Source organism: Cucumis sativus, chromosome 3 (genome assembly GCF_000004075.3).
Source record: "Cucumis sativus cultivar 9930 chromosome 3, Cucumber_9930_V3, whole genome shotgun sequence".
In the NCBI taxonomy this organism is placed as follows: domain Eukaryota; kingdom Viridiplantae; phylum Streptophyta; class Magnoliopsida; order Cucurbitales; family Cucurbitaceae; genus Cucumis; species Cucumis sativus.
This window is the reverse complement of record NC_026657.2, coordinates 25,588,589-25,732,767: the sequence shown is the minus strand read 5'-3', so window position 1 is coordinate 25,732,767 and position 144,179 is coordinate 25,588,589. Positions and strand designations below refer to the sequence as shown.

Sequence of the window (144,179 nt, the reverse complement as noted above, 5' to 3'; positions counted from 1 at the left end):
ATCACATTCGACAAAAAATTTCCCTTTTGCAATTCTTAGACAATTCTAGCACATTTCTACACCAAACCCATGAATGTAACACATCAAAATGAAACAAATCTTCTTAGAACCTACAAATCCTATGTAATGGGTACCCAGGCCATAAAACAATGCAAATACAACAAATACAAAAGCTATCTGTCTTAAGGGCAAGATTCCAAAAGACAAGAAATCCCAACAAAGAAATGATGGAGAGGAATAAAATCCATACCAGCACAGGATTTAATGGTGTGAATCTTGAGGAGCAAGACGAGAACGCTTGCAAGATGGGTCATATCACCTGCTAATCTAAAGATATTCATCTTAATAGATTAGATCTGTTCCCGTAGAATACAAATTGGGGGCCGATCTCTAAAGCTGAGCTCTAATGGAATCCTTCTTGGCTGAGATTGATGAAACTTCAACCTCAGAAATCGGAAAAAATGGTGCAGAGAAGCTTCCCGATTGCCGTTTTCGGTTGTTCCCCCTTTGCCCACGACGCATCAAAATTATTCTTACGGATCTTTTACCGCAAAATTAACATTTCCATTTTGCCGTATGCGGTGGATTCGAAAAATGGCGTTCATATGTTTGTTTTTTGAAAAATAGCACCCTCTAGGTAAAAAATAGTTTTCAAAATTTGTGTTTTATTATAATTGGAAAATTGTCTGAAATAACCGTGCCAAGTTTACAACACCCTAAACTAGCTCACTTTTCTACAAGTTGTTCTACTAGATTATCTTCGACAATCCGGTTCGAGCTTGTGACCAAGATTAAGCTACAACATAGAATAGCATGTATTTGCTCACGTGTGTGAATTTTTTTAAAACGTTGAATTTATCGATATGCACTTTTACATTTCATTATCTTATTATTATTATATTCATTATTTTAGGGATTTAACACCACATAGTTCTCTTCATCGTCTATAAATCCTTTGTAGAAGAGATTAACTATGTCCATCTTTATGTTAGTCACCTCTTCAAAGAATTTTTGTCACTTGAACGCACAGATGGGTGAACTAAAAAAGGATGGCAGAATGCCTCTAAAAGGGTAGAGCCTCTTCTCTATCTTGAAATATTTGTTAAGTGTCTTAGCGGAAAGAGGCTCATTGTCATCGCCTTCTCGGTCCTCTACTTCTTTTAAGGTTAATTGCTCTAATGACCTTTCTTCTTCCCTAAAAACACTATTTTTCACCGTCACCTTCTTCTTCTTTGATGGTTTCACCACTTCGTCCTTCAAAAGGTTTAGATCTTCCAAAATCCCTCTCAAACTCCTCAAATATCTCCTCACTAGGTGTCTTTCTCACCTTTTCCTTCTCCACAAAGAGGGGTACTTGATCAATTTGGTTGAGGAGCTCTTCTCGCTCCCTCAATTTTAACCTCTTTCTTTTCTTGTGTGAGGTCCTTGATGCCTTGCATCGTGACTTTAATTTTGAGAAGGCCAAGTTCTACTTTCTCCTTTTTCTCTTGGACCTTCCTTGCGACCCTCTCGAATTTAGTTGGGATAATAGGAGAGGAGGTTTGTTCCTTTTCTTTCTCACCATGTTTCTTCAACTCCTCCTTCCTTCATCTTTCCTCATCGTCATGTTTCTTGTGACGCTCCTCTTCTTATTTTGCTTTCCTTTCTTTTCCCATTATTTCCTTCTTTTCTTTTTCAACTCTCGCTTTCTTCCTTTCTTTAACCATTTCCAACACTTCATCCATGTCTTCATCATCAACATCCAAATATATTCTTTTGATCCAAAGTGGCCTCTTCAATTCGCTATCCTTCCCTTCACTTCCTACTCCTCACGTCGAAACGCGGTTCAAGTCAATCGAATCCTCAAAATTACCTCCAGATCCTTCAGGTAAGGGATTGTGACTAGATAGAGCATGTTCTAATACAAAACCATTAGAACGTATTTTCTTTGATTGTTCTTGTGATTAGATGGGTTTTGAGGTCAAAACCTCTCAATGGTATTGGTTTGCTTGTCATCCATTTTTAATGGGAAGAAATGAGAAATGTACGAAGAAAAATGTAAGAAAGTTACTTAAAACTCGTCGAAAAGCTCTTCGGAGAAAATGAGAACTTAGAGATCATAAGGTAGGCAAGTTTCAGTGAAAAAAATGAGGATATTTAGGTGTTTATATAGGACTTACCTGAGGTTAAAATGATGGTTACCTCACTTGGTTAGGTCACAATGAGTGCATTTTAAACAAGATGGGACGTTTAACATCGTCGTTTACGCTTTCGAGGTGGCTCATCATTTTTCCTTTTTAAAATTTGAATTTAAACGTTCTGAATTCCTGTGAAACCTAAAAAGCCTATGGACTTTTCTACTTGACAAACCTCACAAGATGACTATTGACATGTTACATGTTTTGTCACTAATTCCTATCTCGCACAGTAGTTTAATCACGTAAACCCTATTTTCTCCTGACCTAATTTGCGCTTAGTGAAGCACAACACCTATTCCTAAACTTGTCAAAAAATAACTAAACTAAAAGGCAGTAAAAGAGAAAAATTAAAAGAAAGTAGTAAATTAAAAAATGATGCAATTTGTAAATTGATTAAAGGACGTGATATGTTACAAATGCATTCATACATTCAAATTTTCGAAAATGGATGTTTGAGGCCTTGTTGAAACCAAGGCTTCGCGCAGCCACTCTAGAAGTGTTATTTCTTGTGATTACTTGAAGTCTATAACCTCATATGATTTGACTTTTTGCCCACACGTCCTTTCTTTGCACAGCTCTATAGAGAGACTTGACATGTTACTCTCGTGCTGTAGAAGATCTCATGGTCCATTCCTCACTTAGCTATTTCTAGTGGTGCAGTTGCAAATTCAAGAGAACCTAGAAGCCATAAAAGGGAAAAGCTTATTGAGCAGAAGTACCATCTTATCAGGAAAATTGTACATCGTGGTGACGTTGTAATAACCCAGATTTCTTCTGAGCAAAACATTATTGATCCTTTTACAAAAGCCCTCACGGCTAAAGTGTTTGAGAGTCACTTACACAGTTTAGGTCTACAATGCTTGTAAACTAGGACAAGTGGGAGAATTATTGGGCATGTGCCCTAGTTTTATATGTGTTTATTGTACTCATATATATATATATTATTCTCTCATGGTTAAATTCAACATTGTTTTATCCCACTAGGAATTTTAGTCCAAGTGGGAGTTTGTTGAATTTTTTTGTCCTAAAACTAATAGTTTGTAATCATATTCTATTCAATAAAGTTGTTATTGAGAAATTGAATATTATAATCTTAAATCCAATAAACTAAGTCACGAGGCTATTTTTAAGTAAACTTGAACTTTATGTGGAGACATAAACGTGAATCAAGTTCGAGTATATAGCTTAAATAGTCTATAGTATATGAATAATGGTTGGACGCCTTGTTTAGAGAAACTATGGATGTGGCCCGCTTTGTAGTAAGTACAAATGAGGTGATCCTGAATCGTTCATGTAGAGACATGAAAGTGGGGGCATCCTATGTAAAGTGTTTACATATATAAGACTGAACCATGAAATAATCACTTTTACGTTATAACACCGTTTACTATTTAAAATTGACTATCTCGATTGTTGATGACCTAGGTAACTTAATCTTAATCCTAAGCTAACTATGAACTTCTGTTCATACGAGATTATCTTTAGATCTGCATAGGTGAAGGCAGTTCATCAACGTTGGCCCAATAAGCCTTCTTTTCCAAGGGTAAGATCGGATGAATAGCTGGGGACGTAGTATGCAAAACAACATTCACTTCTACTCATTTTAGGGTTAGTAGATAAGTCGTTCTCTTAAGCACTAAATCCAAGTCTTGAACAAGGGGCCTCACCCTCTCATTGGCCTAAGAGGGATTAAGTTTATAGGTTGGACCTTAAACTAATTGTTCAATAGTGGATTAGTGGAACTTAAGTAGCAAGATGTAGTCTTGGTGGTAAAACAGTATTTTGACCTAGCCAAGGTTACGAACAACCTGTGAAGGATTAACTTACTGATTATGGTTTTATCAAATGGGCACAAATATATCTATAGTGAGGGGAGTGTAACTACAAGACTTTAGTAGAATGACTCGTTAGTTAACAAATGTTGATTGACTCGATCTAAAAGAGTTTAGCTAGTTAATCTTGAATCATTGGAGCCCATGATCTATAGGTCCATTAGGTTTCCTTGCTAGCTCATATGGAATAAACTTAGAACAGTGTGATGGAATAAGTCAAATTCTTCGAATCTGGAGAAGATAGAGAAACTGACAAGTATATGTGATATAGTCATCGTTTTTCATATTAGAAATAGAGATTTATGTTTAAATGGGATTTAAATACTATAAATATGAATATGAATTCATACTAGGAAGCTCAGAATTGATGGAAATGGTCAAAGTTGTAAAAAGTCAAAATGTTGGTTTTTTAACTTTAAAAAGTCAAACTTTGACCAGCATTATATTCAAATGTGATTTGAATTTTGAAAAAATAAAGGTGAATTCATGCTCGAGAGGTTGTAATTAGTCAAGACGGATAAAATGATAAAAAGTCAAAATATTGACTTTTTACTTTTGACTTGAAAGATCAAATGACCATTTTACCCTTGAACTAAGTTAGTGGAAAAATTTAACATTTTGTTAGATAATCCCACTAACACTTAGTGGGATATGTGGCTACATGAGATGTAGACACCTAGCCTACTAAGTTCCACTAATTGTTAGTGGATTATTAGGTGTTGAGGTTTTGCCAAAATTACTTGCAATTTTGCTTGTAATTAGGTTATAAGTAGGGTTGTTTTCATTTTGAATAAAAACTTTTTCCCTTTTCAAGTAATTTTAGAAATTACAAATTTTATTACTCTCTAAAATCTCAACCAAACTTCTTCCTTCCAATTTCCAAATATCTCCCTTAGTTTCTTCACCAAATTGGGTCCCACAACCCGGTTCTAAGTCTATAGATTAGCTGGTCAATTCCAGTGGTTGTTCCGATTTGAGTACGTGAGGAGAAATTGAGAATTTTGAAAAGCATAAAAGGTATATTTTTCCTTTAACCCTAATTTGTTTTAATTAGAACTTTTCAAGCATGTTTATCACTAAATAGTTTAGTTGCATATAGAGTAAAATTGATCCATTTTTTCCGCTGCGTTTGTATGCTTTCTATCAAATAAGTAGTTGTAGTCAGTGTTCATTCTTTCAATTTAATTACTATAAAGCTGAAACAATAAATGGAATCTAGAACTAACATCTAAAACAATTCCTATGTTCGACCCTATATCACCCAAGTAAACCTATTATTCACTTGCATTTGGACGAGCCGTAGGAAAACTTGTACTGAACAAGGACTTAGAAACTTTGCAATGAAGAAGTACATGGGAGCATTTCAAATGCTATGATCATGACTCATCGCCTAGAATCAAAGCATGCTTTATAGAGAGTTACGGTGAGCGCATTACGCGTGATGACCTGACTCTGTGATGTATTCCACTTGCATTACACACACGAAAGTAGTAAATCCAAGCTAACAACCACCCATCCTAATTGCAGTGGTGACATTTACCTTTCTCTACAACCTTCTTTTTTCCTTTCTCTGCCGTGGTTTTTGTCTTTCCTTTTCCTTTCTTATCTACTAAGATACTATTTTCCTTAGATGAAGGACCAGATTTATTCTTTGAAGTCAATCCTTTCAGAAATTTTCTGGAATTAGTAACATTTACTTCTCCCCCATTTCTTTTTTACTTCAACAAAGATTGATAAACTTGAAGCTCATTCAAGAAAGAAGTTAAGTTATTTTCTATTTTATGGAGTTATATACATACTTGGCTCCTCTTATTGATTACAGAGTCATTCAATTCAGTTGTATTAAAGTGAACCATCATCTCTAGAACATGTTCTCTATCATAGGTCATTTCCTTCATTACGGAGTTATATACATACTTAATAACCTAATGCATCAATGTGAAAGATGGTTGGCCAAACATAGTTTGCAACAATTCCTTAATTGTCCTTGTTATTGCAATTGATTCATGTTTCATGGCTAGCACATCAGATACGCTTGCCAGAGTGTGGGCTCTAGCCTTCTCATTTGCTCGAACCATCTTTCATAAGATTTTTGAAACACTTTAGTTATTTGTTGATCCAAGGTTTGGAGGACACTCCTATATTAAGAAAAATCGTAGATCATCGAGTACTAGAGGTATGCTACAAACCCTTAAAAGAAACTCAATCATGCTTTAGCAAAAGTAATAATGTATCCAACATTATATTCTCCAATGATATTTCAGTGGTTTAAAATAATCTCCACCGAAGGAAGTTAATTATCCCTCCATTGAACCAAGATCATCTTGACTAAACACTATCTCAATAATTCTTACTTTTGGTCAAGAATATACTAACACTTTAGATATTTTTGTGTATGACCTTCCACTTTTGAAATTTTAAGATTAGTGGCAATATGCTCTCAAAGTCGAAAATATATGATTGCAAGCATTTATCCATTTTTAGAGTTTACGGTGTTTCGAATCTTATAATACAACCCATCAATTAGTAAGATCGCTCTAGGGCACATGCAAGCACATTATAGGTATCGGTGTAATCTAATGAAAAAGACCTTAGGACATGTTAACGTATATATCCTTCACCACTTACTATAAACAACTTCATCTATTCATCTTGGTATCGACTCATGCAAACACCCTCGAATAGAGTCCACTCCCAAGGTGCCCAAAGTCAAGCATGAATCTCACAGTGTGAACTTTTAGAGACGCTAAAGTTAAAAGTACATTACTTCTCTTTAGTTGAAGTGTTTTACACGGTTTTGGGTAATCTTTTACCTTGGCATATATCCTGGCTAATTAAACATACGATAAGTCTAGGTGTTGAATCCAAGTGTAACTTTTATACTAAATTTTAACCTACGATGTTTAGGTGATAAACCATTTTTATAACCTCACATCTTTCTCACATGTTCATAAAACTAAGTTAACTAGACTCAAAAATTGATTTTGATCTCCAAGTAAGTAGCAAGTGTTTTGTAAATTGTCAACTTAAGATCCCCAACCTTAGTCAACTTATTTGACTTTCCATCAATGTCTAATTAGGTGAGTCTCTTGCAGCTAGTTGTACAAGATATTGACCTATTTCCACGAAAAGTTGGTGCAATTTGTTAACCTAGGTGAACTATTTTTGTTATAGATTTAGATATCTAATTAATTTTACAACTCTTATAACTTACACAACTAATCGTATAAAAGACATCTATCATGCTTTATATAACAATCATATAACATATAAATTATATAGATTGTTAATTTTATTTTTTTAATTAATTTGATCAAATAAAACAATGTTAATGTATAATATGAAAATATGTTCGCTTTAGATCACACTATTATTCAAGATATGCTAACATTCAATAATAAACAATACGACTTTCCAATATTCACGACGTTGTATATGAGATGCAGTCTTCTAAATCTAAGAATTTAAGAACTAAAAGATTGAAGAAAAAAAATTAAAAAAAGAAAACAAATTTGTTGTTGAGAAAAAAAAAAAAGAAGTAGAAGATGAGCCTTTAGGCAGCTACAACCCAACCCAACATTCTTGCCAAGGCACATAAGAGAGTTTATTCCTAAGACATCACTTACGCTGGACCTTTGGCTCCCAAATTTTCATCATGGACTCAGGTGTGTGGCTGTGGCCAACCAAGCCCACATGCTTTTCCTTGGTCCATTCTTCTATTTTTCTCTTCTTGTTGTTTTACTACTATTCCCTTGATTCCATAATTCACTCACAATAATTATATTTAAAAGAATCACTAATACAATAATTCATCTTTTCAATTTCTTTTTTCTCTCGATGCTGAACTTGAACATAACTAACCCCTCTAACACACAAGATTAAATTTTGTCCATACTAGATGAACTAAAAAAATAATATTCCTTTTATCAAACACACAAATCAGTCTATTATTAAACGAAAAAGATTAGAAAAATCGAATTTGAAATCATTATAAAAAACACCCATAAGGGAAAAGAAATCCAATCTAAAAAAAAAAGAGAGAGTTGAAGATTTCGAGGGAATAGTCAGTTAGATGCAACCTTACATTAAGTAGAATGGAATTTGAAGCATTAATAAATTATATTTGGCAATAAAATAATGTGTAATTGTTCCCTTATTCTCCGGATGCCAATTGGCTCAAAGAATTTAATGCCCCAACGGCACAATTCAATGCGCGCGTGACACTTAGTTAGTATAAATCATATTCATCCTGCCGTACACGTGTGCAGTGCAGTGGCTATTTAATACATTTGAATTCTTACTTTTTATTTTTATTATTATTATTATTGTTATTATTACTATTTTTATTTTTTATTTCTTAGGGTGAAAAGTAAATTGTTCGACCTAGTAACTCGGGTTAAAAAGTTAATTAAATCAAATCAAATCATAAAATTCTTGTATTGTAGTTTTGGACCTTTTGTTCTCAAGTACATATAGGTACTAGTTGAGAGTTGGAGTTCATGTTGACTGGTTTAATTATTTTTATATGTGGAATTAAGAATTTTTTTAGAATGTGTTGTAATACAACTTGGAGATGCGGATTTGAACCAGGGACCTTATGTTTTCGGGTACATAGTATCAATTAAGTCGAGCTCATGTTGATTATATGGAATTAAGATTAACAACTCAATTTCAACCTATGTAATGGATATTTTCTTTCAAAAAGTGCTAAAAAGCTTTTTTTTTAGGAGTTGATAGAGAATTTTATAAAAGCCATTAATATTGACCAAATATATTTTTTAAGTTAATTATAAGTTTGAGTTGGATCGTGTTATTTTAGTAAACTAATGAACCAACTCAACTCATGAGATTTTCGTTTATTTAAATCCAATTCAATTCAAATTTAAGTTGGGTTGATTGATTTTTCGAGGTCAATTTTTTTTAACACCTTTTAACTCTTGCTATGCTAATTGATCGCAAATTCAAACCTATAGAATGAAGAAAATATCAATGAGTAGTTTTAGGGTTGATTATTCAATTCTTCACACTTTTGTAATTTTTGAATTGAAAAAACAATAATAATAAGAAGAAAGAGTAAAAGTGGTGTTTTTTATATATGTTTTAAATATAATTGGTTTTCCCTATAAATATGATTCATTTAAAAATATATAATTTGTTTCGTGGTAAATTTTTATTAGTAAAGTCTGCATTTTCATTTTTTATATATTCAAGTGACCATTTTAATTGTTATAAAGTTGATAGTTAAAAATATACATATCAAAATGAACAATTGGAAAGTATATTGAATAAAAATAATCAGAATTGAAAGTAAAAGAATAAAAATAAACATTTTACAAGTATAAAAACAAAAAATGAAATAATGTCATAAATAGTATTTTAAATTTTTATCTACTTGAATACAAAAAAAAAAAAAAAAACATTTTCTTTATGCACTCCAATATCTAATATATATAAAAATCTTAAAAGTTAATATTAACCTTTATTTATCTATCTATTTATTGGGGAGAGGAGGAAGGTGAAATTCTAAAGAAAAACCAAATTATTGTAAATTATGGAATAAATTTAATTCACTTTTCCTTCACTTAATTTAAAGAATTTATGTAAGATGAGAATTTTCTCCAAATCTTTTTTTAATTGATTCATAGGTAATTTTTTTTAGGAAAAAAATTAAAAATAACACACTATTTAAACTCCATAAAAGAATATATATTTTTGTCGATTTTATTATTTTTTTGAATAATTATTTTAAAAAGTATAATATTTCTATTTTTGTGAAAAATTGCAATCACACACTTTACAACTTATTATATTTTCTTCTTCAGTCTTTCTCTAGACTATATATTTGTTATAAAGAAAAAGACAATATTATGTATAAATACAAGAGAAAAAGAAAAGAAAAAGTTTACATATGAGTGTGGGAAACATCTATTGACATTCATCCTCTAAATATTCAAAGTACCATGCATTTTTCTTCTTTCCTTTTTATCCAATTTGAGTTTCTAATTTGAGTTGGATCAATTCTTATTGAGGACTTTTATCATTCCTACCATCGGTCCTAATTATTATTATACACTTACTTTGGTTGATTTTTATTAAAAAAATTATCATACCTCTTGAATCGAATAATTATTTTTTTACGTTGTATTTTTTAATTACGTTAATATTCATATTTATTTTAATTAGACATTTTATTTGGTATGTGACTTTTTATTTCCAATCATCCTTGTTGTGTACGTCTAAATCAAGAAGTATAATACGTCTGTTATATCTATTTATGTAGGATAATACGTGTTTTACAGATATTGTGTATTTGAATGATACAAGTAATGAGACCAAGTAACATACCATCATAGATACAATGTATTTACAAACTACAATCAGTTTTGGAAAATATTAACGAATTTATGATATTTTCGAGACTAACAAGATTTTTCCAATATCTCCTAAATATATGCCTATAATTCATACCAAATTTTTGAATTTTTAGTATTTAAATTAAATTAATTAACATTTATTTATTTAATTCATTAAACTTATGTTTAATAAATATTTCTCCTAAAGAATAGCTAAAAGATTTTGAATTGTTCTTTTAGATTTCATAGTATTTTGGATTCAAATATTATGAAATCTAATCCCTAAAATAATGACAATCACTAATTTAAGAAAACTTATTAGATAATACACCGTTATTTTAATTTATATTTCAAATTGTGCACTTATTTTGATCGATTTTTATTTTAAAAAATTAATTTATTGTGTCTTTTTTATTAAAACAATATATTTTGCAAACAACATTCAAATTTGGTAAATTTTAACTAAATTTACTATTTGTTGCTAGACAAGATTGCAACAGCCTACCTTATAATAATGACAAATATATATACAAGATTTTCAAATTTGTTATATTTTAAATAATTTATTAAATAAGGATTTGAATTTGAATTTTAATATATATTTTTAATAACAATTTGAATTTAAATGTTAGGATTTAATTATGTCTCAATGACATTTTTGCAATTATTTGAATTTTCTTTTTTTAGGTTTTATTAGAGTAAAGAAAAGAAGGTTGAGAGAGGGGCAGCCAACAAGAGATAAACACAGTGTGAAAGATAAATTTTTTCTTGCAAACAAGAGAGAATAACTTAAATGAATCTCGAATGTATAAAAACTCATCAATTTGAGTGGACGAACTCACCGATGCATATCTTGCTAAGATGTATATATAAGTTTTGAATTCTATGGTATAATTTCATGATTTCATCTTTATTATAATATCAACAATGCTCCCCTTTTCAACTTGAAGCTTTCGGTTATGGTTGTTCCACAGGTGTAGAGCCAAACTCTTGGATTGAAAGTCTCTCAATTTTGCAATTACCCATTTCATATGAACGACATCTTTTGGACCTTGAAATAGATTTAAAATTTTTCAGGCATAAAGTGGAGCTTTCCATTAATGACAACTTTTCTAATCTTTATGTTTTTGGGGGAAATTTTTATGTAACATATATTATTTCAATTACTGTGTATTTAGGGTAAAGACATTTGAGGGATTGTTTCAGTTATTTATTTTTCTAATTTTTATGATTTGCTATTCTAATAATTTCAAATTATTTTTGCTATTTTTTCAAAGTAAAACTCATAATTTGTTATTCTTCTTGACGACCCTTAAATTAAAAAGATGAGTTATTTTGAAAAAAGATAACGTGTTTAGCACCCATTTAAAATGGATTTTGAAAAAAGGAATTTATAAAATAATGTGGTTTAAGATAAACACTTCAAACCAACTTTTAGAAAAATGAACTTTGAGTATTTAAAAGTTAATCTCCCTAATTTGTATGAAGCACTTTGGTTGGCCACCACCTTTACTATCCTCACCAACCAACCTTTGATAACTATCTCCATCAACTATGGTTTGACCAATATCCGACCGTCGTTTCCATTGACCATCAACAATGCACCTTCGACCATTATTTTTCACGAAATCATCGACAACTAATTTTCGTTTACGATTTTTTCCCACGACTGCTTCAAACCATCTCTAATGATTGTTTTTTTATAATCGTCGTTGGCCGAACTTCAGATGATCATTTTCCAAGTGATTATCATAGGACAACTACTGAAAACCATTGACTTGCACTATCGAACCTCCACTCATCGTTTTCTGGCTATTATTTTCATTAAACACTAGGAGTCAACTTTCGCAAATTGTTTTTTTGATAATCACTATCAACCAACCTCCAACAATTTCTTTCTAACAACCATTGTTGACCAACTTCTAAAGAACATTTTTCGATGTTCACCATATGCTAACTTTAATTTATCGTCGTTCACATTCTTTTGTCATTATTTTTCAACGACCACTTTCTGACAATTGTTGCCAACAAACTATCAACAACATTTTTTATGATCCTTATTTGGTGATTGTGAGTGACACACAATTAACCATTATTGACTTGAAGGGATGATAATCCTTATGTAGTATAATAAATTTTAAAGAACCAAAACTCGATTTTAATTGAGATTTGAAATATTCATACATTGGCAAAATATATAATTTAATTTAAAATTCTAGGTTAACCATGGGTTTAGAAATTAAAATTTTAAAATACAGTGATTACAAAACTTACTCTTGTTGACAACTCTAAAACTATCAATCGACTTATTAGGAGTCATGGATACCACCACTTGGTTACCTCTCTATTTTCTTAGCAATTGAGATTGAGGTTGGTGGAAAACGATTAATTAATTAATTATTAAATTAAATATCTTGTATTTAAATTAATTTATACTTAAATCATATTCTAAATTAATCTATATTTAAATCATATTCAAATAAATATTTATCTCATAACCTAATTTTAACGTGGGTCATATACACATTAATTTTAACTTGTAGTTTTAATATGAATCTAATTTACATTAAATGAATATTTCACCTCATCCAAACATTTGTATTCTTTCGTTAATCAAATTTTGAATCAAATTCGAAATTAAATTTATATTATAAAATTTAATTGAAATATAAACTTTATATTATAATATATTATCAGACATTAAATTATTTTCCTATGTGAATTTGAACCATCCAAAATATAATAACTTCATTACTTTTTACGAGCTAGAAAGTGGATCTAATGGGCCTACAGATCTAAAGCTACAACAAAATGAGATTAATTGGCTAAACTCATTAACCACATTAATCATATTTGTTAATTGTGTGTACAGTTCATTAAAGACTCACAACTGAGCTCTTCTCACGAAGGTATTAATAACAAGTTAAAATAACAGTAACAGTAATTTAAGTGTCAACGGGTATAATAACAAAAGGTTAGTCCTTCACGAAGGTCTATAACACCAAGTTGGTTAAATTACTGTTTTACCCCTATGTTACTTCTTAGTTCTTAAATACGTGTGCTTCTCAACTTGTTTATGATCCAACCAATTAACAAAAACATCTCTCATGGCATAGAGAGAATAAAACTATTTGTTCAAGTACTGACGACACCATTTGAATTAAATTGAACCGAACCGTTCATTTGTGTCAAATCGAATGGAAACCGAACCACTTATGCATAAAAAAAATCGAATAAAAACCAAACTGCTTATGCATAAAAAAAAAATCGAATAAAAACCAAACTGCTTATGCATATAAATATTATAATTGAAATCCTTTATGAACATTGGACATAAATAATTCTACAAAATTTCAAACATATATTAAATTAATTCCTATAAAGTTACAAACATTGAAGTTTTAAAAATGGAGACATGGAAGTTTCAAATAACATTGAAGTTTTAAAGTCAATCAAAATAATTCCTACAACATAGAAGTTTCAAAGTCCACCAAACATAAATAAAAGTCCTACAGTCATACGAACTTCTTCAAGACAGCTTCTCTTTTACGTTCTTCTCCTTCTCGTTCCTCTCCTTGGTTTTTGCCTTTATACCTGCTTTGAAGTTTTAAAAAAAATCTTATTACTAACATAGTAACGACATAATCAATATATTTGAATTTTGAAGTATGCAAATTAATTAGAAATAATGCTCTACAGATACAAACCTTCTTCAATCGTTGCAATGTCTTCCAATTATTTTTTAACATCAACAGATTCAATATTAACTGCTTTTGAACGTAGCCAATTTTGTACACATACGAGTGCCTCAACTGTGGTTGGAACTAAAGTGGAACCAAACGGATCAATCACTCTACCACTAGTACTGAATGCAGACTTAGAATCAACTATAGATACCAAAATTGCTAAAATATCTCTTGTCATTTGACTAAGAACCTTATATCTTGAAGAATTTCCTTTCTGCCACTCTAAGATATCAAAGTTCTCCTCACGTGCAATATGATGCTCCAATAAGTAAATATCAACTTCTATATCCACATTTAGGACATCCTCTTCATTTATATCTTCAAAATGTATCGCAAAACGTCTGAAGCAGAAGAAGAAGTTCTAGATGTAGTGGAAGAAGTAGCTCTACTACTACTACAAACTAAAGGTTGACTCATACATGTACAATCCTTAAATACTTGAAGTTGAGATGACGCAATCGAGCTTGAAGATGATTCATGACTATGATACTTTAAAGAATATTCACTAAATAATCTTCTCAAAACAGACTCCACCTTGTTCCCCACTTCTTTTCCAGTATCCATGTCAAATAATTGAGTCAAAGAATACATGAGAGATTTCATCTTGTAACGTGGATCCAAAATAAAAGCAACATACAAAAAGAATTTTGTTTTCACGGTCTTTCCCCAGTACTTATCGTACTTTTCTTGCATTTTCAAAGTCATGTAATGCAATAACTTATTATCAGGACCACCTACACTTGCATATATTTTTTTATGCAATTCTGAACAATATCAATCTCATGGAAGATAGTGTTGGAAGTAGCATAAAAAGACCCTGAAAGCCTAATAGTTACTTCATAGAAAACAAACAAAAACTTGGTAAATATTCTTGCAATTTTCTAATCTCCAGAAGTTGGTTTACACTCGTCATTCATGTAGATCGTATCATAGTCTTCTAACCTTTCAAATGCCTTTTCAAACTTTTCAACTGCATCAAGCATCAAGTATGTGGAATTCCATCTAGTTTGAACATCAAGGCACAACATACTCTTGCAAGATATGTTCTTCTCCTTAATGCACTTTTTAAATTTAGCAGGTCTAGCAGGAGAAGATCTAACAAACCTAATAGCATTTCGAATTCGAATCAATGTATCATTCACATCTTTTAAACCATCACACACAATTAAATTCAATATATGTGCACAACACCTAATGTGCACAAAATCCTCATCCAACACAAATGTATGTTTGAAACGTTTCTTTAGATACGTAATAGTTATATCATTTGATGAAGCATTATCAACGGTTAAGGTCAAACCCATATCAATGCCCCAATATTTCAAACATTTTTCCACCTCTTTTCCTATTGTTTCCCTTTTATGATTTTCAATTTGAGAGGAATTAATTATTCTCTTATGAAGCTTCCAATTTCTATTGACAAAGTGTGCAGTCAAAACCATATAATTAACATTTTGAATCGATGTCCAAGTATCAGTCGTAAGTGAGACTCTATATCATTCATTCACAAAAATATCTCTAAACTATTCTCCCAAGTTAGTATATATTCCTAAAATATCTCTAGCAATTGTAGTTCGAGAAGGAATAACAAATCTTGGTTCTACTAACATCAAAGTCCCTTCCACAAACCTCCTAAATCCTTCATTCTCCACAAATCTAAAAGACAACTCGTCAATTATGATCATCTCAGCAATTAGTGTTTGAGCACTCTCAATGGTAAATATCTTATAATTAACTTTTTTACCATCCTCATCATTGTCTTTATTCTGAAATACTAACTTTGTTTAAGTCATATCTACTTTATTGTCTTTAAATTGATAAAGATTTTGTTACATTAATGTTCAAGATGCGTTCTCATAGTTGAATTTCCGTTCATTCTTGGATGACATGCATACACCACACCACAACAATTGCATTTAGCATGTGGATCATTTTCACTATATTCAGAGCATTTAGTAAAATGGTCCCATACCATAGACGTATTTTTTCTCTTCTTTCGAGATGGTTGGAGTTCTACTGGTGGCATGATAACCTCAACAACATCATTTTCGTTCACACTAGGACAGTTGTTGATCTTGCTACTTGTGTCTTATTTAGTGTTACCATTGTTATTGGTCAAACTGGTCGACATTTTGCGTAGTGCCTACCATAAGGATAAAAAATGTCTTTAATTAGCATGAAAATGATAATGAACAATACAAGAGTTGTGTTTTCTTTCGTTTGGCGTTTGCGTTTGTGCCAATATATCAAGTTACTTCCAACAACAACCAACGCGTCAACTAGAGTTTGCATCGACTACCTAGCGTTTATCAACCGTCTGCGACTTTGCTAATCGTCAACTTCAGCTTCAACTTGCGTTTCAAGCCAGAGGAGTGTCTACGTCTGTGTTCAACTAATGTTTGCGGCTGAAGGAGCATCTGCGTCTACGTTCAAGTCTGCGTCTGCATTTCAAGGCACTAGGCTTTTGTCGTCGGAGGAAACATTTATATTTAAACAACGTTCAAATCGTCGATGGAGTCAATCGTGACTAGCGTATGCATCTGCTTTCAAATCATCAGAGGAGTCAAGCGTGATAGCGTCTACGTCTACGTTCAAGTCGTCGGAGCCTCAGAGGGATTGCCTCAACCAGCGTCATCGGAGGAAGCGGCCGAAGGAGCTTCTGCTTTTCGTTCTGCAGTCAAATACTGTTTGTGTCTGCTTTTTGTTCTACCGTGATTTTTCGTTCTAACTTCCAAAGACCAAACTTGCGTAAACCCTAAGTTAACTTATACATTTAATTATTTATAATATATATATAATTTTTTTAACTAAAGCGGTTCGATTCGGTTTTAACATCTTAAATCAAATCGAACCGCATAAAAATAATTTTTTAAAAATTATAATCGAGTCGAACCACATGCATTCGGTTTTGGTTTTGGTTCGATTTTCAACTTTATTTTGAACACCCCTAACACTCAGGACTAAGACTAAGTTGCCTAAGACATCCTATTGAAATAGAAACCTACCCAGTCAATTGAGTTACATTTAGTTGTTACTATTTCCTAGTCTAGTTTTATGCAATTTAATTGCATAGAATACTCTTGTTCGCATGTCACCTACACAAATACATTACATCATTGTCAAAATTTGTTTGAACAAGTTTTAATTTGCTAAATTTAATCAATATTAATTTTTGTAAATAAAATATTGGGATCATAAAACATATACAACTAAAATTAACTTACTATTATGAAATAATAATAAATAAAGGAAACACAATAATGAAGCAAAACAAAATAGAAGTAGAAAAGAGAGAAAATATAGAAAATATAGAAAACAATTGAAATGAATTGTAGCGTGTTTAACAAATACACCACACACCCCTATTTATAGGACATGTCATTGGAATATATTATAATATGAAACTCAATAGGATGAATGTTATAATATAAAATTGTATAGAGTTTTATGACAATTGATAACCTGTTATGAATATCTACACATTTATAATACTTGCACATTATTTTTAATAATTTTTTTTTAGTTTTATTTGAGAAGTTTGTAATTCTATTTTAAGTACTTATAGTTTAATATAAAAGTTAAAATAAAATTTACTATAAAACTAGTTAAAATTTATTATTGATCTATTCATAACAAATTTTCATTATTTGGAGTGGTTTTTGAATATTTTTTTTTTAAAAAAAACTATTCACATCCTATACGAAAATAGTTGATTTTCATAAATATAACAAATCGACAAAATATTTATGACCCGTATAACAAAATAAAAAAGAGAATTTCTTTTTAAAATATTTCAGGTTTGTCACTTCCTGTAGATGTTCTTCTCTTCCTCTTCTCCGATTTTTTTCTTCTTCTACAATTTTTTTTAAATATTTCATTTTTTTTCTTCTTTTACAATTTTTTTAAATATTTCGTTTGCCCTTCATTTACATTTTTTTTCTTGTGCAATTTTTCTTTTTCTTTTTCCCCTTCATTTTCATCTTTTTTCTTATGCAATTTTTTCCTTTCCATCGTCATTTCCTTTCTTATGCAATTTTTCTTTTATTTTTCCAAAAACTGCTATTTGGTTGTACTAAAAATAAAATATCTATTTTTTTCAAATTTTTATTTGGTTATTTAAGATCGTGTGTCAAATATAAAAAAAAACATTGATTTTTTTTTTTTGAAAAAATCATTTAGATTTGGCTACTCAAATTTAAATGATCGTGTACCAAATCCAAATAATCGTATACCAAAGAATCTTGAAAAAAGTCATTTAGACTTGGTTACCCAAATTTAAACGATTGTGTACTAACGAATCTTGAAAAAAATTCGTTTAGATTTTGGTACATTTTTTTTTCATTGTGAGCCTGTGGAATTTTTTCGTTTTATATTGTTATATACCGTGTAAATATATTATCGTTTTGTTATATTTTTTATAAGACCCCTAGAAAGAAGATTTTTTAAAAAAAAAATTGAACAAAACGAGAAAATATTAACACCGTATAGAACAATCTTAAAAAAGGAAAAAACTCACAAGCCCACAACGTGGAATAAAAAAATGTACTCAGTTTAAACATGTGAAAAATGATCTTGTACCAAGTTTAAACGATTTCGTAGCAAGTTTAAACGATCTTGTACCGTTCTACCTAATCTAAACGATCTCATAGTAAATCTAAACGATCTCATACCAAGTCTAAACCATCTTGTATTCTTAGTACTATACAATGAAGAAGAAATTAATAATAGAAAAAGGAGATGAATAATTCGAAAAAAGAGGTGAAAAATCATTATAAATTTTATGGACTTTTTGATTTGGTTACGTGAGCCGTAAATATTTAAATGTTTTGTTATATTTATTAAAATTAACCTAGAAAAAACTATTAAAAGACAAAATTCATTATAATTGATTTATAATTAAATATAATTTTTTCAAAATTTCTATTTTTGACCATTTTTCTTACTTTCAACTAAAACTTTAATGTATATATATATATATATCATTTAACCATTTAATTTAAAATATAAAATGGTATCTGAATAATCATGACCAAGGATGAAAATATTGGTCAATACAAATACATCCGTCAAATCAAACAATTTGATATCAGTATTAAATAAAGGCATTTTAGAAAATAGTAAAATGTTAAAACTATTTATAAAATAAAGAAAAACACTTCATTCTATGTCTAGGTTATTTAAATATTTTCCTATATTTACTGAATGGTTTGGTTTTATAGTTCACAATCTTACAATTTCAGTGTTAAATATGAAGGGATATCTTTGATAATCTTTTTCCTTTAATACTAATAAAATATATAAAAATATCACCAATTTAATGCAATGAGAATAGATATATTATTAACAATAACTATAATTTTCTATTTTATGGTAGGAAAAAAAAAAATAGAGTGTTTAAAGAAAAGTGGAAGCCTTAAGAGTAAAAGCGTGCTGTCACTGTCACGTGGCTATGTGTTTTTCTCTTTGATATCTCTTTGTGTCCCTTTGGGAACAGTAAAATTGAAAATTAAAATCGATAAATATATATATAAAAATAAAAAAGAAAAGAAAGAAGAAGAAGAAAAAGAAAAAGAGGAGTAGTAAGGCGCTGGTTTGCGAGTTACTCGGCTAGTGGGCACTTTTTCTCCTTCTTCTCCGCCCATAATCCCCCATTATCTACCAAAACACCAACACAAACATCCACCACCAGCCTCCCAACCTCTTTCTCTCTTCTTCAAACCCCTCTTTTTCGATCGCACCCAACACCAATTCGTCAACCTCTCTTTTCTTTCACTTTTTCAATCATGGATGATGCCGCCAAAAACAAGTAAAATCAATCATCTCCCTCTTCTTCTATCTCCCTCTTTCTTTGATTCCTCTGGTTTCTGGATGCTTGTTCTACGATTTCTTGTAATGGGTCTTTCCTCGAAGATCTATTTCTCCTTGTTCATTTCTTGTTTTGTGGGCAGTTTCTTTGAGGGTTTGTTTTTAGATGGCTGTGGTGTTAGAGGGGAGAGTTTCGGGAGCTTTGTGCTGGGATTGAGTTGTTTTTTTCATCGACACTGATTTTCGTCCTCTTTGACTTGTTATTTGAGGTTGTTATGGGGACCAGGATGAGGCTTATGGATCTAATTGAAGCAATGGGTCATTGCATTACTGTTTTCTTTTGGGCTTTTTTCGTTTCTGTTTGACTACTTCAGGTGTCACCAATGTACTATATCATTGAGAGCTAATTACTTGCTATATTGTTTGTACTGTTCTTACAGTCCTGTCCTCTTTCGGATCCCAATTGTTTAATCGGTTCTTTTTGAGATAAATGGTTGTCATTTTGCTGAGAAAATCCTCACCCTTGGTTTAATTTTATCCTTCTCGATGTTAGACTTCTTTTAGTTTGATTTGCTTAGCTAAGATTGCACTGATTATTTTCCATTTCTATTATGTTATTAAGTGCTGCATTTGAATAGTTGTGCATTTTCTTAATTGCTTTTATATGCAATTTTATTAGTGATACTTGGAATTGGGAAGGTGATGGGTATACTATTCAGAAGGATACTGATATAGGTGAGTGTTACCTGGTTTAATTTGTTTGTTATGTTATGCGTTATCTAATTATGTAGTATTAAACTTGCTCATTATGGAGACATCGTTTCGTTTTCATTCTCATGAGCAGAAATATCAGAATGCCTGTGGGACGGGGTCTCGGAAAATGGTGACCTTTCGTATGTGTTTGATGAAACAACTCCTGTTAAAGCTTGTGGGGACTTGGCATATCATGTTACGTGTAGTGGTAAGAACTTTACACCTTCCTCTAACCCTTCAATTCCTTCCAAGTAAACCGTTTTTTTGTGTGATGTATATCACTTGTATTTAGTGTAAAGAGTGCTTGGTTCTTTGTCACTTTTAATGTGGAGAAGTGGGATTCAGATGATAGGAACAAGAAATCAGAAGAATCGAGGGAAACTCATTCACAAGCAAAGAGACGGCGGATGTTGCAGTTTACTGCTCAAGATTTGGAAACATCCATCTGCCGTGAAGATTTGTCTTCTAGATTTCTAAAATCACATGTAAGTGATATACAAATCCTGTTTTGTTTTGTTTTATATTCGAACTAAGCAAGCATGCTGTATGACCATGCTTTCTAAGATCACATGCAAGTGATATACACATCCTGTTTGTTTGTTTCTGTTTTTGTTAGTCAAGTTAAGCAATCATGTTGTGTGACCGAAGAATTCGGATGGACTTGAGTCAAACTTGTCAATCATATTATTTGTTGTACTTTATTGCTTATCACGATTGATGATGTGTTTTCTTTTCTTCTTCTTCTTCTTCTTCTTTTCTCGTTAATATTGTCAGTAAAATGAACTTCATGTTGTTCGCAAGGAGCGTACTGGCAATCTTTAATGTTTACGTGATATGCTTTATCGAGCAGCTTCATTGATACATTTTCTTTTTTAAATCTCGTAACGAATATAAAATTTCTATAGGCCAAAAGCAGGCTTCTCATTTGTATTTTCTTTAAAGCTATGTTATTTACTATCTCATCGTTCACCTGTAACTTCAGTACTTTTCAATGCTTGTTTGTGCTAGATCCTCCTAGATATGAAAATTTAAGTTATCGAATATGATGTTAGACTTGTCAATAGGAACAAGTTTACTACTATTATAGAATTTGGGTGAATTTGAAGTGTCCTTTTGTTATATTTCTATATCCAGAATAAGGTTGTTTCCAGTCCAGCAGCTCTTGCTGAAGTTTCATATGGGATTCCTGAGTGTTCTGGACTTGCAGGTTTGTCTCAAACTAGACACTACTTTAGTGTAAAAAATATGTATTGATGTCCTAGTTTTCTTCTTGGATTTGTCTAATCGTTATGTATTTGTCTTAGATAATGTGCTCATTTCTTGTCACGAGAATTTGGATCACTCACCTGAAGGTTGGATTGCTGAATGCCTTAATGATGCCGATATGCATTGTAGTCCTGAGGATTTGTATGTTTTTTTTTTGCGTGCATCCAAATTGTTTTGTTTGAAATTATTAATTTAAATTATATAAATACCTTACAATGTGGAACTCAGGAGCTTTGCTGGGACTTCGGACATTCAAATTGATGTATCAGGTGACATTTGGTTATGCTTTTTCCTCGTAGTAAATTTTCTTTTGAAGTGTCACATGACATTAGTTTATTTGAACTTATAGAGTTTTGTGATGGTGCACCTGAGTTCAAATCTAATGTGGTTCAACATCATCCTACTCGAGCTCCTCCAAACATAATTTTTAAAGGTTTAATTCTGCTCAACTTTGTAGTGTTTCATTTTTGCCGAAGAATATGAGACCGCTGTATGTTTTATATCAATGTCAATTGATGACATATTTTGAAGTTTTCTTTACAGTGTTGACGCACTGTGCTTGATTTCCTCGTGTCACTGATAATTCTTTCACCTTTATCCATCCAAATTAATTTCCTGCAAACCATTTGTCTATACGTGCAGGTCGGAAGTCATATATTAGAACTCCCACTAAATTGGCTTCTTCAGTTGCCTATCCATTTGCCTTTATCAAGCCCTGTGGATTCCATGGAGATGTGACATTGAAGGACATAAACCAGCGCATCCGTACACCTCCACCATCAAAATTGAAGCATCAACCCGAAGATCCATCTGAATCTTACCCAACTTCAGCTTTCTCTGGAAAGCCTGTAGTAGGTAAAACCAAGATTCACACTGAAGGCGGAAAGGGAAGCATCACAATCATGAGGACCAGAGGTTAAACGAACGATGGATAATGGTTCCCGCTATCCAGACTTTCCTTTTTGTGGCCCGTTGGTCCTTCCATCCTTGAGGGATTGTAAAATGTCAGGGGCCATCTTAAGTAAGTAGAGTACAGAAGGTGATTAATTTCCATTTTTGGTGGGGATAGATAGAGAGAAAGAGAGTTGTGCAGAAGTATTAGAGTTGCTCTTGGAAACCCTAATCATATATAACTTCATTAATATGTTTATGCTTCCAAGTGAACTCTTGTAGGTTGTTGGAGTTCGAGTTCGACACCGATAACATTTATATGGTCATTTTTAGACTTGAAAACACTTATCATTATGTTTATTATCAAATCATTCCATTGCTTATACCTTATGAAACTTGCTGGAAAGCTTAAAAAATTGCAGTCTCTCTCTCTTTGCTTTTGTTTGGTTGACCATGGAAATATGGGAATCAAGTAGGATCTTGTTTTCACAGGCTTTGGTTAAAGAGAATAGAGGAGGTGAAAAGATGTGCTTGAGAAGCCTTGTGCAATGGACTCTTCTTTTTATGCTTCATAATAAAGAAGTTTGGATAATGTTTTCTTTCCACTGTGAAACTTTCATCTCAGGATCTGCCCTATGTCTCTGAAGGAGATTCTTTATTTCTTTTCTACTGTCACTTTGTTTTGTTTGAAAATTTTAGTATGGAATAATAAACAACTTTTTACCGTTGGTACCAGGTAGACTTGTTTTGTCAGGTGGGCTAATTGGGCCTGCATTTCTTGTAGAGACTGCGGTAAGTGGCTAGCCAGCCTGGGGTGAAGAGAAGAATTAGTGGAATGGTAGGAAATGCCATATTTGTGGAACTTCTTGATTTCAAAAACAAAAAACATGGATATTAAGTTTTAGAAAGATTTAGGTTTAAATTATTTCCTTTTTCACCTAATATGCCATTTCTTGATAACTTTCTTCTTTATGCATTTAATTAATGTCTAACTTTATCAAAATAAATTAGAAATAGTTTTTTTTAATCAAGTATAAAACAAAATCTTTTCTACTGTGAACTAATTCACTAACGTATATCATATTATCCATACTACGTTAATAATCTCAGTGCTTCTATTGGTCGCTTCTATCTGTCGTCGATAATGTTTTCATTCTTCAATTTTTCTCTCTTTTCTTTTGACCGTCATGACTTCATATTATCCATACCACGTCAATAATGTGAGTGCTTCGATCAGTCACCGACAACGATCGCATATATTTCGGTCGATGTGTTCCTCCTATTTTGTTTAATTTTATATTTTTCAATTCATCCTCCTATCATATTCAATATACCACTCCATACATGAACTATAAATTCGTTCTGTATTTTTTTTTTTTTTTTTACACATATGCTACTGACTAATACATTTATGTTTTGTGTTCTATTTTATATATTCAATAATACATTCACAACTTTTTTTAGTTATGTAATTTTTTCTTACAAATTATATACCACTCCATACACACTATGTAACATATCAATTTTTTTTTTTAATTATTACATATATACTAGTGCATAATACATATATTCTATATATTTTTAATAATCTAGTTTAACAAACTGATAGCATAATATTTTATTCATAAAGTATACAATGTATTAATAATACTATTCATAAACCAATTTTTTTCATACAATTTCCTGGATCTTCAATTCTTTCATCAAAGTTCCTACATTGCAAACATATTCAGTTTTTCTCAACATTACATATATCATAGAACAACTAAAATATACACCATATTATTCAATATATACTACAATTACGTGAAATATATGAAAAACAATGCAAAACGATAGAAAGAATGGACGGGGACAAAAATTGGAAAGTGAGAGAGAGATTGGGAGGGAAGAATTTTTTAACAAAATCACCAAAAGAAAAATAATTAAGGGACAATTTTTAGTATAATATTACCATAATATAATTAATCACCATATTTACATAGGATATCTAATAAATGCAAATCTTAATTATGGTTCAATTTCCTTTCTCCTTTTTCTATTTTTTTAATATATTATTAATAATAAAGATGAGTAAATTGGTCATTTGGATCTATATTCGTGTATAATATTAGTCAATTTAGGACATTTCTAAAAATTTTGGGAAAAATCATAATATTATATTTAGTTTAATTTATCTACAATATCGAAAAGATATTTTTCATAAATCTAAAATTTTTTATTTTTATGAAAAACAACTTTCTTAACTAAATTTCAAACTAATCAAAATTAATGCTTCTTCCCCAAATACAATTTCCTAAAGAGTCTCATTTAACCTTAAATAATGTTATTTTCCTAACCAAAAACTTTATAATAGCCAAAAGAAATAAGAGTCTCAAACACAATATATTATGTATACGAACCATGTTATGAACGATAAACCTGATGCACACACAAAAAGTGGTATAATCCACAATTTTATGAAATCAATATGTCTATTAAGGTAACTTATTCAAACATTTGAGTGTCTCAAAGTTAAACATAATAACATAAGATGAAATCGTTCCAAATCTAAGATGCAAAAGTTTCAAAATAGCTAAAACTTCTAAATCAGCAGTTATCTAAACAATTCAATTTAACATTGGACAAGTTTATTTATGCAAAGAACTACTTCACAAAATGTTGGAATAGATGGTTAGTTATTTGTTTTTCTTCATGAGTGAATGCATCACTTCATGAAAATACTAATAACTAAATTATAGAAAAATACATGAGTTTTTGAATGACCACGAATAAGTTTATAAATAAGGTCCTTTTTTATTCAATTTCATACATGTGCCAGTTGAGCTAGACTCATATTGACTACTATATTTTTTTTCATATACCTACATTATATACTATATATTTTTTCATATACCCTAATTCATTGATCAAAAACTACATAATATACTATATATTTTTCATATACTCTAACAAATTTTATATATAACCATAAAGCCTTGCTCATTGAAGAAAGAGATCAGACGAAGGGGATTTTTTTTAATAAAATCACCAAAAAAAATTATGGAGTTATTTTGATTATAATATTATCATAATAAAATTAATCACATATCATATGTACATAATCATGGTTCACTTTTTTTTTACCTTTTGATATATTATTAATAATAAAGATAAATAATTTGGTCTTTTGTACTCTACATTTGTGTAAATTTGAAGCTCATTGAGAAATTTATGAAAAATTTGGCAACATTAGGTCAGACTTGTAATAAGACAGTGTATTTAAGCTATTGTAGTTAAAACTAAACTCAAACTTAGTAGTGGGCCTTGGAAACATTTGGTTTGTCATATTTCATTACTCTCATGAAATGGTAATATGTCAAAACTTTTTTAACTGTTTCGATTCCGTCATTTATTCATACATATACTTGTTTGGTCAAATAAAAGTGGTCCATCTTAATTAGATTAAAAACTTGTGTCAAATCTTAATTAGATTTGTAAGAAATAAGAAAGTTGAGAGAGAGATTGTTTAATAATTTAGCATTAATTTAAATTAAATAATTGATATACAATTAATAAGAATACAAAGAATCAAAACTGTTTTTAGGGATATTTTACATAATCGATTTTGTGAGGAGGGGGGAAAGTAAACCTACTCAAACCTTAGCAAATTTAAATCCTCAAATGATGAAACAAAATAAATGAATAAAAAGAAGAAAAAAGAAATCAAAAGGCATCAAGGATTTCCAAGATGAAATTACTGCAAGTAGGACAGTTCCCGCGGCTTACCATCAACTCCTTCGAACACAGCCGGCAAAAAGTATGCCCACAAGACGCCAACGGCCCGTTCTTATGTTTCACCATACAAACGCAACAGCTGAATTCTTCACCATTACCATCATCTTCATCTTCTTCGTATTCATCATCTTCATCTTCCTCTAAGAAATTTCCTTCAAATCCCATTCCGTAACTCGATCTTTCAAAACCCATTTCCCTGTCCGTCTCATGCAATAGATCCATCAACGACATCCTCACCGGTTCCGACGCTGGCGAAGACTCCTCCTCCTCCTCCTCTGATTCCGTTGTTGATTCTTCCTCTTCGTTTTCATTTCCGCTCTCGTTGTTGTTTTCGTTTTGTTTTTTTTCTTCTTCTGCGGCTTCCGCTGCTGCTGCTGCTGCGGCAGCGGCCGAAGCTGCATCTGCTGCTTCTTGTGCTGCGACGGCTTCTCTTGCGGACATCATTCTGTGTTCTGATAAATTCAAGTGTCGGATTCGGTTATCGCGATCTGGTTCTGTTGGATCCGTGTAATTCTCCATTGGATTTGAGACACGGACTGAGTTATGGCGTGACATTTGCGGTCTCATGATTCGAACTGGCGCTGCATCTGGAGACGATGAGTACTCGGAGGATTCATCATAATGAAACGCAGAGGAATCGCTTGAGCTGTTCATTGTGGAAGTTTGTCGACACATTTGACGGCGAGTGGATTTGGAAGTTTCTTCGGACGGATGACGAGATTGATTATCGGGGGAGTTTTTGGACGAACCGGTGTTAAAACGGACTTGATTTCGTCTTCCCATTAGAGAGCGCTTGTTGTGAACAGGAATATCAGAGGTCGGAATTGGAACCGTTGAGACCCATGCAGAGCCGGCGCGCTTCAGCCGGAGCTTATCCCTAAAAGACTTCCAAGTCCTTTTATCCTTTCCGAAAAGCCCCTTGCCGGTGCTCGGCTCCTCGTCACGGATTATGTCAAGTAGGGTTCGGCCGCGGATTTCGGTGGCCCTTGCAGTGGCCGGTGGCCCTAATCTATTGTTAGCCAAAACATCATCCAGTGTATAGCCTGCCAGGCTACGGCCATCCTCAACCATCGACATTTGATCGGAAATTTGAGGATCGAAACAACCTTCCGTGTTCACGAATCGTGCAGATCACATAAAGAAGAAGAAATGTCAAAAGGTGATCGAATTTGAATGCAGGTTAGTAGAAATCAATAGATCATTGCTTTTCCAGTAAAAACCTAATTATTGATGTAAATTGATGGTCATAAAAAACACAATCAAATTAAGCTTCACGAATTCATGCATTATTTTCTGACATTAATTCATTTTGGGATATTGTTAACTGAGAGATCCAATTGACAGTGTAACAGGAATGGTTTCTGTAAGAAGTTTGATCTTAGCAGGAAGAAGAAGAAAAAGAAGAAGAAATTTAAGTGTTTCAGATGAATCCCCATGGTTTTTCGATCAATTACTGATACAAATAGATGATCGTCTTAATAAAAAAAAAAAACAAAAAAAATAAATTTAAGGTTCAGGAGGTTCGTGCATTAATCATCTATTTTCTCTTTATCTTGTGGAATCAAACAATTTGGAAATTGCAAAAAATAAAACAAACCCACCTTGGGATAGTAGGCGAACAATGGATCCAATATAATGTAAATTTGGCAGGAAATGGGCTCTTCAAGAACTTTGGAGGTCGGCAAGAAGAAGAAGATATTCAGGTATTTCAGATGAATTCCCCTGTTTTATTGGATCAATTACTGATACAAATAGATGATGAACATAATCAGAAATCAAGGAATTAATGCATTTATCATCTTAGTAATGAAATCATTTTGGAAATTGAAAAAGAAAAAGGAAACCCCACCTTAAGCTATCAAGGGAGATCCAAATTAAATTTGACAGGAATTGCTTCTGCAAGAACTTTGGAGCTTGGAAGGAAGAAGAAGAAAAAAAGAAGATATTCAGTTATTTTCGATTTCTTGAAGATTTTTTTTTTAAAAATAGAGTTAAATTAGAAAGGTAATGAAGAATGTGGAAGAGAAGCAATTTGTTAGGTGGGGTTGTCCCAATTTTTTCGTTTAAGTTGTGAGGTTTAGAAAATTGTTTAAACAAACAAAATAGAGAAATAGTGGAAAATTGAAAAAGAAGATTAACAAATATCAAAAGTGTTGTAACATTTTTCTAATACTTTGTTGGGAAAGAACTAAAAAGCAATTTATTAGTTTTTTCTTTTCTTTTCTTTTCTTTTTTAAGACGTAGATACCAAAATTCCAAATCTATATCCCTATTAGTGTCGTAGATATAGTTTTTTCTATGAACATTACACATTTTACTCATCCTCAATTTCAAATCCATCCTTTGACATCTTATAGATTCTTCTTACTCTCAATTTGAATCTATCATTGTAGATCTTTTGGTTTAATCTACATACATTGTATTGAGAAAAAATCTACATACATTGTATTTAACTGTATTTTCTCTCTTCTTTTTTTTTTTTTTTGTTGAATTTTTAGAATTAGTAAGTTCAGATTTTCAAATTTTATTTGAATGGTCTTTTAAATTTGGTGTTTGATAAACTCAATGTTTAGTTATATTGGTCACTGTTAGTCATATACTAAAAAAGATTAAGTCAAATCAATCATGTATCAATAAACTCATAAAGTAACAACAAGAGTTACGATTAGTACTAAGAAATTTGAGAGATTTCAGCGGTGAGAAAAAGACTTTCGACGGTCGGCAAATACATAACTTTTTCGACAGAACCTGGGTCTAAATTTCGAGGTTAGTACTTTATATATTCATAACATATGAAATACTAGGTATATTTTAGATATTAGATTAAATAGGCAAACAAACAAAAATATAGTTTTGAATGTGATACCTTCTAGGGTTTATTGAGTTTCAAAGTAACCAAAATTCTTGAATTGTGATATATTTTAGGACGTAACTAAAACATATTATGTGTTTATTTAACTTACATTGTGATTTACATATGTAACAAAAACTTACTATGTTAAATGGCAGTTAATTTTGTAAAATTTTATTTAAATGCAGTACTGAAAATGGTTAGAAGAAGTGAAAGATGTTTTAGGTCGAGGAGTAGGAAGATTAGATCAAACGAACATGATCAAATCATTATTGATGATCAGGAAGTATATTTAGTATTAATTGTTGTAAGAGTTACTATATTGATGTTTCATATGTATATTACTTGTTTCATAGATATATATACATAAACATAATCAGCAAAGAGGAGGTGGAAAAAACAATACAATTAATGTATGTATAACATAAATGTTTTAAATATATAACATAATATATTTTATATACCATTATAAGATTGACATGAATAAACAGGCAAGAGAAAGAGAAATTTTTACTCACAAGCAAGCTGTGAGGAGGAGCCTGGGGAGAGAAAATCAACCATCAAAGATAATGAAGTCACCCTTCACAACAAAATTTAGATCTGCACAACCAAAGAAGAAAAAATTAGAGTTCAATAGTCAACCATTCGTGCGACCAAGTTTCAAATTGTTATCACAAACACTTTAAGAATGCAAATTGTTATCACAAACACTTTAAGAATTCAAATTGTTATCATGAACACTTTAAAAATTTGAAGTTGAATAGAATAAATTTAAGAATTTGAAGTTGAATAGAATAGATTTAATATTGAAGGTTATGCGCTGAAGTGAAAATTAGGTTTTATGATAACTTTATGTGTAATTTATGGTATGATGAATTGTTCTATTGCTAGTATTATGGAAACACTGAAACGTTATATGCATTAATATGATACAATATATTATACTATCGTGTTCATTATTCTAGAAATTTCTATGAAATATTGGTTTACTGGATACAAAATATGGCCAAGAAATTTTCTTTTTACCAATTAATTTAATGGAATAACTAACACTTAAAAAATAATAGAATTGGAATATTGCCAATTTATCCAATTGTGAATTTATGTCAAAGTTTTGATCTCTTAATTGTCTCAAACTTAAAATTAAAAAAGTTTGCTATTTAATTTTTTTTAATAAAATTTGAAATGGTGTTATGATTTGAGATAAAAACTTATGGAGAAGCCTTAAAAGCGTGAGTTGAAGATAAATCTACCATAAATTTGTTTATTATTATTTGAAAATAATAAAAGGCAAAATCTTAACCGACTCTCAACGAAAATGGGGTAAAATGTGGTGTTTTATAGAGGGAGTTTGAGATTTAATTTCGATACAAATGGTATATAAGTAACATATTCTCATCTTCTAAATAAAAGTTTTGTATGCTTTCTTTTTACCTGATTGTGAAATTAATGGAAAAGGAGTCTAACCAAGGAAGTTTTTTTTATTTTTCTTTTAGGTGATTGTGGATAAAAAATGGTCGGAGTTGTCACTGAACTTTATTTCTACTGACGTCGGACGTCGGTCTTCATAAATTCGACCAATAACAACCTGAGCCTTGATTCGAAATCTGAAAAATAAAATTTCAATCTAAAAACAGATGTAGGGGAAGAGTGACTCCACCTACACATTTTATTAAGTTCTTTTTCATTTTTGTTTCTTCAATTTCTTTACTTTCTCTTTTTTTTTTTTCTTATCAGTTTACTCTTTTTTGTTTTCTATTTTTGTTCTATTTTTTCTCTTTTTCATTTGCTTTTCTTTTTTTCTTTCGGTTTTTCTTTTCTATTATTTATTAATAACTTTTTTTAGCTATTTCGTGAACCACTACTTCGTCGGCTTCTTGAATTTGTACATGATCAACTCTATCATGTTGCCCACTGTTTTGTCTTGCTTCTTTGGCTTCAGTTTCTTGAGTTTGTACATGATACAAATCTATCCTGACACCCACACCCACTATTTCGACTGTAACACATTGAGGGGGACACATTGAGGGGGAATATGCTGATGATGATCCTCTCGACTGTGACACATCAAAGATGAAGATAGAGATCCTATAGACTATGGCACGTCAAAGATGCAAATGATAACGACTGGTACACGTCGAAGATGCAAATGATGAACGTACGTCCGAGATTTAAATGATGATGGTTGTGACACGTTGGAGATGCATATGATGATCGCACGTTGGAGATGCATATGATGATAGGCTGCAGTACGTCGAAGATGCAAATGATGATAGCTACAACACGCTGAAAAAGCAGATGAAGATGCAAATGATGATAGCTACAACACGCTGAAAAAGCAGATGAAGATCGCACGTCGGAGATGCAAATGATGACGATTGCAACACGTTGAAGATGCAGATGATGGTGACTGCAATACATCAAAGATGCAGATGATGACAGTTGATGAATCTTTGTTGAACGTCAAAGATGCAAATGAAGATGGATCCTCTCTGCTGCAACACATAGGAGAAGCTAAAGAAGAAGATGATCCTCTAGACTGCAACATAGAGAAGATGAAGATGGAAATCCTATTGGCTGCAACACATTGAAGATATATATGATGGCAACTGCAACATGTTGAAAAAACAGATAAAGATCGCATTTCAGAGAAGCAGATGGTGATCGCACATTGAGGATGCAGACGATGACGGCTGCGACACGTCGAAGATGCAGACGATGACGGCTGCGACACGTCGAAGATGCAGACGATGACGGCTGCGACACGTCGAAGATGCAGACGATGACGGCTGCGACACGTCGAAGATGCAGACGATGACGGCTGCGACACGTCGAAGACGTAGACCCTCTCGACTGCAACACATAGGATAAGATGAAGATGATGATCCTCTCGATGAAGATGAACCCTCTCGGCTATGACACATGGAAGAAGATGAGGATGAATCCTCTCGGCTATAACACGTGGGAGAAGATGAAAATGAATCCTCTCAGCTGCAATATGTGGGAGAAGATGAAGATGAATCCTTTTGGTTGTGGCACGTGAGAGAAGATGAAGATGAATCCTTTTGGTTGTGGCACGCGAGAGAAGATGAAGATGAATCCTCTTGACTATAACACGCGGAAGAAGATGAAGATGAATCCTCTCAAATGTAACACGTGGGAGAAGATGAAGATGAATCCTCTTGGTGTAACATGCATGTAGAAGAAGATGAAGATTAATTTTCTCAGCTGCAACACATGATAGAAGAAGATCCTCTCAGCCACAACAATTGGGAGAAAAGGTAGAGCTCGCTACTTTGACTTTTTCCTCCTTTGTCCCCCTTTTTTTTTTCTTTCAATCATGTTTTTGTTGCAATTCTTGTAAATGTCATAATTTTGTTGCATAGTAATGAATTTTTGTTATTATGGTGTAATTGCTTATGAATTTCATTTTCTGCTAAGATTACATCAACACAATGAAGCATAATACCTTTTTTTTGTGTACGACTAAATTGAAAGTAAACTTTGAGCTGCCTATGTACACTTTTTATAACATAGAGATAAAGTCATAACATAGTTCAACTGAGTCTGTTATTTTGCCATTCACCTTTTAAGCTCTTGTGGACTAGGAACATCATGCGGTTTAGGCTCTTGCGTTAAGGAGCTTTACACATTTAACAAATATTTTCATAAAAAATTTGTTCACCTTCTTCATTTGTAGAATTGATAAATATTATAAGTCTTGGCTTCACGATCAAGGGACCTTCTATGTTAATGTCAATAGACAACTTTCTCTTCATGCGTGATGGGACACATTGTGAATCTTCTCGTCATTATTTTCTTCATGAAGTGATTTTACCTTCACAGTTTTTATATCTTTTTCATGTTGATCACTTGTCATCTTTAGTCGATCAAAAACAGATGTTGAAGGTTGATCTTTCTTCGATCTGGAGATATTTAGCCTTTTGAAAGATGAAGTTCGAGTAGAAGTAGACGTTGGACATTGGTATTCTTCTTCTTTCGTGGTCAAACTCAATCTTCGAAAGACTGAAGATAGAGTAGTTGAAGACTTGATACAATCAAAGACAAAAGTCTTTTGCTTAATTTCATTTGAATTGTCTATTTCTTCAGAAGATGCATAATTGTTGTTAACTTCTGTTATATTGACAACATGACATGCAGTGACTTCTAATATTTCCTTGGGATGATCATCAAAGAAGCTTTTTGGAAGGAATTCTGTTAAAGTTATCAACCATCGAGGTCGAAAAAAGTTTTCGTCTTTTCCTTTGATAGACTTAAGCTTGCACATCTTCTTGTTTATTTTTCCCTTCTTTTTATGGGAGATGCTTCCTTTTGCATGCTTTTGACAGAATGACGACTTATTTTGAATGGAATTTGGTTGTCTTCCTTTTTGACGAGTTACAACTATCCATCGTTCGTCACCATCTTCAGTAGGCTCTTCTTTGTTTTGGGAGTCAGTCGTCACGATCATTTGTTGGAATTGGACAACTATAAATTCAAAAGTCCCAAACTGAATTAAGTTTTTCCTTTGATCATAAAGTTGTGTTGATGGTGGAACACTTAAAGTCATCTCGACCTCAACATGATTCGTCTAAGCTAATTCATCAATATCCAACTCGATCTTCTTTTCACGAGCTAACTTTAGAACCAACTCCTTCAACACGGAACACTTTCCAACAAGGTGACTAATGACCCAATGGTACTTACAGTATTTAGGATCACCTATTTTTCCTGCTTGTTCTCATTGTTTGCATTCTGACAATTGAATAAGTTGCTTCTCTAGCAGCTGCTCTAACATGTCTGCAACATCAGAGTCAGAAAATGGATAAACTTTTTCCTGTCTTTCTTTAAGAGTTGGGTGTCGCTTTTCGTCACCATCATGTTTTCTTTCAATTTTTGTTTCTTTTCTTTTAGAGAAAGATTTCAAAGGAGTTACTTGAACAACCATAGACTCATTTATGACACTATTTGCAATCTTTTTAGTGTCATCAATTTCATTCTTGTCGCTCCTCATTTTTGGAGTCAAGAAATCTTTTGCTCCTCTACGTTCGATACTTAGTTCCATATCATGGGCACAAGTCGCCAACTCTTCAAACATGCGTGGTTTTATCCCTTGTAAAATAGAGAAGTTCTCAATATATGTCTTGGGTGCACATCTCAACTGCAAAGATTATGTGAGCTTGTCTTTGTAATCCAAGCTTAGAACTCTCCATCGGTTTATGTAGTCAATGACTGGCTCCCCCTTCCATTGTTTGGTGTTTGTCAACTCCATCATGCTGACGATACGTCGGGTGCTGTAGAAGCGATTCAAAAAATCATCCTCAAGCTGCTCCCCAACTATCAATGGATTCATGTTCCAGGTCGATGTACTCGTCGAAGGTGTTTCCTTTCAGAGTTCGAACGAATTATTTTACCAACAAATCTTCTCTAGTACCAGCAGTTTCACATGTTTTGATGAAATGAGCAACATGTTGTTTTGGGTTTCTCTTTCCATCAAACTGTTGAAACTTGGGTGGTTGGTATCCATTCGGCATTATGAGATTGTCAATCCTCTTTGTATACGTCATGGAATACAAAGAGAAAGTTTGAGCAGATCTACCATATTGAGTTTTAATGGATTTTGCAATCATCTCATGCAACTACTGAACAAACAGCGATGCAATTGAGGCCGAATTTTGTTGTTGACTTTCTTGCATAACTACCTTCCATTTGTCAGTATTGTTGATAGTATGTGTATGGCTTGATTCAGCAGCATCACAACGCTCGATGTGATTCTTGAGAGATTCAATCCCATTATCCCTTTCTTCAACGGCCTTCATGAGCAGGTTGATCTTCTTTTCAAGCTCAGTCATTCTGTCTTCACTTGTATCCACGTCAGTCACCATAACTGGTATTATATTTGGATGAGGCACTCCTCATTTGAGTGTTCAGAGGACGAAATTTGTTCATCAATCACAATATTTTCTTTTATTATAACTCCAACTTTTGATGGTTTGGGCAACTGTTCCCAAATGTTTTTTGTGATCTCAAAGGATGACATTTTCTTAGATGATTAAGTCTCTCTTGAGTGACTACGAGTATTTGGTTGCTTGTCGATGTCGCTTGGAGCTTTGGAAGTGTTTCCTTGGGATGTCATGATTTCTTTAGATGTTCTTCAAAAGAGAGAGATGAAAGGTAGAGATTGTCCCACTGGGCATGCCAAACTGTTCACACGAGATTTCGAAGAAATGGAATTTGTGGAATTGAACTTTGTATATTAGTGAATATAGCGGATACAATCTCTAGTATTTACTCATTTGATGTTTTCTCTCGAATACAAGTTAAAACTTAGAACTTCTTGATCTTCGGTCTTCAGAATGTTGTAGTTGTAAGTCGATTTGAACTTCGATCTTCCGGAATTCAAGAAAAGTTCAATCTTCCTAGTCTTCAATCTTTCAGAAGTTGTTGATCTCGAGGTTGATACGAACTTACACGTCTTGAGAGCTTTAATGTTCAATTTTTTACCCATAAATTTAATAGGAGAATTGAGACTTAAAATTGATAAAATTGGAATATTGCCAACACATGAATTTAAGTCAAAACTTTATTTTTGTTTTTTTGTTTTTTTTTTTACATAATCACCTAATTTGAATTTTTAGCCAAACTTGTGCTACTCAAGGATGAATTGTCCCCAACTTAAAATTTGAAATTTTGGTTTTTTTACCTAATTTAAATATGAAATGAATTTAGGCGTTCAGATCAAGTTTATTTATTTTTATTTTTTTGCGATAGAAGAAAAACAAAAGTGATTTGGGGAATTTTTTTCTTTTTTATTCTAAAAAAAATTCAATCCTAAATTTGATTAGGAGAATTTTTAAAAAAATTAATTTATTTGTTATTTTTTTCTAAAAAAGATAAAGATTAGGAACTTATTTCAACCCTCAATTTCAACTCCTAACTCAATCTCAAGAGGTTTGTTGAGAAGTTGGAGATTTGATACCTGCTTTGAGAAGAAAGTTGAGAATAAAAATCACATTAGAGTTCATCGGTTCTATACTCATTGCTTATGTACTTAGGTCCTCTAACTTTTTTTTTTATTTCATTCTTTTTTTAACCATTTTGCATTACCTTTACTTTCAACCTAATTTTTTTTCAATCTTTCTTTTTGCAATTCTTTTATCCCATTTTTTTCATAGGTGTTAAAGGTAACGTGAGCTTGGAGATGAACAAACTGAAGTGCACTTCTTTATCATTATTTTGATTTGACCTCGATGATGGAGTACACCATTGAAGATAGAGAAAGAACAAACAAAACTTTGAAGAGATGAACCATAGAATCTTCAAACTTCTCAAAGTAAACAATGACAGACTTGAAGTAAAGGAGGTGTTGAGGCTTCAACATCGTGTAGCAAATGGTTTAAGGAAAACAAATTTATTTTTTTAAATCTATAATATACCAAACCTACCATCTAAAAACTAATATGCACACAAAACATGAGAGAGTAAATTATTCCAAGAATAATGTAAATTAAACATGGAAGGAAAAAAAAAGATGAAAATTGTGTTATGTAAGCCATATTAGTCACACATGATCAATCAATGGATGGAAGAGATATGGAAGTCCTATCCATGAGATTTGAAAAGTCTATCATATTGTAAAATACCTTAAATATATTTTAAATGTCAACAACTTTAATATAATGAAAAAAAGTATATATTATTGAAATGGCAGCAAACCACACCTCTTTGTATTTTGAATTACACGGTAATTAATACATAGTAAATAAATAACTCTGTACCCAGAACTTTATACCTTGATATATTAAGTAAATCAAACAACTCAAATCTTTATTTATGATCTCGAACAAAATATAATCGAGATCATATAAGGTCAAATTAGACATATTGAAAAAATATGTTATGCACAAGTTGCATCAATTGCTATAAAACTTAATACATTCAGTTTTTGCCCAAAATGAAGAAAAATAGAAAAGAAATAAAGAAAAGAAAAAAACTGGAGAGTCGAATTGAATTGAAAGCAAAATAGAAAGAAAGAAAAGGAAGAATGGTTGGTATGAGAATGGCATTGCATCAGCCTTACCCCTTACCTTACCTACCGAACGCTCAATAGGAAAGAAATAAAATGATATTACCATATTAATTTCAATGTCTCACCAATCCCATTTAACACCACTAACCTTCAAAAACTCTCTCTCTCTCTCCCCCATTTTTTCCTTCAAAACAACAAAGATTTGCCTTTCATATTACACTAAACTTTCAAGTTCCGACAATGGGCGGCCACTCGGTGTTCACCTTGGCTGAGGTTGCTTCCCATGACAATCGCAACGATTGCTGGTTGATCATTGAAGACAAGGTGTTTGATCATTTGTCTCTATCTCACCCAATTCTCTTCGATGGATTTCTGTATTTTTATTTTATTTTATTTTTTGCTCTTCTTTGGATTATCCTTTTCTTGTTTTCAATTTATAATGTTAAACATTCCAATGGGTCTATTTGATTTTGACTGATTGAGTTTCATTCATGGGATTACTGTTCTGTGTTCTGTTTGAGCCTGAATTGGGATTCTGAATCCTACTTTGGTGTATTTAGACTATGTTCCTGAATTTTGGTCGGTTGTTAGATTCTCTGTTTGTTTTTTAGCCTTGGTTTCCAGCTTCTTTTTGTCTTGTAATTATTGGTTAGGTCTCATTTTACTTGATTGGATTGGAGTGCCTCTTCTTTTCTCTTTGATGGGTGGTTTTTGCTTTTCCTTGGATCATCCTTTTCTTGTTTTTAGCATGTATGGTTAAACGTTACGATGGGTCTATTTGATTTCGATTGATTGGGTTTCGTCAATGGGATTTGTGTGAGCCTGAATTGGGCTTCTGATTCTTACATTGGTGTATTTGGACTAGTCTCACTGAATTTTTTGGCTACATGCTGGGAGAGAAGTAATAGAATATATAGGAGAAAGATTAAATTCTTCTAGCAATGTAATGTCTGTTGTTAGATTCTCCTCGATTTCTAGGCTTTTTCTTGTGTAATCAATGCCTAGGTCTCGTTTTGCATGACTGGAGTCCCTCCGGCTTTCTTTGAGGATTTTAGTTTTCTCAATGCCTCAATGAAAGTCACTTTTTTCATTAAATAAATAATCTACCTGTCCAAGCTCTCTGTTTTAAGAGTTTTTGACTTCCCAAACATATATATGCTGTTTTTTTTCATTTTTAATCTAGGTATAATTCCGTGGGAGACTGGTAGATAAACAAAAATACTAATGTTTTCTTAAGCCTTCAGACTTCGTTCTTCTCTTTCCCATATCAGATATGTATCCATGCTTCTTAGCTGCATGTTGTTTGTGGTGAGATAACTATGGAGCAGTATAAATTGTATTTAGTTCCACAAAAATATCTTTTAGGCCTTCAATCGGTAACCATTTGGCTTTTGATTTTTTTAGCTCCGAAAAATGAAGTGTATTTCTCCCAATTTGTTACGACACTTGACATGTTTCTTTCTGTAGAAGAGTGGAATTCTTATCAAATTCTAAAAACAAAAACAAAACTCTATAAACTACTTTTATTAGTTTTTTTAAATTTGGCTTAGGTTTTTTAGAAACAATGGTAAAAGTTAGATAACAAAGCAAGAAACTTAGTGGTAGATGAAGTGTCTATAGGCTTAATTTTGAAACTACCCAAACCAAATGATCATAAATCAGGGTCGTATACTACTGATTAAGTGTTTGCTTCTGTTCATTTCCCTAATCCAACAGGTGTATGATGTAACAAAATTCCTTGAAGACCATCCTGGTGGTGATGAAGTTTTGTTGTCAGGCGTTGGTATGGAAACAAACAACCATAACTTTTCATTGAAATATGCTCCTGATAACATTTGTTTGAAATACCAATGGTGGTTCTTGACGTTTTGAAATCTTGTTGTCTACAGGTAAGGATGCAACCAATGATTTTTTCGATGTTGGGCACAGTAGCACTGCCAGAGCAATGATGGAAGAATTTTATGTAGGCGATATCGATAGCTCAACTATTCCTGCAAAAAGAGATTATACTCCTCCAAAGCAACCCCTATACAACCAAGACAAGACACCAGAATTCATTATCAAGGTCCTCCAGTTTCTTGCTCCCTTGGTAATTTTGGGCTTGGCTTTTGGCATCCACCTCTATATCAAAACAACTTAAATATTGACACTATATCACTTCTATTTTCCTTTTTTTGTTCGAAAAATTGGTTCAATATGTCCCAACGAGTGTACTTTGTTGAAACTTGTATGATTATCTTGAAAAATTGTTGGGAGTGTGACCCTTTCTTCTATGGTTTTTTTCTCCTTGTACTTCGTTAGTGTGTACCTCGCTTGCACGCTTGCAACTGTTATTTGACTTCCTCCTCTTGATCTTGAAAAATAGGCGTGCAATTTGCAAACATACTTTCCTCGAATACAACAATTGCAGGCATGATAGATTCAATATTCGATTTTAAGGAAGGGCATATATGTCAAATACTACGAATTGAAGAACATTTTAAACATAAAAATTTTAAGCAATGACCAGTATTTGAAGAAATGCTTAGGAAAATTGGAAAAAAAATATATCAATGAAATATTTTGTAGGTTTCGTATCTATGAGGCAAATGATCTAATATTTTCAGACGTGTTAGATATCCTGACACACGAGAATGATAAGCAACTCATGTAATATTTTTCAACTCAAAAGTAAACAATCTATTTAAAATGCTTATTCACTCATCTAAAACTAAGAGACAAATAAATAAAAGATCAAATTCTAGGATCATCTTTATATCATCATCATATTGAGTCTCCACAAAGCCTTGTAAAATATAACTCTCTTGAATCTTCAACAATGTAACAAATAAGTTTTTTCGTTTATTTTCTATTTCGGATTGTTGTCATTAGTTTTTGGCATTTTATGATTTTTCGTAGATTTTGTGAATTACATTTATGTAACGACTCAACTTTTTCATATTAAGCGGAGGTCTTTACTCAAATAAAATTAATATTTTAAAACCCAAAGCAATGCAAAGTTGAGATCATCTTATTAAAGAAATAAAAATGAAGTCAACCTTCCATGAAAATCAAAGTGTTAAAATAAATAAATAATTAATTAAAAAAACTTAAGTCGGAGTCTCCTAATAAAATCATTAAAGAAAGCAAATGTTTAAATGAACCTAGGTTTATAACATTAAGAAATCGTGGACATAAAAATAAATTAGCGGAAGCATCAATCATAGTCTCATCCTAATGGCACGATCATGAGTCCTTTTTATCACTTGTCAGCTTGTCTTTACCCTTGCCTGAAAGAATAAAACATGGAAAGAGTATACAAAATACCGTGTAAGGACCCATTTGTGGGCATACTAGGTGGTAGCATTAACTTCCTAATAAATAAGCACCTTGTATCATAACATTAACTTCCTATTAAGGAAGATCCTGTGTTATGTCATACCCAGTCTAGTGATTCCGTAGAGCATACATCAATCTGTGAGGCCCAGATTCGAAATAATAGAGTCCTGTTGAAGAGGAGTGCACCTTGTTGAAAAGAGTTATTTTGGCTAAGTGTAAATACGAGGCGTTTCATGAAGTAAGTTACATTTTGAGAAAAAAAAGCAATGCAAGGAGAAAGCTTGCATCTAAGTGTCGTTGGGGTGAAGTAGGCGTTTTGTTGCAAGAAGAGTTAAGTGTTCTGCTGTGGTAATGCGAAGTGAAGTCAAGTAAAAGAAGTTGGCATTTGTCACTTGTCACGAGAAGAAGGTAAGGAAGAGTACATGTGTAAAGTTGTAAGGTTAGCATTTCAAGGAAATGTCTAATCTTCAGTTGACAACTGGCTACATGTTGAGCTTAAGTTGGTTGCATGGTCTGATAAGCTATGAGTCAACATGTGTAAAGTTGTAAGTAGGTGCTGGCAGGTAAAGGGAGGTTCGATGATGACTAATTGGGTTAAAGGATTAGTATAAATAAGATCGAAGGGACCAAAGAAGGTGTTGTTATTCTATTAAGTTGTCGAGGTTAAGTTGCTTGCTAAGGAAGTGCTAGGCGAGAAGAGAAAGTGAACTAAGCATTTTGAGAAGGAGGGAATCAAGTATTTTTGTGAGTGATCTTATAATAAAAAAAAGAAGTGTTCTGTGAGTAACTTTCATAAAGAAAAGATGTGTTTTGAAAGTATTCTTTCTGAGTTTGTAGTTATGCATAACACATTTTGTATATCTATATAGTGTTGATATTGATGTTGTTATCTGAAAAGAGAAAACTATTGATTTCTATGTGATGATTGTGATACTTGTATACGAGTAAACCATTAGTCTTTTATTCCTATCAAGTGAGCTGATATTATGTTGTGTGCACATAATGTATAAAGGTGTCATGTGGATGGTCTGTGAACCAAGGAAATTCCTGGATGTTTTTTATGGAGTGAACATCACAGTAGTCTAAATGCAAGATGCCAGTGAGAGTGAATCTCAGTAGTCTTGGCATAGGGAATAACTCATGTTCTTGGTGGAAAGGAATAAGTTAAAGCTAATATGTGATTTATCAAATGAGACGTTGAAAGCATGTGTTTATGAAATGCAAATAATTGGTTTTGATCTCTCGTATGACTTATAATTCTAATATGAATCAAATCCATATTAATTTAAACATATAGTTTATTATGAATATTATTAATATTATTTGAATCATATTCAAATATTAATTTCTTTCGTAAAAGCTTTATATTACAATGTATAAAATACATTATACAAATTGTATCATATACAATTTATTCTCTTCAATCAATTTGAACAATTCAAATTAAACCATAATAAATTTGATTTTCATTTATGCTTATTCAGCTAACAAGCAGAACTTATGGATCTACATATTGAAGCTTCAATTATATGAGATTAATTAATTAAACTAATCTCTATTCATTTACTATCAGTCATTTCACTAAAGACTAACAGTTGCACTCTTCTTACTGTAGATATATTTTTGTATCATTTAGATACAACCAATCAACAGTTTAATGACCCTTCACCAATTGCTCGTAAGTACATATAGGCCAAAAATTACTATTTTGCCTCTGTAGTTACATTTAACTCCTTGAGGACCATTGGTTCCTCTAATGAATAATAAGTTATAATTTCACTACAACTAAACTCCTCTTAAGCCAAAAGAGGATGTGGCGCCACATTGTTCAAGCTCTAGAATCAGCTCTTAAGAGAGCAATTTCTTTACTTACTTTATCTATAGAGAATGAGTGAATTTCTTCTCGTGTAGCTGTGTTCTCCGCTTCCCAATTAGGATGAATCTCCAAAATGGTAGGCATATGGAGTCAGAGACATAGGTCACTCTCACCCATGTAGATCAAATGACAGCTTTCATAGACAAGAGTTCACAACTCACTTAAGATTTAGGTCAAGTCACCTATGGTCATTCTAGTTAAATGTGGTCCCAGCTAGTAACAGTGTTAATAAGAGAGACTATTCATTTTATGGTTCGGACTTAGACAAACTCTTTGTATAGAATACCCTCACTCTAATGTCTCGACATGAATGATTATGATCAAATCATTTATAGCACTTTAGAACAATTGTAACAACTACAAAGCAAGTTGTATTCATAGTGTCACAAGGATAAGGTATTCAATCTTATACATCTACTATAGACCATTTAGGCTATCACTCAAACATGATCCACTGCATGTCTCCACATACATGTTTAGGTTATAGAAAATAACTTTGGATGTTTGTTTATTTGTTTGTGCATTAATTAATGCAACTAAATGTCAAATAAAATTAAACACTTTATTTTATTAGATAAATAAAATACTTATAAAATACAATAACAAACTACGAGACCACGAGATTTAGGACATCAATCCCAACAACATCATCTTAACAAAATTGTAGTCGCAAGGATCAAAGTAAGTATTTTTTTCAAAAGTTTGGGGACCAAAATAGATGCTTTTAAAAGTTTAGGACTAGAATAAAACATGGTACAAATAAGATTTTAACCTATATACACATGTTTAACTACTTAACCCAAAGTTCACAAAATCACACATTATCTTCCTAGACTTTCAAATTATATCAATTAACCTCTATCACAAATTACTCTTAATAAACCGACTTCACTTAATTAATTTTAAAAAAAAAATCATCTATATCCTAGAATATTTTTATTAAAAAATGTACGTCAAACATATATTTAAAAAAAATTGATGTATCAAAGTATCCTATGTATCTCTTATTTGTATCCATGTATGTGCTTTATAGGTTTGTGTATTGTGGATTTTGTTCGCTTTTAATTATTTTCATTTGTCCCATCGAAATTAAGAATGGTCTCTAGTTAGTTTATTGTTGATTTTTACTTTCAAAGAAGGGAAAAGAAAAGGTCGTTATTAATATTTCCTTTAAATATTCATACGTTTTTTTTCTGGCATGAAAATATATTATTATTTAACCAATTTCAATAGAAATAAATTTTGAATTATTGAATTTAATACTTATTTGAAAGTAAATAGACCTAATTGTTTGCATGAATTGACTAGAGAAATATCTTTTAAGAGGTCATTTTTTATCAAAAAGTATTTTAAATTGTTGTCAATGTCAAATGCTCTATTTTTTTTTTTTATAAAAATGACTTATTTTTCAAAATTAAACCGTCGAAAAAACTATTTTAAATTTGGACTATAGAAAGCATAAAGACAAAGGTATATGGACCAAAACAAATTTTTAACTTCTTTTTAATTTTATCAGCTAGAAGATTGAGATTAGATTAAAAATGATGATGAAACTGTTTCGAAGAAGACAAGAAGCTGCAGGAAAATGTGAAGCAAATAAAATCATCTTGAGTTTATGATGATGAAATTGTTCTTTTATGGATTATTGAGTTAATATTTCGAAATGTTAATCAAACTGTGAAATAGTGTGATAGGATCGTAGTAATGAGTTTTTCAAACATAGTAATTTATACCAATAAGAAACATTCTACACAATGGTATTTTGAACATTTGAGAACAAGTTGGTCGGTAAAATTCAATACTATTGAGATTTAGTTACCAAAAACATCATCGACAAAGAAGAGTTCTTGGTAATACTGATCATTTACAAATTACAAGTAGATTAAAAAAAAAAAAAAAGAACTTGCATTATACTTAACAAAGAAAAGAGACTCTGCATTGCGTTGAGTGTTGTAAATTGGAACTATTCTGCACTTGTACATGTTCTTTCAATCACTTTTGAATCTGTCCGTTGAGAATGTTTTGACGGCGAACTCGAACCCCTCGAAGAACTATGCCCAAAGATACTCATTTTACTAAATTTCCTTGAGAAAGAATTCATGAATTTACGAGAACTGGACTTTTGCATATCCCGCCTCATACAAACATGTTCCTTTTCGAGATCATTCAGTCTCATCCGTAGTCGAGTCAGTTCAAGTTTTAATTCGCGATTTTCTCGTCTTAGTGATGCATAATTGTCGCGCGGAGACATTGCTGCACTTAATGCACCACTGCTAATCCGCCATGATTGGTGCAAAGGTTTGTAGTCTTCATCACCGCAAGAATTCGACAATGCATTACGTAGCCTTAGTTGCTCAAAATAAAGAACTTGAACCATGCATTGGAGAGGAAGGCGCTCATTTTGAGCCGCATGAGCACCGGCCTCCGGTGAGAGCTTCTGAAAATCTATTAGTTTGCAAAGCTTCTTCTTGTCGATATCTGGTAGACCTTGATGAGCCTGTAGTAAACCAAAAATAAACCATTCAATTACAATGAAGACATTAAAGGACACACAATTATAGAACTTTGTGCAGCATGTGAGATAATGAAACCAAGAAGAATTGAAGAACAACCAATTTAAAATGTTCAACTATAATCTCCTTCTTGAACTGTTTAAACGGTCACCAAGATCTCCTTAGTCGACTCTAAGGGTCACGAACTAAACTATAAGACTCACTCTCCCCAACAGCTATTGAATGATAATTCTTTTTTCTCCCTAAAGTCTGTGTTGGCTTCAAGCCCAAAATTTGACAACATCAAGAGTTTTTCTTATTAAGCTCACCCAAAGATTCAACAGGGCCGTCCTTGGGGGCCGGACTAGAGCCAAACAGCAATATTCTTCAAACCTAGTTAACTAGACCAAGTTATGGTGTATACACTTATATACACATGAGTCACCTGCAACAGTTAAATAGTTGGTCCAATCAACTCAAGTGATACTCTAACTTAGGGAGGAAGCATTTTGGCTTCAAGTGTTTTCATTTCCAAGAGTTATCACTCACTTCAAACTTGGTCTGCAGGAAAAGAGAACACGATCAGGAAAAAAGATGCACATACGTACTTTAAGATAGATATCAATGGCTCGATATAATCCATCGTGGATGGTTCGTGCATGTGAAGGTAAGGAATCTGCAATGACCACGAACTTTGAAAGTTTGAGGTTTGCATCAGGGGCAATTTCAGCAAGGTAGTTGTCCAGTAGTTTGGATACTTTAAACAATGCACTTTGAGATGGTGAACGAGGACTATCCGATTCAAAAACAGAGGCATCGTCCATATCTTCCTCGCTATCATCTTGTTGAGAGAAGTTTACCAAAATCCTGTGAACTGTGTCAACATCAAATAAAGTATCAGCTGAATGTTTGAAGGATGGAATCAGAAGGTCATCAAGAGTAGCAATATCCAACTGGGATCCTATCCTTCTCTCAAGGTCGAGTCGGCAACCAACAGAGCAATCAAGCATCACAGCACTCCTCAGAAGCCCGAAAAGGAAATTGATTGGAACAGCCAATTTTTCAACTGGCAGAAGGCTGACTATTGTCTCAACAACAATTTGTTCTTGCCCATTTGAACCCGTAACAAAATCAACTTTTGTCTGGCCAGATGGGTTCCATAAGCTGGATTTCTTTGTCAACTCCCTTTGAGCATAATTCACCAAGGATGCACCTATGCTCTCAGGACGAACCCCTCGACATTTCATGGCAGTAATGACTCTTTCATACAAGTCGACACGAAGAACAGAGATATCTTCAATCCACCAGTCACTATCACACTTGGCCTGCTTGCTCATATGAAGTCTCCCCGAACTGCTATACTCCAGGCGTGAGAAGCTTGAAGCAATTTGCTCCGAACAAGCCTTTGATGCTATTGCATCAATGCAGCGGCTAACTACTTTCAGCTCATCGGCCAGAGGGAGTAAATTCTCACATTGCTGCAACACTTCAACACACATTTCAAGGTTCTTGGAGACAATGCTCTCAAGATATTCTTCAGCTCGCGAACCAAGATTATCCTTTGAGAACTCTTCAGCCATTTCAAGATAATCGGATACACAACATAGCTGAGCAACATTTCCTGGAGTAATTTCAAAGTTGATCCCATAACAAAATTTTGCTGCCAGCTCAAAAGATTCAGCACCTCCTGGTAGATTGAGAAGCTCCACCTTTGAGATGTCAGAATCTCTATGTTCTGCAACTAACCTTCGAATCCGTCCACTTCGGGACACAAGAGGGAACTGCATTTAGTAGTTGAGTTCAACCAGACATTCGTTAGTAACTATTGATTTGACCTAGTAAAGGCAGAACACATGTTCATGAAAATAGTTTATCAACTCTAATGGATTTTTCTCTGTATACAATAATACATTAATGCTTTGTCTCTACAAGTTTAATCTGCAATGAATTTTTGAAGGATCAAACGCATTGTGGAGGTATTAATCAGAAAAAAACAGTTAGAAACTAAATAATTCACGTCCTTGATGTCACCTTATGTAAGGAGAATGTCACTCCAGCCACTTCTATTGTAATATCGCTAGGAACATCACGAAAAATCCTACACAAACCAATAGTCAATTATTAAAAAGAAGAAATGCTTACATTTGCTGAGAGAATTGATACTCATCATCAAATTGCACCTGTACAGATTCCACTAATATTTAGCATACAGCACAGAAAACAAAAGGTACAGAACATTTTGTGGTTAAAATAATCAATAATTTCAATAAAGTAAACATTTAACCAATAAATTAAGGCTTGAGATGACAGTCAATCAAAGCTGCGTATAGATCATCTCGAAACACTCAGAAGCCAGAGCCAGATGAGGCATCAATTGATGAACCGTAAACAAATCCTAAACCGGACAGAACTTGCTTCCAAGAAAAAGCTCCAACTTAAGCGAAGATCAGCACATGTTGACTAATCAGAACGTTCAATTTATTTTGATATGAAACCATGCTTTCATTGAGAGAAGTGAGAGAATATACAAGGCCATAAAAAAAAACTTCAGATAAGGACTCCAATCCAAAAGAACTACACCAAGCTCAAAATTCAAGGGATAATCAGAACAAAAAGCAATCTAGACCAAATAATAAGCACCCCCAATAACAAAATTTCAGAGACCCAGAAGGGCTAGAACGGCAGAGAGTACAAAATGGCAGCATTACAACTATGTATTAAGATATAACCAACAACCAAAGTTAGCAAGTACACACAAATGCACAAAAGCTAAACTAAGATGCACTCAAGAGCTAGCCAAAAAGATGATCAAAGATAACAAACAAAAAAACAAACAAACAAACCATTCGTTGCAGCGGTGGCGCACAGACTTGGCGAGAGACACATGTTGCTGGAGCTGCAGCATGTCGCTTCGGTCCATTTGGAGGAAATGAACCGAGGGAGATCAAAGTGGAAGGTCAGTAGGGGAAAAAAAACGATGGTGGGGTTCAGGAAACAGAGAGTGTAAAGAGACAGAGACAGAGGAAGAGACCCAGTTGAGGAAAGGTGAAGAAGTTCTTTGGCCATTTTCGTCAAACAGGTGGAGTGCATTTTTGCAAATCAATAGATTGCAATTGTCCAAAGCAATGGGGCCTTGTTGGTGGGTCATGCCTTTGATTAACGCTCCACAAATTGTTCGCAATCCCATCAAAGCTTATTAGATTCACTAATTTTGTGCCTTCTTTTTGGGGTTTTTGCATTTTTTTCTTTTTTTCTCTGTGATCATTTCTTCCCTGTTTGAGCAGGCAAACAAGCGCGATAAAGGGGCAAGCAAATATGCAATCTTTGAATGGAAAAGTCAAAAATCAATAAGAAACTGTGAGATCAAACAATTGATAAAAATAAAAACAAAAAAAAAAAAGAGAGAAAAGAGCGGGAAAAAGTCGTTATTTAGATTGACAAATTATGATCTCATTTTCAAACTCTTCTCCTTCAGCCTTATGAACTGTGAAAAGAAATCTTTTCTCTCTTTTTTGTATCAAAAATCCCCTCCACCTTTTACATATTATGGTGTGAGTTTCTTCTCTTTCCCTACCAATCAACTCCCAAAATTCTGAAAATTACAAAATAAAAAAAAGTAAAAAATGAACAGCGATCGTTTCTCTCCTCACATACACACAATTAGTAGAGTTTATTTAAATTCTGAATTTTACTATATCGGTCCAAATATTTTAGTAAAATTCAATTCCATAACAGATTGCCATTGCTTCAAGAATCTTTACATTCATAGAATAAGAAATGAATTTGAAGGCAATAATATGAGCACACCCCCATGTAGACCTGAAGCACCCAACCCAGATTATCTGAATTAGAGGTAGAGCAACAAGCAGCGTCAGTGTTCAACTTTCAATAAGAAATGACAAGAGGTCGATTACAATATCATTCTTCAACGTTTCAAAACAACTATGGTATAGTGGAAGTTCATTTTGGGTGGTACCATCACACACTCATTTTAGGTCCCAATTTTATTGAAAGATTTATTTGATTTATATTTTAGTCTAATTTTCTGCTTAAATAATTTCTATATATTTTGGAAAAGGAAATTCCACCAAATGTATAGGCCCATAGACATAAGCTTTGATTTGATAGTTAAAATTATTAGTGTGGTTGTAATTTTGCTTGTTAAGTATATTCTGTAATTATTGATTAATTGGCAACATCAACTTGACAGTTTGAGACTTGAAACTAATTAATGAAATTTTATGAAATTTAAACCACTTTTATATATATGATTTAAGTAGTAAAACAGTATCCAACCCCCTAGTTCAAGCCATACTTCTTACATATTTTGACAAAGCCCTTCGTCAACAAACTTCTCCATCCTCCATAATTTAACCGAACAAATGCAGGAATTACCATTATTAAAGCGGACGATATGATTCTACGATCTTTGAATTAAAAAAGTTACTATATATTTTTTTGAATAAAGGAATAATAATATTCACGAATTTGTTGGAGATGTGAAGTAGGAAAGAAGCAAAAAATGGGAGTGGGGAACAAAATAACAAAACCTATATAAGATGCCAATATGAAAAAGTGGCCAAAAAAAGTAGATTGCTTTCCTTTCGGCACTTAGCCAAATAATCATCATCATCTTTTTCTTTCTTTTCACTTTGTCACACGACATAAAGCAAACAAACAAAAGAGTCAAAAAGAAACGATTGCAATATGAGGAATGCTTTTAACAAAATTTTAAGGTATGTAAATTAGGGGTGCAACTCTATTTCCAAAAGCCAAAAAGAATCAAATCCAACCAAACTAATTTATTACTTTCCTTTACTCTTTTTTTATACTAAATTCAATCCACATTTAAATTATTAGTTCCAAACCCATTTGTTTTGTTTCTTCAAAATATATATATATATATTAAAATCAAATCAAATCAAAGGAGTAATAAACCAAACCAAATAAAAATTTAACTCATTTTCATAAATATAAAAAATTAAAAAATTCATCAAACTCATCAATTTATTAAATATTTCAGATTTTTATTTTGAATTCTATCATTTCTTCATTCTCTTCTTCTTCCTCAGTAATTTATTTTTATATATTTTTTTAAAATTTTGACTATTGTTCTACGGTCCTTTTCATTATACTTCTATTATTATTATCTTTGTTTTTTATTATCAATCATTAATCTTGTATTATTATTTTTTTCAATTGTCGTGGATAAAAACGAACTACATGATCGTTTACTATACCGCTTTTCAAAACCATCGATTATCATGAACTACACGATCGTATATGATAAAGTACACGATCGTTTACTAGGTCATTTTCAAAACCATATTTGAAAATGTAATTATCTATCAAAACTCTACCATGGCAAATACTACATGATCGTGTATAATTATCTACACTATCGTGTATAATCATCTACACGATTGTTTACTAGGTTATTTTCAAAACCATTGTTTTTCATGAACTATACTTAATCATGTATCATGAACTCACGATCGTTTACAAGAGCATTTTTAAAATCATCGTTTAATCGTATATCTTGAATTACGCGACTGTGTATCATTTTCTACGCGATTGCATATCATAATTGTTTAGAAAAAGAATTACATATGCACATGTGGTCGGTGTTGATACTACTTACACGATTGTGTATAATATTATACACAATCAAGTATCATGATTGTTTAAAAAAAATTACACACACGCGTGTGACCCATTAATCACGTGTTGATTGAAGCATTTTTTATGTTTTTCATTATAGACTTGTGAACTTTTTTCGTTTTTAAAATTAGTTTATACAATGCAAATATTTTTCCAGTTTGTTATATTTTTAAAAAACCTCAAAATAATTTCATTAATTTAATTCTTTCGGGTATGCTTCCTTTTTTTTTTCTCATCAAACTAGTCGATTTAGTTTAGTTCTTGGTTTAAATCATGAAACCAATAAACAAACGGATTCACTCTTAATAAAGAAAAAGTGATTCAACTCATCATATATCAAATTCTTAAAAAATTAAATCTCTTAGATTGAAACTCAACAATCTATCAAAACTATACCCTCTTTTTAATCAAGTCTTTGCGTTTATGAACTAATTTTTTATTATCAAGTTTATGAAAGCTAAACTTAGTTCAAGTTAATCTGAATTTTATTTTTATTCTTTTTACAATCTATACTTACCATTAAAAAGGTGGATTAGGGTTAGAAATGAGAAAGAGAACAATATAATTATTTTTTTAAAAAAAAGCATATAGAATATGATTGTCCACCTAAATGGGGTCACTCCATGGATCATTATTTTTGGACCCATACCCTTATAATTGCATTTTAGCACCTATAATTTCACAATACATATAGAAGATATATATCTCTCCCACCACCATATATACACACATATATAAATACACACCCCCACATGAAGACAGAAAACACTTTGAGCTCAAGACAAAGTCTTTTAAATGTATGTTTGACATGCATGTATGGGTTATATATATGTATATGAATTAATATACATGTATGTGTGTGTGTGTGTGTATGAACATGCATAAATTAAATATGGATGGTAGCTAGATCTATTATTTTTGTTTCTAAAATATTGTAAATAAAGGAAATTTGGTACCTACCACATGTAAATGGATGATAGGAAATTGATATATCTAACTAGATAAATATAAATCCAATTATGAGATATGCATGGATCATTTATTAATTATATGGGGCATTTGATTTCTTGTGATTTGAATTATTATTTTTTCTTCTTTAATTGATTTATAATACCAAAGATGTACAATGTCACACAAGTCAAAGTTTTCCATATCCTTACTTTTGTCTCTTGTGCCCATAATTAAATGCTTGCATATAAAAGGATTTTTGGGCTTTTAATTATAAGTTCATTTTATTAAAGATGGAAACTTCTCAATTTTGGGAACTTATATCAACATTAAGATGAATCTTTACCGAATGAACATTTGATGATTGTATTTTTAATTTTGTAACATAATTAATTCTTTTTAACTTTAGAAATTTAGTCCTTATACTCCATAGTTTCTAATGATAGTCTAGTAAAGGATCAATCAAGATGTAATGCAATTTATAATTTAAGTGTGATTGAATCAGATTCATGTTGATTAATAAGCAACAAACGTCACTCCTTACATATAATAATAATAAAGAAACTGACATTCAATATAACTATTAAGTTGTTAAAATTGCTAAATCACATTGACATTTCATTCTTGAGGTAAAGAACTATATATTGTGTAAAATTCTGAAGAAACCATGCATGAATTTAAAATCAAAAATAGTACTTTTATGAAAATCTAAAACATGTTTTTAAAAAAAAAATAACAAAGTAGAGAGTTATGTAGAGGAATAGAAATAAAATAATTTTGATTGGCAAAGTTCTACCTTCTGGTTTCTATCTCTATTTGTAATAAGATCTTTCAAATTTGAAAAATTGACATTAAATTTTAAAATCTTACTAATTAACCATCATATCTTTTTGTTTGAAAATTATTTTTCTAGGCCAATAGGTGAGATAAAGAATCAAAACACTAATCTGAAAAATATACAGTAAAGTTTATAAATACAATAATTTGATTTTTTGATTGAGATTAAATAATTATTAAACAAAACCTTAATTTTTCTATAAAACCCTTCTTGTAAGTTAGAGTGTTTTAAACTCTACCTCATCTACTAGAACATAAAAGAATAAAAAACGTTTGCAAGATGATAAATACAAACCATATATAGCTAATGATCCAAATCAATTGAATTCAAAATAATTAATTTGAGACAAACACAAATAACAAATCAGAATCTAAGAGTTTTAAAAAAGGTTCATGCATTGGCTAAAAAAAGGTTACAAAATATATAAAATTGATGTATCATGAAAAATGCAAATAAGATTTTGATTTGATATGTGGAAAACACATGCATCATGAACAATAGATAAGTTAGCAACTTGGACACCAATAATTCCACAAATTAGTATAAATAATTATTTTTTCTTTCAAATTTAAAAAAAAAAAAAAAAAAAAAAAAAAAAAAAAAAGGAAAATGGCTTTATTGAAAAAAATTATGAAAGAAAGTGAGTTTTGCATCATTTGGTCTATTGCATGCGAACTCACAAGTCATAATCCAAATATTTGATAAGACATACATCAAAAGCATCCAATGTAAATTCCAAACTTTCTTTATTTCCATTTTTGTGAAATGTTATTCTTTTTTCTCAATATGAACTTTATTTGAAAATAGTTTTATTTTACTTTATTGATTTCCATTGTTTTCTGGTTCACTGTTCATTGATTATTTTAAAAGAATAATAATCATTTAATTTCTAAAAAAAACAAATACTTGAAATAAAAATACTAGAGACAAAGCAGAAAATATAACTTGTATATCGTTCAAGTTGGCATTTTACTCCAAAACCATGGTATTAATCATTTAATTGCTTAGAAGCAAAATAGAAGTGCAAACTAAAATAGTTAAAGTTCACACTAAAGTAAAACAAATATGAAAGTTGAAGAACCAAAAACACTATTTATAGCTTTGAAACTTAACTAGAGTTTTGGAAAGTATTGATGTGAATGTCGGGCGAGAGGATTTTGTGTATTCTTTTTTTTTTTTCTTTCCTTCTTTTGATGAATATCAAAATTCACCAATATTTTCATTAAGAAAAAAATGAAAGAAGAAACCAATATTAAGAAAAAAGACCCTATAAAAAGAGAGCAAACTACAAGAAAAAAACTCCAATCTGAGTGAATGAAGAATGAATATTACACCAATCTGCAAAATAGCTCGTATTTTAGAAAATTTCGAAAACAAACTTTTGTGCAGTCGAAATAATTGAGATGGAGCATGTCATGTAAAACTTTTGTTTTCCATTTTTAAAACTAGAAACAAAGTTGGTATTATATGAACTTAATATGTTTAATCTCAGCAGATGAACAGTTATCTTAATAGTATTCCCCAACTGTACATGAAGCAAAGCTCTTAATTACTCATATCCTTGAACTATCCTAGAAAACCACATAGGAGGAAGAAGGATGTTACCTTCTAGTGCTGTGAAGCAGCAGTACTTGTATGTCTATTATATTTGCTCATCACTCTCTTGACTGCAAGTGCAGCAGCTTCACTTGCACGATATTTCCCAGTCGCCATGATCGATGTAAATTCACCTTTGATCCTGTCTTCTAACATGACATGAGCATCGTTGACCAAACTTTCATCAACTGTCTTCCCAGGGAACTTCTGCTGCCCTACCCCTGCAGCAGGCTCTATTGACAGATGTGTCAAATCCTTGGTTGCGTTTTGCTTGGCAGTCTGCCTTTTAGTTGCATTGCTACTATCACCACCAGACAGTTCGACATCACAGTCTGGCGATTCTTCAACATTAGAATCCAAGGCTGATATCGGAGCTGATGTCGTTGTGGGTTGATGATGACTAATGTGTGGAACTTTCGGAACTGAACCAGATTTTAATGTTGTTTCGAGGTTCTGAATCATCGGAACTGACAACACAAACATACATTACCGCGCATAAAGAATAGATATAATGACTAAAGAGAATCTACGATTGTTATCTCTATCCTGACTTACGCATGAGTCTGCCCATGGGACTGCTTCTAACTTCGTTGGGAAGCTGAAGAATATATTCTGGGATGGTCGAGCCAACCAAAAACTGAGCAACCTCATTACTGAAGTTGTTGCAATTATGACCCAACAAGCTGTAAGACTCAGCTGTATAACGCGGGCTGATTTCAGTCAAATAAGTTTCAAACACATCTTTCGGGACATGAGTAATGCCCAAATCAATGACGTGGATTGGTGTTCCAAAAGGTGTATTTCCAGAAAGACTGTGATAGATTCCACCACCGTAATAGTATTCATTGTCATACACTACAATCCCAGTGTGCCTGAAATGCATTAAAGAACCAACAACTCCAAAGTCAGTATATGTTATGGTAGCCCAAGATCTCCATTGTATGTGGTATTAGCAAACTTCAAGCAGAAACACAGATTATTATTATGAACAAACTTAGACAACGTTGTACCATTATAATTCACAATCGATTGCTTTTGAATGGATGGTACCTAACCTATTTGTTTGAAGAAAGGTTCAGTGATTTTTTTTCTTCTAAAATATAAGATTTTGCAAACAAAAAATAGTCAGTATTAGAGTATTCTGAATTGAGTGATTGTTTTAGTTATTCAGTTTACTTTTCCTAAGAAACATGGACACTTCAGTTTGGATAGTGTGTCCGTGTCCGTGCTTCTAGGAAATCATACCTCAGCCATCTTGATTGACCCTTGAAAATTTCCTTAGGCAAGATTTTTAAAGAATGTACTGCCACTTGTATTCTTCTTTAGCTATTTATATAGCAATACAATGCACACACAGGTTTTGTTTACTCTCCCAAGTTGGAATATGGTATCAGTTGAAGTTTAGTTTTTCTTCAATCCTCTACTTCAATCTATCCTATGTGGTCTTTCTTTGCTGAATACCCATGGCTAGTACTGAGATTCCAAACTCTACCATGGCAAATACTACAGATCTTCTACGGCAAAATCCTTTGACGACTCAATCAGTGTTGAACAGTATATGAATCCTTATTTAGCTCTGATTATCCAAGAATGAAATTGTGGTGAATTTGAGTTATGAAGTAGAGGACTAGCATAAGTAAGAGGTAACTATCAATGCAGAAGATGATTAACAAATGGATGACTTTTGAAGGGGAGGCTCAATTTCTTAGTGGTAAGAATTAATTTTGAGTTTAACAGAACTCAAAATGTGATGTGGAAGGATCGGAACATCTGACCTCTAGATTGAGGGTATATGCTAGGTCAACTTCGAGTTGAAAATTATCAAAAAGAGATCAAAATCATTTAAGAATCGGTGATATTACAGACTTTTGAATATAGATTGAAAGCAAATTCATCTGCTGCTAAGTCAACTAAGAGATTATCATATTAGTATAGAGGTAAATAGTGCTCACTTTTCCTACACCAATTCAAGTTATGGAAGAAAACGGTATCATAATGGCATCACAACCCAAACTTCTCATAAACGAGGCTTACAAAGTTTGATTCATAAGATAAACTCACCAAAGTATACATGTAAACAAAGATACTGATAATCCAAACAGCATAATACCTTAAGAAAGCTCAAGACTTACCATATGCCTTCAATGGCTTTCCCCAACAATGCTGTGGAGAACTGTCGAGCCAATCCGCAGCTAAGGTCGTATAAATTCAATACAACCCTGTGAGACTCCTCCTTGTGTTAAGAAGTTGCATACACAAACAAAATAAACATCACTCATTCTTTACATTTTGACAATGGTGAAAGAAATTTAGGAGTGAAATGGGTGTGGAGCTAGAGCTAAAGTCCCTTTCAAGTAAAGATTGGAGTGAAACTTAAACTATATCATACCTCAGCCATCTTGCCTAAAGAAAATTTCAAGGGTCAAGAAGTCTGTTCAAAGTAATCCAAATTCAGAATGAAAGGAAACCCAATTTCATTTCTTTGAGTAAGAAAATCAAACAATTCATCTGCAACAAGCAGAGCAACCAACAACATAAAGAAAGAAAATGGCAAAGCTTATATAAATCAATTGAAATCACAATTAAATGACATACTGAAAACCCAATTCCCAATAATCAAACACACTTTCAATAAACCCAAACGGCCAAATTAGATGTGCAACATAAAGAAAGAAAGAAAGTTTCGACAGAATATGAAGCAGAAAAAATGTGAAGTGTGAATGTGCGATGAGGAAAATGGAGAAAAAGAGAAGAAAATTGATACCTCTTGAAGAATGGGATAAAACGAAGATGTGGGGTCGAATGTTTATTCCCATTGACGATCAGAAGCCACACCGATTAAGGAAGCGGCGAAGAAACCGACATACATTCCAAGCTACGTGTTGATTTGTTAAGCAATTTCAGTGAAATCTGCTACCAACTGAACCACTTTTTTGTTTAAGAGAACTAACCATTTTTACTAAGATCATGCCAGTTATGGAGAAAATTGCTAAATTTTGGGATAAAATAAAGAGTCTTAGAACGAATAAAATGGTGAAATATCCAAATTACCTTAAGCAAAAAGAACTTAAAAGGTCGGTCATTTTCCTCCCACTTCCTTTATCTTCACGTTTTACATTCTCTTATATTCTCTCACTAGGTTGTAGTTTGAATTTATATTCTATAGTTATTGAAAATTTTGAAAATAGAATATTATAACGTTGGATCCAATAAACAAAGATCATAAGATTATCTAGTGTAGATTTGAACTTTGTGTAAAGAAATAAACGTGGATCAAGTTCGACTATGTAAGCTAAACGGTCTATAGAATATGAATAAGGATAGCTCGCTTTATAGTTAGTACAAACCATGTGATCCTGAAACATTTATGTGCAGACATGAAAGTAGGAGTATTATATGTAAAGAGTTTACATAAGACTAGAACTATGAAATAGTCACTTTTACATTCTAATATCGTTGATTGTATAAAATTGTTTGTTTCGATTATCAATTATTTATGTAACTTAATCTTAATCTTGAGCTAACTATAAACTTCTTTTCACACAAAATTATCTGCATGGGTCATGCCAACTCAATAGTATTGGGCCCATTTTAGGGGTAAGATCGGGTAGATAGCTAGGGATATATGGTGCAAGACGAAATTTAGGGATAGTAAATAGGTTGTTTCCTTAAAGATTGAATTCAAGTCTTGATTAAGGGACTTCACCCTATCATTGGCTCAAGAGGGATGTTGTTTATAAGTTTGACCTTAAACTAATTGTTCAATAGTGGATCAGTGTGGTTGAAGGAGCAAGATGTAGTTCGAAGGTAAAACGATATTTTAACCTAGCTGAGGTTACAAACAACCTATGAAAGATTAACTTACTAATCATGATTATATCAGATCACTACTACAAAAAAATGGTTTACTTGACACTGACTACTTTTATATACTTGACATTTTATTGAAAAAATGTCAAAGTATTAACCATTTTAAAAGAAAAAAGTCAAGTATAGTTTCAAAAAAGAGAGTTTTCACAAAAAAAAAAATGAACTATTTTACGTTAGCTTTTACTTGACATTTTTTTCGCGTCAAGTATAAGGGAGATTTTACTTGACGTTTTATTCGCGTCAAGTATAGCGAACTTTTACTTGACGTAAAAAAAACATCAAGTATAGTCTGAAGAAAGCAATTTTTTTATGAAAGTTTTAATTATTTTAAGTTAGCTTTTACTTGACGTTTATTTTCACGTCAAGTAAAATGCAAAATTTACTTGACGGTGTTTAGCGTCAAGTATACTACAGATTTTACTTGACATTTTTTTTACGTCAAGTATAATTAATATTTACTTGATGCGAAAACAACGTCAAGTATAGTTAACATTTTTATTTTGTCAAGTATAAAAATATAAAAATACTTTTTGTTTCCCTCATTTCATTAAATAAATTTATTAAAACAACCATAAAAATAAGGTTATTAAAAATTATTTTATTAAAATAAACTTGTTGAAAATTATTTTATTAAAATAAACTTACTAAAAAATTCCGTCCCTTCTCTTTTCATTTTATCTCCCTCATTTTCTCCACCAAGTCGTTTTCTCTTATCTCCATCTCCACTAGTCACCGACCCACGACTCTTCATCTCCACTAGCCACTGATCGACAGCCACGACTCTCCATCTCAATCGTCATTCGCATCACCCGTCGCCTGGTTTTGCATCAACGCCTGCCATTTCCCATTTGTGAAGATCTTCAATGTTAGCGACTCCATATTTGTCCCTCCATTGCTTGATTTTGCTGACTCAAACGCCAATTTCACTAAGAAGACACTACAAGAAATTTATTATTCAGTAACAAAGTTTTAGTGGCACAGGTAATTTTAGTGTCAAGTGATGGGACTATACTTGACAGTCGATTACTTGACGCTTTTAAAAACATCAAGTATACGTTTACTTGACACTGTATTAACGACAAGTAAACCAATTTTTGTAGTGAAAGAATTAATATAACCATTACTCAATTTAATATGAATTTAAAAATACCATTAAATTGACAGATAAAATATAGAAACTAAATTTTATGACAAAACATGCTTTCAAATTCAATAGATAAGAGAAAAGGGATACTTAAGTCACTGACGACGACGCTGGATCTGCCAAACGTCTAGGGCACCAGCACTTGAAGATCTTCCTATTCTATGAGCTAGAGATCTTTGTTTGTGGGAATCAAAATTGGAAGAGAATTTTTAGAGAGAATTTTCTTCCTAAGAGAATTATAGAGTACGCAGAGTTTTCCCCAAAACGCTTCTGTCTTCTAACTTATCAATGAAAAAAAGGGAAATTGGGAGGAAATGGAAACGTGGAAAAACCACAGAGGTTCCTATTAATTTAATAAAATAATATTAAATTAACATTAAATTAAATTAAATAGTTAATTAAGTTAAAAAATTAATTAAATTATATTTAAACGAATATGTCTTACCTAACCTATTGTTTTAATTTAATTACATCAAATTAAACTAAGCGACATTTTTAAAAATAACAAAATAAGTTAAAATATTTACAAGCTATAACAAAATTTTAAATTCTATCAATGATAGTCACTGATAGGCTTCTATCACTAGTGGCTATATCAATGTCTATTATTGATAGACTCTTAAACTATTAATTAACTCTCCAATTAATTAATTGCTAAATTAAATATTTTATATTTAATTTAATCCAAATTCAAATCATATTCATATATAGAGTTCTCTCGTAACGTATAGTTTTAATTTTAAATTTTAACCTATTGTTTTTAATATGAATCTAACTTAAATTTAATTTATATTTTTATATTTGAATATGATTCAAACTTGGATTAAATTCAACATAAGATATTTAATTTAAAAATTAAATAATTAGAGAATTAATTAGTAGTTTAGTTTGATTTGATTAAGTTACAATTAGATATTCATTTCAATATGATTTAAATGAAATATTAATTAGAGATATTCATTTCAATATGATTTAAATGAAATATTAACTAGATATGATTTAATAAATTATTAACTTAATTAATTAATTTTATTTATTTAAATATTAATGTTAATTTATTAAATTAATAGGGAACGTGGGTTTCCTTATTCTCTCAATTAGAGTTATCATATGAGAAACAAGAAAAGATGGAAGCGTCTTGGGATTTTGTAATTTTACGAAGAAAACTTGTGCTCTCTAAGAATTCCCTTCTCCAATTTTTGTTCTCACAAACCAAAGTTTCAAACTAGAGAATAAGGAGGCCTCCAAGTGGTGGTGCCTCGATTTAGAGTTTTAGTAGATACAAAGTCGTCAAATGCCGTTAGTATTTATTTCCTCTTCTTTGTATTTTTTTTAAGAAGCATGTTTAGAATTTAGGTTATAGAAATTAGTTTCTATAATTTACCAATGTATTTGGTATTTTTAAGATCATCCCAATTACATTGAGTTTTACGGTCTTTGTTAAAATCTTCCGTTGCGAAGGGCTTTTATCCCTTTACTAACGACATATGCATGCTTAGTTCCAATTCCCTCCTTCTTTGTTCCTGGACACTTCTTTTTCCCAATGACTCTCTCATTTTTTCATTCCACACTCCATACTTCCTCTTCTCCCTTTCCCCTGAACATCTCACCTCTTTCCTTTTCTCCGACTCGACTACTTTTTCCTTTGATTTTAGCTCTATTTATAGTGACCTTTTTGTTCAAAGGTAACTTTCATGCTTTACACGTGTCTCCTTACCATTTTGCCGCATCATGCAATCAATCTCACACCTGACACGTGCTTCGAACATCAGTGGCGATTTGACTTCTCATTGAGACGCACACCTCATCTTCTTGGAAAGCCAAACTTCCTTAAATAATTTGACCCTCTTTATCTTCTCGAAAAGCAGCAAACATTTACTTCCTCTTAGCGAGTGCTCAAGTCATCTTGATAAGACGTTTTCTCACCTCCTTCCTTAGGCGTAGAAGCTTCTTCTTTAGTTACTTTACTAAATGTCTAACTCTTGACATTCAGTATAGGCCTCTCTTCTCGCCACCCATTCTTATCGCATTGCTTACATCTGTGCAATGAAATTTAGACAGGTATTTATCTTTGTGTCACATGTTTTCCCTTTTTTGTGAGCTCCCTCGTGGACGCACCACACTCTTATCCACATGGTTTCTCCACAATGATTTTTTCTCGACCAAATTTTCTTTCTTTGGATTGGTCATGACACATATTCCTTTTTGCAAATGTTCTGCTGTCAAAAATCTCTTTTGTCAGCATTTTTGCTGCAGGGGCTTTATCGCTTTGGCAGTATATGATCAGGGTCTCACAGATTAATGTGGTTAATGAGTTTAGTTAATTAATCTCATATCATTGTAGCTTTTAATCTGTAGGTCAATTAAGTCCTCTTTCTAGCTTGTAAAGAGCATTGTTATTGTTATATATTGACTGTAAATTGAAATGTTCAAATTTACTTAGAAAATTAATATAATGCATAGTATACATTATAATAAAGAGTTTATACTTTAATTAAATTATATTATATAAATTTAATTTTTAACACGATTCAAAATTAATTTATGAGAGAATAAAATGTTTGAATAAGTTCAAATATTAATTCAATGTGAATTAGATTCATATTAAAACTGTAAGTTAAAGTTTGACGCGTCTATGATACAAATTAAATTAAACTACAGATTATGAGAGATATACATTTGAATAGGAGTGTAAGTCCAACCCGAATAACTTGACAACTCGGACTACCCAACTTATTTTATATGGGTTGAGTTGTGTTGAAAATTTTAGTTTTTTTTTTCAAATTGGGTTGGGTCTCGAATTGGGAGTTGAAAAATTCGGTTCAATCCAACCCAACCCAACCTGAATTAATAATAAATATATATAATATTGAGCCATCTCGATGCCACTAAGGCCCAAGATCTAATAACTAAAGAAAAAAATCTTTACTCCTAAGGCATCTTGGGGCAATGTATGCCTGAGGTCGAATGAATTAAAGGCAAAACTCTTTCATCCCGAGACATTTTGGTGCAACTAAGGCCTGAGATCATGTATCAAAATTGAAAATCATCATTTAAAAAAAAAAAAACAATACAATCCAACAACCCAACCCAACCCGTTTACACATGTACATTTAAATATGATTCAAATTGTAAGTTAAGTTAAATATGTGATGTTTAACATGGTAATTAATTAATTATAGAATTAACTAATTATTTTATTTATAGGTTATGCGGGAGATGTTCATTTAAATAAAAAATTTTAATTAAATTTGATTTAGAGGATTTTTAAAAAATAAAACAATGCGCGAAAATATTTACATCGTATAGAACAATTTTTAAAAAAAATGAAAAAGCTCACAAGCCCACAATATGAAATAACAAAAATACCCCTGCAATTAGATGATCACACACGCGTGAAAAAATGGTTTCGTACCTAGTTTAAACGATATCTAGCAAGTCTAAACAATTTTGTACCCTTGTACTGAGTCTAAACGATCTTATACCCTTGTACATAGTTTAAACTATCTTGTATCAAGTCTAAACGATCTCATAGAAAGTTTAAACGATCTTGTAGAAAGTTTAAATGATCTTGTAGCAAGTTTAAATGATCTTGTACTAAGTCTAAACAATCTTGTACCAAGTCTAAACAATTTTTTGTATCATTTTCAAATAATATTGTACCTAGTCTAAACGATCTTATACCAATATCTAAACGATCAGTTGTCTATCCCAAATAGACAGAGATAGACCACTATCACTACTCAGTCGAAACAATCTTGTACCAAACCTAAACAATCTATTACTGATAGTGGTCTATCTCTGTCTATTTGGGATAGACAATTGATCGTTTAGATATAGGTACACGATCGTTTAGATTCTGTGTCGATATCATTTAAATCTTGTACCAAGAAGAAAGATAGAAGATGAGAAATGAAGAAGGAAGAAATTCTTGAAAAAAATTGATGAGATTGATAAATATTTGCATAAATAATCATAAAATTGTAAACTGAAAAAAAAAAAAAAGTAATAATAATCATAAATAATCATGCAAAATCAATATTCATTAACTATCGATCACTTCACTAAAGATTGATAGCTACACTCTTCGTACTATTGATATATTTCTGTATCTATGAATATAAACAAACAATAGTGAGTTGACCCTTCATAATTGCTTATAGCTACAGTTTGGTCAAATTATTGTTTTACCATTGTAGTTACATCTAAATAATTCTTAAATTCTACCGATCCCTCTAATGAACATATAGTTTATATTCCAATTATAAACTAACACTTCTAGAGCCGGTGAGGCCTCATTTTTTTATAAAAAAAAATACTTATAATTTTATTAAATAAATCATTTTGGTTAATAAAACTACAATTTATGAGATTTAGGATACTAGTTTCAACATTACATTGATAGTTATCCGTGTTTAAAAACAAAAACCACCTCTATTTTCCGAACTTCACCTAATAAAACTCAAACCTATAAATTTCACGAAATGGAACCGGAGAGATTTCCATCTCATAACCGTCTCTTCAATACTACAGTAACCATTATTGTTTGCACAACAATAACAACTATCAAATATTTAAATTATATATATCAATATTAGGACTCTCGCTCATTTTAACTTGTTTGATAAATTTTTATACTGTTAATTTCGTGTCTAATAAACTTTTAATTTTAGATTTCAGATCTATAGTTTATGAATATATTATATACTTTCAGTATATCACGGATTTGTTTCAAAAACCTTTGAAAACGATTTTGTCACCATTTTCTTTTATCTTTAAGAACTATTGAGGGTTTTTTTTTTTAATTTTCAATATTGTCTCTAAAAGACCTCCTACCTTAATAAAATTTTATTAGATTTTTCATGTCTGTCTAACAACTATTTAGTTTTTTTAGTTTGAGAAATTGCATTAGATGACAAAAAAATTTAGAAAAAAATAGCTAATAACAGTTCTTTTTTGCATATTGCAAAATTTGCAAATATGCGTAGTAATTGACGGTAATCAGTAATCTGCTTTTAAATTTGTTATTTTTAAATAAAAATGTAATTGACATAGAGTATATTATCATAAATGTTTTTGCTATTTTTGTAAACTTTCCTTTTAGTTTTATAATTATTTTTTAGAAAATTACTTGTCTAAATGGTTATCAAACTAGCGTCGATTGTGGTACATTCAAAATTCCTCCGAATTAATTGACCTATTAATCTCAAATAAATATGTAGAGACCTATTAGACACAAAAAAATGTTAAACCTATGAGTTACTTTTTAAAGTTTGAGGACCTATTGAGCATAAACTTAAAAGTTTACAAACATACTGGATAGGTAAAGTCACAAAATTTATCCTTAAACATTGAGTTGTTTATTTAGTTCCTGAAATTATAAGATTACAAATTTAGTCTCCAAACATTTGAATTTGAAAAAATTTCAACTAAACATAAAATTGAAAGTTTTTTTCTTTTATTGCTCCATTGTCAAATTTTGAATCTTTCAACGATTTATTAGAAACAAAATTAAAAGTTTAAGAACCTCTTTGATACTTTTGAATGTTCAAAAGGCAAATAAATACAAACTACAGAGATTAAAGAATGGAACTTGTTATTTAACCTATATTTTAAACTATAAAGGATGTTTGAGACGTGAAATGAGTTATTATAATCTATGGTTATTATAGTCTGTGGGTTATAATAGTTTACGAGTTATTATAGTCTGAGTTTTGGTTATTATAAAATATGTTTGGGAAAGTGAGAAATAGTGATATATATGAGATGGTGAGAGGAATAGTGAAAGGGGGTGAATATAGGAGAAATAAGCAACAAAAAAATGTAGAATAGTTCTAATCCTAACGATTATGATAATCGTATGCCAAACGTGGAATGTAATTTTAAATTAATAGATTTATTTGAAAAAAATTAAAATTAATATATTTAAAAATTTGAGTTTGGAGGGTAACTGAAAAATAAAAGAAAATTAGTAATGTAGTAATATTAATTGAAAATTAGAAATATGATAATATTAATAAAGTAATTTACATTTAGATCCTATAAAATTGTATGGAAGTTTTTTTTAAAGAGTAAAAAGGAGGATTTAAAAGCAGTTCAATTTTAAAAACTAATTTTGCCAATTTTGTTTGCCAAATATTTACATATATATATATAAAGGCCAAGTGTTCCCCCAATCTCCAACCCTAAGTTTTTGCCAATTTCTCCCGCGCTCTCTATCTGTCCTCTCTTTCCTACAAACTTCCCTCTTTTCCTTTCCTTCTTCCTTTCCTTCTTCCTCTCTTACAAATCAATCCTTTGTTCATTCAGAACGGAAAACCCACAAAAACCCTAAAACTTTCTGTTCTTAGTTCCTTCTTCATTTATGGGGAAGTACTTCAAGAAATCCAAGCTTACTCTCATGGAACTCTCACCGCACTCCTCTCCCCCACTTCGTACTAGAGCCGCTAAAACCCTTGCCTTACAACGCCTTAACAAATCTTCCCTTTCTTCTTCTTCTTCTTCTTCTTCTTCTTCTTACTTGCAGCTTCGTAGTCGCCGCCTTCAAAAGCCTCCCATACTTAGGCAGAAGCTGCACCCGGACGCCGAATGTTGCAGAGCTCGCTTAATTCTTCAATCTTCCTCGGAGAAGAGGAGTCTTGGTCTGGGACAATCACAGACTGGAAATGTCTGGGATGTTGAGGACTGTTCTCGCGAATTTGGAGGTGATAATTGGTATGGTTTCCACGAATTTTCTTATATGTGTGTGTGTGTGTGTGTATTTGTTATTTTTGTTCAATTTAGTTTGAGATTCATCAAAATGGCTGTGTTTTGCTGATAAATGTTTTTCTACTTCATGGGTTTTGTATATCTTTCCCCTTTCTAAATATTATTATTTATATGTGTTTGGAATTTTGTTTACTCGTATGAGAGCTGGTGTAACGATTTCTGTTGAAATGGATGGGTTCATTTCATTCTGCGGCCATGTGCTCTTGTTTGACTATTACTATTGCTCGTACTAGTAGTCTTTTTTTCCCCTTTTATGTGCCTTCACTTTCCACTTCTCATCCTGTCGTTGTTTTGTTGTTTTTTTATATATAGAAATAACAGGTTTCAATGAGAAAGAATTCCCCTTTTATATGCCTTCACTTTCCACTTCACATCCTGTCGTTATTTTGTTGTATTTTTTTTTTTATAGAGACAACAGGTTTCATTGAGAAAGAATAAAATATGTCGTTGTTTTGATGATCCTTTCTCTAGTTGTTGTGCATATTTCATGAAAGGCTAGTGATGCTTATGAGATGTGACTTTAAGAGTGCTTCTTTCTTTAGTATCTGCAGTAGATATGCATTTGTTTTATGTATGGCCCAACTGTCCCCATGGAGCTTTTAAACATTACTGGTTTTTTTTTTGCCGATATATGACAAATTTTCTTTATTTGCATTGGATACCAAACTACTACATTAGTGTCCTCCTTGCTGACTTAATTGTTGAATTTTCTGGTTATTACCTCTGTTTTTGGCATGAAACTCAGGGACAAAATGAGGTCTTACTTGCATTAATTTAGTGCAACTTTTATTTTTTATTAATAAATTCGAAAAATTCGATAGAGTTGGTAGTTGCCTGTGGGAACACTGATTGCAATAGTTAATGCCCTCTCATAATTTGTAGCATATGTCACGTTTTTATTTTTTTGACAATATGTGGGGAGCGCTCCTACTTCGAGCTTGCTCGATAGTACAAGCATTATGCATGTCGTTTTCTTTTTTTCTTTTTTCTTTTTTCTTTTTTCTTTTTCTTTTGGGTCGAGCATATTTTGATTTTTGAATTGAGTAGATGACAAAGGAGCTATAAATCAGAAATCTATTTTATGTCATAGCTTGTACTACCAGGCACATTTGAATTTGTCCCATTAGACCTGTTAAATTCTTTCCAAGAGATTCGATGCTGAGCAGTGCATTTGTCAATCTGGTTTTGCTGTAGTTTAAGTAGACACTAATTAGAAGAAAAGAGAAGGGATTGAATTTAATTATTATAAAGCAGAAAATGATTTCATTGTTTCATTTTTTTAAGAACAAGTACCTTGAGTGTTTTATGTCTCTTCTGACGTTGTCAAAATTTCACTAGAGTAATTGATTCAAGCACTGTTGTGTAGGGGAACTGCAGGAAGAATACATAGCAGCGTAGCTAGGGATTCAAGCACCCACGAAACATCTCACTCAACAAGAATGGAAACAATTTCAAGTTCAACCAAATCAACTGTAGAGATGGAGTTGCTTAAAAGTTTCCCTACTGCTAGCGATATAGAGGAGTTCTTTGCACACGAAGAGCTATGGCATCAAAGAACGTTTGTTCAAAAGTAAGCGATTTAATTTTTCCTTGTGATATGTTCTTAGATCAAAAAAATCATTATCAAGACCTTTCCATCTTACATTTATGTGGATTTTTGTGCAGGTATAATTTTGACTTTGCAAGTGATAGGCCTCTGCAAGGACGATATGAATGGGTGAAAGTGGTTCCTTAAGTAGCAATGAGCTCATTTTGGGAGATCACAGGATGGGTAGAAGACGAGCATTGAGGTTTCTGTAGTTGCACAAAGTTAGGCCATCTCATACTAACCAGCTTTTAGTTAGACATTTGGGGGTAATGGGTAGTATATATAAGCTGACTCACAGCATCATCTATCGTTGTAATATGTAATGTTTTTGTTTACTGTTTCTATTGTATATCTGGTTAGTTTGTTTTGGAAATTAGTAAAATAAATTATGTTATTTTATAGTCTAACTGAATACTAAAACATAATTTCTCTACGTTTCAAAATTGTTTGATTGTGTCTAAGGATTCTTGTTTTTATCTTATTATTATTTATTCATGTTAAAAAATTATTATTATTATTATCATAAAATCAATTTTTGAACGATTGTATACGTATCTCTACTCAATCAAATATTGAAAAACAACTCTACCTAAACACAAATACTTCAAAACTATCACTATCACTAGATGAGAAATTTTTTAGAATTTTGAATATAAATTGGAAAATAGATTGAAGTGTGAGACAAGGTCAGAGAGATGTGGTGTTAAAGTCCACGTTTCCTTTCAAGTTGACATTACACTATTTCAATTTTCAATTTGTGTTCAACACTCTTAACGAAAAGTTTTCTCCAATTAAAGATAATAGTATTCTTATCATTTTTTAAAGACCCGAAGTATTTTTAAACGAAGAAAGTTAATACCTTCAATAATCCTTCAATTCAGTCTCAGAAGAATTGAAATGAAGGGATGAGCAAAAATGCGTGGCCATCAAACTTGTCGGCATGCACTTACTTCGATGCAATGCGTAGGCAGTTTCACGTGGGTCATTGCACGGCTCTGCATTTTACGGTCAGTACAATTTCTTTTCAATGGAGAAAGAGTTGTCATTTTCGTTACACATTAAATGCTCCAAGTCCCGGATAACAGAACAAAACTTGAACAGATTCTTAGCACTCAGATTGTGTAAAATAATCACTGATAAGACCTTTAAATCATGCATTCACATACTCAGATTCTTCCAAACTATCTATCCTACTATATGTGATAGCAATCCTCTACAAATTTTCAACTTCTAAGCAGCGAGACTTAATATTCCCCTTTTATGTAGAGTAATGATGCTTTCTGTTTTGGTGAACTTACTTGGAATAGGTTGTACAACTGCAAAAGCATCCTTATAAAACTATGAGCATGGGAACAAGTTAGAGGGAAAAAATTTGATTTCCAGCAGGGTTAACCTCGTTAAGAATGAGATTCCAAAATGTAGATGCAGGCTTTGGGGGTTCTATGGAGATGTTGGACATACAGAAGTTACATGACATGCAGTATTCGTCTCCGACATTTCAACTTCATATGGAGTGTTGTTGGAAGGTTGCTCATTCCTTAAAGCCATCCGCTTAAGTTTATCAAGTTGAATTGCACGCAGTTCATATCTGCCACAAATAGAAACAATAAGATGAATTTTGTTCTAAATGCGTAGGACAGTAGAGAACAATAGCAGTTTTCCATACTATCTTGGGAATTTCCAGAGAAAAAAGAAAAATAAGTGCAGATATGACACGAGAAACTAATCTACTTTGAGATTTTGGCATGTAATACGCACACCAGAAGCATCAAACGTAGAGATTAAACAAAGAAAAAGGTGTAAGGAAACAGAAAGCATGTCACATGTAATTGTTCGCAATTTTCACAAAGTTCTAGCAATTGTAGTACAAGAAAAGGAAATAGAATCAAGCTTTTGGCTTAATCTGTTAATGGACTCTTGAGCTAAATTACCTGACAAAATACGTAGCTGAAATCTGTATATATAGCAATATATGTTTTGCCAGAATAGGCAATAATGAGGTCACTATTTTAGTAAATGATGCAGAGAAGGTTAGTGTGATCCACAAGAAGCTCAACAAATATATATATATATATATATATATATATATATATATATATATAGGAAATGTAGCACTAGCAATATTTGGAACCATCAGAATCGTGGGCTATAAAATATAAACTAACTCCTTCCTTTGTGCATGCTCGCCACAATACACACTGATAGCATTTCATAGATATGTAAAAGTGAACAAACATCTTAGAGATTCGTGACTTCCCTACAAAATCCATTGCAACTTGCTTCCTATTCTACGCCATATCCTTTATGCATGACCCCTAAATCATACTAACTCATTCCCTTGTGTTCGATACCAAGGTAGTTATGGAATGCTTTTGTTCTACATTGGTTAGAATGGGATGACCAATGTGGTACTTAAGTGATTTGGCTCCCCACTCCAATAGCTGGCCTTTGGAGTGTGGTTCTCCAAGGTACCTCCCTCAGCTTAAACATTTCATGCCACTCAATACCGATGAAGCACACCCAATTACAATATGCAAAGATTGATTAGGATGGTTCATGCTGTCTAGATGCTTCCTTGATGATAACATGACAGTCACTTGTGGAGCGATGTAAGGGTGCCTCAGAGAAATAATGTGCATACATTCTCGACCTCTCCAACATGACCAAAACCAAGCCCTTTCTCCTCAAAATCAATATTGATGCCATTCCATGGCCATTTGAGTGAAAGTTAGGGGGTGTAAACTTACAAGGAGCATAACCTGGTACCTGTCCTACTGATGGACTTCACAGCTTGCTGCAAGATTAGCTTTGACATTACTCATGAATTGTTCAATCTTAAATCATCAATTCAACCCAAAAGCTTAAGTTGATAGGTGAGGGTAAATTTAATATAATATTCAACACTCCCTCTCACTTGTGGGCTTGAAATGTCAAGAAAGACTCAACAAATGACAATTAACATTAAATGGAGAGGAAATAACGTTGCAGGGGCTTGAACACCTAACCTCCCTGGACCACCTACTGCTACCATCTTAAATCATCAATTCAACCCAAAAACTTAAGCTGATAGGTGAGAATAAATTTAATATAATATCCAACACTTAACATATAGCCATGCAAGCTACCTAAAACATCCAATTATTCATATCCATCAGAGAAAATGGAGGTAAATCCACCCTCATTATCAGCTCCACGTGATTGACTGAACATCACCCAATTCACTCTTAGGGGTGTTTGGCCCCCCAAGTTGGGCTGGGTGGATGAAAAAAAACCACCCATTGTTTGGTTCACCATTAATTAAAAAGGGTAATTATTGAACTCACCCAATTTTCACCTCGTTATTCCCATCAGCCCCTCAATTACCCCCTCCTATAAAAATTACCAACTTAACTGAACTCAACTTTGTGCGGTCCCCTTTAAGGTCTAATTGAATCCGATTATCATACCTCTAGCCTAATCTAGTGGTGCCTTCCTTAATTAAGCACCAAGGGATCCATGTTGTGTGCACCTAATTCTTCTGACTTCTACTGCAAAGCCTGATTAATCTCTACCAAAATGTAACTATATTCTTCTTCAACGTTGGCATCCTCTTTACAGCCCACAGTCATTCCCAATCTAGATTCTACAGCATTCATTTTAGTGTCCATTTTTCTCCATTTGGCCATGATCCAAGATGATAAGGTTAAGTAGAATGGCACAGGAAAAAACAATCAAATACGAAAGAGAACACAGTATGTGGCTCTGACTTTCTAGTCTAACATTGTGCTAGACTGCCTAATTCCATAACTAACAGAATTACAAAACATGGCCCAACACTCTATTTTCTCATGGACACCCAAGGTCCAACAATAAAAAGTTAAACTTTCAAGCCTACGCCCACATAATCTCCTATTGTAGGTATTAGTAAACCAAAAGTCAGGGTCCTCCCCTACCACATGCCTAAAAATTATTTATGACGGAGTAGGGGAGGGAAGTGGGACTTCCGGTAGTGCACAAGCAACTCCAAGCTACAGCTCTGAACTAGGTTAGAGGAGCTGACGAGCTGTAAAGAAGATAGGTATTTGCATGTTTGAATGATCCCTATCCCTAATCCTATGAACGACAAATAACACAGTTCTGCTCTAACTTCAGAGAGAAACTTAATAAATAAATGCTTTAGCATCTTAAAAGAATTATAAACCGTTCTCGCTAAGATAATATCCTTCCAATATCGAAAAGAAGCTATGACTTCTAATGATGCAGAAACATCGCACTGAATCAGCTGAGAGAAACAGAAAAGATTCTATGAGAAAGTGGAAAAGGTGATTGAAACTCTTTGAACTCTCACATGCAGGCACAAACACATGCTTCAAGAACTACACAAGGACAACTCGGTTCATATAATACAATCAAGAGACAACTTGGTTCATATAATACAATCAAGAGACAACATTCTAAATACAATTAAGTAGAAAAAACGAGATTCGCAAAACAACAGGACTTACTCAAACACAAGGCTCTTAACAAGGGCAAAGTATATTTTCCAGAATTGTTGTTCCTTCAAGTGTCCAGGGCAAAGTTTATATCTTAGTTGGGAAATTTCCTTCAAAATGAAAAAAGAATAGACTGTTTCAGAGAGCAGAATCACTACTAAAATCAATATAGAATGATACCACACCCATGAAATGTATGAACAATAGACTTCCACTTAAATATATTTCATCTGTTCAATCCAATAAGAACAAAGAAATCTCCATTTATCTCCATCATAGTATGATATAGTCTACTGTAAACCCGAAGTTGGAACCACCCAAAAGTCATCGTACCATGTGAGACTTTGTTTGAACTCCTAATACCAACAACATCTAGGGTTTTATTTTGACAGATTCGAAATAATTTCAACATGAGCAACAAGATATAAACCTTGACTTTTGACAGCACAAGAACTGCATGTCGCTCCTGCCAATCCGAGAGATTCTCATCACCATGAGCTGCTTCCCCTTCATCTGAAGAAAAAATCCAAGTTAAGAAACAAACCTGAAATGCTCTAATTCGTTAAGAAGACCTCCTAAGAATCCAAGCTAAACCCAAAAGGAACACACTCCCATGAATGGAATTGAAAAGGCAAAAGCGAATGCAACAGTGAAATACCCAGAAGAGGAAAGTTCTTGAAGGTGTCGAAAGTGAAGGACTTGACAAATTCGATCAATCTGTCAGTGACTCCGAGGAATTGCTCTTCTTTCTCATGATGGGATTGTTGTAAAGGAATGGAAGCTCTGGTAAACTGGCCGTTTTCCCTCAAAAGTCTTCGTCGAAACCAAGAAGATAAACTCATTGTTCGTGGGTTTTGTTCGTAATCGGAGGTGCTAAATCAAGAAGATAGGAATATACTATCATATAACGAGCAACGAATTGCAGTTAGGGAAGGCATTATCATAGAAATTGATGGCAATCATCATCATCTTTCTCATAAGAAAGGGTTCCGCGGCCGGGAAATGAACCCGGAATCCTTTGAATTTTCAATTGAGCTGGTTATCAAGGAGTTCAATTATCCTCCGGAAACTGTACAAAACGATGTAGTTTTAATTTTATATTTCAAACTAACGCACTTCTAAACTAAATTTCATTTTTGTTTTTTTCGGATAATCTCGACTGTACTCATTCTCGAGAATTTTTGTTTAGTTTGTGTGATGGAGGTTTTTCTCGAATTTTAAAACCTCGTTATTTTCCGGTTGTGATGAGGAAAATAATATTATTTTATTAGTGAAATGGTTTGCTCGAAAGGTTTCATCCCAACAACTTTGTGAGAAGTGTTTGGTCTCTTCACTCATTTCCTTCCTCATTCACTCCCACATTTCATATATTTCCAAGCCATCAAGGAAAACAAGTGAATATAGCTTACATTTATTTACAAACTACGATTTTATTGTCATTTGTATTTGATTAGGCTAGCAATGGCTTCTTTTATGCATTTTCTTACGTAATTTTGGTGCTTATTCAAAGATCTTAGGTGAGTGTTTTGTATATTTGTTTCGAGATTGGTATAGGGTTTTAAATCTTGGTTGAGTGTGTAATGATTTCACCTCTAGATTTTTGTTGTTTTATTCATTTTCTTTACATATTTGCAAATGTCTCGTGTATTTATTGGTTTTGGTGGGGAATGAAAGGAGATTGAAAAGAAAATACGACAAAGGTCAAATGAAAGGGTTGAATGTGGATGTTAGTATAAATTTAAGGAGTCAACACTAGTGGTAGTCCCGACTTCGAGTTCGAAAAGAAAAGCATCAAATGTGAGTTTCTCTTTTAACCCTATATTTGTTTCAATTAGGGTTGTTATGCATGTTGATTACTAAATTTGTTTAATTGCAATTAGAGTAAAGTTTGTTCCTTTCTTCGCTGCATATGTCTATTGTTTCCATCATTTAATATACAACTTAGTATATAAGAGAAAGCTTTGAACAACGGCAACATATTAAACTCTAATAAAGTTTGTGATCATATATTAAAGTTGTTGAATAGAAAATGAAGCAATTAAAGTTAAGTATTGCAACTAGTCTTCCTGCACGGTACTCTTTCCTTTGTTTTCATGGCATGAGTCTAGCTTGATTCAACAGCATCTTGATTTTCAATATGATTCTTGAGGGGAGCAATCTCATGATATTTTTCATCTATTGTTCTTAAAAGCATGTCAATCTTCTTTTCTACTTCAGTCATTCTTTTCCATCAATGTTTACATCAGTCATCGTAACAGACATTGCATCAGAGTTAGATGTCTCTTGTTTCCATCTTGTTTATAATGGCGAACATTTGACCCTCGTCGCATTAAACTTTTTCGGAATAGATACGTGTAATTGGCTTTGTAAAGGAGTTAGTTGAAGTAGTCATTTTTTAAAAACTTCTTTGGATGTCATTGTTTCTTGGAGAAAAAGTATTGCAACTAGTCTTCGATTAAAATATAATTCAATTATAGTCCTTCCTTTTGGATGGTTGTCAAATTGACTTGCGGGTTTTAGAAATGGATATTAAAGGTTCACCAATTAGGTTCCTAAATTTCAAATTTTAGGGTTTTCATATCAGGAAATGTTACCGTCTCTAATATATAATTCTCTTATGTTTTCTCTTAGATGTTGACTTTGACTTGAGAGCTGACAAACTTGTTCTCAAATTAAGAGAGATCGGTCTTTGACTTGTAGGTGGAGAAGAAATGATTTATTCATTAAAAAAGAGATGATCTATTCATTGGAGAAGAGATGTTCAGTTTGTTAGAGAAGATTACTTGGTTGAAATCTAAATGTTGAAATTCTTTAAATTCTCTTATCTCTCTCGAACTCTGTCTAAATACTTCAAATGAAGGGTGGTCTCCTCTATTTATAAAGCTTTGGAAGGTCCTCGTAGGCTTGGACATGGTTGACTCTGGTCCAATTTTAGGTTTAGACTTACATTCATTTAGTTTTAACTATAGTTTGGAATATTTGCACAAATAGCAAAATTGGGTTATACACGTGAAAATATAGAAAAATAAGCACCGAATAAGATTCTTAGCAAATTCCCTAACAATTTTTCTTGTATTCCCATTTTGCCCCTGATTCAATGGTATGTTATGATTTTCACATACACTTTATTTTAAATACATCATACATTTGTGAGGTGTCTAGATGTTTTATACACAATGTATTTTTCAAACTCGGATATTTTGTTAAATCTTAATCGAATCTGAGATTTGTTTGTTCTAAAATAATTAACCAACTCTTTCTTAAATCAATCGAATATCTATTCATAATATCTCATAAATGTTTATATGTTAATTTAATAAAATTATATCCTAATTGAATCTTCATATTTAATAAATGTTTATATATTCTTTTTATAAATTTATCAAAAATATATATTTAACTAATACATAATATCCATTTTTTTTTCTAATATTTGGATAAAATATAAATTTAATAAAGTTTTCAAAATATCTTACTCCTAACCTTAATGATACATTTTTTTCTTTTAGGTAGTTGATAGAGTCAACCACAAAAAAGTTATCTTCCCATAGGATAGTGTTTAAAATACAAATAATATTTATTGCTAAATTCATTAAATGTATATTTGAATATAATTTGATAGTTTTACTTTGACAAAAATACATACGAGTTTTGTTCTTTAGTTTTAAATATCTATGACATTGCTCAAATTCTACTCAATATACATTTAATGAGTTTATTATATTCAGAAAAAAAAACCAATAGTAAAAGGAATATCTTGGATTATTTTATTCTTTTTCGAAAAAACATAAATTTTGGATTATTTCAACCAAATAACACAAATCTCGGACATTTCTCAAATTCTACCAAATATGCATTTAATAAGTCTATAGGGTTAATTTTCATAAATACAATAAAACATCAAAGTATTGATGACTCGTGTAACAAAATCAAAAAGCCCATGAAGCCGACCATTTTTTTAAATATTCCAGGTTTGCTTTTATTGCTTTTGAATTTCGCACGGCTCTCATTTCTTCGTTCTTTCTTTCCATATTCTTCCCTCTCGTCTCCTTCTGCAATTTTATTTTTATATTTTTTTTTTGAAATCCGATCATTATTCTACAATTATTATTATTCTTTTTCATTATGCTTCTGCTATTATTATCTTTGTTCTTATTCTACTGAAAGAGCAGCCACATCATCTGGCCCAAGAGCCTACTTAAATAAAAGATGGTGAGGTCCCCAAGTGGTTCATCGACTAATTTCTTCTCCGCGCTTTTTCAATCAATTGTCAATCTTGTATTATTTTTTCAAACCGTTATTTGGTTCAAGATCGTGTACCAAATATAAAGATCTTTGTACACGATCTTGAACAAAAATCGTTTAGATATTGATACACGATCGTGTGCCAACTATAAAAGATCTTGGTATACAATCTTGTACTAAATATAAATTACCTTGGTACACGATCATGAACCAAGATCGTTTAGATTTGGTACATGATCGTTTAGATCTTGGTGTGCGATCATGTATCATTTCCTACACAATCGCGCATCATAATCTTTTAGAAGAAGAATTACATATGTGTGTCTGACCGATTAATCGTATGTTAACTATGACACTTTTTATATTTTTCATTGTGGATCTGTAGACTTTTTCTGTTTTCGAAATTGTTCTATACAGTATAAATATTTTGTCAGTTTGTTATATTTAAATAAAAAACCTCAAATTTATATTATATTTGAAAATAGTAAACTAACAGTGGAAACAACACCTTGGATTATTTTGTTTTTTTTTTCTTCAAAATAAATAAATCTTAGATTTTCAAAATAGCGTAAAAAAAATACATAATCACTTTTATTTTCAAAATATTTCATTAATAAACTTAATAAAACATTCTTATAATAGATTCACTTTCATTTATCTACCACAAATGAGGTTGTTTTGTTAAAATTTCTTAAATAAATAATCAGTAAACCATCCAACGTCATATTTCTTAAATAAAATTCAAATTTTTATCAAACTTTTTATTTTCTCTCATTCTTATAATGGAAGATTTTGTCTTTCTTTTTCAAATTTTCTTTTGTTATATGTTATTTTGTCCTAAGTCATTCAAATACAGAGTATTTTATATATCTAGGAGCCAAGTATAACTCCTTTCTGAGTTAAGCTATTGTAATTTATTGGCATTAAATTTAACCCTCTTTAGTTTGCAATTAAATTCTTATATGTTTTGATAATCGAAATTTGATGGCTTAAGTTCTCATTTAGGGACAAAATTTATTTTGTGTTATATGTAATCATAGTTACCATACAGTATGAAAATTGTTGTCTTTCAAGTATAATATATTTCACGTACACTGTATTTCTTTATACATAGTGGCACATTCGAAATACAATTAAATATATTACAAGACATTATCGTTATTTTGAATACTTTGAAAGATGCTAGTGAATACTTAGGCACCCTTACAATTCACTCTTCAAAGATATGCTAATTGGTATTTTCTAAATTCAACAAATTCGAGTTACACTAGTGTTGTTTATTGGTATTAAATTCAACTTTGTTTAGTCATTTTTATTGGTTTCCATAATCAAAATTTGATGACTTATGTTATCACATTTAGTGACAAGATTCATTTTATGTGATATGCAACCATAGATATACTACAATGTATTTACTCTATGGGAACTTTTGTATTCAAGTATGGTAATTTTTCTTTCTTTCTTTATATGAATATCATACCAATGGCTTGCAATTTAAGTTTGTTAGAACACATAAACATTATTTGAATTCCTTGAAAGATGTTAATGAATACTTAAACACACTCACAATTCTCCCTTTGTATATAAGATATTTACCATTTTCTAACCATCAATTTTTCATAAATCGAGATTTTTTACTGCATAGACAAATGTTTAAATTCCCTGTCTTATATAATAAGAATCAATCCAACAAAACTATATCATTCAATCAGGTAAAGATTCAAAGTTCTGAAAAATCTAAAATGAAATTAAATTGGCAATTCAAAATATCATAAAGATATATTGGCATGTTAAAATCAAAAGTAACTATAAGTCTAATGAAAGCAAGTGAAACAGAATTTACAGGTTGAACATTTATTTATTTTAATAAATTTGAGATGACCTACCTTCTGACCCAATTACCTTGTGGTACAATTTGATTGGATGAGCTATTAAAAGTGGGATTAATTGATTTGTGCACTTTCGTGTTTAGGATTAGATCCCAAATTCTTATACTTTCCAATCCTATATTCATTCAGCTTTAAATTAATTTGTTTAAAGTTGAACGTTTGCATCAATTTAACCAAATATCGTCTGATGGTATAAAAAACATGAGTGGAATTATAGATAATCATACCATTGTAACAATAAACTTTGGTTTATAAACAATTCTATACAATAAAAAGATCATGAACTCAAATTGGGTCTTCTATGAAAAGATTCTACAACAAAATCTACCAAACTAACATTATGAGCTCAAATCGTGTCTTCTATCTTCGACCGTACTTTCTACGTCTGGAATCACACAGCAACCTAGAGAAGATAAATCAACCAAACGGGTGGACATACAAAGACAAGTGCCAAAATCAAAGCAAATGGGTAATAAGAACAACTATATCAAAAACAAACTGCTAGTTAACCCATAATACAATTAGCTGATTTCTTTCCGAGACCACAAACTCTTACTTGACACATCATGTATGTATCATGTATGTGCTGAAAAGTTGAAAACCCTTTTGAGTATGTATGATATAGGCTAGGCTGGTATATCATAATTCTGAATCAGTAAAGAGAATGTCATTCGTTTAAGAAAACCATTCGACATTCTTCTATTCGTGCATGGTGCGTTTTTGCACATTTAATCTCAACCTGCAGGTGTAAAATGGCAACTACATAACAGCTTTTGCATACTATGAAACGCTAGCTGTAGCTGGATCTTGCCTAATTGATGTTGTGTGATTATGATCATCAGAAATTACATCCTCACTAGGCAATTCAATAGAGCCGTCTTTAGAAAAGCTAAATACATCAGATGGAATGTTGATGCCAACAAAACCGATCATGACAGCCACAGCCCCAAGATAATCCATGAGATGTGGAGCATTGCCTGTTATCGAATCAACAATGGCAGCCAATGGAACTTGAATTGTAAGACCAGCTGTTGCTACCGTAGTTGTGGTTAGAAGAACGGCTTTAGCCCACAAGTAATCACTCAGCACATTATCCAACAGTCCTGAACATCAACAAGAAGCAGTTTAATATAGAGTATGAATATGATACAAACACATGGAAGAAGAATAAAAAGAAATATAAAACTCCCTACAAACTTGAAAAGAAAAAATCTGCACCAGAATGTAACCTTATTTCTCCATCCATACATAACTTTTGTGAAACAAACGTGGTGAAAATGAGAAAATACAAGATTCATCAAGGGCTATGAGAAAACAGTGGACGAAAACATGGAAGAACCTTGGGGGTGCAAAAAATAAATTGTAAGTCGTGCACATTTTTTTGTCTTACATTACAATTTTGGGATTACCTCTGGGATAGTGAAAAATGTATCTAGGCCGTTCAAAAATACTTAAAAAAGACCCCAATTTATTTTTAGTGCTTTTTTCTAAAAGTACTTGTAGAATACATGCCATCAATTAAAAGTAAAAATCTTTTAAAAAGTCATCCCAAACTATCCATCAGAAGGCTAGCCCTCTCTCGCACTGCAAGCTACCCTAATGTGTCCATCATGCGTAATTTATGAGGTCGCAAAATGCTCGATATAACAAAGAGTCAAAGATCAAGTTTCTCAAACCATTTCATGCTCATCATGAGCGAAGGTTTAAAATATTTAAGTGCCTAAGCACCATGAATTAGAGATCAGATTCTTGGAAATTAATTCAAATGTCTACTAAATAAAACTCAAGTTGTTGCAATTACCACCTAAGAATTCTGCACTTATAATGCACCATGTTCGAAGAAAAGATTCTTGAAAACCATGTGTAGTTTATGAAAGCATGTTTTGTCAAATATTTGAGATGTCCAACCTCCAAACATCCAAAAGAGAAAGCAAACAGATTCCAATAGATACAGAGAGCAAAAACAATAACCAAGTCTTGCAAAGATGTTTACAAACCTTTAGCAACAACCATACCGACTTCCTTCCAAGTCCGCAAGCGAAATGGTTCCATATTGGTGAATTTGATTATAAGGGCAACTGGAAGAAAAATAAAAAGGTTGAAAAGCCCAAGGAATCCAAGAAATTGTGCCATGCTAGCTTTTCCATTCGTCTCATCATCCTCAGGCAGTTTCTTGCGAATAAGGGTAATGTATACAGCATATAAGCCTGCTGAGACAAGGGAAAGAACATCACCAAGTAGAGGATTTGAAGCAGTCTTCAACGTCGTTTCAGATTGCAAATCCCCCAGGCTGACAATTATTGTGCCCCCCATACAAAGGAGAACACTAGCAAGTTTCACCCATGTAAACTTCTCACCCAAAAATGCCAGAGAAACCAAAAATGTAAAGAGGCTGGAACTACTGCTTAAGATAGTATTTGACTACAGTAAAACAAAAACAAAAATGGAGCCATAAAATCCAATGAGATAAAATCAGACATGACCAATATAATAAAGAGGAATTAAATCGTCACTTACTGTAACAGTGGTATACTTCAATGATAGATTAAAAGTAAGCTGAGCAAGAAACCAAAAAGGGCATATCAATAAGCTAACTTTCGCCACTCTAATGCGTGTCCAACGCCCTTTTTCATCCACTTGTTTGTCATAAGATGAGCATCCTGTTTCTAAAAATCTACTTTCTCCTTTCAAAATTGGTTTTCCATCTTCCATATGCATGGAAGTACTGTAATGATCAACATTTGTAACAAGATTGGTTTCTCCAAGAAGTATGGCCTGCTCTGGTTCATCCCTCAATTCTTGTAATGAATCCAATTTTTTGTTTTTCCAAAACAACAACTTTTCATACTTATCCTCCAAGAAACGTGCAATTTCAACAATTGGGATGTAAATAACAAACAATGAATTGCAGATGTATGTAACAAGAAATGGTGAAACACCTTCATCAACAACAGATTGAACCACAAAACTAGCAGCTATCCATATGGTTGCAACCAAAAATATATAAAACAAACCGATTCCCCATCTCCAAACTTCATTTTTCATCTCTTACAAATCACAATCCAGCCTTCAACGTTCTCCCAAAAATTTATCCCAAATCCCAACCTGAAAAAGTCAAAATACAACCTCTTCTATTGAAAAAATGCAGCCACAAATTCCAGTATCCGACACAAATTTGACCTGAACATAACCAAAAAGGCACTCAAATTCAAGGAAGAAGAAAAGAACAAAAATTAAAACATAGTGCAATCAAATTCCAAAAGATGGTAACGATTATAAGTATCGAAAACGGAAAAAAAATCATAGAATGAATGCAATCAAAACGAAAAAATGCATCAGAAATCATAGAAGGTTTATAGAATTATTATCTTCCTATACACACCATGAATTCCAGTCGTTGATTTTTGTAATCCTTTTGAAAGAGATGCATCTAGAAGAATGAAAGCACGGGAATTTTGGGCTAATGACGATTCAGACCGTAAAATGAAAAGAATCGGAGAAGAAAACTTGACGACGGAGGCGAATATTAACAGGAACCCAAAGAAGAGATTGGAAGAAAATTGGAAATTTGAGTGACTTTAACTCTAAGAATCGTCAAATGATTGTTCGTCAAAGATACCACCACATACTTCTCTTCTTGATGTTTTCTTAAAGGTTCTATTCATAAACTCTCTTTTTAGTCTAAGGTTCTAAAAATAATGTTGGTTTTTTCAAAATATATAGGAGAAAGGAGCTTGAACATGCATTTACCTTTAAGAAAACTACGATTATACTTATACATTTTGTTATTAAAAATTTAATTTAGTCCATAAATTTAAACCTAGAAAGTTTGGTATTTAAGTTTTGTTTCAATTTGTTCAACATTTACAATTTTAATCTTAATATTTTGGTTGATATTTCCATCATTAGCGCAGAAGAAATTACTTAAAATATCATTATTTTCCATCACTATTAAAATTAAATCTAAAATCACTCATAATTATTCTAAATTAATTAATAATCATAAATGTTGATGATAAAAAAATAAGCATTCCATGAAAAATCGATATTAAAAATATAAATATTGAAATCTAAAGATTAAAATAAAACAGAACTAAAATTTAAGAGTAAAATTATAACATTGAGACTAAATTGAAATAGGTGGAAAAGTATAATGAATATTTTTTAGACTATATCTATACATTTGCATATCATAAAGAAACATTTTAGAATTGTACTTGAACTTATGAAATAAAACAATATCCAAGTACGCACTACCATTAATATTTATATTTTGAGATTGGCCAATAACAAAGACAAATTCTAAAACCTCAATATACTACTTCCTTAATTTTAGTTTACAATACCTTAAATCAATTGATTAATATACAACATAATCTCACTTATTTTATATTAGAAGTTTGATTCTCCTTCGTAATAAATAATAATAAATAAATAGTTTGAACTTATAGACTTATTTTAAACAATTAACTCGACCAAAAGAAATAAGTTACTTTAGATAATCTTCAACCATTTGATTTGATATTGTTTGGTTGCATGTTGTAATATTTGCATAAATGCCCTTAAAATGACCAATTCACCTGTGATAAAAGATAAAACTCAAAATGGTCAATGTGAATTGGTCGCTAATAAGTAATACCTATTTTAAAATAATAATGATTATAATAATAACCAAAATAAAGGCATAAAAGGTATGCATTTATTTTTTCTACGTTATAACAATAGAGTGAAAATAGAGCAAGAAAACAATCAAATAGAAGAAGTACCATACAATGAATGATATAATCATTTGGTACAAGGAACATAAATTGGTGAACCTTAGGAGGAAAGTGACACATTAACTTCAACTTTGGATTTTGTGAGGATAATACTTTTGGAATTTTCAGCTTTAGGATGACCCGAAGAATCCAACTTTATCCTGACATGCAAAGGTTTCACAAAAATGAGCTCTCTCAAATCTCTTTTACTGTTTATAAGAAACTGAATGCAATTCTCTTTTATCATCTTCCCTCTACTTTCTGGGTACAAAAAATCTGCTATCCTCGTTGCATGATGTTTCTCCCCATTGCCTTCAGAGTCTTGGTTTCTTCTAAGCCTTAAATATAGGGCTGCATACACTATAACCTGTTTCGATATTACGCAAACGTTAAAAAGGTAATGCAAAAGTAGGGAAAATGCATTTATAGAACGGTGTTTTGGGATAGATTGTCAATACACTCGAATTGAGATTCTTTTCATCATTTAATAGAAAGACTGTCTGAATCTACCATTATGAGATTCCAGAAAAGTACTTTATTTAATTAGAACAAAATTGATGACCATACACGAGAAGAGTTTGAAGCTCGATTCTTGAAGATTCCTAGGGTACTTTATGAGTTTATTTCTAGCTTATGAGCTAGATATGTTTTATTAGAGTATGCCTCTTCAATTGTCTAATTTGACAATTTTATAAGAAATATCAGAGTAGAAGTGTCCTGATGGTCCAACACAGCAAAGTAATGTTTCTACCATTAGAAATGGGATAATAATCATTTGGACTTTCTTTGGAAAATTGGTTTTCTTGGTAGATGCATAAGCATGTCTAATTGGGAAACCTATGTCGATGATCTAATCTATTTTGGTTCACTAATGATGCCATGCAGTTTGCTTTTCTTTTCTTCAAAGAAAAAATTTCTGTTTTACTTTGGTCTCCTTCCATTTAGTCCCAATACTTTCAATAAATTAAGTGGAATACAAAATACAGGGACCAACATGGTATTTTAAACAAAAATTTAATGATACAACTATGTTTCCTAAAAATGAAAAAAAGATAGCATTCATACCTCGCTAGTTCCAGGACTTGTATTGACAGCACACTCAATGTGAACTTTATTGTCTCCAATATAATTTTGCGCTCTTACATTATCTTCCACCATTTCTGATTCTTGCGGTGAAAAGGCTAGACTATCCAATTCATCATACCATTGTTGAGCAGAACCAACCTACAAAACACCAACGTTAACAGATATTCTAGAAACAAGAAAGTGTCACTTGAACAAAAGATGTGCAGTAGGGTTTACCTTCTCAGAGGGCCCAGCTACTTGCTCGACGATTGAGATTTCAGTTGCAGTTCCTCTTGCTTGTCGCCATATGCTGTCTTCATGTAATGATTCCACTAGTTCAATATCTGAAGGAAGATCAACGTTGATCTGTATACCAACCTCACCTATGCACAACGAAACTTCGTATATAATGTATGATAAAATACAAAACACTCACAATTTCAACATGTTATGTCAAGGATAAGCAAGACTAGATCATCTACAGTGAAGACTAATGTTGTAACACAATCTCCTGGGCCTGAACAAGGTCCATGTGGAAACTGTACTAGAGCTACAACTGAACTTAACTGCTATCAAGAGAAATTGCAAATACAACACATTTCCAAAATGAACGTACCAGGCAGCAGTTTGAAAAATTGAAGATGATCAATCCCTGCTCCTCGGAATTCAGCACTGCAGTATCAACAAGATGGATGATCAAAAGGTTAGTGAGGTTGAAAATGGAAATAATGCAGAAAGGATGAAACCAATGACAACATCACGACGATGAAAATGATAAATGAGTTTGAAGAATACAAATTAATCCCATCCAGTGACTAGGTGTCTAGGTCCATAGTTAGCAACCAAACTCCATCCATGTCAGAAACATAAACAAAGCCACAAACACCCAAATTAAATCTGCTTCTTTTGATTCTTTTTGGGCTTTTTACAGCATACATACAGCCTCTTGGTGGTGTACTAACTACACACTGGATTCTTTTGAAATTACAACCTCCTAATGGTTTTTAACAACTTGAAGGCTTTAATCCGTTAGTTGTTTGGGGAGGGGTCCTATCAACCGCTTGCCCTTTAGGCTGTTCTTCTTTTGCCTTGATATAGAAATATGTTTTATCTTGTTTAGAAAAAGAAAAACACCCAAAGTAAGTAAATACACTTACGTGGTTATAACCTTCTCTGGAAGTGGAGCAAACCAATATGGTAATCCAAGGACCCCAAAATTCGAGAATTGGAAGCTTGAGCACTCACCAGATTTTTTATTACATTTCAAAACCACCTGTCCAACTTCAAGAGTAAAGGGCTAAATAAACTAGCAAAAGATGAGAGTTGAGCAGCAAATCAACAATTCATCAATTGAAACATTGGTACCTGAGTCGCAAATGATTATGCAATTTTCAAAGGATGTTAAAGAAGATAAAAGATCCAAGTATGGCGATCCCCCTATGGCAATATTTGCATCACTTGGCCGCTGCAACATACCATCAGGTATCTGTTTTATAACAGACAATCTGTCCATGATCAACTGCCCGTAGCTCTCCATAATCCTTGAAAGCCCTATCCATAACACAGATTCTCTAATTAAAATTTCTCAATGACGTCAGTCTTAGCAAAGGAATCTATAGATTCTGTACCTCTAACAACTTCGATAATTTTTCCTGAAACCAAATCCATTGTCCATAGTGTCCCAAGACTACAAGTTTATGAAGAAAAACATAAGTAGATGAAAAGAGCCAGCACCCATATTGATTGTGATACAGCGCTGTAAACACACTACTTCAGATAAGAAACATATGGTTTCAAGTATCATACAAAGGGGAAACTGCAGCAAAATATAATAAATGATTAACTCGTTGAGAAAATAAAATAATGTGCTGCACGCACTTTTATCCTACCTGCGATTTAAAATTAATAATCTATCATCCATATATCTAATCATATGCCAAGGAAACATTATAGACTGCGGATTGAAGTCTTTTACTTCTCTGTCAGGAATGCTTCCCAGACCAAATTTATCCATAATCCAGCTCCAGAACTGAGTACTCTTCTTATTTGAGTAGTTTTCTGGATAGAGGGTTTCCACGACACGCTTACCCAAATCAGCTTTCCTAATGGCATGGTTCTGGATAGTCAAAATTGAGTACAGAAAAAAATTTAGATACTTGTTCAAAGTAAACAAAATGGGGAAAAAATCCAACTGCCCTGGCAACAATCAATTTGAATTCTCAAAGGGAAAAGAAATAAAAAAAAACGACACTTTTAATTTGACAGTGATGTTTAATGACAAAGAGGTCACCCTCCTGTCACCCATTTCTCATGGATCTCTATGTCTTATCATTTCAAAAGTTTACTTGCAAGACTGATATTTAGAATCTACAGCTTACACAATGGAGAGTTATTGGGCGTTTCGTACTGCCTAGTACTTTGAGCTTCCCCAGGGGCACAGCCTCATCCTTCTATCTTCTGAAACTCAATTGTGGAAAAAAGTTCAAATGTGTTGACTGGAACTGTAATGCCTGTCTCCGCATTTAGCATTGGCGCCAAGGTTGAGGCGTTTTTTTTTTCTTTTGAAATGGATACGAGCCTCTTTATTAGTGATAATAATAAGACTAATGCTCAAAGTACAAGAGATATATACTAAGAGCGAAAAGGACTAACAGAACGATCAATTCAACTCAACAGGACAAACGAATTGATCAGAAACTACAAGACCCAGAGCAAACAAGAGAAAACAAAATAAAGCAAACTTAATTAATCTTACAGCTGAGAACTTGCCCGCTAATAGCTTCAAAATGGATGGAGAGGAAACACCAAGAAAAGGAAAACAACCAAGCTGTTTCAAGGACTCCGGATTAGCTCATGTAAAAAGTCAGGAATCTTTGAGGGACGCAAAATCTTCTGGGAAGGATTGACCAAACACCATTCCACAATCAGCTGCAAATGATTTCAGATGATCTGGAAGTCCGATTGGTTGAGTTGATGGTGGGCAAACAAAATCCTTTTCATCAACTTTCAATTCATTTTCCAATTCTTCATCAATTTGAAATAGAGCATTTAGGTCTGTTCCTAAGGGCTCCATTTGCAATTACCCCTCATTTCTGTCTTTTTTCAAAGTGAACAAATTCTTCACTACTCACGCTGAAAGGAGCATCAAAAGTTGTTCCGCACTTCTTTTTGGATGGAATGACCGGACTATGACTTGGAGTGCCTCTCACGAATTTCACATTTGAATTGGGCAATGAGAAACTAGAGTATTCGAAGTGTTAAAGGTGAGAGGATTAAGAATTTGACCTGTTAGCTTGAGAGGGCGCTTGTATGTTAGTACAATCGATTCTAATACATCAGGATTATGCTCGGAGAGTAACTTCTCCTTGAAGATTCTCTTTTTTGGATGCTTCCTTTGGTCTCTTTCTTCTAACAAAATGTTTTGAGAATATTTTAAATAATTGTAAGCATTTCCTCACTTTTAGTTGCACTTGGTCCATTTTTTAGAGATATCTCTAACTGAGGACGAAATCGAAGAAGAAATTGAGAGGGAAGACGAGGAGTAATCTGAGAGATGTCCGAGCAAGGTCTTGCTTGCCAAGGCTCTTGGGATTTTCTTGAGCATTACAAGTGGGACGGTCTGATTTTTCTCTTCCTCCTCTAATTGCACTTCTTCATTTTCCTCATCTTTGCTCCCTCCTGTTTCGTTTGAATTACGAAACGGATGAGTGAATTCCAGCAAGATTACTTTAACGAAGTTGTCCAATGTTGGACTTTGACAAGATTTTTCCTCGTAAAAAGAATCTTCCTTGGATTTCTTGGAATTTCAGCAAGACTCCTGCATCTGAAGCTCAACCTTCTTATTGGTGAGGATAAAAGGATTCCTTTGAAAATTGGGATTGAATCTCGTGGGGAGAAGGAAATCTAACTCAGAGGTTAATGTATCACCAACTATTTCTTCATCAATCATGACTGATTTAATCTAACCCTATCTATAAAGTTAGGTAAATCATGTATGAAAAGATCTCCACGAACCTTGTTGGGCAGGTTGATTGATGAAATATCATCCAAATTTAAAAATTTATGACCCTTATTATCATCAGTTATTCAGCTGCAATCCTTTCTAAACCTGCAAAATGAGCTCCAATTGTTTCAAACGTTTTCCTACACCAATAGTCTAGTTGTAGGTTTCTTGTTGAAATCCATCCTCCGTAACCCTTTGAGTGTATATTGGTCTACTAAGGGAATATTTGTTCCATTTTCTGAATTTAAAGCAAAAAGCGCCAAACTCTTCCCATTTGCCAGGATTCACAATGAGCTCATCCAAAGCTCCACAATGCATATCCACCAAAGCATTTTCGCAAATAGGGGATTAACGATGACATTTGAATCCAAGTACAATTTCAGTATTTCCTTGATCTCTGCCCAATTATCAAACTCAAAGAGCTTTGAAACCACCCAAAGTAGATATTTGAGCCTTTTTAAGCATCTCAAAATTCAGTCTTTTTCAGTTCTGTATTTAGAAACTTCAACCCTTCCATTTTCAACTTTCCTTTCTTATAAAAAATAAGAATTCTCTAGTCTTCGAATCAGATCCAAAATGGCTTGAAGGAGCCAAATAAGCTGTGAGTTCGAAATTGGTAGGCTTTCGTTGACATTGACGTTTTCCACCTGGAAACAACAGGTTGTCTATTTTGTAGCTTTCGTTTTCCATTTCTATCTTCGAATTCTAACAAACGGTAGACTGAAAAATAATTGGAATGATGAACTGATCTCATCCAAATTTGAGACTCCTAACCTCAAGAGGAATTTCTTCACTTTCTGCCTACACCCATGGACGAGTGGTTGATTCTTTAAAGCAATCTGAAGTTAGAACTCACACCTACATGGACAAATCTCTCATATTTGGACTGGAATTTTGAACGGATAGGATCTGAGGTGAGATTGGAGTTGGAAAAGTAGAGATTTGAGCTGGGACAACGAAGATCTGCAATGCCAGATCTAAGATTTTGCTAGGCTCCGACAGACTTGTACCTTCGACGACGAAACAAACAGTTGGTGAAAAAGATGACCAGATCTGCTGCGACTGCATGTGAAGAGCTCCGGACCTGCTGTAGTTGCGCGAAAAACACGAACGTCGGTCACCAACGAGCGCTGATATGAGAAAAGTCAAATGTGATCGCAACTCCAATGTCGAGTATTCATGGCAAGGCGAGGCAAGCAAGGTGGAAGGGTGAATGGTGGGAGAGAGTGCCCAGAGAGTAGTCATTGTCTGATGACTACTCTCCAATGACTGATAACCACTCAAGACATCTCGACTACCTCAATAACTACTTTGTTATCTGATAAGAATGAAATCCATATCTTAACCAAGGGAGAGATTCACTCCACAGACGAAAGGACGACCGCCACTCCATATGTTGATCGAAGAAAATCTTAAGCAGTCATCTGAAATCTCTCTTGATTTCTGAAAATTAATTTTCTCTTTTGACTAAAGACTCCTTGGAACCTCCTTCCGACTACCACACGGTGTTCCACAAAAGCTCGGCAAGAAGGTGATAACTGGATCGTTGTAGTTGACAACCTGACCCCTACCTTTGTCCAACTTACAGACTCTATAGATGAGGTTAGTGAAACAGAGCTTCCACCGTCAGTCTCTCCTAAGAAACCTTTTATGTTGAACAAGTAAGTGGAAGTGCTCTTGCAATTTGTGTATCAGTGTTATCTCTAAAAAAAAGGTAATGGGCAAAGGGTGGGGCCTCGAATAGGAAACTTATAAGGGAAATCAAAGCCTTAATTAGTGGATGGGAGAGGGATGCAAACATGGCCTTGGAAAATAGATCTTAGGGACAAAATGTGTTCCCATGTTAGTTTTGTCCTGAAACGTGAGGGGTCTCCACACTTGGCCCAAAAGAGTCGTGAAAGATCTCATCAAATTCAACTCGGATGTTGTTATCCTCCAAGAATCTAAGTTGTGTAATGTTGATAGATGGTTGATTAAGCATGTTTAGAGTAGTCGGCATATAGGTTGAGTTTCGCTTGATGTTGAGGGTTCCTTGGGTGGCATCTTAATTTTGCGGAAAGAAGACTCAATCTTTGTCAACGACACCATCCTCGATCAGCTCTCTCTCTCTTTTTCGTAGAACTAACGTCAATTTTGTTGGTTGGATCACATGTGTTTATGGTTTTTCTTCCTATAGAAGTAGAGATCTTTTCTAGCAAAACCTTTCGAATATAAATACCCGATGTCTTGATTGTTGGTGCATAGGGGGATTTTGATGTTCTCAGATGGAGTAGTGAGAAATCTATCAAGGGTTCTACAACTAAAAGCATGGTGAAGTTCAACAGTCTTATTGAGGAGCTGGATTTAGTTGATATCCCTGTTCGAGATGAGCTCTTCTCAAGATCCATATACGCAACTTCGAAGCTTGACCGCTTTCTGGTTTTAAAGCCTTGGATTGAGTTCTTTAAAGAGATCAAGGTTCACAAACTTTAGAGGCTCACATTAGATCATTTCTCTACTTTACTTACACTTGGCACACAATCTTAGGGTCCAACCCCTTTCAGATTTGAAAATATGTGGCTTGATAATCATACTTTTGGTAAGAAGTTAGGGTGGTGGAACAACTTTATTGTGGAGGGCAGGCCAAACTATGTTTTTATGGAAAAGTTGAAGAGGCTAAAGTCTATTTTAAAGAAGTGGAACAAAGATGTCTTTGGCAATGTTTTGTCTCATAAGAATTTGTCAACTGACAAGATTCACTCCTTAGATTCTCTCGAAGAGTCCAACTCCTTTAATGAAGAGAGGAAGAAAGAGAGAGATGAGTGTGAGAAGGATCTACTTGATATCAATGTTAAAGAGCAACCCTTATGGGCAAATGCAAAATTACGTAGTTGCAAGAGGGGGATGAGAATTCTAACTCATTCCTGTTGGGTTTCTGCTCAGAAAAGTAAAAATATCATTTATGCTTTAGAAAACAGCGAGGGTTGGCTCCTTTTAAAGGAAGATGAAATTGTTGATGAAATTCTTAGTTTTTATGAGCAACTTTATGGAAGTAGAATTGACCAGCCTTTTACCTTTGATGGTCTTAACTGGAAGTCTCTTAACCCCACTGATTCCTCCACTTTACAAGTCTCATTTGAGAAAAAGGAGCTTCGAGAGGTTGTTCTTTATTTGGGTAATATCAAGTTTCTAGGGCCAAATGGGATGTTGGGTGTCTCGGTCGCACTTTTGAAAGTGTCACAAGGCAATCGTGAGGCACTTGTTCCCACTCGAGAACAAGTCAGTCGATCCAAATCCAAATAGCTAGTGGCACAATGGATGCATTTTGCAACCTCCACTCCCGTTCTTGAGAAAAGGTTTTAAAAAACGAGTTTAGAGGAAAAGGTTTTTGCAAACTTTTGAAAGCTCGTTTGAGAAAAGAGAAGTTATAAGGCTATAAGCAATAAGGGACAACAACGTTATATCTTATAACTTGTGGCTGTGAAGGTATGATGATAAGTCTTACCCCCATATAGTACATTATGAACAAAAGGGGAACTGATAGACTCGCATATGCTAATGTGCGAGATGACACATTTAATAAAAATATTCAAAAAAATAAAAAGCAATGCGTGGTGTTGGAGCAGTCATGGCCACAAGCAACACACCCTAGACAAGCATGACCATGACATCGGACAAATTTTATAAGAGGTCTTGGAACATCGTAAAGCTCGACCTTGCTAAGGTGTTCAGGAATTTTTTAAAAACGGGATAATCAATGAGAGTTACATGTCTTCTTCCTAAGAGGAAGAACACGTCTAAAGTGAATGAACCCAGACCCATTAGCCTGGTTACTTCTCTCTATAAGATCATTTCCAAGGTGAGTGCTCCTCAAGCTTGATCTCGAGAAAGCTTGTGATAAGGTTGATTGGTTTCTCCTGACACTATCCTTAGATTGAAAGGGCTCAATAGGCGTTAGAGAAGATGGATCATTTGAGGTTTTTCCATTGGCAACATGACATACGACTTGACTCACCTACAATCCGTTGATGACATTCTCCTTTTCTGTTCTTGGGAACAAGATAACGAGTCGGTCTGGTGGACTGTCTTAAACCTTTCTCTCCTTGGCTCGGAGTTGTCTCTTAACAAATCTAAAACTTCTATCCTTGGGCTTAATCTTGATATTGAAGACTTGGAGCTCTTTGCTATTCATTCGGGTTGTAAGGTTAACCATCATGGGTTGGACTAATGATAAAAAAGGAAACATAGTCTCAATAACTAACTAAGAGGTCATAAGTTCCAATTCATGGTGGCAACCTACCTAGAATTTAATTTCCTACGAATTACCTTGACGCCCAAATGTTGTCGGGTCAGGCGGTTGTCTCGTGAGGTTAGCCGAGGTGCGCGTAAGCTAGCCTGAACACTCACGGGATATCGAAAAAAAGTCATGTTTCTAGGTTTGAGTCCCTCCCTTTTAGTTACTAGGGTTTCTCCCTAGGTGGAAAGCACTCAGATAAAGAAGCATGGTTATAAAGGACAAGCTTAAAAAGAAGGAGGATAAATGGAAAAGAGTCTCTCTCAAAAGGTGGCAAACTTACACTTGTTATTCCTACTCCTCTCTTTTACAGGCCCCAAGCTCCATCACCAATCGTTTGGAAAAGATCTTTATACTCTGTCTGGATAGGGGCAGGTGTAAGCCCATTTCCCAACTTGTGAATCGGAGAGTGATTTCCTCTCCCACTTCCCTTGGTAGCCTCAGTATTGGCTCCCTTCATCAAAAGAACACCGCTCTTCTCATGAAATGGCTTTGGAGGTATACACAAGAGAAGGATGTGTCATGGATGGAGACAAATTATTGATGCTACGGGGTTGAACATCTCGACTGGTTTTCTAAGAATCCTAAAAAGGGCAAGAAAACTAGAATTTGGGCCACTATTCTTAAATATAGAGAGTAGTCTTCTCAGCTTACCAAGTTCATTGTTGGCAATGGTAAGAAGACCAGATTTTGGGAGGACATTTAGTGCGATCCTTAACCTCTTGCTGCGAAATCCCCTGACATTTATGGTTTCTCTCAAAAAGGAGGATGTGGTCACAGATTGTTAGTGTGCTAATAGTCTTTCTTGGAATTTGGGCCTTAGAAGAAGGGTCTTTGATAGAGAGATGAGTGACATGGTGACTTTGCTGGAAATTCTTAATTCTTGGATTCCTCTTGATTGCCCGGATCACCTTAAATGGAAGATTGACGCCTCTATTACGTTTAATACTAAATCAGCTTTTCTAAATAGTGAAAAGGTGTTTGGCCTTGCATTGTGGCCTTTTAAACTCTTGTTTGGCCTTGTTTTGTGGCCTTTGTTTGGCTCTTGTATTGCTTTTAGAGACTTGGTATTTAGGTTTTTTTTTCGCTTTTTGGATGTGATGAGGGCATTAAGAGGGTGTCAACCTAGTTGAGATGTCTGGGTGCACCCGCTGATCCTCCCATCCTATTGCTCTTGTATAACCCTCATGTACATTGAGCTTTGTCTCTCTATTTTCAATATTAATAATAGTGAGACTCGTATCATTTTCAAAAATAGTGTAAAAAGGTCTCCTAGCTCCACCCTTCCCTTGGTTTGTCTTGTGTGGAAGCTCAAAATTCCAAAAAAGGTCAAATTCTTCTTATGGTCCCTTGCCAGTTTAAATACTCACGGTAAACTTCAAAGAAAGCTTAAGGGGGCAACCCTCACCCCTTCTATTTAGGGCATGTGAGAAAAATGATGAAACTCTTGACTATCTCTTTCTCCATTGTGAGTTGTAGGCAAGGGTTGGTCCCTTCTTTTGACATTTTTAGTTTCGTGCGCGGCACGCTGCCTCTCAAAGAAAGTTGACAATTGGATGATTGAAGGCCTTGATTGTCATGTCTTTGGTAGTAAGGGTAGAATTTTATGGAAATGCACTTCCCACTCCTTCCTTCAGTGCCTATGAAACAAAAGGAATAGCGATAAGCGTGCCTCTTTAGTTTTTTTTGGACAGTCGTGCAACACACGACCTCTTAGTGGTGTACGAATTACACTAAATTCTTTTGTAATTGTCCTTTCCATGAATTTTAACAACCAGAAAGCTCTTCTATGTTAGTCTTTTTAGGTGGGGTTTTCTCAATCCTGTGCCATTGGTTTGTTCCCCACACTTATTTTTTATTAGATTTAGTAGGCTTGGCCCAAAGGGAGATTTGACCTAACATTTTTTCCTTTTTTATCCCACTGTATTCTATTTATTTTACCCTTGTATCATTTGTGATTGTGAGAAATTAATAAAAAATAAATAAATCATGGTTTTTCTCTCGTTACTTGGGTTTCCACACAACTCGGTGTCTCTTTACTTTATCGGTTCAAATAAATATATATCTTTGTTTCCTATCAAAAGAATATATATTTTTATTTTTATTCTATGGAAGATCCTATTGGTGATAACAATATTGACAATAATGAGATTTTTTTCTCTCATGGTTACGAGTATGGTAGCTAGTTTAAGCAATATTGTAATGTTAAGAACATATAAAATTTTATGTTTTATGATTTGATTGTGATTTCTTAATTTAAAATGAGGCTTATGCCTCGTCTCTCCAAGAGAAATGCCTTGAGGCTGCCTTAAGATTTTTTATAGAAGCAACAACTTTCGTTGAGAAAAATGAAAATATACAAAGACTGAAGACATACAAAAAAACAAGCCCACTAAAGGAAGGGGATCCAACTAAGGAAAACACCTCGACAACGCCTTAAGCCTTTTAAGACATTGATGGCGTTGCAGTCCCGTCAATGTAAGTGCACACGGTTCATTTGTAGTGAGCTTCTTTTGGTGTTTGTTTGCATTCCCTGTATTCACTACTCTAGATTTAGGAAAAAAACTCACACTTCTTGCAGAGGGAGGTCCTCTCTTTTATGATTGGTTTTTTGTATGCTCTTGTATTCTTTCATATTTTTTTCCCTTAAAGAAAGTGGTTTTCATTTCATAAATAACTTTTTTGAAAAAAAAATGAAAGCTCTACATTTAATCAAGATGCAATACAATATTGTCAAATAGTAAAAAATCTAGATCTAGGTATGCTGCCAGCAGATAGAATTCTAATCATGTATAAGTGTATCAACTTTAAAAGTTCACATAAAAATATTGTAAAGAACTAGCGCATACCTCAGAGTCCACAAAATACAAGCAATTCTGTGTAGAATGATAGAAGGAAGCAGCTGGACGAGCTAATTTGACCAATTCAAATTCTCCATCCTCAAAACCTGGATAAGAACCAATCTGACATATAAAATGTAAGCATGTAACCATGTAATGCAATAATACAGTAACCTGTTCTGAATTTATAAGGTATGGTACGTAGATAGTGTAGAAACCTAAAATCAAAGAAAGTAAATGAAGTCTCAAAACTACAGCTTTACGTTAGAGAAGTAGAACTGCATGAAATTATATTGAATAGAACTCAAAGCACATAGTTGTACAACCTAGCTCTAAAATCTATAGAACAGTTCCTGTTCAATGTCATTTAATATATCATAAATAATCAAGTTCTAATGACACACAATTATCACTATTTATGGCATAGTATTTTGGTGGTCGTCCAAGGAATAAAGAGAACTGAGGAAGAAAAGTAGCTGCAATAAATAGATAATACTATTTCATAAAAGAAATAATAAATAGAATAACACATCCTTTTTAATCACCGAGTTATTATTAATATACCTAGAAAAACAGGGATATTTTGTACTTAATCATCTCTGCTAAATCAATATTTAGATATTAAACATACCATGTCCAGGATCTTCCCGTAGCTATTGAATATAACAATCCGGTTATGATTGCTGTCGGAGAGGAAGAGTCGGCCACCCTCTTCATCTGCAGATATACAACCTGTGACAGTGGAAAATGGATAGGAACATTAAGAAAATGATAGAAATCTGGTTGTAGTAACCAGTTTGTTGGGGAAAAGCTAGGGGGATGTTTACTATAGGGAGTACACGATAAGAGAACATAGGTTTCACAACAAATAAAGTAAGGTACAACACCCCCCCCCCCCAAAAAAAAAAAAGGGACAACAACAATAAGAAGAAAAACTGTTGTAAATGGCAAAAATGTTGAAAGATTTTGTCAATAATAGACCCTGATAGACTTCTATCAGTCGCTAGCTATATTTTGGTTCATTTTGCTATATTTGAAAATTCCCCTGTTAATAGTAATAGGAATAGTAATAATAAAAAGAGAGACCATGTGTGTTCAGAGTATGGCCCATCTTAGGCATAAAGAAAGGAAATGCACGAGGACAATATGATAACTTGTGGACTTGTAAACCAACGTAAGCTATAAACTCTCTCTCTTTGAAGCTGTACCTGGATAGTGGAGAAGAAAATTATGCATGAAAGAACATGAATTTGGTTCTTTGATCATTTCCGCTTGTTTCAGATAAGTGGTTTTCCCCATATTGGATAGGCCAGATTTCTCATTTTCTGGTTCATGCAATTCCTCAATAGCTGAAAGTGCATACGATGTGAGAATAATGAACACTAAGAAATATATATGCATTAATAAAGTACGCACCAACTAAATGAATTGATAACATATTCAGCACTAAATAACATGACTACAAGGATAAAATGCATCCGAATGAAAAAAATCTAGATTCAACAGTAAATAAAAACAATATTGCAGTAAAAGCAAATAGAGCAAGAAAAGATGATGCATACCTTTACGAAGAATGCTAAGGTCCATGCCCCTCTCACTGACGAGCAAAGGATTACTCAAGTCCTTGGAGATAATATAACAGCCTGCCACCTATTTGTACAAAACAGTGACCCAGAAACCGAATCAGCCAACAGTACTAAAAATGGACACTCTTGCAATAACCGTTCAAAACAAAAAAGAATTTCACAGATAATTAATTAAAAAAACAAAAAAACAAAAAAAAAAAAGAAGAGAACAGACAAAAAATATGATTGTATAAAGCGGTATTAACTTTTTTTAAGATGAAAAATTCATGAACATCATTCAATACAATCAAAATTATTTTTTAACATGTCAATGCCTAGAACATCCAAGGTGACCTAAATGGTAAGGGAGATGTCTAGAAATCCTCTGAAGTTGTGTTTAAGCCTCTAGTGAAAAACTTAGACCCCATTAGGTAACCATTTCAATTTATTGTTTTTGTTTTTTCTGTTTTTTAAAATTTTAGTTATTAAAAACAATAATCATCTATGTTTTGATTTTGTTCTGTTTTCTAAAAACATAATGTATTTTTTTGAAAGCTTCGTTTTCTCATTTTCAATTTTCCCTCATAATTTTGAAAACAAATTTCTTGTTTAAAAAACAAAAAAGTGAATTGATTACCAAACACTGTTTTTTAAAAATTAATTTTCAAAAATAAAAAACAGAAAACAAATGGGTTATCACACAGGCCCTTAATAATTTAAAACCATAGTTGTCTTCCAATCCTGGCTTCACAATGGGCAAAGCCATTCCAGAGATCAGAAGGGTTGGCCATGAGCATACTAAGTACTAAAAAGAGTAGGCCACAATACAACCAAGAATGACATGAACGAAATTCACCCCTTTGCAGTTCTACCATCTTTAAAAAGGTTTAATCACATCTATTTTCTTAGCAGAAACCCAACTCAGGTGGAATCTTATACAAGTCCCAACCATAACCCAGAGGCAAGAAGAATCACCATTCTTTATCTCAACCTAAAAACATACACGAGGCAGAAAAAGCAACAGTTTAACCTCACCTCAAAAATCTTGTTGGATAACAAAATGGGAAAGGAAATATATTCCCTCATTATAAATTGGATCATGTCACTTTTTTCAGCGACAGATAGGGTACTGGAACACTGAAACCCAATCACATGAAGATGAGGAAACCTACACAGGAAGGCATTACACTTAGCAACTGAACATGAACAAGTGCAGAAAAGAATAAGAATCCAGACATGTCTACTGCAGTACAGCAGTCGTGAGAACCTAAAACCGGGCTCTTCCATTACCTTTGCTGAAGAAACTTTACATTTTCAACCAAAACAACAGAATCAGAGCTTGTCATTTCAAGAAATTGATTGGCAAGAATTAAGTACTTTCCATCCTCCTCAAAAATTACTTTATTTTCATTAGACGTATTCAACCAATAGTGGTTAGGCCCTGCACATTCGCACAAAAACATATAAACAAGAGAGAGGTAGGGAAAAGTTCAGGTGTATTTGTTCATATCAAATATAGTAGTCATCTTTTATACATTAAAAAACCCCGTATTTTGTAGCTGAAATGTGATGTTGGCAAGCTCAAAGAACCAAAAAACAATGCAAAAAGACTAACAAAACGGGGAAAAAGTCTGATCTGCTATCACTAAGCTCAAAAAACAGGAGAATGCATTCATTGCAATTTTAAACAACACTTATCAACTTGTAAAGTAATTCTACGGAGGTAATGAGTATAAGATGGATATAGAAAAAATAGCAAATGCATGCTTTGTGGTTAACTTGAGAATTTATCAGCACAGAAGTACACAACAAAAGTTCACAAAAAATCCCCCCAGAGTTCGCTATTGGTTGAAAAATAAAAGCAACTGGTTTCAATCAACTAATGGAATGTGAATTAGATCCGGTGTTTTGTGCTTCTGCAGTTCAGCTGCCTACTAGTTCTAAAATAATTAACAAAAAAGCATGCAAAGTTTTCAGATATATATCAAATCGTTTTCTTTCTTGAAATGGAAGGGAGAAACATTCATTATATGTAAAGAAAATACATGGTTTGCATGAACGTGAAGTTAAACCTTTAATACGGCAGGTAAGAAAAAGGATAGAAAAGAAGACTCGTCTAATGTTGATTATGATGTGAAGAAAAGGGAGAATGTACGACCTTCAGACTCATCTAAGGTTGACTTAATGAAGGAAAAAATGTCACTTGTGGGAGAAGACTCGCATTGCAGCTCGGTTGTTGTGGAAAACCTGAAAAAGACTGTCAAATATAAGTCAGAGAGACAACCAAAAGTTATGAAATTGAAACTACTAACTGCGAACCAAGTAACACTACTCTACCACTTACCAACTCAAGTTCCACAGTGAAAGCATTAGCGAAGATTAACACATACCAAATTTTTATACTAAACACAAGGTTCAAAGTGTATTCCAAAGAACACTGGGGAATTTTTATTGAAGTCAAGATACTTGAATTTGATTTTCACGAGATTTTAACATACTGAGATGGTCTTTTTGCAAAAATCAAGTGCTCGGTCCTTTACCAGAGGAATGAAGTTAAAAAGTGCCCATTGTCGCTCATTGGCACTTTAGCTTATTTACCAACCAATATGTCTCCAGTTCAAGTTCCAATTCCTTAAAATCATGAAGTTTATTTGAATAAGAAACAGTTTCTTTAATTCACCACATGGAAAAAATTTAAATTTAAATTTTAAAATAAAACACAAAGATAATTAATCAATTAATTTAAAATTTAAAATTTAAAATTTAAGTAATAAATAAATAAATATAAATAAAAAATGACATTTTTAAAAATAACAAAATAAATTAAAATATTTACGAGCTATAGCAAAATTTTTGGATTCTATCAATGATAGTTAGTGATAGAAAAATATGATTGGCTACCAAATGTTTGTTATTGATAAAATCTGAAATTCTGCTATAGCTCGTAAATATTTTATCAAATTTATTATTTTTGACAATTCTCCAACAAAAAAAACTCCAACACCTATAGGCCAGGTGGAGATAGAAAATTACTGTCAAATTTTTGTTAGGGAAAAATTTGTTTTTTGCCCCATTTCAACAAAACTTTGAGATTTCGAGAAACTTCAACTTTTTTTTTTGGAATTAATTACATTAACTTGGTTCAAGTTTTTCAATTTTATGGTTTTGATTGTACACAATGCTATAGTTTCAAACGTCATTTTCAACAACAAAGGAAGCTTTTTTAATGTGCTACTTTTTCTAATTTCCAACTTTTTTCAATTTCCAACATTATTTTCAACAAAAAAAAAAAAAAAAAAAACTCATTTTTAAAGAAATTGAATTTGAAAAACCCACAAAATATAACCTATATATATTTATTTTTAACCCCGTTCAAATTTTTTCATTAAATGTATACATAATTTCACCTCAAAATATTTCTAAACTATATATTAATTTGTATTTACCTTTTTGTTACTTTTTTAAAATTTCTGCTCTTGGATCAACAATCAACATTTACACATATATTTACGATAGACATCTAAATGTTGTCTTCTACTGGAGAGAAATGATGATTAAAAGTGATCCATTATAGATAGGTTCATTAACTAATTATAACAACTTCCATTAATTTTCATCAATTTCCATTTTCCATAAAATTGAGGGCCTCAAAATTTCCATCAACATCAATATTTTGAACCTTACCTATAGGTGCATTACAAAGGAACTGTCCGATTGGAGATTAAATAAGCTAGATCATAATGAATAAAATGATTTTGAGAATTATACCAAAAAAGCATAGTAGATAAAACTCTATCCATAAACTAATCAAATGAGGAGGAAGTATTGTTGTAGAGGCAACCATTTCTTTCGCTCCAAAGCATCCAAATAAAGCACTTGAACGAGGGCCAAGTTGGCCCTTCCCTTTCAATATGAAGAAATAAGTTTTAGAGACAATCCATCGATGACATTGATGGACCAACCCTTGCCTTGATAGATTCATGAATGCTCTTGTCAAGAGGCCTCTCCCATCAACTCTGGCCACTAACCAATCTTACTAACTCTCAAATTAAAAAGATAGAGCATTCCTCCAATAAATTCGAAAATATGTATGTGTCTCACCTCTCCTTCGAACCAGACAGTCCAAGTGGTAAAACCTAATCAGCTTGTAGAGAGGCTTGTAGGGAGGTGAGCCACAACTTAATTGAAAATTATAAAAGGAATGCTAAAAGCATAAAACAGTGGAATCTCAATACCCTCAGTTGACTTGCAACAAAGTCAAGAAAGTGGACTTTGTTAAATTTACCCAAGGTTTTTTTTTCTGGTTGATTTAGCTGTAGAGAAACCAACATCCCCTCGACGATAAGGCCATTAATTTTGAAAGTTTCTTTGATCATTAATCCTTAATTGCTCTCTCTTGATGCAAATACTACCCCATCTTTAATAGCTATAGTATCACAATACTCGTGCCCACTATATACATTTATATAGCATCGATGGCATTTCGGCACTTTCGTAAGTTCATTTATTCAATGAAATGATATTATCACTGTTTCTTAATACCCTTAAGCAACTAGTGCTGCTTTTTACAGCTGTAGTAATAATTAAAAAGTACAAACAAAATTAAATCTAACTCAGCTTTCAGTATATGAATCATGTATACCTCGTAAAGTAGCGTCCATTATAAAAAAGCCTTCGACCAATTCTTTCAGAAACACGAAATGGAGCCACGGACAATGCTAACGAGCTAACACCATACCTACGATGATGCTGATGGTAAAATTCTGGATGGAAGAAAAAAAAATCTAATCAGATATTTAAAAGAAAAAAATGAAGATGAACAAATGCAACCAAGTAAACGAAGCTAAGTCCAATTAAATAGAGGGGACGTATCGACAGAGTATTACCGGAATAGATTTGAGGTATAGACCTTGAGATTTCTTTGAGTCGCCGGAACCTGAAAGCCATATTCAGTACAGAAGAACAAGGAGATGGCGTCAAGCCAAAGGGAACTTCATCGCCTGAAGGTGGCTGGGTTTTAGCAAGGTTTAGGGTGAATTGAGAGAATGAGGCGGGAAAGGGTAACTTTAAGAAAAGTTATTTCCACTTTTGCCCCCGATGAGAGACAAGTGGTAGCGTCAAGGAGAGCTTTGATTATGCGCGGCAATGTCGGGCTGAAAAATGAGTAGCGATGATGGCGGCGGCTGGAAATGAGATTGTGTGTGTAACTGGAAGGAAAATCTTGATGGGGCCGAAGCTGTAATGGGGCGGGCTGTAGGAGGAGAGTGAAACCGAAACCAATAATAGGGTTTTTTTCTTTCTAAATTATAAAAATACAGCTTTAAAATTTTATTTGGTTAATTTTTATAAAGAGAAACGTGTGAAAATGGCAAAATAATAGAGTGAAATTTGGAAAATAGCAAACATACAGAATAATTTGATTTTTAGTAAAATTGCAAAATATTTATATTTTTTTAGAATTTTTCAATCAATTTTACTCGTTGATCGAATGAATATCATTTTGTTAATTACAATGTATCTGTGAACGGTAAAACAATAAAACGTAACACGTAATTATGATTACGATGTATTTTGATATCATTCAATTTTATAATAATATTAAATAAATATTTATTTTATGATCTCATTTAACTAAATTACATATTCATGTCTTAAATTTATAACTGATTATTCTATTGGTTAATCGTACGTTTTGTTGGAAGATTTGAAAATTTAAATTTAAAATATATTTTTTTCTAAAATTATGCATTATAATAACAACACCATTTAATGGTGTATCTTCATAACTAGTTATGGATGTAGCAATTATTTCATATTAGATGGACCATATTAATAATAATTATGTAATTATCATTTAGAAACATTTTCTATAGATATTATTTACTACCATTTAAAAATTGATTTTAAATTCTTGTAAATTCTCCTAATGGATTTGATATTCCTAAAATAATGGCAAACATAAATTTAACATTTTTGGATTATTTATATTCTAAAATATTTATAAAATTATTGAATTTAAATTTTGTATTTAAATACCTCCAAAATAAGTATGGCTCACAACAAATTGAATTTAAAATTTTATTTTCTTCTAAGATCGTGTTAATTGGTTTATTTTTATTTTTAAGAAAATTGTTTTATTGTGTCAGTGGTATGAATAATTATTTTGAGACGTGTTTTTAAATTACGTTAATATCTACGTTTATTTTCATCTAGTAAAAGTCTCAAATACATCATAATTGTGATCCACGATCTTTAAAATCTTATAGTCATCTATCATACAAATATTCCAATACACATATTTGGGACACACAAAAAAAGATTAAAAAAAATTGGTCAATCAATATGTAGTATCATTACCATCTTGATTTCACATATTCCAAATACAATTTATTTCAATGTGTCAACAAAACGAGACATAATATTGAAAATAGCACAAATTCACTGTATTTTATAAATAACATTCAAATTTGGTAAATCTTAACTAAACATGTTATTTTGTACAATTTATTAAATAATACATGATATAGTTTTAGTAACAATTTGAATTTAAATTTTAGATCCTTCCATAAAATTATGTCAAATATAAATACAAGAATTTCACTTTTTATAGTTTTAGCTGATTTTACTTGTATAGAGAAAAATTCTTATCTGATAGATACAATGTACTGTAGGTTAAAATGATGAAATATAACCAGAATCACGAATACATTGTATTTGTAAATCATTCCGCCAAAATATTAAAATTGATTTAAAAATTTATAAAGATAGTTTTTGTTAATAATAATTTGAATTTAAAATTTTATAATCCCTAAAATCATGTTAAGATTATCTTTATATCTTCCAAATAACAGCAAACATAAATTTAACATTTTTAAATTATTTATATTCTAAAATATTTATAAAAAATGAATATTTTATTTTTTAAAGGAATCAGAATAAAAGAATTGTTCTATTTAAATTGGAAAAAAAATGAAGATTTTTAAGGGAAAATAATAATATAATAATATTACTATTACTATTCATCGTCGTCTTCTTCACTCTCACCAAACCCTAGCCGTCGTCGACACCTCCATCTCCGTTCGAGTGTTCTTCGTCCATTTGAGATCTCCACCTCTGTAGCCATCCCCTCCATTATGTTGATCGAGAACTAAGCCACAAGGAAACATCTGTAGCCATCCCCTCCATTATGTTGATCGAGAACTAAGCCACAAGGAAACATCTCCTCCGCTGCAAGCCGCTAGTCACGTGTTTACTTCATTCGAAGCCGAGAGCCTTTGCGCCGCTTGTTCCTTCACGCGTCGCATGCCCGCCGCGTCGGTTTCCTTTGTCTGCATTCGTTCACCGATTATGTCAAAACTTCCAGCCACCGCCAGTCGCCGAATTTTAGTGACTTTGTTGTTGTTAGGGTTTTGTGATATACAATGTATTTTTTCTAAAATTCAAGTGGATATATTGTTGTTGTAATTTAAACGAGCGAAGAAGAAAATCCGTTGAAGAAGCTCGTCTTTGCGCGAAATAAAAGAAAGTATTATTTAATTATAGGGTATTTGGGTTTTAGGTGAACAATTGTATTTATAATTATTTTTGAATTGGGTAGGAGCATTTGAAACATTGTTCAATCTATTTATTTTTCAGATTTTTTAGTTTAACTATTCTAACAATTTAAAAATAAATTTGTTATTTTTCCAAAGTAAATCTCTTAATTTGTCATTTTTCATGTCAGCCCTTTTATAAATATAACCAAAACACAAAATATGTAAAGGCCCATAAAACCGTACAACATTTTTATAGTTTTCAAATTTCTATTTGAATTTTGTAGACGATTCATTATTTTATTTTTATTCTTTTTAATTTTGAATTATTATCTTCTCTTCCTATAATCCTCTTCTAAATTTTTTCTCTTTATTTTTAAATGATTTATTATTCTATTAAATATTTTATTTAGTTTTCACCGTTTTTTACCATATTCTTTGAAGCTACTTCATATTCTTCATATTCGATAGTATCAAGATCGTTGAAATATCATTTTGACATTATCTAAAAGACCGTATACTATTGTAGAAAGTGGTGAGATGATGAAGATGAAAAGAGGAAGAAGGATAATAAGAACACACAAGGTTTTTAAAGTGCTTCAGCAAGATACCTACGTCGACTGTGCTTTTGGGAGTAAGATTGTATTTCACTATGTATTTAGTTTCAAATGATACATGGTATTTATAAATCTACCTAGAGACTATAGTTAAATATTTAGTTAAATAAGAAGTTATAACTAATAAATTTCAACTATATTTCTTTTACAAAATAAAAGATAAACTATTATAGTTAAGAGTTTCCACAATATTTATATTATTAATTTGGGTTGGGTTGGGTTAAACCAAAATTTTCAATTTCCAATGTGAGACCTAGCCCAACCCGAAAAAAAAAATCCAACTTAACTCAACCTATATTTTAAACTAACCCAATCCAACTCATATAATATGGGTTGGACTTTCCAGGTTATCAAGTTATTTAGGTTGGATTTACACTCCTACTATGCAGGGGGTGTTCAAATAACTTGACAATATGAACATCCCATACTACCCAACCCAAATTGTAAATGTTGAAGTTTGTTAGTTTTTATTTTGGGTTGGATTAGATTGAATTTTTTATGATTTTTTCGAGTTGGGTTGGGTTCAGATTACATTTTTGAAAATATTGGTTAACCTAACCCAACCTAGTCCAAAATTATAATATTATTAAAATATATATTACAACTTATAAATATTATAATTCATACATACTGTTATGAATTTTTTTAAAGTTTGTAATAGATACGTTGAATTTTGATATTTAACATTTGAATTTCATTTGAGTTCTATGGAATTTTAGTTATTAAAATGTGATGTAGACAAATTTAAGTATTTTAAGTAACTCAAAAAAAAAAATTCCAATCAAATCCAATTTTTTAAGGTTGGGTTGAAGATCTTATTTGAGTTGTTAATTTGATCAACTAAAAAATTCTCATCAACCCAACCCATTTACACCCCTACCACACGGTGAAAAAACAAAAATAACATGTAATTAATCGACCTCACACGCACACGAAAAGCTCGGTACATGATCGTTCAGATATTAATACATTATCATCAAATATTTGTAAACGATCTTGTTATACCAAGATCATTTTGATATTGGTAAACGATAGTATAGTATAATCTAAACAGTTTTCGGATTCATACACGATTATTTACCATAATTACACTATCATTTAAGATATATCACTAGGATAGACGATTGTGCAACAAAATAATATACTTTAAGCGATTTTGTTTATTATAGTAAACGATCATATAGCCGAATGTAAATGATCATGAAAAACTTTAAATATAACGATGATGTGGATTATTTAAAATAATATTTAGACGAATATGATATTTTAAAATAAGGTAAAAGATGAAAAAGAATATAAAAACAATAAAAACGTCCGGACGAAAATGAAAATAAAATAGATGATTTAAATAGAAATTGTTAAGAATATAAGAAATAAAATATAGAAATTTCCAAGTTTCGTTTAGTTTCAAATATCGGTAGGCGGACAGGCCTTGGCTCGAAATTTTGGGTGCAACCAAGAGCAGAGGGCAGGGCGGCAGTTTGAGTTGAAACTCACTGTGTTCCAATCTCAAAACCTATACTCTCGATACCATTTAGTGTAGATTGGACGGAGTTTGTGAGAATCACAATGAAAGAAGGCGAGAAGGACACTGAGTTCGTCACTCCAGGTGAAGTTCTCGGTAACTTTTCGGATTTCAAACCTGGAAGAGGCGCCTATGTCACCGACAACACTGTTTATGCTTCTCTTTCTGGTTTCCGCCGCATTATTCATCCTCCCTCTGACTCTTCGGATTTGGTACCCTTTTTTACTTCATCTTCTGATGTTTCGAGTTTATTGTTACTGTTATATATTTTGCATCCTTGTTAGTTTTACTTGACATTGTTTGGTTTTTGGACGAAAGGAATTGCTTTCTTTAAACCCCGTTTGAGTTTTTTGCTTTTTTTGGAAAAGGAAAACAATCATACGATGTATTTCAACATCTAATGTGCTTTCTTTCGAACCCTGTTATAGTTTCTTGGGTAGCTGATACTTTGTCGATTTAATTTGATGCTGTTGCTGTCTTAGATTTAACTATGGAAACTACTAGGAAAGGCTCATAATCATGTCTATGGTAATGTATTACGTATATACATTACGTATATACATTACCATAGGACTTATGTAGTTCTTATGTCTCCTATCACTTAAAACGATAACCTTTTCACCTACCGAGGACTCAAATATTCCACCAAGAGGAAGTGTTAGCCTTGAAGGAAGGGTGATCAATGTTTTCAAAATGGTTGGAACCAAGGCCACATCTTTCAGAGGTCGAAGTTAAGACTATAGGCTAGTAATCTGAAGTAACTCTTGGCGCCCTTATCTACCTATGGCAATCAAACCATTCGATCCACTCTTTAGGGGTGTTTGGACCAAACAGTTTGGAAGTAGGAGTTTGAAAGTAGGAAGTTGTGAACTCTAGTCCTTGTTTGGCTCAAAGAGTTTGTAGGATACTTGCTAAAAAACGTTCATTTTATACCCTATCGAATTTCTACATCGTGGGCCCCAAGAGTTCACAACTCCCTAGACTTTGTAAATCCTTTTACTTCTTTGATTCCACCTTTTACCCCTAACACCCCCTAGATCTTTCAATCCATATATTGTCTTTGCAGTTAGAAGTTAATTTCCCATTTAATAGTTGGGGGTCAAAGAACTTACCCATCAATAAAAGATCTCATGGACCTAGTTATTTTGCCATTCGAGATTTTTTTCCTAGGAGACCAAACAATACTAAAATCCCCATCCACACACCAAATAGGGCCACACACAAAAGAGATCTCCTAATTCATCCCAAACTTCTTTCCTCCCATGAATCCTTTAGATCCTAATGACTGTAAAGTCCTTTCCATCTAAATCACAGAAAGTGATCGTAAGGGAGAAAGAACCTCTAGTGACTTCACACGCTATACAAGAACTTGTCTTCCACATAATCAAAATGACTTTACAAGGACCCAATGTGGTCACCTCCCTCCCAAAGAGTACACGTGCGAAAAAGGTAAGGTGCACTTCGAGAACGAACAAAGTTTAAGAAGACATGAGGAGACAAATGACTTTAAACAATACTTGTGCCCTTTCCCTTCTTGAAAAAAAAGATGAAGACAAAGGAGAAGAAAGGTTGACACATCCCTAAATGGCAAGACCGGTAGGGGAATAAGAAACCAAAGATAGAGGACTTGCCTAACAAGCTAGGCCGTTTGCACTAACCAATGGATACAAGTGAGAGGACGTCTCCTTGCTGAGGGTCAAGTGAGATCCTCCACTTGAAGTTGAACTCAACCTTTTTCCCTTTGCTAGTGTGCCTAATGGAAAGGATTCTAGTTTCTTAGTCATTCTCGTGTATTGCCCAAAAAATGAATCTTCTCCCTTTGGATAGCCAAACTTACAACCACTTCAAAGTCAGCTATGCTCGATTAGGCTTAAGGGCAACACCTTCAACAAACACCTCCCCTCCCCTCCTCTGCTTTCTCAATCATTAGAGTGTACAAGGACTCGTTGCCTAAGCAACTCACGATGGATGAGTTAGATTTTTAATCTCCATCTTTCAAAACTTGATTCAAGGGCCCAACCCTAGAAGTTCGTTTGCAGCCCATCTTTGTAAAATGGATCATGCAGATAAAACCAGTTTTAGGAACGCAAAATAGCTTAGAGATTCAAACCTCTTTGTTGACTTTCCTCAATTGTTTAGAATTGTTGTTGCCAAATACTTGATCGTACCCAGTGATGTTTGGATTATTTTTGTGTGTGAGATTTAAAATTCAGAAGGAAGCTTGCTAATTTAGAAAAACTAATAGGGGTATCTTTTGGGATTTAGTCACTTTTTGCTTCTATTTTGCCTCCCACATTTTTTTTTGGTAGCTGCAGCCTAACTCGGATCTACACTAGATGGGCTTCTTTGTTGTGCCCTGGTGTGTGGGATGTTCCATCTCCTCCATTCTTTTGTAATCTCTCTTTGGCTAATGGAAGTATTGTTTTATAGGCTCTACCAAAGAAATAAAATGTAAAATAATCTCGCTAGAGAAGCATCGACTTTGTTTAGTGTCAGCCTCATCCAGCAAACTAAAGGCTTCGAGGGTCTCATTTCTTTGGATACCTAGTTGATGAGGGTGATATAGATATCTAGGTGCACCTCCTGATCCTAAGTTTTTAAGACTCTTGGTCTCTTTATAATTTGAACATATGTTCTTTTCATTATATCAATGTAAACCTCTGTTTCCCTTAAAAAAAGGTCTCATTTTTTGGATATCCAATGATACTAAAGTTCTTGTTCCATTGCTTCATCAATGGTTTCATCCCCTTCAATTTCTGCATAAAAATTAAGCTAGGCTAGGCTAGGCTTGAATGATTTGCAATAAAAGAAATCAAGAAATCCTTATGACTTAACCACATTTTAGAAAAGAAATGGCATAGACTGCTAAGAGAATTTATCAGTAACTAACTAACTCCATCAAATATAACATGAATGAATCTTCTCCTCTTCTAGGCAATATAGGATTTATGTTTGCATCCCCAACATATTCGTAGATAGTTTTATGCTTGACTAGAAGAATATAGTGGAAATATGAACAAATATTTAATACTTAAAAGAATAATTGAAAATATATTTATCTTAGTTAGGTGATGTAGTAGGAATTAGGGTATTATGGTCAAATTCTTAATTTATTGGGATTAGGATTAGTTTGGTTTTGGGTTTTAAATCAAGTACTTCTCTTCTTATATTCACTTTTAAATATTAATAAAATTATCTTATTTGGTATACATCAAATTGGTATCAGAGCAGTTGTTTGGACCAACGTTGATGGCTTCCAGTGGAAGACTAAGAAACTCTTCGTGACATTGATCACAAGATGGAGTTTTTTGAGTTGTGCTCATTGCTGGACAACATACATCTAACAGGGGACCCTTAAAATAAAAAAAACAAAACAAAAAATTCATAAAAATTTTGGAAGAATGGACTATTACTGCTCAAGAAAAAGGACGAAGAAAAAATATAGTAGTTGGTATAGGCAAGAAAGTCAAATTTACTCCCAAAAGCAGTATTGGAATTCTGATTCAAGTGATTCAGAAGAAGAATTCCAACACAATGGTGGAATAATTTCACCTATGCTCGATTTCTCAAAGAACATATCATTATCCACGTTTGGAATTTGATTATAGTGATTCTAGCGAATCCAATGAAGTTACTAATGCAGTGTGGCTATACCAATTTAGGTTTTGTAAAATGTTTTTAATTCATTATTTGAGGCTTACGTCTTGCCTCCTGAAGAGGAAGCCTCAAGGCCACCTTTAGTCTTTTAAACATTGTTTGAGAGCAAAATAAACCTAACTAAGTTTTTAAGAATCTAAATGAATAAACCCACAGACTTTGAATTTCCTTTTGATTTAAAAATGATGTATATTTTAAAAAATGTATGTTGCAATAAACGTGTCCTTGCAATGTATGGAATTTTTATGAATGACGTGTCGTCGTGTCCGTTTCATGTTGTATCTATGTCTTATATTAGATTCATGCTTCATAGATTTTGGTCTTTGAAGAAACTATTACCTTGGTGTACGATTGTATCGTGTTAGGGACTGGATCAGTTTTCCTCTTGTTTTCTCTTATAACTTGGACTGAATAAAACAGGGGAGTGTCTTAAACCCAATTGGTTTTCTTCCCCTATGCTTATATGAGAGCTTAACCTTAGACTTAATGCTTGCCATAGCATGTTATAATGGTTACTTTATTTTCATTATCAATATTTTTCGTCGTCTGTAATTTTTATTTCAAATTGGCTTCTAATAATGGCTTATCTGAATTGTTAGAGATCAACTGTGGAAGTGACTGGTCATAAGGCCCATGGTGCTGTTCCAGCTCCTGGATCTATTGTCATTGTTCGGGTAGGTTCCTTACTGCCCTTCCATTTGTGCATGATATTTAAATTCCCATCATTCTTTAACTTTGTCACCTGTTGATGTATGACTATAGTTGCTTCCACCCCCCTTTTTCCTTTCCTTATCCGTTTTTAATTTTGATATGGGAGATGAAAGGGGAGGGGCTTCTGCTATTGCCTGACAATGACCAATCAAATAATATTTATAAACTCTGGATCAATAGTAACTATACTATTGGGTAGTACAATTGGTCAATTCTATCCTCTAAGTGCTCGATACCCATAAAATCATAGAATAAACACATAAAATTATAGAACGAGCCCAATTAAGTAGAATAAGATAGCACCTTCTGGAGTTATCAATAGACTCGTTGGCAAAATTAATTTTGTATCTTTGAAGGATAACCTCTTTTCATTTCTTCTATCAAAAGTGTTGTTTTATTTTTAGATGAATAAGCAAACTTTGAGAAAAAAGATAAAGGAATAATTATTTTTTTAAAATGATAGCCAGACTTTCATTGGGAAAAAAATGAAAGAGTAAGAGAATAGAATAAAAAAAGCGTTGTTTCTTGTTTTGAAAAATATGGTAGTTTTGAATCTTTGATGTGCTGAGCTCTTATTCAAACAATGAGTACTTTAGCAGTCACAAAGGGTTTATTTGGCCAAAGGAGTTCAGAGTTCGGTGTTGAATGTTTGGAGTTGTGAACTTCACTACTTGTTTGGCCCAAGGAGTTGGTGTGCCCCACTACTAAAAACATCAATTTTATAGTTTATCAACTCCTTAAACTATGGGCTCCTAGAGTTCACAACTCTCCTAACTTCCTTTGCTGTAGTAATTAATTGTCTTTAGCCCCAATTGTGTGTTTCTTTAGTCCTGCTGTGCTAACACACAAAGCATATTTGAGGTAACTGCAATGTACCAAGTTCTATTTCCAATTACATAATAATTGTAATTACGATCAGGGGGATGCTTTTTTGGAATTGGAGGAACCACGAATTGAATATTTGGCCCTTTTGACAATTCTTTTCTTTTCTTGCCGGTTAGATAACTTCTTTTGCGAAGGATGTATTGTTATCCTACTAGGCTAATAAAAAATCATGATGTTCGACACTGTTCTCATTTTTCATTAGGGGATTTAGCATGCACTATATCAATGTTGAAATTTTGTTTTGACAAGTCCTCTACAGCATGTTCGTGTGGAATATATTATTTTTATTTTATCTAGTGAGTTCTACATCAAAAAGTTGTTTTTTATTTTCTCGTGTTATAGAATAATAATAGTAACAATAATGGTAGAAATGTTTAACTAGAAGGTCATGAGTTCAATCCATGGTGACCACCTAGCTAGGAATTAATTTCCTACGAGTTTTCTTGACACCCAAATGTCGTAGGATCAAGCTGGGTTGTCCCGTGAGATTAGTCGATGTACGTAAGCTGGTCCAGACACTTACATATATAAAAAATGGTAGGAATATTCGCATAGACAAGGAATTTACCATTGGGTTGTTTTATCTATTCCAATACCTTGGCTTAGGGATTTCTATGTGGCTATCTTGTAGGTTGTAAAGGCAAATTTATTATTTTTTTTATTGTCTTCGTCCAACAACAACAAAAAAAAGTACCATCCAACAAGGCTATCTTAGGTTCCAGTTGCTATGAGTAGAACCAGGAGGTTTTCTGTTGAACTGTTTGAAGGAAGAAAAGATTCTATTGATCCTCTCCCGTTGGGTGAAATGATTTGGGTTGGGAGTAGCCAAGCTTCATCAACTACTTCTTAGGCCAAAACTAACATCCTTACACGTGTTAGCTCACCACCTAACAGAAAAACTTAAGATCAATCAAGAACATTTAAAGATAGAAATATATGTATAAAAGAAAAGTTACAATATAACATAGCCTTTTGAGAGGGATATTTGTCTTCCTAATTTCCACAAAAGAAATTACTACAAAAATGATCCACCCGTTAGTCCAACCCAGCCCCCTCTATTTATAGCTGTTAGATGAGATATAATTGAATTCACCTTTCACCCATAAGCTTTGGGTCAGTTGGTGATTAAATCTGTATTAGAGCAGTGTGGTCCAAGATGTCCTGTGTTCAAGTCCTTGCAATGTTGTTTCCTCCCCAATTAGTATTCATTTTCACTTGTTGGATTTCTTTTCATATTTCGTGCCCACAAGTGAGGGAGTGTTAGATATTATATAATTAAGTTTACCTTCGCCCATAAGCATAAGCTTTTCGATCAATCTATGATTTAAGAATAACTAAATTCCTAATAAATTTCCTAATTATTTCCTAATATGCTTCTAATAACCATACTAATAATCCTAATGTATCCCTAACTAGAGGTCTTACATATTCTCTTCTAGTGAATGCAGAGTATTCTCAACAATATAGGAAGAATATTAGGAAAAATAGTCAGGGGGCATCTTATAATGTAGTTCCCTTTGCATAGCGAATAGAATTCCTTGCAGAGGACTTAAACGTTTGAGGATTTTTAAATTGCAAAGTGGCATTGTTGCTAGGTTGGGTTTTTTGTGACTCATGTTCCTTCGGGAAAAAGAAAATATATTAAGGAACAAACTAATAAAAAAAGGTTGAGGTCCAAAAAGAGGTGAGCAATATTTTTTTCTTGAATAAGAAATATTTCATTGATTAATGAAATAGGGGAAAGTAGGAAACCCCAAAGCCTAAAGGCAATTGCAAATGACATTTCCAATTGTAGACTAAATAAGACAAGCTGAAAAGATTAAAGGGGTGTTTATCCTTGTACCAACAAAAAGCAATAGCCAAAATTCCATCCATTAACCAATCAAAAAAGGAAAAAGGATTCTTGAAATTACAGCCGTTGCACTCACACTAAAGAATCCGAAAGAAGGTACATGGAAGAGCCAACCAAATAATCTATAGTATATATAAAAGTATGGATGAGGAGAAACTTTTTGTTTCCAATTTTACCCTTTTTCTTGGTAGATTTATTTGTTTTTTATCTTGGTTTTATTGTAATTTGCTTTTTATTTAAAATTAATTATTAATAAATACGTATATATTAATAGTTTTACTTTTTTCTTTCCAATTAATTATATCATTAACATTTTTCTAAAACCATTCACATCCCTCTATCTTCCACCTATTCACATCCCTCTATCTTCCACCTATTCACATCCCTCTATCTCCTATTCATATTCCCTTAACTCATATTAACTATTTTGTGATTATTTCAACCTTTCAAATTGTTTCCCTTTTCAAATCTTTAGGTATAAATATTCCATTCTTTTTATTTATTTTTCATGTTCAAGTCACAACAAAAAAGTTGGTGTGTGAAGAAATTAGTCTTCCAGCAAGTTCAAATGAAGATTTGTGAACCAAGACTACAAAAGGCCACGAACCTTCATTTGAACTTGTTGAGATGAACATTCCAACTTTGAATAACATTTCTAACAACTTGAAGTTTGAGTTGAGGAGAGCAAGTTTGGTTTTGAGGCTAAAATGGCTCTGTACATTATATAAGTAAAAAATGCTTCTGTTTTATGGCTGCTGCTGAGGTTACATACAATTTGAGGTGAGAGGCTATCTTCTGGGGTTTATGCCATCATTTTGGCGCTGCTTGCAATCTTGAAGAGAGATCCCTATGTTTGTTAGTCACATTTGTTTTTGTCTGGACTGTAACATTGTAAATAGAGAAGAAAAAAAAAGAGGAAATTTTGGATAAGCGAGAAGGGAAAACATATTGTTGTTTAGGCCTTATGGAAGTTAAATAATAAGATTTTTTTTTTGTTGGCTGATTATTTACTTTTTATCCGTTGGTTTGGCCATCTTAATGTGTTAAAATGATCTTGATTTAAGTGAAAAACAGACCTTTCTTCTAGGGTGTATTATTCAAAATTTAAAACTTAAATGTTGTTTTTCTCGAGCAGTCATCAAATTTATCCCTTAAAATTATTTTTGCTATTTTAAACATTCGTTATGTAATTGATACATAAAAAAAGCTCTACTCATCAATCTAAAGTTTGATCGAATGGATTGTTTCATAGTCATACTATCAAATTCTTTATATCTTTCAACTCATTCTATTATACATGCATATAACAAGTCTTGAGGAAGAAATCGCTTTAGAAATAGAGCTGAAAAATGTATTTCCAAAAATTATTTTAAAAAATCACGAGTAAGTAAATATAGTTTCATACTATTTGTATGAAAAATTAACGTGCATAGCATGTGTGTTACCAACTAGTAGATACAAAATTGGAGAAAGAAAAACAATTTTCCTTAAAGATGATGGTAGTACAGATTAAACAAAAGAAAAGAGGTCAGAGAAAACCTAACCAATTAACTAAAGAAAATTAAAAGAACAAGAGGGAAAATTACTGGGAGAGAGACAAAGAAAGAAATGTCTTACCTTTTGTGGTGTTTGGACTCTGGAGTGCTTTTTTTTTTTGCCGTCACCAATACCAACCTTTTTTTTTTGTGTTGTCCAATTAAAGACATATGTAGGTTATCTTTTAGTGTGACTTGGTTCTTCTCAATGATAAAACAACAAGCTCTTGATTTTAATCTACATACTATGATTTTTCTTTCGACTATGAACTCTAAACTTTTCTGTAGTTTTTTTTTCCTCTCTTCGTGTCTTTCTTGATTGATATTTATATTATTGGTCTATGGATGTCTTGGACAATATTTCTTATTATTCTTATCATAATTGTAGGTCACAAAAGTAATGACCAAAATGGCATCAGCTGATATCATGTGTGTTGGTCCAAAGTCTGTGAAGGAGAAGTTTACTGGAATTATAAGGTTTTAAATGTTTTTTTTGTGAAGCTTTTGTTATTCTGTTTTCTTTTCATTTTCTTTTTCTTTTTTGCATATATTTTATTGTAAGTAGAGACAAAACATACAAATTTACATGGAAACTCGAGTACCAGAAGAAAAACCACGGTATTTTGTTCTTATTATTTTCTGATAATAGAAGAGTACAAAAGGGTAAAATTTATAGGCAACACAAGCCTTATTAAAAGAATAAAAAATTAGGGCAAAGGAAATCTTAACTACCCATGGGCTTTCATCTAGGCTCAAGCCCACTATTTCTAACACTCCCCCCGTAGATATCAATGTGACCTAACTTGCCACAAAAGTCAAAGTTCTGTCTGAGAAGTCCCTTGGTGAGGACATCATCAACCTGTTGGCTCAAAGAAATGTACGGAATGCATATGCTACCATTGTCCAGCTTTTCTTTGATGAAGTGTCGATCAATCTCAACATGTTTAGTTCTATCATGTTGAACTGAGTTGGCGATGCTAATGGCTGCCTCGTTATTACAAAATAATTTCATTGGTATCTCACAATTTTGATGAAGATCAGACAAAACTTTCTGAAGCCAAATTTTCTCACATATCTCCAAACTCATAGCCATGTACTCGGGATCAACATTTCTTCTGGCCAAGACTCTGTGCTTCTTACTCCTCCAAGTTACAAGATTGCCCCATACAAAGGTACAATAACAGGGGTAGATTTCATATCAACAATAGACCCTGCTCAGTCTGAATCAATATAAGCCTCAAAAGTTTTTCTATCCATCCTTCTGAACATCAATCCTTTACTAGGTGTCAATTTTAAGTCTCTCAGTATTATGTTTACAGCCTCTCAGTATTTGTCGTTGGGAGAGCGTTTTTTACCTCTTGGGGGACGACCATGTAACTTTCAACACTGATCTTTAGTATGCCATTGTTTTTTGCAATTCTCACAGAAAGAAGTTAGTTTTCCATTGTGCTTGTCACTGCCACTGATAGAGGACCTTGCACTAAAAGCAGCAGAGTCAATAGTAGGAGTTGTCGAAATACTCAGAGCACTTGTGTGATCCTCCTTGAGGTGTATTTCAGAATAGACTTCCATTAGGGAGGAAATCGTTCTTTGGCCAAGTATACACCCTCGAACTACATCAAACATAAGATTAAGACCAGCAAGAAAGTTATAAATCCTGTCAATCTCTTCAATTCTAGAGTATTGCAAATCATCACTGGTATTGTTCTAGACTAGTTCTCTGGATAGGTTCATTTTTTGCTAGATAAGAGAGATTGTTAAAAAAGGATGTGACATCCATGGTTCCTTGCTTGCATTCATGAACCTGCTTCTTTAGCATGTATAGGCGAGAGCAGTGTTTTAAAAAGCGCCCTAAGGCGCGCGCCTAGGCTCAAGGTGCCCACTTGGGGCTTATTTGTGAGGAGGCGCAGCGAATTATAAAAGGCCCATATTAGGCGCGTGCCTCCCTTGAGGCGCGCCTAGGCGCAAGTCGAATTAGGCGTGGGCTTTTTTTTATAAGTTATGGGCTGGGCTTTAATTATAAAAAACTATTATTATCTAGGTTTTTTAAACCTATTACGTAAACGTGAAGAAAGAACCCTTCTCCTTTCGCGCGTGAAGTTTCTTCAACACGACTCTTCATCTACTTCTTCAGTTCTTCGTCTTCCGTTCTGCTTCTACTTCAAAAAAATTTTGCTTCCTTTTCCACCCTTCCGTTCCGGCCACCCTTCTTCTTCACACAAAACGGGTGCTGCGGCTGCAATTACTCTGTTTTTTGGTGCAAAAACAGAGGAAAAGAGAAGACAATAATATTCTGTGCTACAGTGCTAGTGCTTCAGTTTTCGCCTCCTCCATCTCAGCTTTATCATGGGTGAGTATCTCAATCGTTCAGTTAACATCTGCATTGCTTTCTCCTTCTTCTGTAACTCTTTGACAAGAACATCAAACTCCATTGTTTTCTGTTTTCATAGCATGGTATACCCATTGAGTTAGAAAAAACTCTCTAAAGTCTACATCTTCTTCTTCTTATACTTCTCGACTTCAACTTCCTTCGATAACCCATCAAACTCAACCTTCATCCCATTCATCTCACAACACACTCCCCTCCAATCCTCCATTTATAACAACTTCATCCCATCCATAGATAGCTTCTGTTTTTTTTTTTAATAACAGCTGCTGTTTTAAATAGTTTATGTTTTTTTTTTTATAACTTAGATCATAGATGGCTGATGAAAGTTCGAGAAAAGATCCGGCATGGAAATATGGTCAATTGCAAAATGACCAAGATATAAATACGTTTGTCTGAGGATTTTGTTCGAAAGTAACAAAAGGAGGATGACGATTCTGAGGATGATGATGAGTTGGTATTTAACGATGATGATTCTTTAACGTGGGGTGATGTTTCTAGAGCTGTCGGAGCAAAAGAACCATCATTCTATTCTAGAGCTAGTACCTCTAGACCAAAGACTATTGTTTCATGTTCATCCTCGTCTACCACGCAACGGAAACAAGTAAATTTAGATGACTTCGATTTGGAAGAAGAAGATACTGATGGCTATAAGTCTAACGAAGGATTGAATGAAGACGAGGATCAATTTAGTGATGATGAGTTTGATCTTTAGGGATGAACTTTTATTTTGATTATTGACTTGTTGAATATTGGGTAGTTTTTTGTTGTGTTTTGTTGTTTAGGCTACTTATATTGGGTACCTATATTTTATACATTGTTGCTCTGCTATATGTGTGTATATATATATTTTCTTCTCTTTTTTATATATAGTGCGCCTTATGAAAAAAAGCTCGCGCTTTTTTTTGCGCCTTGCGCCTAGGCTCCAGAGGACCAATGCGCCTTAGTGCGCCTTGAGCCTTTAAAAACACTGGGCGAGAGACATTATGACATTTGGAGTAGAGTGTCTAGGCTGTGTCTCAAATATCTTTGGCTGTTGCATCATACAGTAACAACTTGCCAATCTGGGGTTCCATACCGTTTATCAATATGGATCAAAGAAGAGAGTACTCTCCCTTCCAGTATCGTTCTTGTGGGTCGCCAAGTGGAGGACGAGGTATTTTCCTTGGTAGAAAACCAAATTTATTTCATCCTTCAAGGACCATTTTCACTGACTGAGACCATGAGAAATAACTATTGTCATTGAACTTTCCCCCTGAAAGATTATATCATGTAGACTATGCCGCTACATTAGTCACATAAGAGGATAAAGTGGGAAACAAAGGGGTTCTCCATGTAAGAACAAACACTTCAGATTATTTTGAGGGTGCCCAATTTAATGGGTCGGTATGCCGCTACATTAGTCACATAAGAAGAGGATAAAGTGGGGAATGAAGGGGTTCTCTCCATGTAAGAACAAACACTTCAGATTATTTTGGGGGTGCCCAATTTGATGGGTCGGTATGTTGTATCCTTTGTAGTAGAGCAGTGGAGAATCTTGATCGTATTCTATCGGGCATGCTTTGCTTATGCTGAATGGAGTTATTTTTTTAGAAGGTTGCCATAAATTCAGCAGGCATAGAGGCTGTAGAGAGACTTTTAAGGAGCTCCTTGTTGCCATCCTTCTTTTCTATATAAAGGAAGGTTTTAGTGGCAAGTTCGGATTTGTGCTATTCTATGGGTGCTTTGAAGAGAAAAAGAGAAGAAAAAGAAAAAAGAGAGTTTTTAGAAGGTTTGGAAGGTTCTGATTGAGATTTGGTTCTGTATTAGGTTAGGTTTGATGTGTCCTTGTGGGTGTCCGTGACTAAATCTTCTTGTATCTATCTATAGGCCGTAGACTTATAACGATGGAAGTGGCAAACAAGGAATGTTTTTGTTTTTCATCTTGTTATAATGGAAGTGGAAGACTCATGCTTATCTACTCGACTTTTATCAAGAGAAAGCCTTCTTTACCAATTAAACTGCTTTTTCAATTTGGTGGTATAAATAAATTTTATATTATCTGTCTTTTATTTGTCGTTTTTTTAAATTTATTCTGTTTGAGTAATATTACTTTGACGATCATTCTTGCTTTCTATCTTAAATCACTTAAAAATCCCTTCTGTAGGCAACAAGATGTTCGAGCAACAGAGATTGATAAAGTAGATATGCATTTGTCATTTCGTCCTGGTGACATTGTCAAAGCTCTTGTTGTATCCTTTCTGCTTGAAATTCCTCTGCTGCATGTTCATTAAGGATGCAAAAAATTTATTTAGCAGATTGTTAGCGCATAATCTTCCCCAGTTGTCACATGGTCAAAGGATCATCTTGTTAAGGTCAAATTACAAGCTTCGACCTTAAACTTTTAGAATTGTGTAATAGGTTCCTAATTAGAATTGAAAGTTTAGGGACTTATCAGACATCCTTAAAGTTTAGTAAAACTATTAGACTTAAAATTGAAAGGTAAGGGACTTATTGATCGTTCTATAAAGTCAAGAATCTATTGGATAAAATGCTATGAGTTTTAGGGACTAAACTTGTAATCTAACGATCTAGGCTCAAGCAAACTGTAAACCTAACTCATTCTTTCCACCATACTAGAATCTAAAAAATCAACAGCATCTATCAGTTGTTTGTAAAAGTACAATAACAATCACATTGAGGGGCCAAGTTGCTAAATAACGAAAATGTATTTTGAAAACTGAAATGCTACCAGGTGTCTTCATGTTATTCTCAATTCTTATATTTCATTATCTTTCACACTAAAGAAATTTTCTTGGAGGTATTGATATGAGAGTGCATCTATTTGGTACCCCAAATTTCCTTGACCAAAGTTCTCTTCGAAAGCTTTCTCTTGGAGATGCAAGAGCCTATCATCTGTCTACTGCAAAAAACGAACTCGGCGTAGTCTCTGCAGAAAGTACAGCAGGTAAAGACTATAGTACTTTTACGAAGCCTAAAGAGTTATTATTTCCTTTCATGACATTTTAAGTAATTGCTTTTCCTATCTTACTAATTAAAATTCAAAAAAATAGGGCAACAAGTTAATCATTAAAAGTAGAGTTCAGCTTGAGCCATTGATTGTTCATGTTCAACTATTTGAACACATGTATATAACATTGATGTTCAAGTTCAACAAGAAATATTCATTTCAAATTCATTTAAGTTTCAGTTTTATGAAATAAAGACATTTGGCACTAATATGTTTAGGAGTACTATGAAATAATGAACATTTCTTTTCATTGATATGATCAAGACATTTGACATTGTTGTCATTTGGGTGTATCTATTCTTGAATTTTCTGCTTCTCTATATTTTGAGTATTTGCCTCTTTTCATTATATCAAAAAGTATTGTTTCCTTTTAAGAAAAAAAAACGTAAGAGCATCATGCAAATTCTCTGGTATTTAAGCACTTTGACTCTTCTGTTATCACTTGACTATGAATGAATATTGATCTCCATAAGCATGCCACTTATTCAAAATGCTTCTTTTTACATTGAAATACATAATGTCTACATGGTTTTTTACTGCGACTGCCTTTTTGAATTATGTGACTCTGTACTTGGTTACTCATTTGAAAGGACTTGTTGTAACAATTATTTTGAAAGATGCTTTCACACGTGTGCCTAGCTCGGTCTTACGCGTAGCACACATTAAACACGGACCTTCTTTGAAAGCTCTTTTGTTTAGAAGGTTTATTTATGTATTAATTAATTATTATTTTTTAATTCCATAATCCTACTTCAACCGTAATTTATTTTCTTTACATATGAATGTATACTGTCTTACAAAAAAAGAAAAAGAAAAAAGCTCATGATGCTTTTAGACCTTGCACTAAAACTTTCGTGTTTGATTGGTCTCCGAACTTGAAGTTCAATATGGGATTTAACTCTGTGTTGTGGATTGAATGTAATATTAGGTGCAGAGATGGTTCCCATAAGTTGGACAGAAATGCAGTGTCCAGTAACAGGCCAAATTCAGCAAAGAAAAGTTGCCAAAGTTGGAGGATGATGACTGACTTAACTGGGACAATGATATTCCTTTTTTCCCATTTAATTTAATTTTGCTTTTCGTTTCCAATGCTAGTTTCTCATTTATAAAATCCGGTATCGAGTTTAGAAAATTGCACATTCGATTATGGTAATTGCATAGTTTCTGAAGGGGGCCTTAATTTTCATATAGTATTGTTGATTCAGGATAGGTGGAAGATTATTATTGTAACATTAATTTTGTATGATTGAAATTATCAGCAAGTTTACATCTGTACTATATATAGGAGTATGTTTTTTGCATTCTTAATTAATAATCTATCTATATTCTTTTTTCCTCTCTATATGATAATATCTATACTTGATCATTATCCGCAGTGACGGCTTCTAGAAATGTGGATGTTGAATCTAGACACCAAAGACGTGTTTGGTAATGTTTTCATTTTTTGTTTTTTTGTTTCTGTTTCTAATTTTTGAAAAACGGATGTGTTTGTTAATGTTTTCTGTTTCTTGTTCTAAAAATAATGAGAAACGTTTCTAATTTATCAAGGAATTTGTGGAAACAATAAAAAAGAGTTTCTCTGGTTTCGTTTCTCTTCATTCCTCTTAGATTTCATCTTCTCTCTTCGTTCTCCCTATTTTCTAGTGTCGGCTCTTTCACCTTCATTCTCTAGCATTGACTCTTTCACCTTCGTTCTCTGGCGTCGGCTCTTTCTCCTTTGTTCTTTGGTGTCGACTCTTTCACCTTTGTTCTTTGGCTAGGTCTCTTCTCTTTGTTTCTCTCCCGCTAGGGATTGGCTTCGTTCTCCGTTTCTCTTCGGTCAGTCGTGTAGAACTGCTAGCAGTCTGCCAGAGGTAGGGTTTCTTTCTCTCTCTCTCTCTCAGTGCCCTCCCAATCAACATTTTTCGAGCTTGAATTGAAAATAATTGATTGCCTTTCAATTTTCAATGGCACTATGACAATAGGTTTCTTCTCATTGTCTAACCCTAGAATAGATTTATCAGCCATGAAATTCTTAATCTGAAATTGACCTTGGAATGTTTCACTACTGCCGTCTTTATTAAGAAATGATAAAGTTTCGTATGTTTTCAAAGAAGATGACTTAGAACACGTGAAGTAGAAATCTTTTCTTGCCCTAGAAGCTTGGAAATTCTTCTCATACTTAAGATCTTTTTTCATAGACTAGAAAGTGTTATAAGCCACTGTGTTTGTTGTTTGTTTTATTGTACTCAATAAAAATGGTTGTTGATTGTGGCTGATTAAGGATCTCCTCCAAATGTGTGAATGCAAATAGCATTTCTGAACTCTTGTGGCTGAATATTATGAGCATTTTTGTGATGGTAACCAAGGCCTTTTATATGCACGTCGTCTAATTTCTAGGGAACTTGTTTGACCATATAAACATCTAGTAAGAAATTAAAGGTTTAAATATACAGACACCAAATGTTAAAAAAGAAAAGAAATGCCAGGCACAATGCACTGTTGGATGATAATATCTTGTCTTTGGACTTGATATGACAATCAAAATGGTATCACTTTTAAAAAACTTGAAACTTGCATTGTGATTTGTTTGGTTATTTCGGATTTTGTTGGTCTTTCTTTTTCTCTCCCTGTTTGTTTTTAAAATTTAGGATAGAGTTCGGCATGAAATGGAGTTGTTTGTGATATCGTTTGTCATTTGTGGTCTTGTTCATTTTTCTCTCTGTTTTCTGTATGATTATCTCTTATTCTCTTCTAACATTGGAATAGCGTTGAGATGTTGTTACGACTTTTGAGTTATTTTTTCTTATTTAAATAACGAGACCTTGGCAGTTATCCAATTCATAAAAATGTGGTAGATTTTGTTATTAGCCGCTGTTCATATAAGATATTTGTGAATGGTTAATGATTTCTAATATGCATTTGATGTTGCCTTTCTTTTTCATCTTGAATTGGTAACTTTGGGCAAAACTTCATGCTAGCTTTACTAAGGGTGAATTGGATTGATCAAAATGCAAAATTTCTTGTCTTTCTATCTGGAGGACAAAGTGAAGAAGAAGCTACACTTAACCTCAATGCCTTTTAACAAATTGGAATCGTTGAGGTCATGGACTCTTTCCTTCTCTTTTTGGGGAGTTTTACTGCAAAGTACGCTAAAGTTATGGAGTGGAAAGAGGTGCAAGGCTAACTCTGATGCCACTCTTGGCAAGAACGGTGGTGGCAGTGGCAACGGGGTGGCCTCCAATGGCCTGGAAGAGTTTGTATGAGGCTAGCTACAAATACTAAATTAACTTCAATTGTGTGGTTGAATTGTATAACAATACTGTTCGATCTTTTTTTTTCTCTATCCTCAATGCTCACATACCAAGTTTGTGTATGTAACCAAAGCCCTCTACATCATGTCTGGGTTCTCCCTAATTCATTTGAAAGGATATATGCTACTTTTTTTTGTTGTTGTGGTGTTATTTCCTATTAAAAAGAGATGAGATATTAAGTTAATTCGATCACAATATTTATTATTATGGAGAAAGAAATTTTTTATGTTTTATGGGTTTTCAAAAAAGAGGAAAGGAGGAGAAGGAAGTGGTGATACTTCAAACCACTTTTGTTAAGAGGGAAAATGGTTAGAAGTAACAATCCAACTCTCCGTTTCTTTTTTCTTTCTTTTGCCCAATAAGAGCTAGAATTGTTAAACTAAATGGTGATCAAAATGGGTCAAATTTTCATTTATACAAAAAGAATTCTTTTGACAATTCTTGCATTTTGGTTTGATGGTATTGGGCCGAAGAAGATTGGATAATGAATAGAGAATTTAAGAAAGATTATTTGCAATGGATTTGGATTATAAATAGAGTTTTGAAAAATCACACGTATAGTAGTTCTCAAAGTAAGTTTTTGTGTTAATAATGAATCTACAAGTAAAAACGTTCATCGTTTGAACGAGACGTCAAACAAAAAAAATTAAATTTTGGTTTTGGTTTTTATATTGATTATAGCCATCAAGACGAGCAATTGAATAATTTACAAAATTGGTTAAGGAATGTGTTATTTGTGAAAGATGATATTGTCAATCAAATTTGAGCAATGGAACGAACTAAGAAAACAAGAAATAAATAATAAAAAAACAAAAAATAAGAAACAATTATTAAACACACTTTGTTTCTTTTTTTCAAGAAACAAGAAATAGAAACAGTTATCAAACATATTCCTGTTTCTTTTTCTAAAACAAGAAGAAACAGAAAACAAGAAATAGAAAATAGGGAACAAGAACGTATCAAACGGGTCCCAAGTTATCAAATAAAAATCCCTTTGAATGTGAAAGTCAGACATTGTTATTGTTGGGATTGATGCCCTAAATCTTATGGTTTTGTAGTTTGTAATTGTATATATTATACAAACATTTTATTTATCTAATAAAATAAAATGTGTTATTTTATTTTACATTTAGTTGCACTAATCCACAAAACCAATAGACTAACATCCAAGGTTATCTTATGTAACCTAAACATGTATGTGGAGACATACAAGTGGATCATATTTAAATGATAATCTAAATGGTCTGTAGTAGATGAATAAGGCTGGATACCTTATTCTGGTGATACTAAGAATACGACATGTTTTGTAATTGTTACAATTGTTCTAAAGTGCTACAAATGATTTGATCCTAATCATTCATGTTGAGACATTAGAGCAGGAGTATTCTATACAAAGAGTTTGTATAAGATCAGACCATGAAATAAATAGTCTCTCTTCTTAACACCGTTACTAGTGGAAACTACATTTCACCAAGATAACCATAGGTGACTTGACTTGAATCCTAAGTGAGTTGTGAACTTCTGCTTATGAAGGCAATCATTTGATTTGCATGGGTGAGAGTGGTCTATATCACCGACTTATTAGGCCAAAGATTTTGGGGATTCATTTGATTAGAGAGCTGGAAACATAACTACACAAGAAAAAATTCACTCATTCTCTATAGATAGAGTAAGTAGAGAAATTCCTATCTTAAGGACTGATTCCAAGGCTTGAACAATGTGGCGCCACACCCTCTCTTGGCCCGAGAGGAGTTTAGTTATAGTGGGACTATAACTATTGTTCATTTGAGGGATTGGTGGTACTTAAGGAGATAGATGTAACTACAGGGGCAAAACGGTAATTTTTGGCTTAGCTGTACTTATGAGCAATTTGTGAAGGGTCATTGCACTGTTGATTGGTTATATCTAATGGACATAAAAATATATTTACAGTAAGAAGAGTGCAACTATTGGTCTTTAGTGGAATGACTGATAGTTAATGAATAGTGATTAATTTAATTAAATAGTTTAATTAATTAATCTCACATCATTGAACCTTTAATCTGTAGGCCCATAAGGTCTCATTGTTAGCTCAATAAAGATAAATGAGAATCAAATTTATTTTGGGTTAATTAATCATTCAAATTGATTAAAGGAAATAAATTGTATATGATACAATTAATATAATGTATTTGATATATTATAATATAAAGTTTTTACGAGAGAAGTTAATATTTGAATATGATTCAAATAATAATAATATGAATAAAATTCATAAATAAACTATAGATTAAAAATTAATGTGGATTCGATTCATATTAGAACTATAGATATATGAGAAGATCTAAACAATTGGTTATATTATATAAGATATAATATAAAATTAATATTATATAAAATATAATATAAAATTAATATTATATAAAATATAATATAAAATTAATATTATATAAGATATAATATAATTTAAATTTATATTATATTTATATTTATATTAATTTAAATAAAAGAATAACTCCCATCTCTCTTCATATCTTTTGGTGATATACAATCTCTCTAATTCTCTCTGCAAATATATTTTTTTTAAACAAAACAAAAACACAGAAGTCCCACAAACTCTCTGTAAATATTTTTTTTCTTTTAAACAAAACAAAAACACAGAAGTCCCACAAACTCTCTTTTTTATCTTGAGGATAAAAATGAAGATTATGTGGTGTTTTGCTCGTGTGTTCCTTGGGAGGTTTGAGACTTCTTGGGAGGCTCTACAAAAATTAGTTTTCTTTTCTTTTTATCCTCCATAGGAGCATGTTTAGGTCTTTACTCTGTGTTTCAAATTGAATTTCTTTTGCACGACGTTCACACGCTTCCGCTATGAGAGTTTCATTCCTTTAGTTATGACTACATAACATAATTAGATATTTGAAAAACATTTTTTTTAAAAGAATTAGTACAACAATTAGATACGAAGATTCAAATTACTGACTTGGTGGTCACTAATACATTCAAATGTCAATTGAGTTATGCTTTTGGTGACAAATTTAAAAGATTAAACATGGTTTTTGATGTCATCAACCCTTGATCTTCAAAGTGCTCTACAAATAAGACATATCAATTCACACTTGAATGTTCCAAATATTCATGCGTTCCAAATAAGACTATCATAAGAACACACAAGAAACAATGGTTAAAAATTTTGAAGGTTTTTTTTTTATCTTAAAAACAAAGATTCTACATTTCTCAATTTTTTCTTTCACATCAAATGTTAAACACTATATATACTAAATGAAAAGACATTATGAAAGGACACAACCTTTCACCTACATTATCTAAATTCATGTAACACTTTTCACCTACTCTCATGCATGTAAATACACAAAATTAAATAAGTATATGTAATTTAACAAAGATGTAAATGAATCTAAATTTTCCTATTGACAGTGACTCATGGATGAAAAGGTGTCTCCTTGGATGCATGAGAAGTTTCAATTCTTCACTTTTCATTGAAGACTTAATTGGAAGTAATCATTTAAGGGTGTTTGAGGTGATGAGTGACTTATAATAGTCTGAGAGTTATAATAATTTGTGTTTAAGGTGCAGACTATTATAGTCTGTGTTATTATAAACTCTGTTTAGGGTGAAGTTTATTATAATTTGTGTTATCATAAGCTGTGTTTCTGGTAGAGACAATTATATTATGAGGTTTTCACTATTTTTTTGTCTATATGTTGAAATTTATGTCCTAAAACTCATAGTTTGTGGTTTAAATTATATTATATTCAATAAAGTGGTTATTGAGGAGTTATTAGTGAATATTGAATGCTATAATTTTGGATCCAATAAACTCAAGGTCCCGACTATCTAGTGTAGACTTGAACTTTATGTAGTGATATAAATGTGCATCAAGTTCGAGTATATAGCCCAAATGGTCTATAGTATATATGAATAAGGTTGAGTGCCTTATTTTGGGAACGCTATGGATGCAACGTACTTTGTAGTTAGTATAAACGATGTGGTCTTGAATTGTTCATGTAGAGACATGGAAGTGGAGGCATCCTATGTAAAGAGTTTACATAAAACTGAAACCATGAATAGTCACTTTTAAGTTATAACACCGTTGATTGTATAAAACTAAATATTTCGATTATTGATGACCTAGGTAACTTAATCTTAATCCTAAATTAACTATGAACTTCTGTTCAAATGAGATTATCATTAAATCTTCATAAGTGAAAGCGACTCAACAACTTTGGGCTAATAAGTCTTCCATTTCAGAGGTAAGACCGGGTGGATGGCTAGAAACATAGAGTGCAAGACATAATTCACTTATACCCGATTTAGAGTTAGTAGATAGGTTGTTTCCCTTAAGAACTGAATCCAAGTCTTGAACAAGGGGTCCCACCCTCTCATTGATATGAGAAGGATTCAGTTTATAGGTTGAACCTTAAACCAATTGTTCAATATTGTATCAATGAGACTTAAGAAGCAATATGTAACATCGGGGGTAAAACGGTATTTTGACATAGTCGAGGTTAGGAACAACCTGTGAATGATTAACTTACTGATCATAGTTATATTATATGGACACATATGTATCTATAGTGAGGGGAGTGTAACTACGTGACTTTAGTGGAATAACCCGTTACTTAACGAATATTGATTAGCTCAGTCTAAAAAGGTGTAGCCAATTAATCTAGATCGTTGAAATCCATGATCTATAAGTTCATTAGGTTTTCCTGCTAACTCATATGAAGTTAACTTATAACAATATGTTTGTATAATTCGAATTGTTTGAATTAGGTAAAGAGAGAGAAACTAACGAATATATGTGATATAGTCGTCGGTTATCAGTTTGATATAGAGCTTTACATTTAAATGAGATTTAAATGTATAAAATATGAATGCCAATTCATATTCGAAAGCTTGTAATTGATGGAAATGGTCAAAGTTGTATAAAACTAAAACGTTGAGTTTTGACTTTGAAAAGTCAAGCTTTGATCATCTTTATATTCAAATATGATTTGAATTTTGAAAAAATGAATATGGATTCAGATTCATGCTCGAAAGGTCAAAATTAATCAAGACGGACAAAATGATGAAAAGTCAAAATATTGACTTTTAACTTGAAGAAGTCAAAGTTTGACTTTGACTTGAATGATCAAATGATCATATTGCCATTGGACTAAAGTTTTAAAAGTCCAAAATTTTGTTGGATAATCCCAATAACTCTCAGTAGGATAAAAGGTAGACACTTAGGTGTTAAGATTTGACTAACTAATTACATACAATTTTGCATGCAATTAGGTTATTTATAGGTTATTTTTCATAAATATAACAAATCGATATAGTTACGACCTGTGTAACAAAATAAAAAAGCTCATTGAGGTGGTTTGCCTTTCCTTTTCATTGTCTTTCTTCTCTTCCTTTCATTTTCATTGTTTTTTTGTCTTCTTCTTAAAAAATATTTAAACTGTTATTTGATTCAAGATCGTGTAGCAAATATAAAAGATCTATTTATTTATTTTTTGAACTGTTATTTGGTTGTTTATATAGACAAATATAAAAGATCATGAAAAAAATCGTTGGGATATTGGATTGTCAAATCTAAACGATGTACAAAGAATGTCTGAGGTGCAACCCACAAGCAAGGAAAGAAGGAAAGAATCTCAAAGTTTTCTTTGTTATGTGCTTTTTTATTTAGGGGCAAATTAGGCTTTTTTACATGCTCATGTGTCCCTTAACTCATTATTTGAAGAAGGCGTATTTTTTAAAATAGCAAAATAAATTAAAATATTTACAAACTATAACAAATTTTTGGATTCTATTGATGATAATCTTGTATCACTATAACATATCAATAACTATCATTGACAGAATTTACTATTTTTGAAAATTTTCCATTTAAAAAACTATTTCAAAACTTATAAAATAAATCTTATTGTTAGTAATTTTCCAAATGTCTGTTGAAAGGATGTCAATGTCATTAATTTTTTCCACAAGATTGAAACAACAATTTATCAAACCATAAGCCTAACCTATGCCTTGATTTATTGGAACATTCTTTTTAGGCTATTCAGTTCATTCACGATCATGATATTCACTAATTTTGTTATAACATTAATCTTCATAATAATTTTGTTATAACATGAATACTAATGAACAAGTAGATTTGGAAAGAAATGAAGAGATAGATCGATGTTCAAATTTTTATATTACTAGAAATTTTGGTTTTAACAAAGCAAAATTTGCATCATAAAGAGTTTTAACGACATTTTTTTTGTCATTAAAGTCCATGTCAAAAAAGGCTATTTAACGACAATTTGAAAAACGTATTGTTAAATATGCTTAGATGACATCAAAATTGTGTCATTAATACCTTTACATTGACGCAATAAATATGCCACAATTATCTATAACTCGACACCAATATATTGTCATCAATACCCTTATATTGACGTTTTAGATGTGTGACCGTTATTTATACCTTGACACTAATATATTGTCATTAATACCTTTGTATCGATGCTTTAAATGTGTCACGTTATCTATTACTTGATACAAATATATTCTCATTAGTACTCTTATATTGACGTTTTAAATGTGTCACTTTTATCTATAACTCAACACCAATATATATTGTCGTGTTTAAATGTTTCATTATACATAATTATTGTCAAGAAATGTGACTTGACGACATTGTTTCTATTAAAATAAGCTTGTCGCCACTTATTTGGAATCGTTATTTTCTAGTTTGATCGCAACACATATTTTTCTATCATATATATATTTTGTAAAAAAAATTAAATACACAATTCAACATTACCTACATATATGTTTAGAAAGATTTTTATATTGATAATAAAAAATGTAAATTACATTTAAAAAGGTTTTACAATAATTCAAAAGATAAATTAATTGTAATATTACATGAATGTGTGACCTAATCTGTGACCTAATCTGTGACCTAATCTAATTAAATTGACGCATAAATGGATTTGATTGATACCATGGTTCACAAATTCTTCAACTAAGTACATGTCAACATGATTCAATTCCTAAAACATATGTCTAAGCATATCGAACATAATAGTTTTCCAATGACTACCATAACTGCAAGATAGTCATGCAACAAAGTATCAAGGTCCTAAGTACATGTCAACACAATTCCTAAAACATATTACTAAGCGGATCACACAAAATTAACTTTTGAATGACTACCATAACTGTAGGATAGTCAACGCAACAAAGTACCAAATTTTTAAGTACATGTCAAAACGATTCCTAAAACATATGTCTAAGCGAATCAAACAAAATAACTTTTCAATGACTACCACAATTGCAGGATAGTCAATACAACAACACATTATGTAATCAAACCCACACAAAAAAAAAAAATATAAAGTTGTTTATGTTACAAATTTTACCTTTGAGCAAAGTAAATATGCATTGGAACGAATTCAACACACTCCAATCTTGCGACATCTAAATTATCCCGTGACTATGTCAAGGTTGATCCTTCCATCTATTCATCACTTAAAAATGTATTAATATGCAACAGTTGTAAACAACATAAATAGTACAATAATAAGGTAAAATGAAATACTTACTACTTCAACGATTGTTATGTTGCTTGATAATATTATATCATGCATGAATCACATGACATAATACCCACACTCCACAACTCCACCTTGCTTCGTACACTATCCATCAGAAAAAAAGTAGAACAAAATAGGTATGCTGTGGTTGCAAAACATAAAGCATGCTTACCTCCTTACCCTCGCGTTGATAAAAACATTGAGCAATTCTTAATTTTCTTGCACCAAAGAAGATTTAACTAACAACTAAAGAGAGTGAAGGGAACGAACTAATGGCATAGGATGAAGGAGCACTGCAATAACCACTTGACGAAGGACCTATCACTGCGAGAAGAGCCGAATGGAGGAGGGAACGAGAAGAAGCACCAGATGGCAGAAGACGACGAATGAAAATGACACGAGGAAATTTGCGAGCAAACTATATGAATCAAAAGATGACGATAGACGGCGAATGCGAGGAACACGATGACAGACATCGAACGTGAGGAAACTTGACGACACTTAATAATTAGGAAGATCACAATATGACAGTACGGTTGGAGGAAGGGTTTCGACGGTGATGCCTAGAGGATTTGTTTTACGGAGAACGAGAGAGAAATGTTTTGGTTTTGCGTTTCAAAGGTACTGTCAAGGTAAAAAAACATATGATGAAAATACACTAATTGATAAGGTTGTTAAACATCTATCATGCAACAATATGTGAGAAAATGATATGGAAAATTAATGTAATACTAGTTGCAAGCCAAGAACACATAGAAAGGGTAATAAACTCACCAATTTACCTTGCAAAAAGAATTTTTAGATTTACTTTTACTTTTTATCGTAGCTGTGTCGCAAGTTAGGGTGTCGAACCCAAAGAAATGGTTGCTAACAAAAAATCTTAAAACCAAAGCTTGAAAGGAAAGTGGTTAGTAGAAAAAGGAAAACATAAAAGGATGTGCAGGAAATATCAAGAGAATTTGTACCAAAGAATCAAAGCAAGTTGTTTTTTAGAAGCAAATTTAATCAACAAACAAAAAGTAAAAATTAATTCTGAGAAAAACAAGCTGGAGCAATGGACATTATTTAATTCTTATCATTGAGCTAAAAGAAACATGAATGAGTTTTGCTTTAAAAAGGAGATTCTTGGCCAAGGTCTTTGCAAGATCAACTTTAAATCCTTGTAAGAACGTTGATTAAGATTCAATTCTTTAATTAAACAAAGAAAGATCGAACACATGCGTACTAGAATTGCTTTATCCACACATGCCATTGATCAAAGATACGTGAGAATCAAAATCTTAACTAAGAAATTAGATCAAGTTATCTTGCCTTAAACTAGATTCAAGAAAAGAGATATTCATTTTTAATCATTGCAACAACAATCCATGCTCAATTCTTGTTCTTGTAAAGAAATTAAAGTACCTTGCATGCTTTGCAGAGAAAAATGCAGCATGGGTTTAATTGAATTTCATTGATGGAATTAAACTCATATTTACGCCCAGAACAAGGATGATTTATCTAAGCTTTAAGACAATCAATCTTTCAAAAATTAAAAAGTTCATAACAAGCAAGAAACAATATGAAACTTCTTGTAGACAAAGATAATCAATTGAATCTTGCACTTTAATTTTCTAAACAAAATGTATCTTGCATACTAATTAAACACATAGAATTGAAAGTAGAATTCGTTCTTGAACAAAAATTAAAGAATCAACACGCTAAATTTGAAGAAAAATGGAAGAAACTTTAAAAGAAATTGAACTCATTGTTCTCCTACCTCTTAGAAGATTATCCCATCCATTGGATCAAAGAAGATTGTTGGAGTTTTTGAGAGAAATGATAGAATGGAGAGGAAAGAGTTCTGAAAAAATGAAAATTAGAGAGAATTTTGGTAAAAATTGGAATTGGATTGATGAAATGATAGAAATTAGAAATTAAGGGGAAAATAGGTATTTATAGAAAAGAAATCAAAGTGACCCTGGGGGATGCTCGAAACCATGATCTGGAGCTCGCGTGCGGGTGACGAGACGATTTCACGGGCAGTATTGGAGAGGCGAACAGTGAAGAAAGGCGCGCGTGTGAGGAGATTAAAAGAACTTCAAAATTAATTTGGACCTGGTGAGTTTCGAACACTTGACCTTGACTGGTGGGCGTGGTTCTGACGTCGACACATGTCAAGGATTTTTCAACTTATTTACGAAAATGCCCTGGATCTTCAAACGAGTCGTTATTCTTCGTTCGAACTTTTTTTTTGTGTGTGTTAGATTTGTAATGGAGTCTATTATAATAATCATATTATATATATATATATAAGTGGGTCAAGAATTGTCTCAACAAAAGGACTTCACGCTGACTTGGGCTAGAGATTGGATTTCAGTATAACTTTTCACTCTCAAGGTAAGGGTGTAACTGACCATTTGAACCAAATTTTAGGAGATGTTGCGAGCTTGTGTGCTACAGTTTTCAGAGAGTTGTGACTCTCATTTGCATTTGATGAAGTTCGCATACAATAACATTTATTAGGCTATCATTGATATGACACTATTTGAAGCTCGTATAGCAAGTGTTGTAGATGGATATTTATAGAAAAAAATAAAAGAAAACCACCGATGAGATTCACATTGCCGACTCTAGAGAGGCGTGTGCATTCAATTTGATGGAAGCACGAACATTTTTCAGATTTTTGTGAGAAAATTACAAATCTGCCACTCAGAATATGTAAAAATAAGATTTGTAACGTTGAGGAATCGAAATCAGGATATTAAGGATGTGTGACACACAAGTGAGTTACACGTGGTAGGATGCGATTGGTGGAGGGGCACATGCAGATGACTTCAAAAAGTCCAAAATTGTTTACGTAGTGAGGTTCGGAAACTTGATCTGGAGGTAGTGCGGGCGAAAGCAACGGCGTTTTGGCTTTGGAAATGCACAAGAAAGGATGTCGCGACTTGGATTCGAACTTGTGAGCTGGAGGTGTTTTGCGCGCGTGGTTTTGAATTCTTTTTTCGTTATTTACCAATTTGCCCTCAATCTTCAAATCGCTCATTTTTCTTTGTTTGGACTTTGTTTTTGTTGATTTCTGTTTACGTTGGGTTTGTAGCGAAGTCCACTATCATATTTTGCATAAAATATCAGAATAATGAATATATGTACGATATGGATCGAGAATAAGACGACTATAAAGAGGACAATAACTGCCCCAACAAGTACCGTTGCGAGAGTAAGAGCTTTCGAGAGATTTTTTCTTAATGAAAAGGAAAATTTTGTTAAATTTGGAAATAAGGGTTTTTTTTTTTTTTTTTATATTTGGAAATATTTTTAATGACAAAAAAATTATGTTGTTAATTAACGACACGGAAATTGTGTTAAGAAAAATTTTGCATTTTTATTGTTAACAACACATTTTAATCCATCCCACCCTTTTTTTCCAAGTGTCATTAAAACCCAAATTTGTAGTAGTATTATTATTGAATAATCATTATAAATACATAACATCAATAAAATACAAATGTGCAATCAAATTCAAAACTATATTAGTTTAAAGTTCAAATAATTATGTAATATCAAAATACATCAAAACTAAGGGACCGTTCATTCCTCCAATATCAATTATGTGAAGTAAGTAATTATAGGCTTATAGCTTGCTCTTCCACCTCTCGAGCCTCCAACAAATTATAACTCACAATCAATTATAATAGTACTATTTAAAATCTGTTTTTTGCTAGCTACCATATTCACATTTTCTACCAAAGGCCAAACTTATAATAGTTCTTAAACTACTATAACTACCAATTATAATAGGCAACACAACACCTGAAAATGTTACATAAACTTATAAATATAATCATAATAAGTGACAAACTTGAGGGATAATAGTGATCGGTATAGAAATCTTTCAATAAACCCCAACCCTTGGAAAAAAGAGAGAGGGAGAGAGAGATGATGAGAAATGGAATCCAATAATAGGAAATAAGAAACCTCATTGTCATTGCTAGATTGAGTGTCAGCTTTAGTTGTGATTTGTGAAAGAGAGGACAAAGCAAAAGCCAATGACCCAACCAAAAACCAAAATGGCCCTTATTGCTTCAATCTCCTGCATGCTGTAGTACAGACATCTCTTACACCTCTACCCCACTTTCCAATCCTCACCCTCCATTTCTCTGTAGCCATCCCCCAATCAAACGTCCCACATTTCACCACTCATATGCTCCTCAAAATCTTCCCTTACACTTCTCATCCTCTTCACTACAAATTTAAAAGCTTCAATACCATCTCAAGCCCATATCTTTGTAGTTGTAGCGATTATTATTTATTGATTGATTGTTTGGTTTTTTACTTTGTAATTATTCACTACAAAACCAAATTTAAAATTTAGCTCTATCCATTTGAAATATTTTGGAAATAAGGACACAAGAAAAAAAACAAATTGTATAAATTTAGGGATAGTCAACATAAGCATAACCCAATTATTAAAAGTGTATGACGCAATTGTGATTAATAATTGTTTTAGTCCTTTTAAAAAATATATAAATATTATTTTTGCATTTAAGTTTTTAATCTTTTTATCGACTTTCAAAATTCAATAGGTTAGAAAATAATAAAAAAGTTATATATCAAATAAGATCTTAATTTTCTCATATTTAAACCTATAAATATTATCTTCCAAACTTCATTTTTCTTTTGTAACCAGTTAATTTATTAAAATCATATTTGTTTTAATTGTAAAAACTCTTGAGTTAATAAATATATATATATATATATATATATATATATAAATAAAAAAAAGAATGTAAAAACTTTTGTAAGATTCTTTGCTAATATTTTAGATTTAACTCAAAACAGTATTTTTTTTTCTTTTTTTTTAAAAGGTACAAAGAGTAATAGTCATAAATTTTAGAAAAGAAACTAAAAGTAAAAGTATAATCGGACCAAACATAAATTTTGTAATAGTTTAGTTATCGTACCTACCTCTAAACTTTAAAGAAAAGAAAATGTAAACTTATAAATATATTTAGACAAAAGTTAAAAAGCTACACAAAGACTCATATAAGTAGAAAAGAATCTCGAATAAAAATGGACAATCTTAAAACATTGTACCTGCTTAAAGTAAAACAAAAAGCAATAAACACAACCAAATTTAAACTTTATACAATTTTATCTTTAAATTCCATTAAAAGTAACTCTAAAAAAATAATTTTAATAAACAAAATTAATTTTTTTTTTTATAAAAAAACTATATTTAATAATAATATATCTAAGACAGTTTAAATATATATTTATATATTGCGAATATGAACTCTCTCTATATGTTTATATATATAAATAACAAACCACACAGAAACAGGGAAGAAAGAAGAAAAGAAGATTAAAAATTGAGATGAAGAGCAGTGTAAAGGAGACGCTTCAATGGCGGATTCGGTTGTTCTTGTCGATCAGTTAGTATCCATGCGAAGATGAAAAAATCATTGCAGCTCGCCATTCATTTACAGAAGAAAAACACTTCCACGTCTTCGCTCAAAACCGCCCATTGACAAAATTCTGTTTTTGTTAGTTCGAAATCGGATTCGGCCCACTCGGAACTTCATGCGCCGCAGATTCAAATAGATGGTCATTTCTCCTCCGCCTGTCGCCGGATTCCGAGTTCGGCTTCTGTTTCAGCGGCGGATTGTTCGAAGCGTGATTCCTTTTGCCGGTTGGAACTTTGAGAACTGCGGATTGAAATCGACGATAGTCTCTCCACCGCCTACCGCTAGATTCCAACTTCAATCTCTTTTTCCGCGGCGGATTGTTCGAACTAGGTTTCGTTCCGCTCGCAGCAGATTCAAACCGACGATAGCCTCTCCACCGCCTGCCGTTTAATTCTGACTCCGACACCAGTTTCTGCATCGGAATGTTGGAAATGGGTTTCGATTCGTCAGATTCAAAACGACGATAGTCTCTCCGCAGTCTGCTGCAGGATTCGGACGCCAACCTCTGTTTCTGCAACAAATTGTTCGAAGTAGGTTTCAGTCCGCTCGGAACCTGTAAAACTGCAGATTCAAAACGAAGATCATCTCTCCGCCTTGTGCCTGTGGATTCCGACTCAGAGTTCGTGGGCTCCAAGGCAGCCATGGAAGGGCTACCGAGGATGGTGATTGTGAGAAAGAGGAAGAGAAGAGTTAGAGATGGAATTAGGTGAAAGAGATGATGATAATGATGTTGAGTGTGAGATTGTTTAAGGGATTGAGAAATTGGTGATGTTGAAATAGTTGCTGCGGCCATGCAAATTGTGGAGAAAGATTAAGGTTATGAAGAGGATGGTGGAGGTTCAAATACCCATGAAAGAGAGAGAGAGAGAGAGATAAAAAGGAGAAAAAGGCAAAGTGAAAAAAAAAGCAGAGAAGATTTGAAATTCGATGCACATTTAATTTGTCTGAGAAAGAACCATAGCCAAACTTGACGTGGAGACTTAAATGAAAATTGAAAGCCCCTTAATATTTTTTAATTTTTTTTTTATTACGGTCAAATAAAATTAAAAGTTTTGAATTTATTATTTGTTTCTAGACTACTTTTTCTTTTTTAGAAAATAAAAATATTTTCAAATGATATTTTACAAAATAGTACCACCTAAATCTCAAAATTTAACCCACTCTCTCCTATTAAAATTTCAAAATTCTTAAACATTTAATATTATTAAAAATTTTCAAATTAATATTCAATTTTAACTAATATTTTGAGATTTAATTTAATAAATATTATTTTATTGTTCAATTTAGTAACGTTGGATTTTGCAATTTGATAGAGTATATTTACAAAAGGACTAAATATATCTCGATACATGTATAGAAATGAGGTCAAAATTATAGTTTAAAGTAAATATTATAATAAACATGGTATAGGATTAAAAATAATATCATATATATCAAATTTAATAATACAATTATGGCTTAAATGCAATCCATCAAATTTTGGAGATTCTAAAATTTAAGTGAAAATTCAAAATTGGTAAAAAGAAAATTTTGAAAAGAACTACTTGTGGGCACATGATTTCCATAATTTCCCCCCATATTTGTGTGTTTTTCGAGTTTTTAATAAAGAGGCTAGAAATCAATGATTTGTTATGGTCTTTTGGACTTATGTAATATCACATTAAACTATTCATGAAAATACTCATATATGTAAGTCATTCTTGTAATTTAACCCATTAAATTAAATTTTAAAACGTTATATTTTTACTTCTCCAGTTTCGAGTTTCCAAATTTTATCCTTTAACAAATTTAAGTTTTTTTTAATTAACCTTGATTTTTTTTACTAAATATTGAAAAAATTATTAATTAATTTAATACCATTATGAGAGTTTGAGTTTAGCTACTCTCTTTTGCTTTTAAAATTTTAATTTATAATTGTTTTAAATTAATTAATAGACAATAAAACAAAAGATTTAATGAAAATGAAATGTTAAAAAAATAAATCTTGCGAAAATACTTCGATAGATTTGTAGCATTTGAACTTTAAACTAAATCGAAACAATACTAATATTGTAACATTTTGAAATTTTAAAAGTTAATGGTTCAATGTTAGTTTGAGCATGATCTTAAATAAATGTTCGGGAACTTGTCATTGAAGTAAAAAATCGTTGAACTTCAAAAACTTAAAATGGTTTGAGGAGCTATAGCGAAAATTGAGAAGAATATCACACCTCATTATTTTAGATAGATGGCATCTCACTTTTTATCAAAAGTTCTAATAGATTCATGCTTAAAGGTGTAATGTTAATATACTTATTAAGAGTAATTTTGCAATATTAAAATATATGATTCTTTTTCAACAAACGATAGAGTTAATGGGTATTACTTGTAAACTAGTCTTTTGTTATCATTTTTTTTTGTTTGCACGAGATTTTCGAAGAAATTTGATTAATAGAGTTGAACTTGAGTTGGTGTTGTATTTTTGTTGATTTGATGTGATGTGGTCTTATCTCTAAAATTTGATCATTTAATTCTCTCGGTTGAATGTCTACACTTGATTTGGAGGAAGCGAATCACGTGATGTTCTTGAAGTTGGAGTCGTGGAAGAAAGCTTGTATCTTTAAAAGAACTTCAATCTTTCAGAGCAGTCGACTTTAGGAGTTAGAAAGTCTTTTAGTTCTTAAAAGAATTCTCTCAAGCACTTATGGAGTCAAAAATTTCCCACCCTAACAAACAAGAAGAACTCCTCTAGTTATTTAGTGGACTTTATGGGCTTGAGCCAGTCATTGGTCCATGGACCAGACCCATGGACTCAACCACATAGATTTATGTCATATTTACTCTTTGGACACAATTAAGCTTATTTTTTTTGGCTCAATTGAACTTAGTCATAGTAAATAATATTTTGATTGAACCAAAATAATTAACTAATTTATGTTTTCAAGTCTAATTTGAGACACATGTCAATTATTTTAATTAGTCCCAAATTTAATTATTTGTATTTTTTATTATTAATTTAGTAAATGATGTGACAATTTGAGATTAATCTAAAAATTTTATATTCAACAGTTATATCAATTTAAATCCGAAACAAAAACATATATGAACTAAAATCTCAAACCTTAGTAAAATATAAATTTTTTATTTCCATAAATGTTTGAGCCATTAGCTCAACTAATCTCACGAGACAAACGTGTGACCCTACAAAATAAGACCCACTAGTACCCTCTTTTAGAATTAGTTTGAAAAAAAAAAAGTAATTTACATAAACGTAACAAAAACCACAATATTTACGGCCTTTATACAAAATAAAAAAAACCCATGATGCACGATCATTTTTTCATAAATTCCATATTTGATCTTGCAATTTATATCTTCTTTGCGATTTATTAATCTCGGGTGATCTCGGTGCAATTAAGGCTCCAGATCGAATGACTAAAAGCAAAAGTCTTTCATCTCAAAACATCTTGAGACAATGTATGCTTGAGATCGAATAAAATAAAGACAATTCTTTCATCCTGAGCCAGCTCGGTGCCACTAAGGCTCGAGATACAAACAATACACCTTCATTGATTGTTGTGATGTTAAAAAGCAATCAATCTTTTGAATGCTTGTGTAAAATAAATCTATAAGAATGACTCGACAGTCCTTCAACAACTTCTCAATATTGAATTACTATAAAATACGACCACCAAACATTATAAACTAGTAATTTCAATTTTGTGCTTAAAATCACTTTTTCCAACTAAGTTGTTTTTCTAGTACTTAAAAGCACTTGTCATTTTAATTAATTATCAAATGTGGTTTTTGTTGAAGTTTATAGTAAGAGGTAGTTGTTGGAGTCTGAAGTTGAAGGTGATTGTCGAAATTGATTATAAAATGTGGTTTTTGCCAAAGGTTTTGTACTCGTAAGTGGTTGTGAGAGATAGAAGTTGGTTGTACAAAATTGATCTTGGAAATGGTCGCTAAAGTTGATTGTCAGAGCTTGAAATTCATCATGCGAAGGTAGTCATCAAAGTTGATTTTCATCGCAGTTTGTTATTAGAGCCCAAAATTAGTCGTCAGAGTTGGTTATGCAAAGACGATTGTTAGAGGTAGTCGCTAGAGTAGTTTGTCATCGGAGGTAGTTGCATAGCCAAAAATCGATCATTATAGGTGGTTGCAAGAGCTGAAAATCGATCGTCGGAGTTGGATGTGTAAAAATGGTAATTGCCAATGGTAGTGATGAGCGAACGAATTGAAAACATTGGAGAGAAAGCAGAGAGTGAGTTGGTATAATATACAAACTCAACTCCACCAACATGTAAAGTTGGTGAACCAAACAATGAATTGACATATTATACCAACTCATATTATCAAGGGGCTTCATCTTATAGCTTTACATCACAAACACAAACTTCTCAACTCTAACATGTTAACTTTATACTTCGCTTGTTAAAAAAGATCACACTCCATAATTCTCAAACATTCACTTAATGAATAGTTTTCTATACTATCGTGCTACTATAATTTTTTTCTAGTAGATATCTGAATCGAACATTGACTTCTTGATTGATGGCATTTGAGCGGGAGACCCAAGAGATGATTAACTACCATTCTTCCTTTTCAGTGTTCTTTTAGTGTGGTCCTATTGCATCCACCCCATTGTCTCTTTCTTCCTACAACATTCATTTTTCTTTCTACAAATGATTATATATATGTGGCAAAGAAGCATCGATACTTATATATTTATGGTTTATCTATTGTAGAATATTTATATTAATTAGATTCATTTTTTGTGATATTTATGAAAAAAGAAAGGTCTTATGAATAAATTTTCAGAGTCAGTCGTGCTATTAAATTTTTGAAATTGATTCATAAGAAGAAATTACTTGCTCTCATTCAAGACTCTCTGAAAGTTACTTTTTCTTGGAATGGACATCGCGTAGTGTAAAAGTGTTACGAACACCACCAAAATGGAAGCCTTCCTATGTCTTTGAGCAATTTGGATATTTGGTTTGTGCGAACCCAAATCTTGGATTGAAAAATTTAGAGCATTTTGTGGGGAGAGAGGGCATAGAACTCTTGTGTTAGTCTTCTTCAAGTTAAAAGTTCAAGTAGAAGATGGACGGTTGAGATGAAGAGAGAAAGAGAGATTACTTGGGATTAAACCCACATTCTTCAAATAACTCCCACCTAACGGAACTATTTATAATTTACTTTAATTTCATATTATTAATTAAAGGAAATTAATATAAGGTTTATTTTCATAAATGTAATAAAATACAAAAATATTTACGGTCCGTGTAATAAAAAGTAAGTGTTCATGGAGCTGGTATAATATTTTCATAATTTTCATATTTGCTCTTTAATATTGCGAACGATTCGTCACTTTTCTTTTCTTCTTCTTTTTTTAGATTTCTTCATCTCTTTTTCTAAATTTTCTCTCCTATTTTTAAACGATTTATTCTTCTATTTAAATCTCATATTTCATATTCATCGTTTAGGTTCTTGAAAGTGACTTCATCTTCCCCATATTTAAGAATATTAAGATCGTTTAAATATCATTTTGACATGATCTAAGCGATCATTTATCATTATCAACACGACCATTTACCAACACAACCGTTTAAATTTGAAGCTCTTTTTTCATCGTTAAAAAGAACTACATGATCGTGTATCATGATTTAAACGATCGTTTAGACGAAGATTACTCATGCACGCGTGTGACTGATTAATCACATGTTGACTAGGATATTTTTTTTGTATTTTATATTATGAGTCTGTGGGCCTGTGGGCTATTTTCATTTTTAATATTGTTCTATATAGTGTAAATATTTTACCAATTTGTTATATTTTTTAAAAAAGTCCTTATTATAATATAATTAATAATTTAATTCAATTCAATTTAATTAGTTACATTTAAATTGTATCGAAATGAATTAACCTTTGATTTAAATTGGTATTCTAAATGCAATACACATATTGTGTATATTTAACCTTTGATTTAAACCAATGACTTGTACCATAATTTCATTCAAATAAAACGATATACAAAGAACAAAACAATTTCTAGGAAAAGAGTTATAAACTAAAGTTAATTACATGGAACACAATGCATGAACATAATTTATTATTATTTTTAAAAAATTCGTATTCTAACTCCAACACACAAATTTCGTATATTTAATTTACCAAATTTTCATAGTTTTCGTAAAATAATTTGCAGTAATTTCTTTAAATACGACATCTATTTTCAACATTTTTTATGTAATCATTACGTGCGATTAAATTATTAATTTTTTAAAATTCATATTCTAAATCCAATACACAAATTTTGTATATTTAATTTATCAAACCGTCATAGTTTTCTTAATACCGGAGCAAAAAGAAAATGCGAGTCAAACGATGTAATCATAATAAATTACCTAATTCAAGAGTAAAATAAGAAATTAAAATTCTAAATTAATGTAATTATACTAAATTCATAACTTAAAAACAAGCTATATTTTTTTAAATAAAATGATTAAAATTAACAAAACTGATAAGTATATAAATTATAAATGAGATAAATAAATTAAATAGTATTTAAACTTAAATTAATTAATTAAAAATAAAGAATGGTTGAGAAAAGACTATGAATGAATAAGGAAGGATCGAGTAAGGAATAAGGAAGGATAAAGAGTTATAACCCTTCCCCGTAGCAAGGAAAGGGTTCCCAATGATCCTTTCCCTACCCAAACACACCCTAAGTTTTAAAAATTATACTTTCAACCTTGATTCTTTTACTAAATACTCATTCTTAGTCATGACATTAATGTCTAATAAGGAATTTCAAATAATTATGAATTAAATTATTTAATTTAGTTTTAATAGTGATGAAAAATAATAAAACTCAACTAACTATAATTCTTTTAAATTTAATTATAAACATCGGTAAAGTGAATATATTTAGTAAAATGTCAAGGTTAAAATTGCTAATATTGAAATTTACAAATTAAATTGAAATCAAATTCAAAAATTTAAAATTAAAATGTAATATTTTGATGCATACAAACGAACAAATTCATTTGTCTTGACCTAATTCAAATTGTGTGTGTTGTGTTTATTTTTTTGTTAAGAAAAATCAAACGTGTATATTTTAGTTTTTACCCTTTCTCTAAAGTTTAAAAGCTAGAGGAAAGAAAGAAAAGATAATTTGAGTTCTATTTATCTGTCAAATAATAAAGGGTCATATCCATCTTTACTCGTTGAACCGCTGCAAACTTCACTCGTCTACTTTTCTATTCTCTTCATCTTCCATTGAAACCCTTTTTTCTTTCTTCTCTCTCGATGAAGCATGCGAGAACAATCAGAAAATCATAGAAAAGTAAGTGACAACTTGCAAAGATAAGTTAAAAAGGTGAGAGAAAAAGAAGAGCGTATTTTTTCAAAGTACAGAGAACCTATTTCTTTTATTTTCTTGAGGCTGATTGTCATATGATTATCTTTTATGATTTTTTTTAT

General features: G+C 32.5%; 11 protein-coding genes and 1 long non-coding RNA gene across 18 annotated transcripts in view; 4 read left to right on the top strand and 8 right to left on the bottom strand.

Annotated features, from left to right (window-relative positions):
* Positions 1 to 591, bottom strand: part of LOC101213362 (ER lumen protein-retaining receptor) — a 4,159-nt gene extending 3,568 nt beyond the window's left edge. Inside the window, exon 1 of the mRNA XM_004144337.3 lies at positions 251 to 591. Coding sequence (XP_004144385.1) covers positions 251 to 341 — 91 coding nt within the window. The 5' untranslated portion in view covers positions 342 to 591. The remainder of the gene's footprint in view (positions 1 to 250) is intronic.
* A 19,056-nt stretch (positions 592 to 19,647) lies between these two features.
* Positions 19,648 to 23,249, top strand: LOC101213117 (protein XRI1). Its single transcript, XM_004144336.3, has 9 exons — positions 19,648 to 19,914; positions 20,593 to 20,648; positions 20,758 to 20,874; positions 21,012 to 21,151; positions 21,801 to 21,873; positions 21,971 to 22,073; positions 22,161 to 22,201; positions 22,282 to 22,365; positions 22,575 to 23,249. The coding sequence occupies exons 1-9, from the start codon at positions 19,892 to 19,894 to the stop codon at positions 22,850 to 22,852; spliced, it is 915 nt and encodes a 304-aa protein (XP_004144384.1). The 5' UTR covers positions 19,648 to 19,891; the 3' UTR covers positions 22,853 to 23,249.
* A 3,078-nt stretch (positions 23,250 to 26,327) lies between these two features.
* LOC101209945 (protein FAM9A) lies at positions 26,328 to 28,855 on the bottom strand. Its single transcript, XM_011653349.2, has 2 exons — positions 28,202 to 28,855; positions 26,328 to 27,706 (listed from the first exon to the last, which is right to left on the bottom strand). The coding sequence occupies exon 2, from the start codon at positions 27,675 to 27,677 to the stop codon at positions 26,529 to 26,531; it is 1,149 nt and encodes a 382-aa protein (XP_011651651.1). The 5' UTR covers positions 27,678 to 27,706; positions 28,202 to 28,855; the 3' UTR covers positions 26,328 to 26,528.
* An 8,588-nt stretch (positions 28,856 to 37,443) lies between these two features.
* Positions 37,444 to 39,861, top strand: LOC101212882 (cytochrome b5, seed isoform). Its single transcript, XM_004144335.3, has 3 exons — positions 37,444 to 37,804; positions 39,197 to 39,263; positions 39,370 to 39,861. The coding sequence occupies exons 1-3, from the start codon at positions 37,721 to 37,723 to the stop codon at positions 39,618 to 39,620; spliced, it is 402 nt and encodes a 133-aa protein (XP_004144383.1). The 5' UTR covers positions 37,444 to 37,720; the 3' UTR covers positions 39,621 to 39,861.
* A 4,593-nt stretch (positions 39,862 to 44,454) lies between these two features.
* Positions 44,455 to 48,919, bottom strand: LOC101212398 (BTB/POZ domain-containing protein At5g48800). Of its 2 annotated transcripts, none has more exons than XM_004144334.3 (4): positions 48,010 to 48,919; positions 47,198 to 47,264; positions 45,775 to 46,947; positions 44,455 to 45,171 (listed from the first exon to the last, which is right to left on the bottom strand). In XM_004144334.3, exons 1-4 carry the CDS (start codon positions 48,084 to 48,086, stop codon positions 44,638 to 44,640), a joined length of 1,851 nt encoding a protein of 616 aa, XP_004144382.2. In that variant the 5' UTR covers positions 48,087 to 48,919; the 3' UTR covers positions 44,455 to 44,637. The 2 variants fall into 2 exon arrangements, with proteins under 2 accessions (XP_004144382.2, XP_031738867.1); XM_031883007.1 differs by lacking the exon at positions 47,198 to 47,264 and adding an exon at positions 47,309 to 47,346 and having other exon boundaries at positions 48,010 to 48,908.
* Positions 48,920 to 54,026: 5,107 nt separating this feature from the next.
* Positions 54,027 to 57,278, bottom strand: LOC101211997 (desumoylating isopeptidase 1). 4 transcript variants are annotated; one of them, XM_031883628.1, is made up of 6 exons: positions 57,261 to 57,278; positions 56,974 to 57,129; positions 56,599 to 56,717; positions 56,342 to 56,442; positions 54,765 to 55,081; positions 54,027 to 54,676 (listed from the first exon to the last, which is right to left on the bottom strand). In XM_031883628.1, exons 3-6 carry the CDS (start codon positions 56,605 to 56,607, stop codon positions 54,222 to 54,224), a joined length of 882 nt encoding a protein of 293 aa, XP_031739488.1. In that variant the 5' UTR covers positions 56,608 to 56,717; positions 56,974 to 57,129; positions 57,261 to 57,278; the 3' UTR covers positions 54,027 to 54,221. The 4 variants fall into 4 exon arrangements, with proteins under 4 accessions (XP_031739488.1, XP_004144380.1, XP_031739487.1 ...); XM_004144332.3 differs by lacking the exon at positions 57,261 to 57,278 and having other exon boundaries at positions 56,599 to 56,640; positions 56,974 to 57,205; XM_031883627.1 differs by lacking the exon at positions 57,261 to 57,278 and having other exon boundaries at positions 56,974 to 57,204.
* Positions 57,279 to 65,389: 8,111 nt separating this feature from the next.
* Positions 65,390 to 68,012, top strand: LOC101211760 (cyclin-dependent kinase inhibitor 3). The gene is made up of 3 exons (XM_004144331.3): positions 65,390 to 65,937; positions 67,358 to 67,561; positions 67,657 to 68,012. Exons 1-3 carry the CDS (start codon positions 65,588 to 65,590, stop codon positions 67,724 to 67,726), a joined length of 624 nt encoding a protein of 207 aa, XP_004144379.2. The 5' UTR covers positions 65,390 to 65,587; the 3' UTR covers positions 67,727 to 68,012.
* A 588-nt stretch (positions 68,013 to 68,600) lies between these two features.
* On the bottom strand, positions 68,601 to 73,131 carry LOC101211516. Its single transcript, XM_004144330.3, has 4 exons — positions 72,710 to 73,131; positions 72,482 to 72,564; positions 72,064 to 72,161; positions 68,601 to 69,167 (listed from the first exon to the last, which is right to left on the bottom strand). Exons 1-4 carry the CDS (start codon positions 72,891 to 72,893, stop codon positions 69,020 to 69,022), a joined length of 513 nt encoding a protein of 170 aa, XP_004144378.1. The 5' UTR covers positions 72,894 to 73,131; the 3' UTR covers positions 68,601 to 69,019.
* Positions 73,132 to 78,387: 5,256 nt separating this feature from the next.
* LOC101211266 (thiamine-repressible mitochondrial transport protein THI74) lies at positions 78,388 to 81,869 on the bottom strand. Its single transcript, XM_004144329.3, has 4 exons — positions 81,568 to 81,869; positions 80,703 to 81,365; positions 80,183 to 80,606; positions 78,388 to 79,288 (listed from the first exon to the last, which is right to left on the bottom strand). The coding sequence occupies exons 2-4, from the start codon at positions 81,228 to 81,230 to the stop codon at positions 78,966 to 78,968; spliced, it is 1,275 nt and encodes a 424-aa protein (XP_004144377.1). The 5' UTR covers positions 81,231 to 81,365; positions 81,568 to 81,869; the 3' UTR covers positions 78,388 to 78,965.
* Positions 81,870 to 82,504: 635 nt separating this feature from the next.
* Positions 82,505 to 101,975, bottom strand: LOC101209700. Of its 3 annotated transcripts, XM_031882837.1 has the most exons (18): positions 101,575 to 101,975; positions 101,331 to 101,451; positions 98,847 to 98,935; positions 97,979 to 98,129; positions 97,724 to 97,856; positions 96,686 to 96,773; positions 96,332 to 96,472; positions 95,755 to 95,855; positions 95,133 to 95,246; positions 85,897 to 86,123; positions 85,636 to 85,694; positions 85,373 to 85,558; positions 85,165 to 85,288; positions 84,624 to 84,679; positions 84,245 to 84,390; positions 84,008 to 84,166; positions 83,003 to 83,309; positions 82,505 to 82,765 (listed from the first exon to the last, which is right to left on the bottom strand). In XM_031882837.1, the coding sequence occupies exons 1-17, from the start codon at positions 101,633 to 101,635 to the stop codon at positions 83,004 to 83,006; spliced, it is 2,262 nt and encodes a 753-aa protein (XP_031738697.1). In that variant the 5' UTR covers positions 101,636 to 101,975; the 3' UTR covers positions 82,505 to 82,765; position 83,003. The 3 variants fall into 3 exon arrangements, with proteins under 3 accessions (XP_031738697.1, XP_011651650.1, XP_011651649.1); XM_011653348.2 differs by lacking the exon at positions 82,505 to 82,765 and having other exon boundaries at positions 82,863 to 83,309; positions 98,847 to 98,945; XM_011653347.2 differs by lacking the exon at positions 82,505 to 82,765 and having other exon boundaries at positions 82,863 to 83,309.
* A 4,255-nt stretch (positions 101,976 to 106,230) lies between these two features.
* On the top strand, positions 106,231 to 121,710 carry LOC101211015 (exosome complex component CSL4). The gene is made up of 6 exons (XM_004144328.3): positions 106,231 to 106,574; positions 110,619 to 110,693; positions 115,391 to 115,479; positions 119,535 to 119,619; positions 120,254 to 120,335; positions 121,327 to 121,710. The coding sequence occupies exons 1-6, from the start codon at positions 106,407 to 106,409 to the stop codon at positions 121,416 to 121,418; spliced, it is 591 nt and encodes a 196-aa protein (XP_004144376.1). The 5' UTR covers positions 106,231 to 106,406; the 3' UTR covers positions 121,419 to 121,710.
* An 8,979-nt stretch (positions 121,711 to 130,689) lies between these two features.
* LOC116402568 lies at positions 130,690 to 133,199 on the bottom strand. Its single transcript, XR_004215009.1, has 2 exons — positions 131,275 to 133,199; positions 130,690 to 131,189 (listed from the first exon to the last, which is right to left on the bottom strand). It is a non-coding gene; the product is annotated as an uncharacterized LOC116402568 (long non-coding RNA).
* Positions 133,200 to 144,179: the final 10,980 nt, after the last annotated feature.

Excerpts from the sequence above, each read along its gene's own strand:
- LOC101213117 (XM_004144336.3), top strand. The coding sequence starts at position 19,892 with ATGGATGATGCCGCCAAAAACAA. Across the intron at positions 19,915-20,592 it reads GATGATGCCGCCAAAAACAA|TGATACTTGGAATTGGGAAG; the intron begins GTAAAATCAATC and ends CAATTTTATTAG. Across the intron at positions 21,152-21,800 it reads CTAGATTTCTAAAATCACAT|AATAAGGTTGTTTCCAGTCC; the intron begins GTAAGTGATATA and ends TTCTATATCCAG.
- LOC101209945 (XM_011653349.2), bottom strand. The coding sequence starts at position 27,677 with ATGTCGATGGTTGAGGATGGCCGTAGCCTGGCAGGCTATACACTGGAT.
- LOC101212882 (XM_004144335.3), top strand. The coding sequence starts at position 37,721 with ATGGGCGGCCACTCGGTGTTCACCTTGGCTGAGGTTGCTTCCCATGAC. Across the intron at positions 37,805-39,196 it reads GGTTGATCATTGAAGACAAG|GTGTATGATGTAACAAAATT; the intron begins GTGTTTGATCAT and ends CTAATCCAACAG. Across the intron at positions 39,264-39,369 it reads AGTTTTGTTGTCAGGCGTTG|GTAAGGATGCAACCAATGAT; the intron begins GTATGGAAACAA and ends TGTTGTCTACAG.
- LOC101212398 (XM_004144334.3), bottom strand. The coding sequence starts at position 48,086 with ATGGACCGAAGCGACATGCTGCAGCTCCAGCAACATGTGTCTCTCGCC. Across the intron at positions 47,265-48,009 it reads CGCCACCGCTGCAACGAATG|GATTTTTCGTGATGTTCCTA; the intron begins GTTTGTTTGTTT and ends TGGTTTGTGTAG. Across the intron at positions 45,172-45,774 it reads CCATTGATATCTATCTTAAA|GCTCATCAAGGTCTACCAGA; the intron begins GTACGTATGTGC and ends GGTTTACTACAG.
- LOC101211997 (XM_031883628.1), bottom strand. Across the intron at positions 55,082-56,341 it reads AAAGCCATTGAAGGCATATG|GCACACTGGGATTGTAGTGT; the intron begins GTAAGTCTTGAG and ends AATGCATTTCAG. Across the intron at positions 54,677-54,764 it reads TCCCATGGGCAGACTCATGC|TTCCGATGATTCAGAACCTC; the intron begins GTAAGTCAGGAT and ends TTGTGTTGTCAG.
- LOC101211760 (XM_004144331.3), top strand. The coding sequence starts at position 65,588 with ATGGGGAAGTACTTCAAGAAATCCAAGCTTACTCTCATGGAACTCTCA. Across the intron at positions 65,938-67,357 it reads GAATTTGGAGGTGATAATTG|GGGAACTGCAGGAAGAATAC; the intron begins GTATGGTTTCCA and ends ACTGTTGTGTAG. Across the intron at positions 67,562-67,656 it reads CAAAGAACGTTTGTTCAAAA|GTATAATTTTGACTTTGCAA; the intron begins GTAAGCGATTTA and ends ATTTTTGTGCAG.
- LOC101211516 (XM_004144330.3), bottom strand. The coding sequence starts at position 72,893 with ATGAGTTTATCTTCTTGGTTTCGACGAAGACTTTTGAGGGAAAACGGC. Across the intron at positions 72,162-72,481 it reads TTGTGCTGTCAAAAGTCAAG|GAAATTTCCCAACTAAGATA; the intron begins GTTTATATCTTG and ends TTCATTTTGAAG. Across the intron at positions 69,168-72,063 it reads GTTAAGAGCCTTGTGTTTGA|ATATGAACTGCGTGCAATTC; the intron begins GTAAGTCCTGTT and ends TATTTGTGGCAG.
- LOC101211266 (XM_004144329.3), bottom strand. The coding sequence starts at position 81,230 with ATGAAAAATGAAGTTTGGAGATGGGGAATCGGTTTGTTTTATATATTT. Across the intron at positions 80,607-80,702 it reads TGAAGTATACCACTGTTACA|TCAAATACTATCTTAAGCAG; the intron begins GTAAGTGACGAT and ends GTTTTACTGTAG. Across the intron at positions 79,289-80,182 it reads CGGTATGGTTGTTGCTAAAG|GACTGTTGGATAATGTGCTG; the intron begins GTTTGTAAACAT and ends GTTGATGTTCAG.
- LOC101209700 (XM_031882837.1), bottom strand. The coding sequence starts at position 101,635 with ATGGCTTTCAGGTTCCGGCGACTCAAAGAAATCTCAAGGTCTATACCT. Across the intron at positions 96,774-97,723 it reads TATCCAACAAGATTTTTGAG|GTGGCAGGCTGTTATATTAT; the intron begins GTGAGGTTAAAC and ends TTGTACAAATAG. Across the intron at positions 95,247-95,754 it reads ACGGGAAGATCCTGGACATG|ATTGGTTCTTATCCAGGTTT; the intron begins GTATGTTTAATA and ends TTTATATGTCAG.
- LOC101211015 (XM_004144328.3), top strand. The coding sequence starts at position 106,407 with ATGAAAGAAGGCGAGAAGGACACTGAGTTCGTCACTCCAGGTGAAGTT. Across the intron at positions 106,575-110,618 it reads CCTCTGACTCTTCGGATTTG|AGATCAACTGTGGAAGTGAC; the intron begins GTACCCTTTTTT and ends CTGAATTGTTAG. Across the intron at positions 115,480-119,534 it reads AAGTTTACTGGAATTATAAG|GCAACAAGATGTTCGAGCAA; the intron begins GTTTTAAATGTT and ends TCCCTTCTGTAG.